This window comes from Mytilus trossulus, chromosome 6 (genome assembly GCF_036588685.1).
Source record: "Mytilus trossulus isolate FHL-02 chromosome 6, PNRI_Mtr1.1.1.hap1, whole genome shotgun sequence".
NCBI classification, from domain to species: Eukaryota; Metazoa; Mollusca; class Bivalvia; order Mytilida; family Mytilidae; genus Mytilus; species Mytilus trossulus.
The window spans coordinates 62,732,400-62,841,133 of record NC_086378.1 but is presented as its reverse complement, the minus strand read 5'-3'; the positions used below and the strand labels follow the sequence as shown (position 1 = coordinate 62,841,133).

The window sequence follows — 108,734 nt, the reverse complement described above, 5'->3', positions numbered from 1 at the left end:
CTTCGTGAACTTTGCAATTTCCCGAGAATTTAATTTTTATACGACAATTCTTTACTTATAAAGATATTTTTTCACTGGTATTTACTGATTGTCAAAGTCATGTGATTTGCTAAGGAGGAGTTGACCAGTGCGTTGAAAAAAACGGCACACGGTCATTTTGAAATTCAAATTAACAGTAATACACATTGCTTAGGCTGAGGATGTCATGACAATCAGGAAACCTGCAAAGCGAAACAGGATTGAGCAAGAACGTATTTACTTCTATTTCATCATTTCAACCAAACAAAAATTAATAGTTAATACTCTATAGACTATTAACCTCTCATGAAAAAAAATTTCCAAAATATTATTTACCTACGAAAACATGTTTAAACCCAGATGCCCCAGCTTATTTTATAAATAGCAAAGTTGAATAATGATCCCGAGTTACCCCGCCGCAGTTTTGCGCCTGTTCCAAGTCAGGAGCCTCTGGCTTTTGATAGTCTTGTGTTATTTTATTTATAGTTTCTTGTGTACAATTCGGAAATTAGTATGGCGTTCATTATCACTGAACTAGTATATATTTGTTTAGGGGCCAGCTGAAGGACGCCTCCGAGTGCGGTAAAATTCCCGCTACATTGAAGACCTTTTCGTGACCTTCTGCTGTTGTTTTTTCTATGGTTGGGTTGTTGTCTCTTTGACACATTCCCCATTTCAATTCTCAATTTTAGTATAAGGTCTAGAAAAAAGTCTCAGGTACGGACCATTTGATTTGAGGAGGCAGTCTGAGATATTTAAGAGAGAAAAAAATGACTCTGATCCTTGCCTTAAACAAAAATTCTGGCCGTATCAGGATTGAAAACAATAGTCTTGCTATTAAAAACGAAGCTATTAAAAACGAAAATTTCAAACAAAATTATTAAGCATGAAATGAACATGATTAATAAAACGGGCGTAGTTTTTTTGTGGTCGGGGTTCGCATGTCTGACTAGAATGACTGTTTCGCCGAACTTATATACATTGAATACTTTTTTCAAGACCAGACTGTAACAAGCCTGCTGGGTGTGACCTTTATGTCTCCATTTTTCGACCGTCATTCTAACTTCGTTGTCATTTCAGACACTTTCGTAATCTTTGGTGGATTTGGAACCCCTCACTTCGGTTCTCTAAGTTATGTCGGGTTAAACATATCAATCAAACATTTTGATGAAAACTGCTTGTTTGTCTTTTTTAACTCGTGTCGGTCGTATTATAAAATTTATCGAATTTCCACGGTTTTTTTTCTGACAAGTCCTACATCAAATATATCAGTACATAGCTCTTGGATCAATACTATCATTTTATGATAGACTATTTTTAGGGAGAATACAGCATAAAAATGTCCAACCCTTACACTTTACAGCAACTATATAATATACAATGCCCCAAGCCAGGAACCGTTTAAATAGTGCATATTACACTTATTTTATGTTTTCTAGCCCAAAAAAAGGTCCCAAAATTTTTTCGCCTCGCTCCGCAAGGCGAAATTTAAAATCTTCGCCCCCCCTTTCCAAAATCCTCGATCCGCCCCTGAATAGTATACATCATTTCAGGTGGGGAAACAGAGAGATATTTCTCAAAACCAAATTCAGTCTTACAATTCTATAATTAATACACTTAGGTGAGTTAAATATTTGTGCTTTCCAATTTTCAATGAATTTTTCATGAAGAAACTGTTAAACTTGTCTTGACAGAATAACATTTCTTTCCATAATTTGGTTATTCCTACAATGATTATAACCACATTCAAGTAAAATTTCGTTGATACATGGTAACCATTTAGAGTGATACACATCATCTTCGTCAAGTCTATATAACATATCATATCGTGCGTGATATTTTCTTTTTTTTACCATTTAAAATAAGTTGCAAAAAGACAACCATTCTGGCTTTAATACAAATAGGCATAGGTTCTCTACCAAGCTCTCCATAAACAATACAATTTGGAGTACATTTTTTAATCTTCAAAATATACTTGCAAAATTCTATTGCAAAGATTAAATAATTTCATTGTTTTCGTAACCCCACACTTGAGCACCATACAACAATATAGGTGCAACCATTGCATCAAATATTTGTAACAAAATATCAACTGGTAAACAAAGCCTTCTCGCTTTACACAATGCATAGAGCATGGCCTTCCTAGCCTGTTAGACTAGCCGAGCTTTATTTTTTGAAAGTGTACCTTTTCTTAAAAAAAGACTGTTCCCAGATATTGAAAATCTTCTATAACAACTATTTATTCATTATTATATAAAAACTGAGTATTCTCACACTGCCTATTTTTGAAAGTAGAATAACATTGGTCTTAGTTACATTGACTTTAAGTTTCCAGGTCTCACAATATAAAAACATCACATTTAGACTTTAGTGCAGATTGCAATTCAGCTGCCAGATTCTGCAGTATCATCAGCATATATACTAGTCAACAAAAGAAACGATACACGACTTTAGAATAAAATTTATCAAAGAGTATTAAAATTTTAACAAAATGAGTTACACTATTTCCAAAGGCTTTCATTTGCAATGTATGCAATTGTGATAATGAAAATCAAAACCTTTCGGAGAGTACCTTAATTCCATGTAAACGATCATAGGGTGCAAATTATTTTTGTGGAAAGTTTGACACAAAATCGTCACACAATTTTCTAAGTACCAAATAGAATTATCAAATTCGTTTAAAAAATATTCATAACGCTAATCAAGTTAATATGTTCATGTTGTAACTAATTATATATAATGGGTTGAATTGAAAAAAAATGGGTAAAAAATGTGTTTATGAAATCTCAAAAATGCAAAAAAATAAATTGTTTTCGTCTCAAATCAATGTTTTAGATATGAAAACAACACACTGTAACTTTAGGACCTTTCGGATTAGTTTTAAGATTGTTAATGTTCTTTTTAATTTCACTTTACACATACAGTCAATGGTAAATCAATTGATAATGTTTACATTTTAACGATTTCTTGTTGGGCAGAACTTTGCTTTACAAATAAACAAAGAAACTGTACGATTTTTAAAAAAAGAATTAATGTCAAACATTGTCTTTATTGTCATTGAAAGTTTGACATCATTAGTTAGAACTTCTGTTTTTAAAATTGTTGTTTTATGTAAATTTTGTCAAAAAAACTTGAATTTCGCAAAATGACGTCACGAAAGCCCCAAAAAATCTTTTTTTTTAAACGGATTTATATTTTCATGGTCATTTAATATCACTACCTTCAATATTGGTCCTATAAACGAAAAACTTCATCTTTAATTTGAAAAAAGTCTTGTATCGTTTCTTGTGTTGACTAGTATAGTAACAAATACAATTTAACCTTCAATATCATCATTATCAAACAGCAAGTGAGAAATAGTACATACATCATTAGACCATCATAGGCATCTGATAAGAACTATGTCAGATCATTAAGAAAAAATGAAAATATTAAATGAGAGAGGTTTTCTCCTGGTCTGACTCCTACATTTGGAGCAAAATATTCAGAGAAATTATTACCTTCTCTTATACATGATTTTGCATTTTCATACAGATTCTGTACAGCAATAAGCATTTTACCATCAATATCATTTCGTAACTTGCCATAGTTAACTATGGCAAAAATTGTTACGAAATGGTATTGATGATAAAATGCTTATATTGCTGTACAGAATCTACTAACCAAGTCCGTCCGTCCGTCAGTCCTGTTTCTTGTCATCGCAACTCCTCTCAAACCGCTCAACAGAATTTCACGAAACCTTTTCAGATAATAAGGACATACTATGTAGTTGTGCATATCGACGGGAAATTGCGATTCAATTTTTTTTCTAGGAGTTATGCCCCTTTGAACTTATTTACTTTAACGTACTACTGCAACAGTTTGTCATCGCAACTCCTCTCAAACCACACAACAGAATGTCACGAAACCTTTTCAGTTAATAAGGACATACTATGTAGTTGTGCATATCAACGGGAAATTGCGATTCAATTTTTTTCCAGGAGTTATACGCCCCTTTGAACTTATTTACTTTAATGTACTACTGCAACAGTTTGTCATCGCAACTCCTCTCAAACCACACAACAGAATTTCACGAAACCTTTTCAGTTAATAAGGACATACTATGTAGTTGTGCATATCGACGGGAAATTTCGATTCAATTTTTTTTCTAGGAGTTACGCCCCTTTGAACTTATTTACTTTAGTGTACTACTGCAACAGTTTGTCATCGCAACTCCTCTCAAACCACACAACAGAATTTCACGAAACCTTTTCAGTTAATAAGGACATACTATGTAGTTTTGAATATTGAAGGAAAATTGCGATTCAATTTTTTTTCTAGGAGTTACGCCCTTTGAACTTATTTACTTTAGTGTACTACTGCAACAGTTTGTCATCGCAACTCCTCTGAAACTACTCAACAGAATTTCATGAAACCTTTTCAGATAATAAGGACATAATATGTAGATGTGCATATCGACAAGACATTTTTATTCATTTTTTTTTCTAGGAGTTATGCCCCTTTGAACTTATTTGCTTCAATGTACTTCTGCAACAGTTTGTCATCTCAACTCCTCTGAAACCACACAACAGAATTTCATGAAATTTTGTAGATAATAAGGACATACTATGCATGTAGATGTGCATATTGACAGGAAATTATTATTCAATATTTTTTCTTATACAATTTTTTTCCTTACACTTATTTAATTTCTCCAATGACAATGTGGGGACGTGGGGTATGTGAGCGTGCTCACTAAGGTTCTTTTATTGATTTAGGGATATACGGCTGGCGGGCATGTGTGTTCAATTACATGAAAAGCCTTGGAAGAAATATTTTCAAATTTAGATAAGTTGTTTCCTGTGACTAAATGAAGGCCAATTGCAATTTTCATGATTTCAGATATCTTCTTGTTGAGTTAACATCCTTTTTAATATCCAAAAGTGGTACTTGTACTTCTAATGTGCTTCAGTTATTTCTCTATGAACAGAAATTGTTAATTATATACTGGTATAAAAAGTTTGATTACACTAAGTGTGTTTACACGACTGCAAAATATTTTTTGGGATCGTATAATGGTATGATGTCATCGTCTGCGTCGTCATAGGAAGACACATTTAGTTTCCGAACAATTATTTGAGTTTAAGTGAATGGATCTCTATGATTTTTTTAAGAAGGTTTATTACCACAAAAGGAAGGTTGGGATGATTTTGGGGATGATGGTCCCAACCGTTTTGGAATAAGGGGCCCAAAAAAAGCACTTTCTAGTTTCAGGATAATAACTTGTGTATAAGTATATGGTTGTCGCTTTGACGTATTCACCATTTCCTTTCTCAATTTTATGATTACTCTGAAATTGTACCAAATTTTTTGATACTACAAGAAGAAGGTTGAGATTCATTTTGGGGGGGTTATTGTGCCAACAGTTTAGGGAAAAAGGGACAAAAAACATGCATTTTTGTAGTTTCCAGCCAATAAGTTGTGTGTGAGTGTATGGATCTCTCTAAAATAGTGAAACAAGGTTCCATACTAGGCTGGTAATTGCTCCAAGAAGGGATTCAAGAAGTAAGGGGGATTTTTTTTCCAATTAAAAAAAGTTTCAAGAAGAAAAATTAAACCTTCAGTTGCACAATAGATTTGTAAGATCTTAAATCACATTTATTTTGTGTCAGAAATTTGATCACAATCCTAATTCAGACAGAATCAAGCTTGAATTTTGACCATATTTGCCCCAACATTTCAGGTTTCAAACGCTGCGGTCGTATCAGGCTGCCCTTGGTGAAGCATTTCAGTAAATGGCTTATCACACTATTGGAGTGACAGATTTATTTCTAAATTTTCTGTTTCTGAAATGCTGGTGATTATAATCTATATAGGACTGTATAAATATAGTAAGAAATTAAGAGGGAAGAAAGATACCATAGGGATAGTCAAATTCATAAATCAAAAATAAACTGACAACGCCACGGCTAAAAATGAAAAAGACAAACAATAGTACACATGACACAACATAGACAACTAACGAATAAGTAACACGAACCCCACCAAAAACTAGGGATGATCTCAGGTGCTCTGGAAGGGTAACTGTTATGTTTTAGACATTTTGAAGATAATTACAGATAAGTTTTATAGATTTATAAAAGACATTGTATTAATGATAAATTAAATTTTTGTGTTATTTTTTTCTTTTCTTTGGTTAATTGTTTGTAAATTTTTGTGGTAGGTTGGTTTGTTATTCTGTAAAAAAACCCACTATTTTTTGGAATGCTATATATATTTTGTTTTAAGTAAGCTCCTTAAAGAACTTATATTGTATATTAATAAACATACAATGTATATTCAGATTTCGAATTTTGGGAACAGTTGGGATCCAAAGGGTCCTAAATTAAACTTTTGTTTGATTTCATCCAAAAATTGATTTCTTGGGTTTCTTTGATATGCTGATGATAACAACGTACTTAGATTTTGGATATTGGACCATAATAGGTAAATGTCCAATTTCAGTTCTTTGACCACATTCATTTTGTGTCACAAACCTATGCTGTGTCAAATATTCAATCACAACCCAAATTCAGAGTTGTTTAAATTTTAAACGTATTGTCAAGACTAGCTCAACTGTTCAGGGTTGCACCTCTGCAGAAAAATCCGGTTTGCTGTCACTCTGACAGCCTTGTCGTTGAAATTACATTACAGTCTTTAACAATATGCAAATCCCATATAAGGTATAAAAAGCTAACATTTTAATCTCAACTGGCTAACCTTGACCAAAATTTTTAACCAAACACTTTAACCTGAAGCTGGACAGACTGTCAGACCGACAGATGGACAAACAGACTATATCAATTAGTCAAATTATAATAAAAGCAATGACACATTTAACAGAACATTGTTTAAATAGAACGTAGGAGTACAATGAAATTTTTGGATAATATCTCCGAAATTTAAGCATTCAGAGTATATCTGACATGGGTAAAAATGTTCATCAGGAATACATTCGTATATTTGTTCTTCAATTTCCAGATAAATCAGACAACAATTTAGAAAAAAAGTAATTTTAAGAATTTTTTGCAGTTTTTGGTTTTTATCTTTATATTAATATAGATGCAGATAAACTGAAAACAGCAAAAAAAATTGAGCAAAGTAAGATCCTTAAATAGGTCAACATGACTAAAACTGTCAATTGACCTGTTAAGGAGTTCTTTATAGTTATTTTTAACATTTTTTTTTTGTAATCTTTCACAAAATCTTCTCTGAAACCACTGGATCAATTCTTATGTTGGACTGTTATACTACTGTCCCAGGTTAGGGGGGTCCCTATAACCCCGCCACATTATTTATGTATGTGCCTGTCCCAAGTCAGGAGCCTGTAATTCAGTGGTTGTCGTTTGCTTATGTGTTACATATTTGTTTTCTCGTTTGAATTGTTTTAAATTGTTGTAAATTGTCATATCGTGGCCTATAATAGCTGACTATGCGGTGTGGGCTTTGCTCATTGTAGAAAGCAGTACGGTGGAGACTTAATGTTTGCACTCTGTCTGTCTGTCCATCTGTCAATTTTCCATACTTTTTTGTCAAGCCTGCGACTTTTGTCACAGAAAGCTCGACATAGGGATAGTGATCCGGCGGCAGCGTTAGCTCACTTCTTAAAAGCTTTATATTGTAGAAGGTGAAAGACCTGGATGCTTCATACTTTGTTTATATATGCTGTATGTTACGAAGTGTCCGTCAGTCACATGTCCAATGTCCTTGACCTCATTTTCATTGTTCAGTGACTACTTGAAAAAAAAGAAGATCTTTTGTAATGTTGAATTCTCTCTTATTATAGGTAATAGGATAACTATATTTGGTATGTGCGTACCTTGCAGGGTCGTCATGCCCGTCAGACAGTTTTCTCTTGACATCGACCTTATTTCATGGATCAGTTTAAATTTTGGTGGTCAAGTCCATATCTAAGATACTATAAGCGATAGGTCTAGTATATTTGGTGAATGGAAGGACTGTAAGGGGTACATGTCCAACTGTCAGATGTCATCTGACCTTGACCTCATTTGCATGGTTCATTGGTTATAGTTAAGTTTTTGTGTTTTGGTTTGTTTTTCTTATACTGTATGCAATAGGTCTACTATATTTGTTGTATGGAAGAATTGTTAGCTGTACACATCTGCCTGGCATGTTTCATCTGACCCTGACCTCATTTTCATGCTTCATTGGTCAATGTTTAGTTTTCTTGGTTAATGTTAACTTTGTGTGACAGTTGTAATAAACCTTTATATATTTAGGACTACCAACATAATATCAATGATTAGTAAAGAAGGCGAGACATGTCAGCGTGTGCACTTTTGTTTCTTCATGCTTAAAGATATTGATTTGAAATTCGGTATATAGTTTTATCATGACAAGTTAAAGATCAATTTCGAATTATGCTCCAGTCTAATGATTTTAAGCAGTTAAGCTGCCTCATGCGAGCACACTAGATTTGTGTTCTACCTAATACATGCTGAAATACGTGCCATTGTTATTATCTAGCTGGATATTATGTTATTTATAACTAATTGGACAGTATTTTCATACTTTTAATTCTGGATTACAAAAAATATGACCAAAAAAACCTTAAATGATCGTCGAATCACCCAAAAGTTTTGAAGTTGCACATAGGAAGTACAGCACATTAGGAATCCTTTTATTATTAGAGGCGTTAAGAACCTTTGGTTGCCCACAGTTTAAATTCTATAATAAGTAAGAAGTGAGCAATGGTCGTTACAGACAAACGTTCACCTAATCTGTCCCATTGATATTATGTTGGTAGTCCTAAATATATAAAGGTTTATTACAACTGTCACACAAAGTTAACATTGACCCAGAAACAAGATACTGACTGGGGATCATTATTCAGCTATATCATTTTAAAATAGGCTGGGGCGTTTGGGGTTAAACATGATTCCGTAGTTAGATACTATTGCTGTGAAACTTTTTTTCATGAGAGTGTAATAGTCTATAGAGCATTACTTTCTGTTTGGTGAATGGCGTACGCCCTGTACGCCCCCCTCTGGATCCGCTACTGAATTGAAAGTCCGAGTAGAAGAATCGGAAACCAGTTCACATTGACAGGCGCACCACCAAACGGTGTATTTAGAATTTTGCTGTATACTGTTAAAAAGTACTCCACGGCCCTTTTGTTTTGCAAATTAATAATATTACCAATAATTGATAGGTTCCAGGTCGACGGGTTCAACATGTTCAAACAGAAAGATTTTGAAAACAGAGAAAACTGTGCATCTTATAATCGGCATGACTTGATCAGATGACAATACCAATACTAAAATAAGGCATACGCATAGTTATATACTTTGATTCAGTCACGGACCCGCAATATCACGGGCGTGTTCTAGTAAGCTCTTTATAGATACAAAGTCGTAAGTACGAACCATTTGATTTGAGGAGACAGTCTTAGATATTTGAGAGAAAAAAAAATAACTTTGATTTTTGCCTTTAACAAAAATTCTAGACGCAAAACAAAAATCTTGTCCACTTTTTTTCTATTAGAAACGAAAATTCCCAACAGAATTATTTAGCATTACATGAACATGATGAATAAAAGCGGGCATATTTTTTTGTGGCAGGGGTTTTCATGTCTGACCGGAATGCCTGTTTCGCCGAACTGATATATATGGAATACTTTTTTCAAGACCAGACTGCAATAAAAGTAACGGTAACGCAACGTTAGATATTGCTACTACCATGAAGAATAGCGTTAAGTAAATATTTGAAGGGAAAATTTTTATAAAAATGCTGAAATAAATATTTCAAATTATACATGAAAATAAAGATTGATTCTTGAATTTTCACATTATGATAGAGAAAGAATAAAAATATAATATTCATAGTCTTAGGAAGGCACAGATTATCCGAAAAAAACGTTTACTCAGCGTTGTCTCATGTAACAAACTCGAAACATAAAACTCGAACAATTCGCGAAATGTCCACGCAACTCTTCAAAATTTTGCATGAAAATTCTATGACGTGATATATTTCAGTACTGGTTAACATGGCTGTCTCACTTTAAGATTTGCATACTTATTTTCCAAAAAATATGATGCACGGAAATGTCCCATCGGAAAGTTAATTTGAAAACTTGAAACATTTCAGTTCAAAAATAAAATTTTGACAGATAATTCATTAAATTGTAAGCACTATTGTTTTGTACTAAGTGTCAGCTCACAAAGTTTGAATTAAAAAATAAATTGAGCTACATATTCAATTCAAAACAATAGATTTGCAATGTCTTGCGGAAATGTCCGAGTTAAACTTTCATGCCTTCACAAAACTTTTACGGCCAAAAAATAGAGATTTGATTTCGTGAAGATTATTTTTCGGCTTTGATAACTATACCAATAAAAAGTACTTTTGAATTTGTCTTGCAAGTTTGTCCGTTATCATAATTTGACGTCGCCACAAGCGTAATATGCTAGGGACGGCATGAACTGCATTCGCGTGTTCCTTCCTCCACTAAATATAAATGTCCTGCTTTCAACAAAACGAAATGATACACACATTAAAAAAATGCACATCTATTATCAAAAAGTAAGAAAACGTCAGTATCATAACTATAACTATAAGCTATTGTATGTCACTGCTTGAAAAAAATCATACTTGGGATGAATATATGTGACCAGCCACGACATATCCAGGCTTATGGAGGTAAAACGTCATTGTGAGAAAATCCGACGCCGTTAACTATATGTGACTAGCCATTTCCAGGCTTAGTTGGGTACATTGTCTAAAATTTGATTTTTGTATATTTATCTAAAATATTCCGAAACAAAACTCTCTGTCATGTTATTATGACATATTTGTTGTAATAGCAATGAAACGAGTCATTTCGAATACCGGTATGAAAATGAGACTGTTCTATGACGACTTTTATTTATTGAAGCCACTAATTTATAAAACACAAAATTATTGTATTTATCGGCTTTTAGTGATGTTGAATAGCGTATTTGAATAAAATTTCAAAGACTTAAATTTACTGCAATGCAAACAATTCTTAGCTCTATTTTAGAACATGTAATTTAAACTTGTTGAAATGAAGTTAGTTTGAAATTTGTCAAAGTAAGCTTTAAGAATTCCTTTTTTTTTTTAATTTAGATTTATTATGCATGTCTCTATACATAGTGAGCGACGCGTAACAGTTTATAAGTAGGTGTTCTCATATATTAATTTGATACGGTGCATTTATTATGGATATATTTCAGACTTCATTTATGAAAGAAACACTTTAGAGCAGAGCAGTATTTGTTTGTTTGTAGCTCTATTTTAGAACATTTAATTTAAACTTGTTGAAATGAAGTTAGTTTAAAATTTATCAAAGTAAGCTTTAAGAATTCCTTTTTTTAATTTAGATTTATTATGCATGTCTCTATACATAGTAAGCGACGCGTAACAGTTTATAAGTAGGTGTTCTCTTATATGCATTTGATACGGTGCATTTATTATGGATATATTTCAGACTTCATTTATGAAAGGAAATCTATAAAGCAGAAATTAGATTTTTTTTGTATCAATTTAAAATGTAGATTCAAATATTTTTCACTTCACACGATAAAGTAAAACTTCTTCCAAAACTTATATATGATGTATAGTTCGGCGTCCGCAAAAAAGAAGCCAACGAAAGTGTTTATCTTTTCTTCACACATACGTATTTCATTGAATCTCTATATTTATCATCTATAATACTAAAATTACGAGGTCCAATTTGTCAGCCGTCATCACGTAAATACGACGAATCAAAGAATTCAACTGTTATATATAACTAATAAAGTACAAAGGTGTGGATTAAAAATTACACCACTCCAGGCAGGCCCTTTTGTTTTCCACGTAATTAATATTGCCAATAATTAAGAAGTTCCGGGTTCGAGCCCGAAACCGATACCAATATTATATTCACCTGTTACCGATTATCTTATCTGTACGTTCCGCATCTGACAGGCGCACCACCAAACGGTGTATTCAGGATTAATATGCTTTATAGATAATAAATGGGTCATAATCACAGGGTTAATGACAGGTGCACCACCAAACGGTGTATTTGGGATTAATATGCTTTATACACGGGTCATAATCGCAGGGTTGACACTACTAAATTGTCAAATTGTTACCCATTGTAGTATTTCAATCAGTAAGAATACTAAAATAAGGCTTGCGCATAGTATTAGTTATATACTTTAATTCAGTCACGGACCTGCGATATCACGGGTGTGTTCTAGTGTTTATATTTTTTCTAACAATGACGTTCTACCTCCATAAGCTTGCAAATGTCATGGCGGGTCACATATAATTCAGCAACATTCCTCCAAAAAACACGTAATTACTAGCAGTAAAATTGAATATCCTATGCTAATTATAAAATCATATTGGATTGGATTCTCACGGCATTTATACTTGTTTGTTATACTTTGCATTTACCCAAAAAGGAAAGCAGGAAGAATTAGATAGTGTGGTTTCCAATTTAACGTCATTTTTCTGTTACACTAAAGGGTAGCAATATCTGACGTTGCGTCGGTATCAATTTTCTTGCACCAGATGCGCATTTCGACAATACATGTCTCTTCAGGGATGCTCGAGGCCAAAATATTTGAAATCCAAAGCTTATATAAAAGATGAAGAGCTATAATTCAAAAGGTCCAAAAAGTATAGCCAAATCCGTGAAAGGAATCAGAGCAACCTGCCTGCTGGGTGTGGCCTTTATGTCTTCATTTGTCGGCCGGCATTCATAAATTCGTTGTCATTTCAGACTCATTCTTAGCCTTTGATTGATTTGGAACCCTTTTCTTCACTTAATGTTGTTGGGTGAAACATATCAATCAAACATTTGGATAAAAATTGCTTTTTTTGTCTTTTTTAACTCATGTCGGTCGTATTTCAAATTCAATCGAATAGCCCGGCGTATATCTTGTTAACAACAAGAACTCTGTGAGGTTATTCTTACTTAACTTACAACAAACGTGTGAGAATTTTATATGCCTATGTTTTACTGACAAATCACACATTAAATGTATCAGTACATACATGTAGCTCTTGGATCCAAACTATCATTTAATGATAGAAACTAATAAGGAGATACAGCATCTTAAATGTCCTACCCTTACACCTTACCAGCTACTACAAAATATGAATGCCCCACGCCAGGAACCGTTTAAAAAGTGCATATTTCACTTATTTTATGTTTTTAGTCCTAAAAAGGGGCCAACAAAAATTTAGGGTGATTTTTATAATGACTGGTAGACTGCTATTTAAATTTAAAAGTACGGTCAAATGCTTCAATGTTATTTATAAAATTGAAATTAAGATTATTATTAATATTTTGTATATACATGTAGGTATCCCTCAATAATGTATAGCATGGACAGATTGAGAAGAATTGGTATTCATCCTCAATTGCTTGTCTGTCACAGGATAAGCAAATGCGTTTACTTCTTTCAATCTTTTAATTGCTAGGATATGGGCACTTAGTCTAAATTTACTGAGAACTGATCGGTCAGTTTTGAATTTACATATATCAATATATGGGGGCCTTTTTCTAATTCTATTAGTATGACAAAAGAAATTTAAATTTTCACATTTATTGATAGAACAATTCATAATTTGATAAGCCTGGTCATAGATTCTTTGTTGGATACTATTTATGTGATATTTTAAATTAAAGGTATCAAAAGTGAGATGACCAAAACCTAATTTATTTAACCAGTCTTTTACAATGTTAACACATTTACTTGTTTTTCTATGTTATTATATATTTTAAATACTTTAAATTTGCGGAAACGTAGTATTGGGACTTAAAACAATTAGCGGAAATGCAATACGCCCTATTTAGCATAGCATGTTAAACTGAGATAAATGGTGTTAAATATTCAGAGTGGTGATAGATATACAGAGTGGTGATAGATATTCGAGAGGTGATAGATATACAGGGTGGTTGATAATAGACAAAGTTAGATAGATATTTAGATCAGAGGTAGATCAACAGAGTGTTGGTAGATATACAGAGTGGTGATAGATATACAGAGTGGTGATATACCTTCAGAGTGTTGATAGATATACAGAGTGGTGATAGATATACACAGTGGTGATAGATGTACAGAGTGGTATTATATATACAGAGATGTGATAGATTTACAGAATTGTTATAGATATACAGAGTGATGATATATATATATACAAAGTGGTGACAGATATAGAGAATGCTGATGGATATACAGAGTGGTGTCAGCTTTTCACTGTGGTGATAGATATTCAGAGGGTCGATATATATACAGATTGGTGATAGGTGTACATAGTGGTGATAGATATTCAGAGGGGGGATAGTTATTCATAGGGTTGATAGATATTCATAGGGATGATAGATATACACAGTGGTAATAGACATACAGAGTGGTGATAGATATACAGAGTGGTGATATATGTACAGATTGGTGATAGATATTCAGATTGGTGATAGATATACAGAGTGGTGATAGATATACAGATAAGTGTAAGTTATTCAGAGGGGTGATGGATATACAGAGAGGTGATATGTGTACAGAGTGGTGATAGATATACAGAGTAATGATAGATGTACAGAGGGATTTATAGATATACAGAATGGTGATAAACATACAGAGTGGTGATAGATATACAGAGATGTGATATATGTAGAGTGGTTGTAGATATACAGAGTGATGATATATATACAGAGTTGTGACAGATATAGAGAATACTGATGGATATACAGAGTGGTGATAAGTATACAGAGTGGTGTTAGATATTCACTTTGGTGATAGATACAGAGTGGTGATATATATATATATATACAGAGTGGTGATATATATATATATATACAGAGTTGAAATAGATATACAGATTGTAAGATATTCAGAGGGTGATAGATATTCAGAGGGTCGATAGATATACAGAGTGGTGATATGTGTACAGAATGGTGATAGATATACGGAGTGATGATAGATGTACAGAGTGGTGATAGATATACAGAGTGGTGTTAGATATACAGAGGGGTGATAGATAATCAGAGAGTCGATAGATATACCTAGTGGTGATTGATGAACAGAGTGGTAGTAGATATACAGAGTGGTGATATTTATATACAGAGTGATAATAGATATACAGTGTGGTGATAGGTGTACAGAGTGTTGATAGATATACAGAGTGGTTGATAATAGACAAACTTGTGATTATATTTAGATCAGCGGTAGATATACAGAGTGATGGTAGATATACAGAGTGGTGATAGGTGTACACATTGGTGATAGATATGCAGAGTGATTATAGATGTACAGATAGGTGATATATATACAGAGTGTGATAGATATTCAGAGGGGGGATAGATATACGCAGTGGTGATAGACATACAGAGTGGTGATAAATATACAGAGTGATGATAAATGCACAGAGTGTCGATATATATTCAGACTTTTTGCCCTGTGACTTTCTACATTCGTTTTAAATACATTCAAACAGAGTCTCAGAGGATTATCAACTTCCTTAGTTTACTATTGTCATGTCAATTGACTGTTTGGAAAAAATAAATAATTAAAACTTGTAGAATGAAATTTTAAAAAACATGTTATTTATTTACCTTAATAAAAAGAAACAAAGTGAAAGTGAGATTTTTTTCTTATAAGAATCTTGACTTTTAATTTTGTAACGAGTGCCTCAGTTTTAATAAATTATCTTGTCTTGTCGGTAAACGGACAGAAAATCACAGGACATAAAGTCACAAATTTGATAGGACAAAAAGTCACAAATATTTTTTGACAATTGTTCAAATATATTTTGAAATATTTTCTTTAAGTTTTTATTACATATAATCCTTTTTAAGTTAAGAAAAAAGGTCATAAACCTTGATAAATGAAGATGTATTAAATTTTAATCATGCAAAGAATATTTATATTGGCAAAATGAAGCCATTTAGGTTCCAAGTCACTTTGACATTTTATTTTCATAACAATTACTTGATCGTTATTGATATTTATTGAGAAGATTTTTATTACAAAGTTGCTTGAAACATAAAACTTCAAGAAAAATGTGAAAAAAATATTTTCAAAATAAATGTGTTCTTGTTCAAAAGTAATCTCAAAACTGAATTGTGACTTTTTGTCCTGTGACTTTCTGTCATACGTTCGCCTTGTCTTACAATTTTGATGAATTTATCTTGTCTTGCCAATTTTATGAAATCATTTATTTTTACTTATAAATCGACTAAATAATTGAATTGTCTCCTCCATTTTTCATGCTTAGGACCAGCATTTTACAACTTGGTAGAGTTATTTTAATAATGTACAAAATATGCTGAAACATCTGTGTTTGTTACAACACAGAGACAATACCAATATCATCAAGAGGTATGTGAAATTCAGATGGATTTTTGGTTGAACTGGATGAAGTTCCATTCTTTCTTTGTACACGGATTGACGAACACATTTTAGATTTCTTTTCTTTCTTTTCTATATGTTCTTCGTCAATTTTGAAGAGCTCTGAATTAATTATTATAGAAGGATATTTCCTGTGAGAAGGATCTAATTCAAGAAATAAAATTCATATCACTGGATTGTGATTTTGTGTCTTGTGTGTTAAAATATGCTAGTTTTTGAGTCAAGATTCTTTATTTCTTAAACACCATAAAGATACAATGGTACAAAGAAGTTCATCAAAAGTCATATATCATAACACAAACACACATGACAAGATGAGATGAAAATAACAAATAATATATAATAAACAGTATAGTAAAGAAGAGTGGTGATTAACCAGGAAGACTCACTTGAAAAGTTATAATCCTGATAAATTTGCACAGCTTTTTCAACTTATTTTTAATTTTTAACTGAAATAGTTTTTAAATTTTAGTATGTTACATCTGTGTAAGAAAAAGTATCCAAATATTGTGCTTGAAAATTTGCCAAAGAACTACACTGCAAAGTGTAATGAAATCCATCACCAATCTCGTTACAATGACATACGTTACAATATCTAAGGTTTCGCTCAATCTTATTCCATCTACCAGTTTCGATGGGTAACTTATGGTTACCCGTACGAAATCTACAATATGTAATTCTATCTTTATCATTTAAAATATTCAGATATTCCTCAAATTCAAAATTTTGTTAATACAATTTGTAGGCCAAACGTTTTGGCGAACAGTCAATATCAGCTCTCCATTTCTGTTGAAACTGATCAAATAACTTTTGTTTTTCAAAAACTAATACCCAACCACTTAGAATTGAAATTTCCTTGTGACAACCAAATATTGCTGTATCCACATTTATCTAATATATTTTTAATGTGTTTCATGCAACCAACCTGACCTACTGTTAACCATTTTTGACCAAAAATTAACCATACGCAGCTGTGTATATAAAGACATGGGATAAATACCAAGTTCACCATAAATCATAAAATTGGGTGTCGACTTCTTAAGGTTTAATAATAGTTTACAAAATTTTAGATGCACTTTTTCTATAATATCAGTATTACTGAAACCACAAATCTCACACCCATACAGGATAATTGGCTTCACAATTTTATCAAAAAGATCATATTGTGATTTCACTGACAAGTTGTGCAACCTCCCATTTTTCAATACTTCATACATTGCTTTATTTGCTTTTCAACTAAAATCTTCTTAGCACTCATAAAGCTACCTGTTCTTGAAAAATTCAACCCAAAATATGTCAATTCATTGACTATCTCCAATGCATTTCCGTCATATATAAAGTTAATATTTTTGGGTAATCTACCACCAGAAAAAAATATTATCTTAGTTTTACTTGTGTTAACTTTTAATTTCCAGGTACTGCAATATTTTTATTCAAAGAATATATCTAATTGCAACTGTAGATTGGATGCATTATCCGAAAATAACACTGTATCATCTGCGTATAATTACACATTTTTAATTTTCAGTTTTAAGTAGATATCAAACTCATTCTCTATTTCATCAGTAATACAATTTAAACCACATACATTTTTTTCTTCAATAAACTGTTGAAGGTCGTTCAAATACAATGAAAATAAAAAAAGAGACACATTTTCACCCTGTCTTGCACCGATATTGCATGAAAAGTATTCTGACATTTAACCATTATACATAATACGAGATTTAATACCAGTGTACATATTAAAAATTACATTAAACATTTTACCGTTAATATCATTCACAAGTAATTTATGCCAAAGACCCTTTCTCCAAACAGTATCAAAGGCTTTAGCAAAATCTACGAATTCACAGAACAGTTTCTTTTTCTTATTTTTCATGATACTAATAAGCATGTAGATAACAAATAAATTATCTGTAGTAGAATAACCGGCCCAAGTATAGAATACGTTTAAGTAGTTCCGGCAATATTCGAAATATCCATACGCCAATACTTTAAATATGTTTAGGCGTGCAACAATCTGAAGGCCTAGTTCCGGCAATAATCGAAATATTCATTCGCTGAAACATTAAATATGTTCTTGTGGGTCGGTGTTTTTGGGGGTTAACATAACAGCTGTTAATATGTCAATGTGGATAGGGACTAGCATGAGGTTGGATACTCAATTAAATAGTCAGCAAGTTTACAGGTCAGCAGGTCGACAGGTCAGCAGGTCGACAGGTCAGCAGGTCGATAGGTCAGCAGGTCGACAGGCCAGCAAGTCGACAGGTCAGCAGGTCGACAGGTCAGCAGGACAACTGGTCAGAAGATGTTTCATGTTATCCATAGACTATTAGTCATTAAGTCAGGATGTTGTGTAGAGGGAAGGTTTGGTACTCAGTTAAATAGTCAGCAAGTCGACAGGTCACCAGGTCGACAGGTCAGCAGGTCGACAGGTCAGCAAGTCGACAGGTCGACAGGTCAGCAGGTCGACAGGTCAGCAGGACGACAGGTTGTCAGGTCAGCAGATGTTTCATGTTATCCATAGATTATTTGTCATTAAGTTGAGTACTCAATAAAAATAGTCAGCAAGTCGACAAGTCAGCAATTGAACTGTTTCGTATTGTGTTACTGCTTGTTGGATGCTAGTTTCTTTTTTAAACAGTCACCATTGCTTTTCACTTTTCTATTACTAGTAAACTAAATTAAAACCACTGAATTATATGTGCTTTCGCATGATAAATTTTATTACTTTTATTCACAGAACTCTGTATTCGTTGTAAAGCCTCAAAATTATAATTGTACATGTATTTATCTAATGAAAATGTTTAATGTTATTTCATCCATAACCACTTATTTAAATCAGTCCATGAACGCTTTGATTGTTTGAAAAAACACAATTAAAGGAATAAAAGTTTTCAGTTGAGATGAGATATGAAACAAATATAATGAGAATTATGTTTTCTTGAAAAATGATACTAAATTGATTACAATTAGTTTCAAAATGCGTGTTTGGTCATCAAATAAATTCACCACAGTCCTTCGATTCCCTCTGCATGTGGATGATTAAAGAAAAAGTAATTGACGAGCTTTGTTTTGTTGAAACTTAATTTTTCCTCTCAAATAAAATATACAATCACTTCTTTTATATTTTAGATGAAAAACTATAAATAGCTTATACTGTTATTGGATGTGTTGATGCTTATGTTTTTTTATCTGTAGAACCGTTTGCCTAAACTTTTAACAATTATAAAAAAAGAAATAGCTACATTTTCGACTTGTCGGACTGTCAATCAAGCTAATTGTTGACATGTCGCTGTCGACCTATCGACCTGTCAGCCTGTCGACCTGTCGGCCTGTGGACCTGTCAATCTGCCGACCTGTCGACCTGTAGATCCCAACTTAATATGGCGGTTAAACATAACTACAATCTTCAAATAATAAACTTGGAAAATAATTTAACTTGTATAAAAAACGATTTACTTCATTTGACTTAAATATAAGTCCGATGGTACTACAATTATGTAATTTGTATAAGAACCGATTTACTTCATTTGACTTAAATATAAGTCCGATGGTACTACAATCACGTATTCTATACTTGATCCGAATAACCTTCTCTGAAACCAGCTTGATTCGGACATAGTAAACAAAAATCATCGGAAAATTTATTCAAACGTGAATTCAAAATAGAAGTAAATAATTTCCCAAAGCAGCTTATAACTGTTATAGGTCTAAAATTGCTAGGATCATGTTTGTTACCTTTATTCTTAAATAAAGTTATTATATTTCCAGAAAGCCAATTTTCAGGGATAGTTCCACTGTCAAATATAATATTAAAAAGTTTCACAAACACCTGTGACATAACACTAAAAAAGTGTTTTAAATATTCATTTACAATCATATTATCACCAGAGGATTTATTATTTTTTTTTAACTTTCTCAAAGATTTTTCAATTTCCTCTTCTGTAATAGGTGAATTTAATATAACATTTAAATCTTTTACATTGTTCTGATTTTCTAAAACAATCTCTTCATCTTCAGAATTTCCTATATTTAAATTCTTAAAATAATCAAACAAAATATAAATATGTACACATGGATTGTTTCCCCTTTTACCACCGTTCAAAATCTTCCAGTATTCTTTCGGGTTAATCGATTTTAAGTTTTCTATCTTGTGTCTAATTTGCTTTCTATGTTATTTTTTGTTTTGTTTTGAGCAGTCTTAAAAGAAACTTTTATTACTTTTTTCCTGTTATGTCAAAATTTATTGTATATTTATTTCCAATTTGTAACATAAATTTGATTTTTTCCTTTGATGTTTTTATGAAATAATTTGCTTAAAAAGTGTGGTGAGGGAAAACCATGGTATATTATATGCAAATTTATGTTGTACCATACTTTGCTAATTAAATATGCAACTCAACTAGATTTTAAAGGGAAAAAGGCGGAGCTTCCGCCATGGTATAACATATTCATGTTCATGTTATTCCATGGCTGAAGCTCCACCTTTTTCTTTAAAATGTATCCGCCTCTAAAATATTTAGGAAACTGTAAAACGTACTAAAAAGTCAAGATCTTCATTTTATAAGAAAAGGCAATAAATTAAGGCAATAAATTATGTGTACCACATTTTCAACTATATAGGATTGTTACGAATTCCCTTAATTTTGGAAACAATCACTAAATGTTTCTTCTTTCAGTTTTGAAAAATATGAAATGTAAAATTATCATTTCCTTTGCAAAAATTCAATTAAATTTTGAGTTATAAAGGGTGTAGGTACGTATATGTTCCGGACCATATGAGTATTTGGACCATACGCGTATGGTCATGACCATATGCGTATACTCATATGGTCCGACCATACGCGTATGGTCCGACCGTACGCGTATGGTCGGACCATATGAGTATTATACTCGTTTGGTTATTAACGGGCCGGACCATATGAGTATTTGGACCATATAGGTATTTTTTTCAAAAATACAATAGAAATAAAACAATAAACTCACAGGCGCTTGGGTCTATGATACAGATTTTTTTTTTTTTTTTTTTTATTCATTTTCTATATTTATAATACATATCTATCACTTATGTGCATGTCTCACTAAGTTTCGAGTGATTTAAACGACCCAGAGAAAATATGTGATAGTAAAATACCCATCTTAGTATGGATAGTAAAATTGGGTATTTTCTCGTAATAAACTTTATCTTAAAAACAAATGTGTTTACAAAAAAAAAGTATTAGTTTTACATTTCAAAAGCTACATAAACATTAAATATTGATGCCACAGTCAGTTGATCTTAGTTTTCATCGCTAATTGTATTCGTGTATACATTTGTATATTTCGAATGACCTTCACACGGTACCATACATGTAGCTTTTCTGCGATTGCTTGTTTTAGATCGAAAATGTCCAACTCTAGATCTCCAATATCGTAAAATGAATATTAAAGATCAAATCAAATAAAGGCAGTGGCTATTTCATAGCTCTTAAATGCTATTTTACCGGTCTTATAATTAAGATTAGAATAGAAATATAGAAATAAAGAATAGAAAAAAATAAAGAAACATACACTTTTAATATTTTACTTATCAAAAATGTCTTAAAAAATATCATGATCTTTAAATAAATATCATGATCCTTGCCGGTGATGTAACCTACTTTAAACAATAAAATTCCTTTAACAATATGTTCATTTGATTTTGACATCTTCTTATAATTGTACTTACAAATAGTAAGTATTATTAACTGTGTGAAACTGTTTTTTTTTTTAATAAGTTGTTTTAATATATAATAAAATTACATTTTAGTGACGTAACAACCAGAAGGGTCACACCAAATGAAGAGTTTAAAAGTATACGTGTTGATTACCCCGACCATACGCGTACGGTCCGACCATACGCGTATGGTCGAACCATATGAGTATATACCCATATGGTCATGACCATACGCGTATGGTCCAGATACTCATATGGTCCGGAACATATATAAAAGAGAATGAATATCGGCTACAAATATATATCTGTGAAAAAAAACATGATTTTTTTTGGCGATCAATCAGAGGGACGTACAATATCTACGCCCCTGGAACCGCCACTGTTTAAATACATTGTTTTATCATTAAAATTGTGTTTTAATAAATAATCTAATAATCGAATTAATAAAATAAGGGAAGAAAAGTATTTTTCAAATAGATGAAGACAGTTATTGAATATTATTCCTTGGGTGATGCCCAAATGGTTGGAGGAAATCTCAATTGCCATCTATATAAAATTCCAGTTTATAAATCGGCAAACCTCATGCATTTATCGTCAGATGGAGCATCGGCAACTAATTCAACAAAGCATTCTTCAATCATGTCAGTTGGCAAGTAAGCCAAACCAAAGATTTCTCAATGAAGTTTAACTCATCCTTAATCAGAACATTTTCTTTATTAAAAAGAAAAAAAAATATCATATGTGTACATTCACATATTTATAATTTACCAGGTAAATTTGCGGAAAAGTAATAAATAAAAATTGCGGAAACGAATACTTTAAATTTGCGGAAACGTAGTATTGGGATTTTGACAAATTAGCGGAAATGCAATACGCCCGTTTGAAAGGTTTACACAGTCATTTTTTGGGTCACTTTATAGCTTGCTGTTCGGTATGAACCAAGGCTCCGTTTTGAAGACCGGACTTTGAGATATAATGGTTTAATTTTATAAATTGTGACTTGAATGGAGAGTTGTCTCATTTACACTCATACCACATCTTCCTATATCTATTTGAACATTGATTGATTATGTTACTTTTAATATTTCTGCGTAGTATAATATATTCTAACTTCGTGTCATTAATATCAGTGTTTATATGTATGCTTCAGATCCCTAAGGGTGACTGGGGTATAGAAATATGGTCACTTGGTCTTCTCCCGACCGTCAGTAAAACGCTTGCCGAAGTGGGGCGTCCGCTTGGCTGTGCGGGATGTATCAAGTTCGCAGTCACGGCTCTTTGCACGTTAAGAACCCTTGCAACAACTCTTTGAGTGGTCCGTAGGTGGCCTGTTGCAAAGCAGATTTCTGTCCCTATCCAATATACCCTCATTTTCCAGTGGCAGTCCAAATTTCCCCGACCATTATCCTAGATGGCCTCTATTACAACAACCTACCTATTGTATTTATTGTTGACTTGTTCTCGTCCTGAATATGCATGAAATATTTGCTACTGGATGTTAAGCAACCAACAATCAATCAATATGTATGCTTCAGTGGTGCTTGAATGGCATGCAGAGATTCAAACAATTAATATGCTGGCCTGACCAATTTTGCCAGGCTCCAACCTAAGAATCCAATAGTTGTTCTCTAAAGGATGCCATGATTATTGTAAAGATCATCTAAAAGGTTTCATCACATCTTGATCATGTCATTTACCATTTCTTTATTCAGATATGTTTGTTGAGCTTTTATACTTTATTTTGCATTTGTCAAATAATATAAACATCAGAAGATTTCGTATGTTGCCAATTGTCTCAACTCTCAATCCAAAACCTAAAGTGGTAAATATATCAGCAGTTATAGGCCACAGTACTACCTTCAACGTAAAGCCTTTCCTCAGACCGCAAAGTAGGCTGTAGCTAGCCCCAAAATGCGTGCCAAATTTAAACAATAAAGACGAGACAAATCAACGGACAGCTAGATTTATATAAAGAACCAACAACAAAAAAATGGCATACAGAAACAAAAACGAGCGACAACCAATAAACGTCCAGACTCTGACAGTTACAGCGAGGTTGAACGTAGTTGCTGGATCCGAGCCATCTCTTTTTTGTTTGCTATGTTATAGTACCTAGATATTTACAACTGTAACAGTGCATCTGAAAATCTCAATGATTGTTGTCAAAAACAATGCTGTGTTATGCAGTTCACGGTTAAGCTTAAACAAACATGTATTTGTAAATTGGCAAATGTATTAACCTATATTCAGATGATTACCAGGCTACTCACAATGACATCTTTCTGAGCACTTGAGATCACCCCCAGTTTTTAAGATGTTGCTCTGTCTTTTTTTTATGTTGTGTTTTATGTTCTATTGTTTCTTTGTTAGTTTACTTTCGACTAATAATTTAAATGTTACTTTGGTATCATTCGCCTCTCTTTTCTGTTGTTTTTCTGAACAGAAAAAAATGTTATGATAAAAGTGTGTATGATATTACATCAGCATATGTTCATTGTCTTTTTATAATAAACGACCACACATGTCATAGAAATCATAGCTAGACACTCGACACGTACATGTAAAGTAACCAAAAAGGAGCAGTGATAAGGTCATGTAGAGGATCTCGACATTATGAAATAGATCACAGCTCGATCACTACAAATTGAGGACTTCGGTTTGATCCGCGTCATTTGCTGGATATCGATTCTGTTACGTGCATGTGAGCATCTTATTTATTCTACTGAAGGAACCGGATATCATTTGCATTTATCAGTCAGCAGAAAAACCTTTGTCGTATACATACAATATACTTTATTTACTGCATACTAAGTGTATTTTTTAATCAATCTCCTCGCGGAGTTCATACATTCAAGAGAAAATTTGAAGCTTAAAAAGTACATCGTGTCTTGTTCTTAGAGACGTATTATATGTTACAGGATTTTTCTAAATTTCAGAATAACTCAATTTTCAGCCAATTTATGCCAATTTTTAAAATGTCTAACATCGACCGGCATTTAAGAACATGACTAAAAATATACCTAATTTTTAAAATCGACTAAATCAACAAATTGGATGACGAGTGTTGAGTTTTAGGTAATTTATATGTTTACTTAATATATTGAGAGACATATGACAAAAGACGTCTTGAAATGAATTAACTAACGGTTACCTTTAATTTTTATAACTTTTTGAATACTGTAAATTCAGAAATTATTACGATTTTGTCATTTTACACTTGAATACGATTTTAATTTTTACGATTTTGAGAAAAGTCAGGCTTAATTCAGTTAAAATATTACAAAATGCGAGTTTTAATTATTGCGTTTACAACTCAGTCGCATTATTCGCAATAATAAAAACCTCGCAATAATTTCTGAATTACAGTACCAGTTTTTAAGGTTTGTTTGTCTATATAATTGCCTCTTTTTAATGAAACTGTGTTCAGTATAGAAAAGTCATCTAATCCAGACACTGACGTAATGAATGAAATGTGTTTTACCAGCACACTTGGTACAATTAAAAACCTTATAATAAATTGTTCAAATAAGGCCTTCGAAAATAGTGGAATAAATTACTTTTGGAGTGTCAAGAACTCGTTGGAAGTACTTGTTAAATTGCATGCTCATATTGGTGATTTTGAATCTGTTTAAAGTTTTGATTTTTCTACCCTGTATACCACATTGCCTCACATACTCATTAAGAAAAAATTCACACACCTAATTAAATGGGCATTCAAAAAATCAGAATGTGAATATATATGTTCAAACTCTTTTAGGTCATTTTTTAGTAGCAATAAACAAAAAAACTATGTTAATTGGACATGCTTTGATACTATATATGCCCTTGAATTTTTACTAGATAACATTTTTGTTCGCTTTGGGGATTCCGTATATCGCCGTCAGATTATCGGAATTCCAATGGGGACTAACTGTGCACCACTTATTGCGGACCTCTTTTTGTATTGTTATGAGTTACAATTTATGACAAAAATAAGCAAAGACCCATCAAAACAACATCTGATAAACAAATTTAATAATACTTTTAGATATTTGGATGATATTTTGGCTCTCAATAATGACGACTTCAGTATGTATATTAATGAAATTTATCCTGCTGAACTTACTTTAAATAACGCTAATACTAATAATGACCACTGCCCTTTCCTCGATCTTGATATCTATATCACTAACGGAAAGCTGAATACTAAAATTTATGATAAAAGGGATAATTTTTCATTTCCTATCGTTAATTATCCTTTTTTAGATGGTGACGTTCCCTTGTCACCATCTTACGGTGTTTATATTTCTCAACTTGTACGATTCGCTCGTGTTTGTAACAATGTTTTAGATTTTAACGAGAGAAATTTATGTATTACTGAAAAATTATTACACCAGGGTTTTCGATATCACAAACTAGTCAAAAATTTTACTAAATTTTATCATCGGTATAAAGACATCATTCGTAAATATAGCTCAACATGCAGACTTTTTATATTTTTATACGTTCAGGTATTTCACATTCAATTTTTTATGGAAATATTCTTTATAAAGCTCAAAGGTGTCAGTATTCACCTCAGAAACTTACAAAACCTTTAAATAGACTGATTAAGAAGGGATATAATTACGATACTGTTGTCAAGTCATTAAAGATTGCATATTTTGGCGTTAATATTGAGTCACTGATAAGGTCTTTGCGTCGGAACTAAAGACATTTATTCTAAAAACAGTTGTTGGCATGACACGGGTTATGTTCTTCTCATATATGTTATGATGGTATGATACTAAACCCCTTACGGGAAGGATTGTGCCTGATGTTCATATGATGAAATCATAATCTTTCAGTCAGTTTTATTGAAGTCTGGAGCTGGCATGTCAGTTAACTGCTAGTAGTCTGTTGTTATTTATGTATTATTGTCATTTTGTTTATTTTCTTTGGTTACATCTTTTGACATCAGACTCGGACTTCTCTTGAACTGAATTTTAATGTGCGTAGTGTTATGCGTTTATTTTTCTACATTGGTTAGAGGTATAGGGGGAGGGTTGAGATCTCACAAACATGTTTAACCCCGCCGCATTTTTGCGTCTGTCCCAAGTCAGGAGCCTCTGGCCTTTGTTAGTCTTGTATTATTTTTATATTAGTTTCTTGTGTACAATTTGGAAATTAGTATGGCGTTCATTATCACTGAACTAGTATATATTTGTTTAAGGGCCAGCTGAAGGACGCCTCCGGGTGCGGGAATTTCTCGCTACATTGAAGACCTGTTGGTGACCTTCTGCTTTATTTGGTCGGGTTGTTGTCTCTTTGACACATTCCCCATTTCCATTCTCAATTTTATTTGTATATTGGTTTAATATTGCTTATTTCAAAAGGAAAAATAAAAAGAGATATATAGTGCTGCGTTTTTCAATTCTGTCAGTATACTTATACTTAAAATTTCATACAGTATGTTTAATAAATTCTAAAGACTGATATTTAGTTACGTCAAATTTTAAAACATTGAAATATTCGTCCCTTGTTCGGTTGTATATTAGCTGGTCCATACATTGTAAGGCATGTGGTTGGTAATGAAGATAAAACTTGTTGGCAAACATTTCTGGTCTTGAAGCTAGCAATGGCAAATCTCCTATTCCAAATACACAAACCAATCTAACACGCGACCCATGGCACGGCCAGTTATAGATGTGATTCCCCCAGTTTTTAAATCTGGTTAGAAAGGGCTTTGTGTCACAATCTGTTTCCGGAACACCTTGAAGATATAAATACATATAAAAGCTTATCAATATTAGCGTTTTAATATACTTATAATGATGACCACGATATAATGTATTCCGTCTTTCAAACATTTTTTTCTCTTTGAAATGTACATCTTTCTGACTTATAATAGAACCAAATGAATTGTCTTTTTTTTTTCAACACACAATCGGCATTCCTAAAGGAATTATAGTAAATATGCTTCCCCTCTTATGGGAAAAGTATTTATTTTTGCCAAACTTGTTCATTTATTCGATTTAAGCTGTGAACTAGTGTACATTTTTGTTCTAGCTGAAGCACGCCTCCGGGTGCAGGAGTTTCTAACTGCATTGAAGACCCACTGGTTGCCTTCGGCTGTTATTTGTTCTTTGGTCGGTTTGTTGTCTCCTTGACACATTCCCCATTTTCATTCTCAATGTATATGTGGTCCTCAAAAATAATAAAAATAACTGAAGGTTGTCATATAACTTGCATCCTGCCTTATAGACATGTTCTGACTGAATAATGTTAAGTTTATGTTTATCGCATCAATCCTATTTGAATTGTATATATAAGTTTTCGTCCTTACCATGTATGAGCTATTTGCGATGTAACATTAAGCAATCAAATAAAAAATAATTATTTTTAATTGGTTTGGTTTTTATTTTTGTGTTATGCGGAGGTTTTTATTTTATTATCGCCGTTAGGTTGTTAAAATCATTACTATTTCTGAATAGCAGATACAGTTCTTATACGAGTCCGTAAATCGATTTTTATTTACCTTTGTATGAGCCTGGAATGTTTAACTGCGGATTATGGTTAAGTGTAGAGAAAAAGACTTCATCAGGAATCTCAACACTTCGAGTCCAATTGAAATAAGCCTTAGCTATTTTGTCAAAGAGGATGTATTCTACAAATCCTCTGCTAACAGCCACATGAACGGACCCTTTTACAGGAGTGATACCATGGGGTGGTGGAGGTGCATCTTTCCATCTAGCTTTGTTAGCCCTGAAACAAAAATAGTGTTTCAATTAAACAACTACATTTTGTTCGTTACTGTGGATTCATTATTATTCTTTGGGTATCAATTTTCGTGGAATTCGTTGATATAGGTGAACCATGAAATTAAGTGTTCAACGAATGACAAGTGTTCTAAAGGCATAATGCGGGGTGCACACATTGCCGATTATTGCTCCCGTTTGAGATCCGACAGCGATACGAAACGAAAAGTGAAAAAGTCGTGCGTCCCGTAACATTCGGGGAAACTCAGCCGATTTAGTTTAGTCGGCTTACAATCGTGTCTATGTCGTGACAGATTCTGCTGTATCGGATCACTATCCTAACAATGTTATGTGTATTCTGGACGGTGTCCTGTGATACGGGAATGATCTGGAGAAGTTTTTCATTGTTTTTTTTCTGCCGACTGAGTCCAGATTGCATCCAGATCTTGTCGATTGCGAACCGTTTTGCCGAAACCGTTCCGGAACAGTTCCGTTATTAATACGAAATTCGTCAATAATACCCAAGTCAGAGTCCCGACAATTACAGAATACAATACGACTGAGACCAGACAAAGCCGTTTGCAATGCAATAGAGAGGACCGTGATAGGATTACGTTCCGAAAGTACCTGCTGATCCCGATTATGCCGACAATTTTCGAACGGATGACTTCCGCCAGCGTCGGTTCACTGTCTGGTCACTGTCTGATCTCTGTCGGATTACATTCGGTAGAATCGGGACGCAGTCGTAACAGGCTCGGTCGAAATTTACCTGGTGAAAGATACAAATTGGATTAGAAGCGGATTGAGAACGGGATTATATAGGGATAAATTTGCTTTGAATATCGGCGCTTCCTGGACAATATCTTATTGTTGTCGTGATTAATTATTTGTTTTACAAATTTTAATTTAAGTTTGAATTCCCATCCACGATTCACAGGATGTTGATTAGACTTTTGACTTTTAATCTGAAATGGTCCTGTCAAGGACGGCAGTAAAAACCGTGAATGTGTGACCCCAGCTTAAAGACTTTGTCAAAACCACGAAATTATATGTTCACGAATATGCAAGTTTTTCATCAACAACAATTGGTGCCCACAAAAATAAATCAATCCACAGTAATTGGAAAACAAATAACCGCCTGACCATATTTTTCAATCTAGTATCACATGAGTGCAGATAATTTGTTGCAAATAATTCTATTATGTATGTGAAATTTTACAGTGTCTTTTGAACAGTGGTGTTTTTAGATGAAATGTAGTACACGACTTCAAATGTTTGAGGCGTAAAATGACTGGCATACTTTATACATGTATATTCCACGGGACTTTAATTGGCCAGTCAATATGGAATGTTTCTTAAAGCACTGGCTTTTCTTGATTGCCATCAACGATTTTTTCGATTAAACTATTTCCATTTGCCTGAATGTATTGTGGTGCTAGTTTGTTCAAAAGTTTCAAATCCGCGAGTATATATAACTATATAATGTCGCAAACTAAATGTGGAGCCACTAAATATGTTATTGTGTGTGTGTGTTTTAACGCCACTTAAAGCACTGTTTTGGGGCTATTTCATGGCGGCTAGTTTTTATTGATGGAGGAAGCCGAAGTGCCCGGAGAAAACCACCGACCTTCGATAGTTAAACTGACAATCATAGAATAAAAATGAATGGAGTCGAGTGGAGCTGGGTTCGAACTCACAACCTTAGTGTTCAACATTTTGAATTTGTACATTGGTGGGTATGATCTGTTAGTCTATTCTTCTTAATTCAACATTAAACCACAGTTGGTGTCTGTTTGGATTTTTTGTCCTTTTTCTTTCTTTCTGTTTGTTGGATTTTTGTTTTGTTTAAACGTTAATGTTTTTTTGCAACAGCAAATTTATTATTGGTATATTCATGCACAGCTTTACTAAACATTTGATGAGAATGCTAAAGGTTTCGAATCCTTTCAATTATTTCCTGTGATAAATTATGTAATCTATTATAAATGATATTATACTGGTGTACTCGGAACACAGCTGCCGATATAAGAGTGTTAACAGCAGAGTTTTTATCAACCGACCGGGTAAGGATTTCGGGATCTATTTATTCATGATGTCATACGTTTCTTTTTAACACTTTTTAGTATATAACAGAATGATGTAAATAAAAAGGACGATTAAAGACCATACTAACAAAAATTTAACCATGTATAAGTATCAAAGTTGGGCCAATCGTATTTTACATCTATGTTTTTCACTATTTATGAAATATGGTATAATTGTCTTTTCTTGTCTTGTGTGAAAATATGCATTTCAAAGGCACACATCTACGTAACTGTCAAACCTGTGAAAATCTCTCCCGATTGGTACATTAATTCACAGTTTTTCTAAACTTGGGCGATTTAGGGTTTGATACGTGTATGCTTATATATAGACACGAAATATCTCTAGATGTCTATTCTTCTATGTCGTTGGATTGCTGTCTCGTAGAACTTTACCACAGACTTTATTTTCTTCAGACGAATAATTAAAAAAGGGACATTATTATATGTATTGGTCAGGCGTGCTAACATTTTAGAAGATTCGTGAATTGAATTTATAGTTTTATTACTTTTTTATTTTTATAATTTTTAACAAAAAAAAAAGTTTCATAAATACTTGTATGCTTGCAACAGATATGGAAATAGAAAATATAAGACTTTCTGAAAACAACAGATGGTTATTCCCATGGCTATAAATATTTCCAAGGTTATTGCTCCAAAATTTAAAAGTTGACCATATAAATTTATTTCTTTAATAATGAAGGTGTGTATAACGAATAGACGACAAAACAAGAAAAAGAAAGAAAAAAGAAAAATAAAGGGCTTATTTCATTTTAAAGAATGTTGGCTATGAACAAAAAGTATAAAGAAAAGAAAAAAATTATCTAGAAAATTAAAGAATACAGACTGAATGAAGGACCCTTATCTAACCACAAATATCAATTTGCAGATGAATATTCGTGACATAAAAAAAACATGGAGGTGAAGTGAGTAGTTGGTCATTTATCGCTCCGGCCAAAATCGACTTTTGATGACTTATGCGAACACCTAGAACTTAATTTTTTGTGAGTTTAATCTGTTTATTGTGTCTGGATTTATTCTGTGCTTTGATAATTTTGAAAAATGATGGTTGCATGGGTAAAAGAAAAAGAAAGACAAAGTCTACCCAAACACCACCCAATATGGCGGCGCCCATGATCATAACAAATCAGGATATGAATAGTTCACCAAATCTTTCTCAAGTATTGGCTAGTGCAAATGACTCTATTTATGGTAACCGAAACCATTTACAAACTGTTAGCAACAATCAATTCCATCATAGTACACCAATGAACATACAACAAGGTCCGCCCATGTTTAACATGACCCATGTTCTACCAGGTCCTAGTGTTAGTGAAGCTTTACCTATAAATACTCAGCAATTCTCAACCTTAACTTCGCAACAGAGACCCCAACCTTTTTGTGACAATAATACACTTCAAATGATACTAGAAAATATGAATCATATGAACAGCAAATTAGCAAAACTCGACATGTTGGATGACTTGTGCTCTAGAATGGCATCCATTGAATCTCATTTCAATATTGTTAAAACTGAAATTAAAGACATCAGGTATGATTTGAAACAACAATCAGAAAGAATAACTACTGAAGAGTTCCATTACAATATCGTTGAATCTAGGGTATCGGGTATTGAAGCTGAGAATGAAAAACTACAATATGAAAATTTTGAACTGAAAGAAAAGGTACTAGAGATGCAGGCACATTCAATGAAATATAACCTTATATTTAGTGGTATAAAAGAAAGAAGTGAGAGACAGAATGAAAAAGTAGAAGATACTATCAAAGAATTTATCTCTAATGAACTAAAAATTGATAGTGAGGCAATTCAGTTTCAGAACGTGCACAGGTTAAAAAACAGGGGTGATGGTAAACCTAGAAATATTATTGCAAAATTCGTGAAATATTCTGACCATGAGATGATAAGGTCAGCAGCCTATGAACACCTAAAAAATAAAAAAGAGGTGGCAGTTTATCAACAATACCCAGCTGAAATCAGCAACCGAAGGAAAGAGCTTATCCCTAGAATGATAGCACTGAAGAGAGAAGGTCACCAAAATGTGCGCTTGGTGTTAGATAAACTCTATGTTGGAAATCAACTGTATAACAACCACGAAGCTCCGAATCCACCAAGGAGTCGACAGGATGCATATGCACAAGGACCTCAACCCGGATTTGTTCCCAGTCGGGAGAGACTTCCCCCGAGGGGTCCACCTCCAGGACATCATGCCGGCCCAGTATTTCAGTCAGGATCTACATAGGGACACGACAACAGGAGCGGTACGGACAGTCAGGCTGACAAAGAATTGAGTGACATTAAAGTGTTAAGTTTGAACGTTTGTGGTTTGAAATCTAAACTTCAATGCCCAGAATTTATTGAACTTATAGAATCTAATGACATATTAATCTTCCAGGAATCCAAATTAGATAAACATGACATTTTAGAATTACCTAAGGGTTATTTGTACTTTTCAAAGCATCGTGCTAAATTCAAAAAAAAATCTGGTGGTATTGTTATTATATACAGGGAAAATTTCGAGAAGTTCCTGAATTTTCCAAAAACTAAATCAGATTATGTACAATGGTTGGTAATAAATTCAAACATGTTAATGATAGACAAAAATGTATTGCTCGGCTGTATTTATATACCTCCCGAAAACACTAAGTATGCTTCGAATGATGCATTTAATGACATTGAAACTGAAATGTCAGAATTGATTGAAAAAACAAATAGCTATGTCTCTCTAGTTGGTGACTTTAACGCAAAAACCAAATTATTAAGTGATATTGTAATACCAGATAGTAAACTGTTTGAAATACTTGATGATATTGTTGATGATGATGTGTTATCTTATGTGTATGACTATGAAAATTTATTACAAAACGATGTACCAATGAAAAGATACTCTACTGATATATCTGTACCAAACAATTATGGTCATAAACTTATTGATTTTTGTAAAAGAAATAATTTGTATATAGGAAATGGTCGATTACCGGGTAAAGATTTTTTGATTGGAGAAAAAACATGTAAAAATGTGTCACTGATTGATTATGTATTGTTTTCTTCACATGTATTTTCGTTATTTAAATCTTTTTATGTGAGTGAATTTAATCCACTGTTTTCTGATGTACATAGCAGTTTGTGTTTCAAACTTCACGCTACAGTTAACAATTTTACTATAAATTCCTCTATAGATGATAGTAACACACCCACGCACACACCTAGGTGGATTCCCACAAAACAAAACCAGTTTATAGAGTCTATTAATAATGACGTCACAATGTTCACGACAATAGAATTTCTATTGAATGAACTAGATGAACAAGGTCAGGGTCAACACACAAAAAACACTATAAACTTAGTAGTAAACAAAGTTGGCGAACTCTTTAAAAATTCTGCAAAAAAAGTGTTTGGCTCTAATGGCAGAAAAAGAAAAGCAAATACAAATAAAAAGTTTCAAATTTGGTTTGACAACAAGTGTTTTGAAACAAGGAAAATATTCCACAAAGCACGTAATAGATACAGTTTTGTAAAAAACAGAGAAAATAGAGATGCTATGAGAAAAGCAAGCAAACAATACAAAAACCAGATGAATGCTAGCTACAATAAATTCCAACATAGCTGTGAACAAGATCTCAGAAACACATCAAAACGAGACAGCAAAAAATTTTGGAAAATTTTGAATCGCTTTAAAAAAAGGCCGGAAACAAATAAAAATATTGATATAAGAGGGTTTGGATGGGGTTAAATGATTAAAGAATAATGCCCTTAAAAGATGAAGATTAGAGAATAATGAGCCAAAAAATAGAAGATTAGAGAATAAAAGGGTTAATTTTTGGAAGATTAGAGAAAAAAGGGGTTAATTTTTTAAAGATTAGAGAAAAATGGGGTGAAAATTAAATGTTTACAGAATAACAGACCCCCCATCCATACCCTCATATAACTATAGAACAACTGTATGAATATTTCAAGTGTCTAAATAAAAATGATTGTGAAGATGATGATTCTGATGATCCTAATGAAAGTGTAAATAATTTAGATAATCAGGTTATTATTGAGTTATTAGATTGTGAGATAACTGGTGAAGAAATATGTAAAGCTATAAAAAGTCTAAAAAATGATAAAGCACCAGATGATGATGAAATTGTAAATGAATTTTTGAAAAGTACTGTTGACAAGTTATTGCCTATATATGTCAAAATATTTAATACTGTATTAGATACTGGTATTATTCCTGATGCATGGTTAATTGGTATTATAAAACCTGTATTTAAAAATAAAGGTAATAAAAATGATCTCGATAATTATCGAGCACTTTGCTTGACTTCAAATTTGGGCAAGGTGTTTACATCAATCTTAAACACAAGACTTAATAAATTATCTGATGAAATTGGGATTATTTCGGACTCACAGGGTGGATTCCGCAAGGGATACTCTGTCCATGATAACATGTTTGTTTTACATTCTATTATTACATTATATTTATCTGCCGGAAAGAAATTGTTCTGTGCATTTGTGGATTTTAAACGGGCGTTTGATACCGTTTGGAGGACTGGGCTTTTTCAAAAACTTATAAAAAATAACATCAGAGGGAAAATGTTTACATTGATTCAAAATATGTACACTGATATTAAGTCCTGTGTTAAACTTGACAATTTGAAAACTGCATTTTTTCCATGTGAAACGGGTGTTAGACAAGGAGAAAAATTATCTCCATTTCTTTTTGCACTATACTTGAATGATCTAGAAGACTTTTTAGAACAAAATTTGAGCCATGGTTTAGAATATCTGGATTCAGAATGTATACATAGCATAGGTATTTATTTGAAAATGTTTATATTACTATATGCAGATGATACAGTTATTTTTGCAGATACTGCTGAAGAGTTACACAATTCTTTAAATGTCTTTGAACAATATTGTAATACTTGGAAACTTACGGTCAATGTCTCAAAGACAAAAATTGTAACTGTAACAAGAAATTCAAATTTAATCTATGTAATGATGAAATTGAGATCCAAGATACATATACATATCTTGGCTTGTTATTTAATTATAATGGTAATTTTTGTAAAGCCAGAAACAAATTAGTTGATCAAGCTCAAAAAGCTTTATACAGTCTGTACCAAAGAATTAATAATATTAGTATCCCTTTAGATTTACAGATAAAACTATTTGATTCTTTGGTAGCCCCAATTTTGACTTATTCCTCCGAAATCTGGGGATATGAAAATAAGATGAATATTGAGAAGATACATTTAAAGTTCTGTAAAAAAATTCTTGGGGTGAGGTCATCGACCGCAAATTTCATGGTCTATGGTGAACTTGGCCGATTTCCTATCGAAATTAGTATCAAGATGAAAATGATTTGTTTCTGGTATAAGCTTGTAACAAATGTTGATAAACTGTCTGGAAAACTCTACAAGCTTATGTTTAATTTATGTGAAAATGGAAATAATTCTTTTAAGTGGATTAATTATGTAAAATCTGTATTTGATGAAACTGGCAACAGTGAAATATGGCAGGTACAAGGAAACGTTAATTTGAATTTTTTAAAATTTAACGTTAAACAAACACTCCATGACCAGTTCATACAAAAATGGTTTTCGGATATCGATAACTCATCAAGGGGGAAGTTTTATTCAAAATTTAAGACTGACTTTTGTATGGAACCGTATCTAATTAGACTCAGAAAAGTTCCTAGACTTTATATTTGCAAACTTCGTACTTGCAATATCAAATTTCCGATCGAAACAGGGAGATGGAATAGAATTCCAGAAATTGAAAGGAAATGTAAGCTTTGTAAAACTGGTCTTGGAGATGAGTATCATTACATATCACTTTGTAACAATGCTGATGTTATTAAAATAAGAAATGCATATATTCCTAAATACTACAGAATCAACCCAAATATCAATAAACTTTATGGAATGCTGAAATATTGCAATGTACATGTATTAACTAACCTTTCTATTTTCATACAAAAGGTTGAAAAACTACTGCTCTCTCTGTAAATCAGCACATGTGAATATATTTATATATGTTACACTTTCTGTTACTATCCATTATTATTTGATTGTGTTCATGTGATCACGTGGTTATTTAAGCTTACATATTGCACGGACTTTTTGTGATGTGGTCAATAGATTTAGTATACATTTAGCTTTGTAAAAAAAATGTTTCATTGTATGTATTCTACTCATTTCACTTCTATGTTATTTGTAAATGTATGTGTATTTGTCGCTCCTGTTACGCAGGAAATCTGCGTCTGAGTGTATTTTGAATAAACATAAACAAAAAGGTTAAGAGATATTTATCTTTCAAAATTATTAACTTATTTAAACTTATTGATACAACTAGATTTCGACACAGTAATTACACAAGGAAGACATTTAATTTTTATCAAATTTAGATATATTCTTATCAATGAACGGACATAATCGGTGCCCCCTATTATGATATAAATTCTTTCGTAACGTGACCATGAATATGACAGTTGTTATCCATTCGTTTAAAGTGTTTGAGCTTTTAGTTTTGCCATATTTGATAAGGGATTTTCCGTTTTGAATTTTCCTCGGAGGTCGGTATTTTTGTAATTTTACTTTTTCTAATAATAATAATTTAAATTAGGAAAAAATGGAAACGCAGGGCAAAAAAGTATGTTCTTTTTGTCATACAATGGTATGGAGGTTATCAAAAATTACTTTTTAACTAGACATCATTAAAACAAGAGTTACATGAATTAGAAAATGTTGGTTATTTCATTAAAACATGTATATAGTATTATAGAAGACATTAAGTGCAGACAAGTAGACTGTTATAGTTTTTCTCGTTTGAATTGTTTTTCATTTGTCATTTCGGGACATTTGATAGCTGACAATGCGGAATGGTATGTGCTCATTGCTGAAGGCCTCATGGTGACACAAAGATGTTAATTTCTGTGCCACGTTGGTCTCTTGTTGTTTTATATGTAATCATATCACAAAAAAAATGTTAACTCCTTTTCATATTACATAAAAAAAGTTCAAATAAGCTCAATGTAATTGACTGAAAGAATGAAAGTTTATATACATTTAGAGTCATACTCAGAAATACAATGTATAGTATCATGAATGTTAATAGTTAAAAAGTTCCAACTATTTTCACTAACCTTTTCACGGTACTTTCCATGTCATTAGCTCCCTTATAACTCTTTAATATTTTCACTAACTCTAAATTTGTTCTCAATGGAAATTCTTGGCCCGTCAAATTAATAAAATATTTCCATTTTTTGTGTTTCCAGAGATCTTTCATGCATGCAATTTCCGGTAATAAAACTCCAACAGTCCCCCATACAACATTGAATGATCTTGAAGATATGAACACATTTTCGAAACAACTAGTTATACTCTGAAGTGCCAGTTTGAAATTGGGATCAGCTTTTGTATCACAGTGTATACAATATACGTTTTGAGGACGATAAATTGATCTTAATAACATTTCGACTTGTTGTATGCCTTTGAAAACAAGAATGCTATAAGCTATTGGGAAATTTTCTTCTTCGTCAGACAAGGAAGACGTTATGTATCCTCTGTCTTGTTTGTATTTTTCGCAGTCTTTGCTTATGTTTATGAATGACGAAGGCGGTATCTCTACATATGGTTGTTTCAACAGATGATTTAAAGTTTTGTTTTGTTCTAAAGTGTTGTTATCAAATAGACTCATGCAGTTGACATTTTCGACTGTCCTTTCCTGTTGAAATAACCTCCAGTCCGGTAGATTTTTCTTTTCAATCTCATTTACTTCATTTATTTTCACTTTAGGGTAAGGGAAAAATCCTGGACAGCCTATTATTTTCTTTGAAACTGTAATTGGTTCGCTTCTTTCTTGGTACGAAACTGTAGACTTCTTATTCCACAGAGATAAAAACGATAAGTTTTTAATGTCAATAACAGATATTTTTCCGAACGGTCCACCCTCAAAGTAGCCTTCTAGATGTAAAGTTCCATTAGTTTCAGAGTATTTCGAAGATATGAAGGTGGAAAAATTGGCACGTTCATTTGTTTGTTTCATAGGAATGTATGGCATGTGAGTATTATAATTAAAGAAATATATGCATATAAGCAAAAACGATAAAAAATAAATAATGCTATGTTTGAACTTTGCACTTTTGGGTATTCTCATCACTGAAAAGGGCTGCCTCAGATTTTTTAATGCGGTGCAAACTATGCAACGTTACTATGGAAACAGGATGACTGTCTCTCTCAATTCTACAATAGACAAAAAATATTATAGTATCACTATTACAAAATTTGCATAAGTAGTTATTTTATTGAGTACATGTATGTGCATACACACAATACAGTTTCAGTAATGTGTTCAAAAAGATATAATAGCTTTCACAAATAAAAGAGACGAAAAGACAGCAACCAAACGATAAACATTACCAAATGACATATAGTCCATATAACATTTTTGTAATAGTTCAAAACTGTCCATGTTTGGGCCAATACTTGGAATTCGTCTGAACATATTTAGGAAGTTCGCCGTTCAGTTTCAAAATTAATGGCTGTCCATGCATAACACTAGTATATAGTAATAGGGGATTAATTGAAGAATCAAAAAAGCCAAACAAATATATAGGGGCCAATGTGCTTGTTTTCGAGATACTAGCCAGTGGAATTTTGGCGGGAACATGTTTTCTTTTGTGTGTTCATAGCTTTATCATTGACCAATCAAAGTTCTCAAAAACAATCAGAAAATAAATAAATTTTTTAAGACTTTTACAAATGGCTTATAATATACATGTAAAAGATTTATAAAAAAAATGGAGGTCCATGGGCAAAATTTAAATAGATAAAACCAGAGGATTTCGAGCATCTGACAAAATTAAAAAAAAAAAATGACAAGCAAACATCCTTTACAACGTTTATAAATATTCATATTAAACGAGAATATTAATCTCTCCATTTGGTGATTAGCAAAAAAGGTTGATGACGAAATCAGTTCAAAATAGAAAATAGAAAGTTGCATGAATAGAACAGTCGACAAACACAACCAAACTCATCCTTGAGTCAAAATGCCTAGAAATAATAACCGGTGTATGCCCCAAAACACAACCAATATGATGTTAACGCGATTTGACCTTAATACAAAACCGGTAGGAAAACTGGCAATCATAGTTAGTCGAAGAAAGCAAATAATACAAGGCTGAGCTCTTGTTGTTGTTGTTTGGTTCTATCAAGTGTCATTTTGGTCTCTTGTGGAGAATTTTCTCATTGTCAATCATACCACATCTTCTTTTTTATATGATCTTATGATCTGCTCTGCGTTGTAAATTGTAATTCAAAGACAAACTCAAAACATATGCATACATCAGGTACTAATTGAATGTCTCTCTGACAACACCACAGTATATAAGAAGAACTGGAAAAAACGAAGCAACACTCTCAATTTATTAATTTGATGGATTGATTGATTGGTATTCAACGTCATATTCAGCCACGCTGGCTATTTCATTGCGACTGTGACAAGTTTTTTTTCAGTGTGTGGAGGAAGTGTCCGTTAAAAACACAAACTTGACAATTCTAGTGATTTAAAATTTGGGGAAATTGAATTAGCTTACTTTTTGTCAAGTTAAGAATTGTTCTGTAATCTCCATCTCAACTTCTGCTTAACAAAACATATTTCTAATGTACCTGGAAATAGATAAATTATGTATCTGTGTATGGCGAACCTAGACTTGCTATGAACAAATCCTAACCAAGAATTCAGTTTTCGGGGTTGTTTTTTTATAAATACTGAATTTTAAAATCTGCGTCGTACTGCTGGTCATTTCGGACCACATGAAGATAAATTGATAGCATATTAATAAATCAACTAAAAAAATAAATAAAACAAGGGCCCTTCTGCTTGTTTTCAATATATAAGCTATTGAAAAATTTGCGTGAAATGATTCTCTCTAGAGTTTTCATACAGTTATTGGCACCTTTTTCAAAAATATAATTGTTTTTTTACAAGGATTCGATAAGAATTTCGAAAAAAAACTTTTAAAGTGATATGTAATAACATATGAAAAGAAAAGGAAGGGTTAGTCGGCAACATTTTTAATAGCACTACATTGATAGAACCAGATCTAGAAGATTCCAAAATATGGCTAAAAATCAGAAACAGGAGGAGCGATTATCCTCAAGTGGGCCTCGTACTGCTCAATTATCACTTTTCTAAATAATATGTTCTGATGGTCATGGTTATTTTTCTATTTTATACGGTTGTGCCTCATTTGATAAGAATTTTGGAAAATTATAATGCATTATTGTTCTATCACAAACAATTGCACTGTAATTGTAACGATTTTACAAAATTAATAGTATATTTAACACATATTGCCGTGCATTCAAAAAACAATACTGTTTAATTGTTGGTGTATTTCACAATTAATGATATACTGAATGAGAATTCACAAAATTAATTCATTGATGAAAAGGTTTTGGTGCACACTTATGCAAATATAATTCAGAATCAATGTATTATATTTTAATATGTTTATCTTCTTAGATATAGTAGTTAAACACAATATTTAATGAGTACTCAATACTTGTATATTTTACTTAATATATACTAAAAGTTTTAAAGTAGATATCATCACGATTTCACTATTATCCAAATTTCCATAGTCCTGTGACGTTGCAGTTTTTCGGGAGTACATTTCGATACCGAATGAAAAATGATGTGTAATGTTTGCACATTTATTGGATGTTGATTTTTGTTTAGTATAATATGTAAATATTTTCAATGGACGACACATGATAGTTCCACTGAATTGTTTATACTATTTTCAAGTTAAATTTCTACTTATACTATTAAAAAAATGTGCGTATACACATACCAAGTATGTGTACAATTATTGAGGTGTTGTTATGGTCATTTTTGTTAGAGACTTGTGTATCTAATTTGTAAAATTGTTATACATGTATGTTCATTAGTAAAAAGTGACAAATATCTGCTCAATAGCACCATGTGAAATATTAAAAAAACACATGGGGTTTGGAATGAATTATATATATATATATAAAGGATAAACATAAAATGTCCTTACCCTCTAGACAAGTTTTATTTTGTGTATGAATGGTCACTCGGCCTGAGACATATTTAACACCGTTTAAATACATGTACAAGAATCGAAACTATCGACAAATTCACAAAACCTTTAACAAATAAAATTCTAATTACACAGAAACTACAAACATTAAGACATTTAAATTATTTCATACACTTTCATATAGGGTTCTAAAGGTCAGTGAAACTAATTTTGATAATTATTTTTGTCAATATTTATTAAATATAGTTTTACACACATGTACATTACTAAAGGGAAATCGCTTTCTTTCAGATTTCTAAAGGACGATTTGTGAATGTATAACTTTTTTGATATTTATCTCTCTAATGACCACCAAATCGTTTGATTTTTTTGAAAACTTCCGTAGTTTTAATTGCAAGAATGACATGTTCCGATTTTTAAAAAATCGTCATGTATAAATTATTTTTAACGAAAAACGAATCCAAACACTGAGAGTATTATCTGTTGGAAAACAACCATTCCTGAAGAAGAATGTGGTTATAACCTTGTATTGTCTGAATAACTAGAAAGAATATAAATAGAAATTGGTGTTGAAACACGAAATTACTTCTCGACTAATCTATAAAGTGACATATGATTATAAAGAATGGGTCAGTGTCAAAATAGAAACGTTAAATATCAGAGAATCCATCTAAAACCCAAAAGGAAAATCTTTCAATTATCGCATTTGTGTTTTGTTGTGGAATATGTACTAAGCTCTTAGTTTTAACAAAGCACATTTCGTGAAGATTTTTATACCGAAGAGCATGACGACTGAATGAGATAATTATGTCCATATCATAAGATCTTAAAGCCCATTTATTTTATTCATTTAATTTATAGGTAAAGAAAATGAACCATAAATGTTGGACATTACACACATGCGATTTAATTTTCAATTGAATAGTTATATACGTACTACTATATCATGTATATATACAAAATATACTTTTGTATCTATACTGTCAATACATAATTTTCAATTGACATATAGAAAAAATAAACAAATAAAAAAAAAGTAAAAACATAATAAATTAAATGGTTAAGTTATTTACCTCAAAATCCTCTCTTCCAAATCCGTATACAGATTATTTCCAAAATTGTTTATAAATGATAATTTCATATCGTAAACATCGAGGCTAACTAAGTGTACACCCACCTTAAAAACAAACATGCCTCCATTACCGAGGAATATTATATCTTCATCTCGCTTTTGTGTCATCTTGTCTTCACCCTTATATAATTTTTATGATAAATTGACCCAAACACCAATTCTATTTAACGTCAATGCATGTCAAAACTATGGTGCAATATCGTTCATGTGTTCAATTTATTTTGATATGAGCTTTTAATAAAAGTTGGTTGTGGTTGTGATCATTCAATTAAAAAAAATCCCGAAAGTCACGGCACTTTAACAACTGTCTGTTTTTGCTGCAATCATGGCACGAACTTGTCTCAGAAAATAATACATGTCTGTACACCAACCTCTTTTTCAAGTATAGAGGTGTGATTTTTCTCTTAGACAAGTGCTTTTGACCATTCATAAGAACTTGCGGTCATCCGAACTTTAGTACTTTGTTTATTAGTTTATGTCACTGAATCGACAATGTCACGGCGAGTGACATATTGCTTTTCTTCTTCATCGTTTTTTCATTCCACGTTTTTGTCCAGGACTTTTCTCAGAGCCAATGGAACTAATCTGAATTATTGTTCACTATAACAATAAACAGCAATTTTTTGAACTAAACAATGGCTGCCGTTACCATGAAACCGAAAATGTGAAAGCATTGTTTTTTTAATAGTTTGGTTAATAATTTCAGTATGCTTTAACTTTTAATCATTAAATGTAAATTGTTAAAAGAAATAATATAAGAAGATGCGATGTAAGTGCCAACTAGACAACTCTTTAATCAAATCACTAATTGTAAAAGGGAAACTTTTATAGGTTAAAGTACGGCCTTCACTATGGAGCGTTGTATCACACCGAACATTTAACTATAAAGGGCCCCAAAAATTACCATGTAAGATATAACACCACAGCTAATAGGTGTGTAGTTTCTGATTATGGCCATGGTGATTTTTTTAAAACATGAAAGCTAGTGTGCAACAAAATTAATTTTTGAATAGCTAAACATTAAAATAGACTTCATAGCGTGTTTTATAGGACCATCAAGACTATTTTATGTATGTGATATGGGCTGTTTTCTGTATGACATTCCGTATACATGTACATATCCCTACCAAACATTGGTCAGGCAATTATTGTAATGTTTTTTTCCCACCTTTTTTTCGCACAAATTAAGATGTATTCGCTTGATAGAGATTCTAGTGGAGTGCCTGAAATCGCCCCAACTTTATGTCGTTTATATAGTGTTATTGTTTTTAAATTTTGTTTTTGAGTTACATGTATCTGATGAATGGATATCCAGTAAAGCGATTTGGAAGCTAAGTAAAGGATTCTTTGAATATAAATTCTTTAACATTAGACACGTGTCTTGTATATGTTTTTTTGTAAACGAATCTAATAGCAATCGACAAATCGGGAAAAGTGGTTGTATCTTACTCTATTATTGTAAGTCCCTTAAATATTTGCCAGTGAACGTAAATGCAAGCAACAATCAATTGAGAAATTGAAGTCGTGTTTGTCGTTCTCTCACGTGTCCCTTATAGTGTTTTGAAGGTTTTATAATATGTAAAAAAGAAGATGTGGTATGATTGCCAATGAGACAACTATCCACAAAAGACCAAAATGACACAAACATTAACAATTATAGGTCACCGTACGGCCTTCAACAATGAGCAAAGCCCATACCGCATATAGTCGGCTATAAAAGGCCCCGATAAGAGAATGTAAAACAATTCAAGCGAGAAAACTAACGGCCTTATTTATGTAAAAAAAAATGAAAGAAAAAATGTTTAGTTCGTTAAACAGTTACACGATACACAACACTTGGGCAACCACTGAGGGTCGGCATTTCTGTTTTCGAGAATCAGAGTTGGTTGACCGTTATGGAATAACCGTTTCACAAATGATATCGGATATGTTCCTTACGTTGTAACTACAATCCCTCCCCTTTCATAAATGTGTAACACGACGGGTGCCACATGTGGACCAGAATCTGCTTACCATTCCGGAGCACCTGAGATCACCCCTAGTTTTTTGGTGGGGTTCGTGTTGTTTATTCTTTAGTTTTCTATGTTGTGTCATGTGTACTATTGTTTGTTTGTCATTTTCATTTTTAGCCATGGCGTTGACAGTTTATTTTCGATTTATGAGTTTGACTGTCCCTCTGGTATCTTTCGTCCCTCTTTTATTAACAGCCATAATTAGACTATTTACCGGATTTTGTTATCTCATAAGCAACATGACGGGTGCCACATGTGGACCAGGATCTGCTTCCAAAAACAGAGGTAGTATATTTCATATGGCACGTATTCAGACAATACATTTCAAAGCGTATTACAAAATTTGAACATTTAAACTTTTGCAAATAAAAAATTGTATAATGCGATGAGTGAGACTCCCATAAATTCTACAATTTCAATAATTTTCCACTGTATTAGTTATAATAAGGTCATAGGATAAAATCGTGCATTCTTGATATCAATGCATCGAATGCTCATTGTTGACAAGTCATGATAATCTGTCAACATATAAAGATTTAGTTATAAGCAGGAAAAGGGGATAGATAATTTGATAATAATAGCATTTTTTGCAAAATTAATATAAAAAAAATATGTTATTTATATAAATAATCTTATGACTATCCTAAGACCATCATAATACACCTCTCGTGTAGTTTTAACTTTACGACCAATTTTAAGAGATGTTCTGTTTTAGGACCACTTCGTGAAATCCACTTCTTCTTCTTCCAGGTAAGGAACCAGATTCATTGCGGAATGTTAATAGTTCCGCGCGAAAACTTTACGCAGTGTCGGGTAACACAGAAAGATTTATCTTGGCTATTTACAAATTACATTTTAAACGTTCGCAAAAGACGGTGTTGTTCGCTGTAACTGTTGTTGGTAGGTTGTTCCAGTCCCTGATTGTCCTCGGGAAGAAAGATTGGCCGTAGGTGTCTGTACTTGTTCTTTCTTGGAAGAAGCGGTTTTTACCTCTGGTCCGGTTATCATTCGGGATCAAATATTGGTGACGGTCTATATCTATAAGTTCATGCTGGATCTTGAATAGCATGCATAATCTATTTGTTTTCCTCCGACCTCCGAGGCTTTCCCACTTTAGATTTTTTACCATATTTGTGACACAGTCAGGTGTTCGGTCTGTGTAGTTGTTATTCACAAATCGTGCAGCTCTTTTCTGTACCTGTTCAATTGTCTTGATTTTATTTTGAGCAGTTGGGTCCCATACTGTGCTTGCATATTCCACTGCAGGTCTTACCATGGACACATATGCAGCTGCCTTTACAGGTTTTGTACAGCCTTTGATGTTTCTACGTATAAATCCCAACGTTCTGTTTCCTTTGCCTACTGTATTATCGATATGTTTATCCCATGTTAGGTTGTTGCTGATGGTTACTCCAAGATATTTACTTGCTTCCTCTGTGTCTAGAGAATGACCGTGTAGATGGTACGATGTTTGTATCAGTACTGGTCTATTTTTCGGGGATATTCTAATGACAAGGCATTTTTTGGCATTAAAACTCATCTGCCATTTGTTTTCCCAGTCTTCCAATGCTGTTAAGTCCTTTTGAAGAAGTTCACTGTCAGCTTGGTTGGTGATGGTACGAAAGAGTAGACTGTCATCCGCGAACAATTTGGTCTCTGATGTAGATGCTGTTTCTGGCATGTCATTAATGTAGGCCAGGAACAGTAATGGACCAAGGACAGTGCCTTAGGGTACACCAGAGTGTACTGGTACTTGTGAAGAGACGGCACCCTTTAATATCACGCTCTGCTTTCTGTTATGTTGGAAGGAGCGAATCTATTTATTGGGTTTGGGGTTGACGCCGTAGTATTCCAGTTTGTGTAAGAGGCGGTGATGTGGTACCTTGTCAAATGCATTTGCAAAGTCAAGCAGGATGATGTCTACTTGGCCGCTACTTTTTAATTTCGATGCAATGTCATTGATGGTTACGATTAGTTGGTATTCGCATGCTCGTCTTTTGCGGAATCCGTGTTGTGCATCAGTTAGTATTTTATTTTTGTCAAAGTGGTCCATGATTTTGCCATGTGCAATATGTTCTAAGACCTTACATGTGATGGAAGTAAGAGATACTGGTCTTTAGTTAGATGCTAGGTGCCTTTCGTCTTTTATAAAAAAAAAAAAATGGAACTACATTGGCATCTCTCCAATCTTGCGGGACTTCACTAGTGTTCAATGATGTATGATATAGGTATGTGAGTATGGGAGCAAGTTGTTCTGTTGCTGCTTTCAGTATAGAAGCTGGTATTGAGTCGGGACCAGTAGCATTATGCGGTTTCAGGTTTCAGGTTTTTTAATAATTTTTTTGTCCTTCGTGGTGGAGTATGGACTTTTTCCTTTATCCGGAAAGTTATTTAGGTTTTCTTTGGTAAATACTGACTGGAATTGGTCGTTTAAAATGTCAGCTTAGGACTAAGATATGTCGTAAGACCATTCTAAGACATATCTTAGTCCTAAGACAGTTTCGTGAAACTGGGTCCAGAGCTGTATACATAAAACTACTTATCAAATAATAATTTCAGTTAGTTAAGATTTGTTCCGAACGAACGGATTTTTCTATATGTCCTATGATACATGTACCTTAGTACATTAGTACTACGATTGGATATCTTAACTTAAGGATGAACTTATTTAAGTGAGGTTTTGAAATTCTTGTTAAATGTTCGGACTCCTTGGTGCCCCACAAAACACCCATTTATTTTTCCATATAAGACTCAATGGCTCATAAAAGTTCATTTACCAAAATTTTAGAAGATTGTTGATTTTCTTTCTTTCGTTTTGAGACCCAAATAATACCAATGCAAAAATAATGTAAAAGTTCGAGTCAGCCTTTTCCCACCATATTTTAAATCTCCAATACATGTGTATCTCGAAAAGGAAGTCCATGACCTATAAATATTTTTAGCTTATCCTTATCCTTAATTGGTGCTCTAACAGCTTATAGTATGGACTTTAATTTCTTAACTTCTTAATTTTTACCTTACCTCACGTACTTAAGTACACCCTTAAGTGGCTTTATGCATATTAGTCAAGATCCTGGGTCAACGCTTTGTTTAAAATTCTTGACACCGGATCTGTATCTTAATCAAAATGATTTGAAAATAATTTTTGACATTTTACTACCGGTTTCACAATTTGCATTTCATTTTTATTTTTTTTAAACAGTTTATGATATATTTGTATATATATGATGTTTAAAAGCCTATCTCGATAATGTTTTCTTTGTGGCAAGATGGCTATACTTTTTTGCAGTTATGACAATACAAACTATATGCATTTTTTTTGGCCAAAAATTATCATGAATCATGAATCAAGTAACTAAATATTTAGATATCAAAAATATCTTTTCTATCATTTTCTTCCATTGTCGAGTGGAAACATCTTTTGACCAATTCAAAAAATTGGTACAGACATGGGATCCAAGTAACAGCTCATGCCAGTGCAGTGCATGCATTTAGTGTTTAAACCTGTTTTATTTTTATTTTCTGTGTAACTATCTAATTTGTGCAATCTTATTATTAACTTGTGCTATATTTTAAGTGTACTATATGCTTTTAAAAACTTATATATGTCATTATGGTATCTTACTATGCATTATATGTTTAGAATTGTGTTGTTTTCATGACTTTTTTTTTGTATGTGTGTATTGTATTGTGTGTGTGTATTGTATTTTGTTTTTAAGTCGATTTGAAAAGCTCACTAAAGCTTGTGTTATGTAGTTTATTGAATATCGACTCTAAATAAAACTTTGAATCTTGAATCTTGAATCTTGAATCTTATCAGAATTTCCAATTTCACGATAGAAATGCACTAACATGATTTATGCTTTAGTTACCTTCCATATGCTTGGATATTGTTCTGACCGTTTAAAAAAATGAAATTTAACGGTTTCAATGATAATGATTATCGCAAATAACTATGATAATGATACAAGTAATAGCAATATTATCGATCATCGGAAAAACTATGGTATGAAAGAATAGGAACTCCGATCTTTTGCGCTCAAAATGCAGTTTTTGCTTTAAAATGGGACAATTAAGTGTAAAATATTTGGTATTTTGAATCACGGTTTTCTAATTTTGTCAATTTTCAAGTCTATTGTAATGATTTCAACCAGAAATCGCTATACTTTCATCTAACTGACGAGTCTACGTTTTCATTTTCATAATACTAGTAATCTAGTATCATATATCATATATTTGCGATTGAACAATGAAAACCTTAAAATTTCCAAGTTGCTGGAAAGTTGCTACTGTTTTAGTTTTTTTTTCGAAAAAGGGGATAAATCAATATTTTCAAACTATCGTCCTATTGCCTTCTAAAGCTGTGTGGGTAAAGTTTTTTTGAAAAGTTAGTTTAATATTTTTAATTTAATTTTTAAACACATGCTATAATGTTAAAAATTCCAGTCAGGTTTCGTATCTGGTCATTCAAAATTTTAAAAAATATGATTGGTATTTATGATATAATCATGATAATTTGTTTAGCTATGGAAGATGAAGAAATTGTTTGTATGATTTGTTTTAATATCACGAAGGCTTTTGACCGACTCTGGAAGAAAGGTCTATAATTGGCAAACATAAAACTAATGGCATAAAAAGCAAAATATTTGAATTGAAAATTATTTGAGTAATAGAAATCATAAAGTGCTTCTAAAAATATATCCACATTTGGAACATTAAAAGCAGGTGGGAACAAGGCTCAGTATTTCGGCCCTTATTTTTTCTTAGGTTTATAAATAAGATAGCAGATGCAATCCAATGTTTAGTTAGATTTTTGCCGATGACAGTTCACTTATGTATTCTTCGATTAATACTATAATAGATAAAGAAAGGAGATAAATGTGGATTTAGAAACTTTAAATAATTGGTCAAAATAATGGCTTGTAAATATTCATTCTAAAAAACATAATATATGGTGTTTAATTTCCGTATGGATTCACAACATATTAATTTAAAATTCAATGGACACCACATATGGTTATACAAGAAGCAATTTAATAAAATGACAAATGCACCATGAAAACGATGTCAAGATCAGAAGATCTGTGTCAGACATACATGCACTGTATATCTTATATCAGACAAAGAATGCAAGACAGAAATGATCACATCACAATCATAAAATAAATCAATTTGACAAATATAGTTGACAGATTGATTAAGGTATACAAGAGACAAATTAATAATGACAAATGAACCATGCAAATGAGGTCAAGGTAAGAAAATCTGTGTCAGACAGACATGTACACTCTAAAAATTGTGTTTAGAGCCTAAACACTTTCCTAAACACATTTGTGAAACCGATTTTTAACATGTTTTAAATCTAAACATGTTTAATATTTAATGTGCTTACAGCCTAAACGTGTCAAGCGTTAACGTGCTTAGACTGTAAACATGTTTAGATGTAAAGTGCTTAGACTAGAAACATGTTTTGCTAAAAAGTGCTTAGACTGTAAACATGTTTAGTTGTCAAGTGTTGTATCTGAAAACATGTTTAGCTCTGAAGTGTTTTGTCAGGAAACACGTTTAGTTGTGAAGTGTTTTGAATGTAAACATCTTTAAACCATAAAGGGTCGTGAAGAAAAATGTTTATCGTTTTAGTGAGATGAGCCGTTACTTCATTAGACCCCAAATAAACTAATATCCGGATGACTAGACTGTAAAATGTATGATAGCTCTCAATTCATGTTTTCATACCATCACAAAAGGAGCAAAACGCATTAAACTAAGAAACTGGAATTCCAAATCAAATTGATTGTGACTAAAACCTTTTCAATTTGAATGAGTATTTTCTTTAATTCAATTGTCGACATTCGACTATTGCTTTTTTTCTTCATTTCAAATATTCATTAAACAGTCTAGAACTTTTGAAATTAAATTATTATTATACTTATTCTAGGATTAAAAACAAAATTACAACATATGAAACAAAGGAATATATGTAATTGTTTATTTCCAGTTAATCATTGAACACAATCAAATATAAAATCATAAATTCATATCAACGTACATATACATAATATTGACCAATCAAAACAATTAGAAAATGTCCTGTTTTCATTTTACAAGTCAATAAGAGCTTCCCCTTTCTTAGTACCCAACAGCTGGTCACTGGCCTGAAAGATAGAAATATATTGATAAGCAACTAAGTAGAATTAATCTAAAAATAGAAGTATACGAACTAATTAAAAACACCAAAAAGTAAATGCATGATTTAAGATCAAGATAACAACATTAGAACCGTGACCGTGACGGTACGCACAGTATTGGTGAACCATACTAGTTCCACGTTTTTTCTTCCTAATTTGAGCATGTCTTTTAGAATAAATGAAAACTGGTATGATATGTAATGTCTAAAAGACTATAGTTTTATAGTAATATCTTTGAAATAATAAAATTATAACATAAAATTAAATCAAATAACCCTAAAGGGAAAAAAACGTCAAAAAATATGAGCATAACTTGTAACATGGAAATCGAGTTTTTATAGTAATTTGAATCAGAAAATCTTATTTATGCACGCAAATTAGCGGGAAATGCTATGCGAAATTTTAGCACAATTCGCTTCGACGTCGCATCCGACGTTTTGGGCATTTTTTTCAAATATGCGAGTTAGAAGATGCATTGAAATGTTCATAAGAGGACGTAACAAGACATATGAAAGAGGGGGGGGAAATTACAATAGATTTTACGGTAAGAAATTTTATAGAATGCAATAATAAATAAACGAAAAAAAATAAATTATTCTTAATGTGCTTTTAATACCGTTTACAAATAGTACAAAAATATAATGGTTTGGAAGTGGAATTTTCTAATCGAATTTTAACTTTTTGCTTGTCTAGTCCATTTTGTTACCGTGTGCTAAATGCACAAATTATGTACGTTTTCGTAAAGATGTTGTACATTCGAACGCAAATATAAATCAATTGTGTATCTTATTCTTTAATTTATGTATTGTTTTGGTAATGTGTTTTTGAAAGTCTTTCTCATATAAAAGGAATTTTGAATAAATAATGAAAGACAAAAAAATAATAAGAAAATCGAAATGTCTAGTTTGATTTGTTACCGTGCAATCTTGTAACGTTTTTCCGTGATTTTCAACGTAACGTTTATTTTGTCATTTTAATTTTTTATGCATAAACTACGTTCTTGCCGGCCAAAACAAATTTAACCACTACTGAAAGAATAAGATTAAATAAAGAAAGAAAGGAAAAAAGAAGAAGAAAACAAAAAGCGGGATGCTAAGATTTAGATGCAAACGTTAACACAGGCTTTAAAAACGTTCTCTCACCGTTCCGTCGATGAACGTTTTCTGACGTTACAAACGTAGCACCAATACTGTGCGTAACGTCGGTATAAAAGCATAAATGTACTGATGACTCGATTAATATTTTTAATATAAAACTTCTTTTCATGTTAAATATCATTCATTTGATCAAATATTTATTGACATTTTTAAAATCAAATACACTTCGGATTCTTACCTAGCAATATAGTTGCTACTGTGCATTATTTCCTCTTTTAGCATGTCAAGACAAATGATCTACTCTGCACTTCTCTCATCTAAAATAAAACAATACATATCAATAAAAATATAAGAAAGCACAACCGCTTATAATTATTGAAGAAAAACAAGCATCTTTTAATTTATTTCAGCAAATGTTGATTGTGCATTTAGGAAGTGCTTACTAAAACAATGAACTCGATATGACACTGGTTTTGCGAATGATGCACTCGTCATATTCCGTTTAGTTCCCTTCATGTTCCATTATAATCTGCCGAGGAGTATACCAAATGAAAATTGTCCTCACAAACTCCTTTCCAAGAATATATACATTTGAAAAATAAGTGCTAGCTTGCATGATAGAACATTAAACAAATCTTATCCATCACAAGATAGTTTGAACAACAAAAGCTCTTACAAGCACTTGTTTCGTGGGATGGTTCCGCCTTTTTCTTCTCCTGCATTGACTATACGGTAATGTACTTGTAAATAATACTTATTACTGTCAATAATCATTTGAAATAGGCAGTACAAAATAAAAATCAGTATAATTATAACTCATTACCTTTCTGAAACAGTTAAGTTACGATCAGTTATGGTCAGAAGTAAACAACGTGGTCTTTGACTTCGGGTTCTTTGTTCCTTCTTCCCGCTCAATAATTAGCACGTGGTATGCATGCCGTTTTCGGCCTAAATGTGTTGTAATTCTAAACGTGTTTATGAAAGTGTCTAAATATTGGAAGTGCTTAGAATTGAAACACGTTTAGCTTCATATACTTGACGATATAGCTAAACATGTTTAGCACAACAACATGTTTATTGCGAAGTGCTGACAGCCTAAACATGTTTAGTGCGAAGTGCCGAGAGCCAAAACATGTTTAGTTTTTAATGTTTAGAAATTAAACACTTTCCTCAGCACATAAGTCTTGCAACACGTTTAAATTTTAAGCACTATTTTACAGTGTACATCCTCCATCATTCCATATTTCAAATGTAGTTATTATATAAAGACTTAACCAGGAAAACTTACATTAAAATGAGGTCAAGTTCAGATAAACCGTACCGAACACAATCATTACATACACAAACTAAAGTTGGTATGTTGCTAATAGTATCTCCAAAAGCGACCTACGACCTAAACTTAACATTGACCAATTAAGAAGTAAAATAAAGCAAAAGACAGGTTTTACATGTTCCTACACAACAGACACGTAAAATATTTTTATGAGAATATTAAAAACCCAAAATTGTACAGTTTACATTATTGAAGATTAAATGGGTATAATCCTGCATGAAGTTGTAGTTCTGTGACTGCATTTTCAGTTTCCAGGTTATTCATTATATTCTCTAGATCATATCAGTAGTCAAACCTTCATAGGGATCTTGCCATGTCTTGATTTGGACAATGATTGTTTTATTTCGTTGGACACTTAAATTCCCTGGATAAAGTCATCCACGAAAACCACGAAAATTGGTATCCCACTAATAAAAGTACTTTTACTCTAAACTGGGACAGTGGTATAACAGTATAACATAAGAACGAACAATAAAAATCAGTTGAAAAAGGCTTAACTCATCAGATGGACTAACATACAAGTGGATGTGGCCGGGTACTTATACATCCCGACACAAAAAGACACAATGAACAGATCTGAGAGTACTCGCAGTTATCTGACAGCTAGTTCAAAGCCACCAACAACTAATAAAAAATCATTAACCATGCATCTAAACAATCAATCCGTATACACATCAATCAAAGTTTAGTTTGCATCAATTATTTCTTTAACCTACAGCTTTTCGTTTTGTATGTTATGGATTTATTTTGCATTAAACAATAAAAGAATATAAACCACACAGTTCAGTTTCCAACTAGAATACAACAACACATTTATTAAAAAACTGCGTCCAAATGTTCGAAGTCTGATTTTCAGTTGAAATAGAAAAAAATTGTTATGATTTACTTTTTCCAATATAACCATTTGGAATATTTTTCTTTATTTATTTGTTTACAACATTTTTAAAAAGACCACATAGTGACTTCTAAAGACGATAAAAGCGATGTTCATCATCTTTTTTCTGTTGTAAGTTTGATTTAGTTACTTTGTGTCATGAATTGGTATTGAGGCAATCTCATAAAAGTGTCTTATATATCAATGAGACACAACAGCACGACTAAAAAAGGTGCAACATTCATTCTTCGACAAAAGAATACATCACAAGAATATATAAGTTTTGTAAGAAAAATACCAAATTCGTGAAAAGTTGTGTTAGACTTGAAGAGCCAAGGCAAACTGAAAAAATATTTAAACGAATGAATCGATTTATAAAAATAAAAAAAACACGATTCTTTAATTATATGTTACTCTTCACAAAAAACCCACATGTTTAGCATTGAATAGATAGTAGGCCACGTCTGGCGTATAAAATTATAATCCTGGTACTTTTGATAACTATTTACACCACTGGGTCGATGCCACTGCTGGTGGACGTTTCGTCCCCGAGGGTATCACCGGCCCAGTAGTCACAGTTCGGTGTTGACATGAATATCAATTATATGGTCATTTTTATAAATTTTCTGTTTACAAAACTTTGAATTTTTCGAAAAACTAAGGATTTTCTTACCCCAGGAGTAGATTACCTTAGCCGTATTTGGCACAACTTTTTGGAATTTTGGATCCTCAATGCTCTTCAACTTTGTATTTATTTGGCTTTTTAACTATTTTTATCTGAGCGTCACTGATGAGTATTATGTAGACGAAACGCGCGTCTGGCGTATAAAATTATAATCCTGGTACTTTTGATAACTATTAAAAGATCACAACGTAGAAGTATTTGTCCTTTTAATCAAATAAATTAAAGATATGTTTTGAATTAACCCCATCAACTCATTTTTTTTTTAAATGTTCAAATGAAGTAACTTATTATTTTTTTTAATTATTATTTAATGATATCAGCTGTGAACATTATTATTCTAAAAAATGACAGTTATGAATTTGACTTGTATGCAATCAAATGAATAATATATATATTTTGTTTTAAATAGGACCTTGACTTTAACAGTTTAACGGAATGCGCTTTCAACATTTATATCAAAAAGAACTTACCTGAAAAATGTTTTTTTTTTATCTTTGGTCTAGATCCATGAATTGATAATTCCTATATCAATCTTCAGAGGAATACATGTACATCACTTACTAAATGCCATTTATTAGATAAAACAAGATAAAAAATCATATAACAATTCATACTAGAAAAAAAATAATGAACTATCAACTACATCTTTTTTTTAACCTAATGTAGCAGATGGTAATGAAGGTGTTTTTGTTTACCAAGTGTGAGCAAGTGACGTTACACTTCCGTTTTTTTTGTCGTAACTGTAAACGAGTTTGTCGGTACATATTTTATACTGACCGGATTAACAAAACGTGTCAAGTTGTGACAAATACAAAGAACAATATTATTGTTGTACCTAGCGCCAACTTAAATACTTCTAGATGTGCAAAGCTACCACCGGTTAGTCTACAATTATAATATTAACATCTGTATCAGCCTTTTAACGTCTTGCCCGCTTAGTTACAAATGGAGTCGTCGACAGGATTGATACATGTGTAAGAAAAAAGGTGGTAGTTAGAAAGATCCACAATATCAAAATTGCTTTCAGACTTTTACCAATGTACGCAAAAATACAGACAGTAAAAGAGACACACAATGCCGTACACGATAGGGATAAAGTTATTCAAAGTCAGATTGCTGAAAATATGACAGAGCCATGGCTGAAACAAGACCTTGAGAAGATATAAATGGATCATCTTGACCTTGCTTTTTACGATATAAGAGAAGAAGCAACCCTTCTTTTTCAAGATGCAGATGCCTCCTATCTTACAGTAAAACCTAGGAATACTAAGGTGAAACATGATAGTCCAGATATTTCTATATTTAATAAGCAGGCTACATCGAATACGCTGACACACGCTGTTGCTGACTTAACATAGGAAGTCTCAAACCTGAAAGTTGAAATTAACAACTTTAAAAGTACTGGTGACACTAGACAAGGCACACAACCACCACCAAAATTATATAACTGCAATAAAATTTAACACATAAAGAGAAATTGTCGATCTGAGAGAAGGACAACAAATTATTTAAACAAGATCAGCCTACTTCCAGGAGCCAGGGGAAAGGTGTGTCGTCTGATGGCTCGAAGACACTATTTACAAATTAAAACTATCGGTAGATGTTCCCCTGTTGAAATTGAAATGGGAGGAGGAAATAAATTGAATTATTTACTTGACACTGGTTCGTATATATCAGATAAATGATTTCGAGAAAATCTTATGAATATGTATGAACTGTTCGAAAACACAAAATACCTTAAACTAAGAGCAGCCAATGGACTTGATATCCCATATATTGGTTATATAGAGACTGATATTTCTGTACCTTTGTTGAAGAAGACGATTGAGGATCGAGGTATTTAAATTGTTAAAGATGTCCACGATAGCAATGATAATATATCAGGCATCCTTGAGATGAACGTTGTCAACTAATGCATGGTATGACTTCAGTCGGGGATTGGATCGTTGTATATGACTTAACTTAAGAAAAATGAGACAATGGTTAATTGAGTGAAGGCATTTAGAGAATGCACCAACAAAACATTACTGGTTTTGCACGGAATTTCAGGAAATATGGATGCTTGCATTCCAGCCAACTCTGTTAGTGTTGAACTTTTTAAAAATCATTTACCGTCCTGAACGACGAAAAGGGCAGCCAATGCGCTATCACGTATACCAAATAGAGACATGTTGCCTCAAACATCACTGAACTTGAACTCCTTGCAAGTCACTGCTTTGTAAGCTTGTATTAGAGAGATTGAAGACAGCCTGGATAATGACATATCTCAGTCAGAAATTAGTGATGTTGGCTGTATCTACCTAAGTATACACTAGAGGATATACAGATTACTCAAATGCAAGATTCTACAATAAAACGAGTTTTTATGTATTATTCTCAAGGGCGTAAACCGTCTAAATTGGAGAGGAAATTTGAGTCTAATAAGCTTATTTCAATGTTGCGTCAGGCAGAAAGAACAAAATCAGTCGATATAATTTTGTTTCACAATGTATTAGACCAACAACAAGGACAATTGTCACAACTGGTTTTGCCAGAAGTACTTAAAGAGCAAGTCCTAATGATGCTTTATTCACAAGCATGAAATCAGGGGATAGCACGAACTATCAACTTAGTAAGATCAAGATTCTATTGGAATGGCATGTTTTCTGACATTGAAATATTTTGTAAAGATTGTAACCGTTGCAATGTTCCAAAGATGCCCAAACGATTGTCAAAGATGGGAGGGTTATGTTATACATGTATTAAGGTTTTTCTGCTAATGAAACAAGTCTAACAATTACTTTATATACATGTTAGATATATGACTATAGTTGTTATCCATTCGTTTGATATGTTTTTAATTTTTCATTTGTTTATGGACTTTCCGTCTTAATGTTTCCTCGGAGATAATTTGTTTTGTTATTTTGCTTTGTATGGTTTATGAAAGTTACATGTTTCCATTAACTCTACACTTTTTCCAAGTAATGTATTTCTTTCATTGATAAATATATATTTTTTTTAATTTCACAATGATTTTCTTAAGCAATGGTCACATTATATTGAGCTCTTATGTTCCACTTACTTGTCATATATAATGATTTATTTCCTTTGTATAACAAAGGAAAATTGAAAAAAACTACATGTCATATATAGATTGGCAACAAAATTTAAGATGTTACAAAATACAAAATACAACATGTACATCAATTAATTACACAAAAGTTTAATAGATGTTGAAAGGACATGAATCGATTAAAAAGATGACACATAGTAAATCTATCATGGATTGAAAAGGTATGTTCTCTCATTGCAATATGATTATAGTGAAATATGAAAAAAAACACGTTAATCTCATGCGTCCGACGCGCTTTTTTGAATCTATTTTCATCAAGAACGTTAAAAGCCGAACATTTGAAAGCCAAGCACGTGTAAGAAATAACTGAAAGAGTTGCACAGCTTTTTACCAAATGATATACAACAACAGTTAAATCCTGTTAAGGTCAATTTTGCCTGAGAAGTTAGAAACCTTAGTTTCCGTTTACTGTAATGCATATATTTACATTTAAAGTTATTAATATGCACAAAAATGTAAGATTATTTCCTAAATTTTCCGAATCCTTAAGCACATAATAAATATTCGTTTTCAAGTACTTCGATTTGGTTTTGGTTTAACAATAGGCCGCAATGCTATTTTTTCGTCCGGATTAGTCTTTGTCCTCCCTGGAATGTTTATATACTGAGGATTTAGTGGTTTTCTAAGATCTGAAATTAAAAAAAACAGCATTCGTAAAAACAAAATTATTCAAATGTCATTTAATAAAGCAAAAATAAAACTAGAAATTATTTCACTTTCAAAATTTGTCTGATGCAAATAACCGACTGTATACTTCGACAATTTAAAGTCATGTTAGCATTCTTCAGTTAACCTCGTACGAACGACATAATGACTTTACTTTAATGACATTAGAAAGACAGTCGTAGTGTCATCTGAGTTACCAGTTCGTGAAACCAAAATAGTATCATATCCAAATCTATCTTCTCCGTGTTGCTCGTCGATGTATTCTTGTTCACCATGCATCTTTTAAAAATGTTATGATCTGTCTTTTTTTCAACTGTTATGGATTTTATTTCGTACTATTATAAAATTGCTACACCATGTTGAGCAAACTAGTCATAGGCACACACATACCTTTTAATTAGGTATAAATAGGTTATCTGTCATCAAAATGGACTCTTGAAATAAGCATGTGAGACAAATATATTGATAAGATGTTCATTCTGTTTTAAATGTGTTTTTTTTTAGTTTGACCTAACATAAATGTAGAGATAATCATGATAATGATGAGAAAACTTTTTTGAAGCGTATTTGTCGAGCATTTAAAGATTTGAAAAAAATGTGTATTGAAAACTTTTTTAAGTACCTGCAGCTTTAACATTTGGAACAGGTATCGCGGTAAATGGTTTCCCACTATTAATAGGTTCATAGGTGTTCTCGCTGAAATTATAAATATTGGCAAAATGAGTGTATCACTTCCTGTAATTAAAGTAAAATAATTAAACTAAACTAAGGGATGAGCCGCCATATTGATCTGTTGAAATTCATGTGAAATTCATGCAATAGAATAAAAATAAAACAACATCTACCTCAAAATTCCAAGTATTATAGATATTTCGAGGAACTTATCATGCTGTTGCTAACAAAGCCAAAGAGGCACATCGTGTTAGACTACAACATTACTCGTGACAAAGCGGTCCTAGAAATTTTTTTCTGCACAAAAATGTTATTCAACCTGTTGCAAGTGAATGAGTCATCATAGATTTTTCTTAGCCTATTTTGACAAAATTGAACCATACTGGCTGATAATAGGGAACTATTATTTCACCATTTCACTTTCAATATTTAAACAAAAACAAAAATCATAATATAAATTTCGCTTCTGGTAGCTAGTGCCCGTTTTACAGGCGAGTAAACACATTTCATTAAAAAGCCTATGTAAAATCTTATTTTTCTATTCGTTAACTGCACCTTTAATCATTTTACCAACTGTTGTGGTTTTATGGTCATATATTAAAGTCATAAGAAACCTCAAATTAAAAAAGATATGCATATGTTTTTTTTATAACTAAATGGATAGTTTTCATTAAACAACTTATGTACATATACTTTTTCTGATGAAAATTCTTTAATTTGTCCACATTTAGAATAATTTTACTTTTTTTTAATTGCTTGCTTCCAATGTATGTGAAGTTAGCAGCCGGTTCGTTATTCGTTATTCGATATTCAATATCCAATCGGCTGCTAGCAGCCAGTTTGATATTCAAAATTTAGTGAAAAAATTACAAGATAATTAAATACTTGATAACATAAAAAGCATGATTTTCATATTTAAAAAGACTGATAAGATAAGTGGGAAATCGTTAAATGACCTTTTCAAGCTGTCGTAATTTCTCGTCGTAATTTCTCGTTGTCCTCGAATATAAACCCTTTTCCATGTTGCATATTTGTCTTTATGTAATATAGAGTTTTGTCAATAAACGACTTCAAAGATGTACTTTTGTGTATAATATTTCTTAAAACAAAAAGAAAAACCCATAACTCTAGAAATATTTATAACTATAAATAGAAATATATATGGAAAGCCAAAAAAAACCAAAACAAATCATTCGAAAAATGTCAAAATCTTAGGACAAAGGGCACAGGGTAATGGTGAGAGCCCCCTGATCTCTTAATCTTTCTAATATTTGACAGACATTTAGTCAATAGGTAGATACAAACGTGACTAAAAGGAATTTGGGTACACTTCCTGTCTTCTATGTTTACGGAGCGCCCAAAGTGCCAGTTGGATATTCAAAATATATAGCGAAAACCTACCCAAAACCACTTATATATATAGAGTCAATGATTTGGTTGAATTTTATTGACATTGAAAGACCAGGGGGGTCTCACACTCATTTAAGCGGTCTCAGGTAGGTTTTCACTGTATATTTTGAATATCCAACTGGCACTTTCGGCGCTCCGTAAACATGAAAGACAGGAAATGTACCCAAATTCCTTTAAGTCACGTTTGTATTTACCTATTGACTAAATGTCTGCTTAATATTAGACAGATTGAAAGATCAGGGAGCTATCACCATTGCACTGTGCTCTTTGTCCTAAAATTTTGATAATTTTTAAGTGAAAAGTGACAATATAAGCCCTCCATAGATATCGAATATGACAATATTCTGGGAAATCCTTCTAATACAACCTTTACATATACAGAGTCTATGATTTAATTAAATTTTACGGACAATGAAAGACCAGGGGGGTCTCACACTCATTTAAGCGGTCTCAGGTAGGTTTTCACTATATATTTCTTTTTTGGGCATTCCATAAATATTTCTATTTATATTTCAGAATGTTTTCTAGAGTTACATATATGTAGTGGTTTTTCTTTTTGTTTACAGAAATATCATGTATAAAAGAGGCCCCTCATGGGGGGGGGGGGGGGGGTCCTAGTAATCACATAATCACCATTTTTTTGCCAATATAATCTCATAATCATTAAATATTTGCTTATCTTTAGTAATCAAATTATCATAAACTAAAAATACAGTCCTAGGTAATCAAATAATCATGAAATATTTGGCTTAATAATCAAATAATCATTAAAACAACAGCCAAGTAATCACATAATCAAAAACCCCATGAGGGCCCTCATAAAAGTAAATCTTTGAAGTTGTTTTATTGACAAAAATCTATTTATATTAAGACAAATATGCAACATAGAAAAGGGTTTATATTCGAGGACAATGAGAACTTACAACAGCTTGAAGAGGTCATTTTACGATTTCCTACGTTTCTTATCAGTCAACTTAACTATGAAAATCATGTTTTTTATGTTATCAAGTATTATTTTTTTTTAAGATTTTCAACAAAATTTTGAATATCCAACCGACTGCTAGTAGCCGGTTGGATATTGAATATCGAATATCGAATAACGAACCGGCTGCTAACTTCACATACATTTGCTTCCAGGAAGCAATTCGCCGACATATTTTCCGTATGCATAGTGAACCGAGCGTAACCCTCCTCGTAAAAATTCGGTGACCACAATACGCATGGATCTGTCATTGAAATAAACAAATATCTGATTATACATGTTAAACACGTGCTCAATACCCATGCTTTTTGTGATTTGTTTACTAAAAGGTGACAATCGATAAAACTCGGCTTCAAAACACGGCATTTAATGACCAGCCATATTTATTAAATCATAACAAACAGAGAGAAAAAAAAATTGACGATTATATGATATACTTGCGAAAATAATGATAAAATCGTGCACAGAGGACTAAGTTTATGATGTATACATGCATTAGTTCAAGAATTGGACAAACATTATTTTTCACTGCTCACTCGTTTCATATGACTTTAATGTATAATTTAAAATGAACGCATTATCTAGGTCACTTATGGTCAAATATACTAGAGATGAAATCTTGACAATCCTTACCATTTGATTTTAGCTGCTACCCCTGAGTCTTTTTTGCCTAAAAATGTAAGTAGTAATTTAGAAAAAAATAAAAAAACAATTCTTAAAATTATCTCCTTATAGGATGTTCAATGCATAGTGCATTTAGATTTTAAAAGATCTTAGCCCATGAATACAATTTTGGCTTTTACGATATGTCTTGCCTTTCTGATTATTTAAGTGGCAGGGGTTGGTATTGAAGGGGTAATCAGGAGGATTTCGAATGAAGGAACATGGGTTAAAACATGATAAAAGCTAGGAACATGCGCTTTAAAACTGTAAGTCGGTGTCTTTTGGCAATCCTTCGGAGTTTTCGCAAATTTGTATGATGCGAGTCCATAAAGTGCATGTTGAAGGCCGTACTTTAACCTATAATGGTTTAATTTTTAAATTGTTATTTGGATGGAGAGTTGTCTCATTGGCACTCACACCACATCTTCCTATATCTATGTATCATAATAAAATGAAGATAAGAAATGTTTTTGTAGGATATTTGTCGAGAATATGCAGATTTCGAAACAAATGGTTATTTAAAATATGAATTGGAAACATTTTAAGTACCTGCAGTTTTAGCAGCTGGTACTTGTATCGTGGTGTATTGTTGTCTGTCAGATTTTCCTCTTTGAATAGGTTCATAGGTGTTCTCGCTGAAATTATAAATATTGGCAAAATTAGTATATCGAGCCCTGTGATCAAATTGAAATAAGTCATGCAAGCTATTGATTTTTTTTTTGAATTTTCGCAATATCTAGGCAGTTACATTTGATTATATTTCGAGAGTTTTTGAGAAATTCAACTAACGAACATAACGGCCAAGGAATGTGAAAATAAATTATTTCGCTTCCAATAGAACAAGTACGATACTGTTGTATGTTCCTGTTAGATAAAAGCTACACAGTTCAAATAAATATAAAGCGTGCATGTATTATTTCTTAAATAAAGACTAGAAACAAAATGTGTTAAATCTTTATAATTGTCAATCCAAACATTTCCGTTTGCTTTTATTACTGTCAAATAAACACACATGTCGGAACTAAGGGATGAGCCGCCAGGTCAACCTATAGCAATTCATGTGCACTTGATGCAATAGAATATAAAATGAAACATGATCGACCTCAAAATTCCAAGTATAGAATATAGATGTATCGAGAATCTTATCAAACCGAAGAAGAACATCGTATTAGACTACAACATTACACATAACAAATCGGCCATAGAATAATTATACTCTCCTTAAGGAATAACTATAATATTTTTTCTGTCTATTAAGAAATAACATAAAACATTTGGTGCACACTGAATAACGAGCGTAGCGGGTTATTCAACAGTGTGCACCACATTTTTTATGTTATTTCGAATAGACAGAAAAAATATAACAGTCATTTCTTATAATTTAATTCTAAATTCCATTTTAAACCGTAGAAAACCATGAAAAAACGTTGATGACGTCACGGTCACATGACTAAATTATATATATGGACTCACAACAAAATAACGACAGCCAATCAGAAGACGCGTTACATCCAAAATTAAATTATAGCGCTATGAACCAAAGTTTTACCACAACGTTTTTCTACATGATGCCTTTACAATTTTTCATTTAATCATGTGCTTGAAATATCTTTTAAGGTTATTACTTTGTTTGTAACAAATTTGTTTTGAACCCATGGCAAAGGTGTCATTTTAGGTAAAATATGTTAGTTATAACGTGTACATTTAAACCAAACAAAACATGAATTTCCTTCGCAACAAAAATGTTAAATTTTATTAACCTTTTCAATTATAGTAACATATATGTACATAATTAGGATAACAAATAAAGATTTTTTTGCAATAGGGGCATTGTTTCATTACATCTTTCTATATTTTTTTTAATATAATTTTAACATTTTTCCTACAAATGAAGGTATGATTTTCGAAAGCAATCAAAAGAAAATTCCAAACTGAATTAAATATATTCTATTTCCCTCAAATACAAAACGAAGATTTTGGAGGGGTATTAGCTGTCAAATTCATGTGCACCGAATTCCCTCAATTTTTCATATAAGGTTTAAAACAATGTAAAACTTTTATCCAAATTATTCAAATTCTAAAATAAACAATTTACAAGGCATAAGCTCGATAATATATAGCATCGTTTCGTGTCTAGACTACATCTAATTAACTGTCGAGATGACCCCGAATACACAAAGCAAACATAAAATGAATATAAATAGGTATATTGACCTCTTGCAAATGGCTTTATCTACGTCTGTTTGATTTAAATTTTAAGGTTTTTTAACAGTTAGTTAATTTTCAACAATGTTACCTGTATGATTAACCTTTGTTACACTTTCAATATTGACATTCTTTTGTTTTGATAGGCTAACACGCATCAATCATGCATAAGCCAATTCTAGCTAAGAGGTTAAACTACAGTTAACGTGAATAAGGATTCAATAAGGACGAATTATTCACGTTCAAGTAAATAATTCAACATCGATGTTTCTTAGTCTATTTTGACGAAATTGAATCATACTGGCTGCTTATAGCGAATTATAACTTCACTTTGTCACTGTCATTAATAAATTAAACGAAATAAAAAAACATAAGTTGAATTTTAATGGGACTCGTAGCTAGTGCCTTTTTACAGGCGAGTAAACAAATTGTGCTCCCATAATCATTCCATCAAATTGTGTGCATACTACATACTACATGCTTCAAAAGCCTATGCATATTCATATTTTTCTATTTGTTAACTTCACCTTTAATAATTTTTAAAACTGTTGTGGTTTTATGTTTAATATCTATGTATAATATAAAGTGAACTCAGTATCTATGGCACTTATAATACAATATACTAGCGATGAAAGCTTGACGAATCTTACTTTTTGTTTTTATCTGCTAGCCTTAAGTCTTTTTTACCTGAAATTGTAAATGCTCATTTAGAAATAAAAAAAAGAATGAGTGAAATTTCTTTTAATTATCTCCTTAAAGGATGTTGTTCAGTGCATAGTGCATTTAGATATTAAAAGATCTTATCCCATGCGTACAATTTCGGATTTAAGGGAAGGTTACATTGTATTGCCTTTCTGATATTTAAGGGTAGTAGTTGGTATTGGAGCGACAACCAGAAGCAGTTTAAAGCAAGGAACACGGGTTTTAAACTGTAAGTCTGTGTATGTGCAATCTTTCTGTACAATTCAAATTTGTATGATGGGAGTCCACAAAGTACATATATCATGTTACTTGTTTTGACATATATGTCAATTAGACATTCATGACATTATTTATTTCAATTCTACTGCAAGTCCTATTCTTAACAAATAAAGAGCATTATACAGTAGAAGGGAACCTATCAATTGAAGATATCTTCATTTCTGCATAATTATAGTGTTTTCAATTATAAACAAAGTAATATGATAAAACTGATTTATATTTTACCTTTCATTTTTAAATTTTACATCAAAAAGATGAACGTACTATTTATAACTTAAGTGTGGATCAAGATCTAGTAACGCTTTCGGAGCACCCGATATCAACTGCAGGTTTTGGTGGGGTTCGTGTTGCTCAGTCCTTAGTTTTCTATTTTGTGTTTTGTTAACTGATTATTTGTTGGTCTTTTATCAGTTTATTTCAAATTTTTGATTTAGAATGTCCCTTTGGTATCATCTGCCTCTAAGTTAAGAACTTTCAGTACTATTAATTTAATATGAAAAGTAATTCACAACACAGGAATTTCTAAGTTTATTAAATAATTTAACAAGTACATAGATAGAACTAAAGATGTTTCACATTAAACGCAATTTATACCCTAAAAACTAATTTGACCCTGTCATATGTGCATTTGCCTAAACCAAAATCATTTTGTTAGTGTTTGTCCTTAGTACATTCTCAATTATGTTGATATCAATGTTTATTTTAAATTGAATTGATATCGTATTTCTCTGTTAAATACATTTTACTGCTGTTTAAGACTTGACCTATTTGAAGTTGTCTATCTTAGAAAACAGTATATTCTCCTCCCTATGTATATAAATAACCTTCATTCGTTCATTCACATAAATTGAAATATGCTTAAAACAATTTAATAACATTGTTTTATCTTATTGTAAATACCGTCAGAATCAGGATTACCACACTCAGACGTTGGTTGTGTGTTTTCATAGATGCATTCATTTTCCTTTGATGATCTATAAAGTAAGGAACTCAATTTACATATTAAAATAATGTGAGTGTAAAATATAGATAAGCAGTGTAATTTACCAACCAGGTTATAACAATCTGAGTATTTTTTTTTGTTTATGTATGTTGAACTCTAAAGTGCGATGGTACTTCAAAGTGCGATGATTGATTTTTTGCTTAAGTACGATGATATAGCACGCTAAAGTGCGATGAAACAATAGGGTAGTGTTTAAAGGCTAAAACACTAGAGTAAAAAGATGTTATAAACAAGTCTTTTTGCGAAAGGTAGTATGCTAAGGTATAGCATATGATGTGATAGGCTTTATGATTTATCGATAGGCCTACTTGTATCTAAATTTAGAGGATTGACCACGTAATAAAGATAAAAAAATAATGTAATATTTTTAACTTTATTTTAAGTGCGAGTAATGGCGGTGTCCGCCAAGATCTGTTCTTTTTCGTAGAGAGAACAAATACATGTTCCTACAATAAACAAACTGATGTTATAGTTCACAATGTATATAACGCTTGACAAAATGTACCTTTATTTAACCTACGTTACTTTCTAATAAAAGCGACGATATTTTAACAGGGACCGCAATATACTGCAACACAAACAATGATTTTAATGTTTGCGTTCGCTTCCAATAAAAGCAAGAGACCGGATATTTATGGCCATATTTATGCGAATATTATTTGTATCTAAATAGTAAAATGATCGACTACAGGATAAAAGTCCGTTGTTCCAGCATAAAGAAAATACATTTGCTTCAGACGACAAATCACGGTTAGGTTTCAAATAATTAAGTCATTAAATACTGGTTTATTTAAAAGTTGTTAAAAATATTTGTAGTTCATCTTCCGGAGCGGTTACTTTCAGTTTGTATGAACGACTGTTATAACGTTATAATCAAACTACGTTTTTACGTCTATAAGTTCCCGGACCATCGCACTTTAGCGAAGACCGTCGCACTTTAGCGTGACCATGGTACTTTAGCGTCCCCATCGCACTTAAGAGTCCTACATATTAAAAAAAAATGACGTAATTTTTATTTTGATTACATCGATTTCATTTCAAACCAGATTTATATCTATAATGGATGTTTCAGTATATTGCTAACATTACTTAAATAAAATTTTCGTTTTATTTCTAGTTTGCTCCCATGTCTGGGAAATTAAACCGTCTCTACAACCAAATTGTTATGTATGACACTCTGGCTCTTGATTCGCAATTTTTATGCCTGCAGTAACTAAGGATTTTAGGAATTTGTATTTTGCATGGACGTCTTTTGAAGAGGAGTCGAATGTGGAGTCTAGTGTTTGGGATTTATGTGTTCCAAGGTATCGTGCAGTACTTAAGGATCACGAGCTATTGCATTCGATATTGCCAATTACAGATTTTACCTAGTGCCAACCTAAGATAAACTTTCGGGTAAAGAGAATAAATAAATACAGAAAATAAAAAGAAAACATATTTTGTTTGCACTATTTATTAATTATTATTTTCAATAATAAACAATGGCTTTGGTTTTCAAGATTCAAGATTCAAAGTGTTATTTAGAGTCGATATTCAATAAACTACATAACACAAGCTCTAGTGAGCTTTTCAAATCGACTTAAAAACAAAATACAATACACACACACAATACAATACACACATACAAAAAAAGTCATGAAAACAACACAATTCTAAACATATAATGCATAGTAAGTTACCATAATGACATATATAAGTTAAAAGCATATTGTACACTTAAAATATAGCACAAGTTAATAATAAGATTGCACAAATTAGATAGTTACACAGAAAATAAAAATAAAACAGGTTTAAACACTAAATGCATGCACTGCATTGGCATGAGCTGTTACTTAGATCCCATGTCTGTACCAATTTTTTGAATTGGTCAAAAGATGTTTCCACTCGACAATGGTTTGGTAGCTCATTCCAGATTTGTGCAGCATTATAGCGAAACGATCTTATGCCATACTTAGTAGTTCGAACTCTTGGGAGTACTGCTGTTTCCTGTGATCTTAAATCATACTTATTTATTTTTATATCATGAAGGTAGCTCGGACTTTTTTGGTGAATTATTTTAAATGTTTCTATTGCAATTGTTTTTATTCTTCTTATTTTTAAATATGGTAATTGAGATTTTTCTAGTTATTTTTCGTAAGGAATATCATAATCTTCATAAATGAATCTTAGAGCTCTTTCTTGAACTTTTTCCATTTTAAAAGAATTTTTTTCACTACAGTAGTGCCAAATTACTGGACAATAGTTAAAGTTCGAAAGTATGAATGAGTAGTATGCTGTTAACCTACCTAGCCTGTTTAAATATTTACCCATACGTTTTAGAATATTTAATTGTCTTGGTGCCTTTTTACATATTTCAGAAATATGATTGTTAAAATTTAAGTCCGAATCTATAGTTATTCGAAGAAGTTTAACATTTTCCTCACAAGAAATTTTGTTTCCATTTAAATCAAATATTAAATTATGTTTATTTTTTTTCCCCCAATGGCTATAGCCTGGAATTTGTCAGGATTAGCCTTCATTAATTTGAAGAAAACCAGTTTATTAGACTTAAACTATCAGTTTCTAAACTTTCAACAACTTTATCTAAATTATGATCACTGTATGATACAGTGTTGTCATCAGCATAATTATAAATGGTACTTTTTTGTACAAAATGAAATATGTCATTTATGAAGACATTGAAAAGAACTGGACCAAGAATTGATCCTTGTGGTACGCCTTTAAACATACGATCCCATTCGCTGTAAGAGCTTCCAATTTTAATTCGTTGTTTTCTGTTTTCTAAATAACTTTTTAATAATTTTAGAGAATTTTTAGACAGACCGTATGCTTCCAATTTAAGTAAAAGTAAATCGTGAGGTAAACAATCAAATGCTTTAGATAGATCCATCAAAATTGCAGCAATGAATTTGTTCTCGTCCAGAGATTTTTTCCAGTCTTCTATTATTTCAATAAGTGCAGTTTGGCAACCAAAACCTGACCTAAATGCCGAAAGGAAAGGATGAAAATGTTTATTTAAGAATTCCATTAGTTGGTCATGTATAGCTCTTTCTAAATTTTAGAAATACATGGCAACACACTTACAGGTCTATAATTTTCTTTATCAAGAGAGTTATTCTTTTTAAAAAGTGGGGAAACCTGAGCAGCTTTGAGATCATCAGGAAAAATTGAGCTTTCAATTGATTTATTAACTAAAATTTTAATAGGATTTGATATTACTGGCTGTGCCAATTTTATAATTTTTGGTGAAATATTGTCATCCAGTGGCTTTTCTTATATTTAACCTATTTATTTGTTTTCTCACAAACTCTTCTGTTACAGGTTTAAAATTCAACTCATTATAATCATTTTTATTTTCTTCAATTTTTATTATACTTGGATGATTTCTGTCTATTTTAATGTTTTTATCTCCTATATCTTTAGCCACATTTATGAAAAATTCATTGAAAATTTCTGATACCTGTTTTAGATCACTGAGAGTTTTATCATTTTCATATAAAATTATGTTATTGTTTGATTTAATATTTTTATTTGATAGAAATGGTTTAATAGTGGAATAAAATGTTGTTGACTTTGGACCACCAGCAGTTCTTTCATAAAAATAAGTTTTAATTGAGCTCTTTTTTATTTTTGTCACAGTATTTCTCTGTTTTCTGTACAACTCCCAGGTGGCATCACTTTTATTTTTAAGAAATCTGTTATGGTACATTCTTTTTTTGTAGATTGCGCTTCTTAGATCTTTATTCATAAAGGGTGCAGGTGCTACTATTGTTCTTTTCTTTTTTTCATTGGTATATGCTTGTCAATGATGTTAACAAATTCAGATTGAAAATTTGAATACGCTTCATTGACATCATCAACTGACAGCAAATTATCAAAATTTACACAATTTAGTTCATGTACAAATTTTTCCTGGTCAAAACTTTTAAAACTCCTGTAATTTATAAATTCCTTTTTAATTTTAGGCACAAAACCTTTTAATTGAAACGAAATTATGTTGTGATAATCACTGAGCCCACAATTAAAATTAGATATATTTTGACAAAAATTTGGTTTGTTTGTCAGGATAACATCAAGTAAAGTTGGTAATGCATTTTTTTGTAGCTTTTTTAACTATGTTTGTAAAATCAAAAACATCACACATATTTATTAGAGGTATACATTTTTCTGCATCTAAACAATTGTAATTTAATTTACCAATAATAATAACATTGTCATATTTTTCAGATATTTTATCAAATGTTTTATTAAAGTCTTCAATAAATAAATTATCATTGAGGGATGGGGGTCTGTAAAGACCACATGTCAGCCACTTTCTGTCTTTAAAGTTTATTTCAGTAAAAATTGATTCGATTGTTTTACATTCAAGTTTGGTCTTTCTGTCACATGCCAAATCTGAGCGGATGTAAACCAGGAGGCCTCCGCCTTTCGCTGTCCGGTCTGCTCTCCATAGGTGGTAATTGTCAATAAAGAACTCGCCGTTTTTAAAGGTTTCATCTAGTTTGGTTTCTGCTACAATTATCATGTCAACTAGGTTGTCATTTAACAAATCTTTTATAGAAGAGAATTTATTTCTAAAACTGTTGATGTTAAGATATGCACAGTGAAAGTTATTAGGGTGTTTGATTCGTACACCTTTCAGCTCGTCAAATATGTTTTGCTCAACGTCCTCAATATTGACATTGGGAATATTGTTTACATTAATTGACCCACATTCTGAACTTATTGAAGTGTTACATGATTTTGAAACTTTGAAGTACGAGTCTGTAAAATTTGGTAGTCGGTTTGTACAACATTCACAGTAAAAATTGTCGTCGCTTTTTTATAGTATGTTGTACTCCTGTACAGATAAATTTGTACATTTTAAATGAGTCCACAAGTCACAGAAATCACATTGTATCGCTTTCTGATTACATTTCACCGGCTTATTACAATCGGTACATGGATGTTTAATTGGACCTGGATTATGATGAATATCACCGCTAAGTAAAATTGATAAAATAAGAAAATACTGAGATGGATTTTGTACTTTACGTTTTATCGTTGTTGTTGTTGTTGTTGGTCGGCCATATTGAGTAGTCGAGTTCACTCGGACTGTTGGGAACAGTTTTTCGATGGCAAAATTGTATTTACCTAAATTTGTTATGTTTGAACACGAATAATAGCCAAGATTTTCTGGCAGTTCATGTTTAAAACCAATTTTGTAGTCACTAGTTGGTGTTAGACGTATAAATATTCCAAATAAAACAAGAGCTAATGTCAGTCCATCTTGACCGGCCGCCATTTATTTCATTCAGTGAAATCACATTGTATGATTTTATTTTAGTTCATTTATATGCTTTGGAGTTTACTTTTGCCTACATTATCAATGAACTTGTACACATTTTGTTATGAGGCCAGCTGAAACACGCCTTTGTGGGCGGGATTTTCTCGCTGTGTTGAAGTCCCATGGGTAGCTATCGGCTGTTTGTACTCTTTCATCTAGTTTTTTTTTACCATTTCCAATCTCAATTGTATGTTCAACTGTTAATAATTGGAACTATCTCTCGCTATGCACTTGCTTTTGTCGGTGCTTGGAAATCAACATGATATAGTTTGCTTAGATTTTTTGTTGTTGAAAAATTGAAACATGAATAAAAAAAACTAAGGTTTCAGCTTACTCAGGCAAAGTTGAACGTAGAAAAATTGGTCGTTTAAATTTTGTTGTACTTTACAAAGACATAATTTATATGTGTAGGTTCTGGTTATAACATAAATATGTCTTGGTAAAAACTTTAATCTACTTACCTAAATATTTTTGTAAAACATTCGTGAATACAACTTTGACTCTGTGTGCCTTCAGTGTTACGTCTAAATCCTAAAGGTTAATGAATACGAGAAAAACAATATTTTAATTGTGTAAAGCATACAACTATACTTAAATGCGTGAAACAAAAACATAATTTTACCCTTCTGGAGTGTAAAATTAATCGTGGTTACACGTTTTGTTTTCATGATTCATTACACAGACTTATTGCCCGTGAAACCTGCCCTCTAATGTCTTTCTCGCATATTGTTTTTGAAATACAGATTTTGTAAAGTTTAACATTTCTAAATGAATGTGTCTTATTTCAAAAGTATGCCACTTACTGTACATCAGTATCAAAGTTATCATTACAGCAAACATCAACACAGCAAGACTTATCAAAATTACTCCTCCAATTAAAGCGCCATTCATTTCGGAATCTTCCGCTTCAGATGCTACAAAAACAGATATTGTATACAATATAACGATGACTTGAGAGATCAACTCTAGATTAAACTGACACAAACGCGGTAACAGTCTTTTTTCTCTACACTTATGACTTTTTTATCTTCTAAATATTTATCTTTTCAAATACATGTCCCTAAACATCTACATTATTGTTTTTCTTTATCTTTCCGACACCGTTTGGAATTCTATAAATCACTTATCTTGTATTGTACATACCAAGAGTTGTACAGCTAACCTCTTCCGAATCAGCATGTCCTAAATAGTTATTTGCTACTATTTTAAACATGTACTTTGTCAATGGATTGAGATTTTGTACATGTATGAGATAAATGTTTTGTTGATTTGTAGAATTAGAAATACTAAGAGTTTTCGATGGTTTACTACTCATTCTGTAATGCAATTCATAGTTCTGCTTAGGAAAAACGGTCATATCACCAATCCAGGCAATCGAAACTGCTGTAGATCCAGTGCAAATTGCAGTCATCTTTGCTGCCTTCGTAGGTAATGCTGCAAAGTACATTTAAGTATTGATAATATAAAATTGAGAATGAAACTGGGAGATGCGTTGATTACTACATAATGCATTCATTCAACAAATGTATTTGCACTGTTGATGAAAGAAAAGTACACCAAAGTGCCTTACCAAACGACGACGATGACCAAAATATGAAAATTAGAAATAATTCAATGACTGACAAACATTTGAAATGAGTCTGACTCAGATTTTTTTTATATAAGATAAATGCACGATATACTCACTGTGTACAATTATTGATACAGACGTTTCAGCATAACGGTAAGAATTTATGATGTTCCGAGCTCTACATTTATAAGTACCAGTCGCAGTTCTCCTTATTGATGTAAGCGTTAACTGTTTGTTTGCTGACGTCCAGGTATTTTGTCCAGTCCATTGGTAACTGCAAATGGGTCTACAGTCAGCTTCACATGTCACATGAACAGTAGTAAATTCTCGAACTATAAAGGGTGTGTTGGTTGGTGACAATCGTATTGCTTCTGGTGGATCTAAACAGAACTATAGTGATTATACCTCTTGACTTAAATGTGAAAAGACATAAAGTTTTAATTTATTGTACAGCTGATTGTTAACGAATTTAGGTTATGATTTGATCTTAGTATAATCAGTGGTGTTAAACTGTTCGTGGTTACTGAAGTTACCACGATCTTAATATGGCGGAGCTAGAAGTTGGTAAAATTGTTTTCTCCAAATTTTTCCGGGTATGCATGTACGTGTTGTTTTTGAGAATTACCCAGCCTTGAGTTTGATCTATAATGTTTCATTTTTTGAGTGCGTGTATGTGTGTGTGTGTGTTTAATATCAGATATGGCCTCGTTACAAACATATGAACCATTGGAAATTCACGGAAGATAAACATCACACATAGAAATTCGTTTGGTATATCAATCGTAATTGTATACGTACCATCAGGTCGTCGTGATTTGGACATAATAAATGTAATTTGTCAGTGATATTCGTTACTTAACCTGTTTATGGTAACGGCGACTTTATCGAAATCTTGCTTAAAAGTTTTAGTGTGACCTGAATGAATGAATAATTGGTAACCTTAAACTAATTTAGTTTTTTTTTTTATATATATTCTTTATCTGTCACAATTTAAAAATTTACGATAAATATAGATGTCTCGGTTATTGTATAGAAAGGTATATACTATGAAAATTAGAGCGCGGGGCTTTGCCCCAAGCTCTTATTTTCATAGTATATACCTTTCTATACAATATCCAATTTAGTACATATTTACAACTTGAGTAATTCTGTAATTAGTCTATTGACATGTTTTGGCTGACTGGATGTAGCTCATTTACGTAGTTTTGTAAATCTACTCACTATAATATCATGGTAAAAATGGGATTTCAAAATGCCCTTGACTTTAGAATGTAAAGAAGTTAGCTGCTGGTGTAAGTATGTTTATTGATATAAAGGGCTGTTTTACTATACATGTACTTATTTACATGGTAAGATCACCAAAAGTAGACAATTCTTAAATTGCAGTGAAAGCTTTACATTCTTGAAAACATTTTTTTTATTTCACATAAAACCTAAAACTATCTTGAAAATGCTTTTGAATGAGTATAAACAGTTGGACCCCCCTCCCAGAGCTTCGGTTGACATATCTTTTAAAAATGGCTGGATCTGCCCCAGGTATGAACCCATAGGTAGTCTAGTGGATAGTTTATATGCATGAAATATTTGTCACTGGACATTAGGCAACTAATTATCGACCGATTTATGACTAGATATATCAAACTGCTTTTAATTATTAATTATTTCCCTTCAAAACATTCATGGTTGACTCTTTTTGTGTACAAAGTAATTGCATGGAAGATAAAGGATTACAAATTTAAGATTGAGTTGTATTTTAATTAAGGTATAAAGCACCATAATTATTACTCTTTATTTTATTGAAAGAAACTTTTGTAATTGTCAAAACAAAATTTAGATCAAAAGATTGATTAGTAGGATGTTAAAAATCTGTTTGAAAACTAATTACAAACTATTTAGTTAAATTTTGAACACAGATTTTATTTCGAAATAACCAGTAGCAATTTTTGTTCTAATATCTTGATTACAATACAATGAAATCGTACCCTTGTGGTCATTCATGCGTAGTTACTTAGTACACGGGAAAAGTATGTACTATGAAAATTAGAAGGCAAATTCAAGCAATTTGATTGGACGAGAAGTTGTAAGTATGTACTAAGGTATATTTTAAACTTAATTGAGAAGAAATATCGTCCTTAATTCAAATGATTTTTAAAAGTTTAATAACAGAAATTTTCAATCCACAATTTTGTTTTTTTTATTCAACACCAATATTAATGCGCATGATGTTAACATATTTCTTCATTGGTACAATTCAATTCAATTTGTCATTGCCATATAAACTGTACAGTTTGTGACAAATAACAAAAAAGAAGGATAATAACTAAGTAACTCAATCAACAAAGTTTTAATTCCTTTATTTAAATGTTAAAATTTAGACGGTACCAATTGTGTTCATTTAAATGCAACCTGTCATTTATATAGTGGAAAAATCAACATTTCAAACACATCAAACGAATGGAAAACAGCTGTCCTACTATTGGCATGGTACATACAGTTATGTCCTTACGAGAAAATTGACACTTACACCTGGATTTATAGGTAGCTGGACCTTGTACTCAATCACGATACTAGCCTGGGATTATTTAAGTTTACACAACTTACAATTTACTGCAACCGTAATGGTTTTCTCCGAATAACCGATGAGGTTATATCCTTTACATCTATATGTACCAGCATGTGTCCTATTTAGTCGGCCAATCCCTAACGTGCTACCCGAGTACTTTGTTCCATCTGGATATGTCCATTCGAAAGTACATGACGGTTTGCAATTAGCCGAGCATGTAATGTCCTCTAACGAATCGCCTTCCAGTTTTACATAACTTGTACTTGACGGCGAGAAGAAAATGCTGTTCCCTGGATCATCTGAAATAACTGACTTTATTTTAAAACTGTTTTCAACTTTATACTTGTTTGGCATTCTTACGTACTTAATCTGAGCGTCCCTTATGAGTCTTATTTAGACAAAACGCGCGTCTGGCGTAACATATTATAAATTTTAACGTTGAGTCGTTTCTGTTTTCTCTTATTTTTGAGATATGACGTGGCACGGTACTTGTCTATCCCATATTTATGTATTTGGTTTTGATGTTATATTTGTTATTCTCGTGGTGTATTGTCTGTTGCTTGGTCCGTTTCTGTGTGCTGTTGCGTTTCGGTGTTGTGTCGTTCTTCTCCTCTTATATTTAATGCGTTTCCCTCGGTTTTGGTTTGTTGCCCCGATTTTGTTTTTTGTCCATGGATTTATGAGTTTTGAACAGCGGTATACTACTGTTGCCTTTATTTATAAGCCTGATATTTTTGATAACTTCTTTAAGAGTTTAAAAATATTTTAATGACAAGTCAAACTAAAAGAGAAAGATAACAGTTAACATTCCATATTGATTTTTGTGTGTGTATATTTAAAGAACAAATTTTAAGGACTTAACCATAAATAATTTAAACTGTTTTTGTTGTCACTGTTTTAAAATGATGGTTGATGACGAGTCAAATTGGTTAATATTATAATGGGCTACTTCCAGAACATCCTGTCTCTGTGTATGAATACAAGCTTTTACAAATATATACGTTTTCTCTTCTTAAAAATGTTGAAAATTTACTTACAATTTATCGTAACTGTTATACTTTCTTCTTCAAATCCGACATCATTGAATGCTTTACACTTGTAGATTCCTTCGTGCTTCTTTTGTAACGGATTTATATATAAAGATGGACTACGGTGTTTTGTGCCATCAGGATATGTCCATGTAAAACTACATGCGGGATTACAATCAGCTGAACACACGATATTACCAAGTGTATCTCCTACTTTCTTTGTGTAATTGGAATATGAAGGTGATAGTAAGAGTGCTTTTGGGACATCTGAAATATCAACAATACAAAATTGTGGCCACACATACTTGACGATAAATGGTGTTGTCACTTTTATTGAAATATGCTTCCTGTGGTCAACTTTGGTGATAGTTCAAGGGAACACAAATACATGTAACAAGTACTTTAAATCAGATCCCTAATTCCGACTAGTTTCATCAGACGACGTCATTTTCAACATAACATTATACGATGAAACTTAAAATTTGTAATACGACAATTTGATTGTCACACTATAAGCGTGCAGTATTCCTGGTTATAAAATAATTACATTACGTGCATGTTTCTTGATTATATGTTATTTTGATTCGCTAACAGGAAGCTTGCATCATTCTGAAATCAACGTTTATTTTCAAATGAAATGTAACGTTTATCAGTCGGAAACCAGGTTGAAATAGAACAGAAGAATCGAAGGTCTTTGTTAGAGAAGGCGATAAATGTTTACTGTATTGTTTACTTTAGTGACACAATTTTTAAAAGTTAATAGAAACAAACAAAATTGCAATTTTCTTCTCAATTACGAGGTGTTTTATTTCAAAAACACCATTTGCATACGTTTTCAATTTATCTAGTACATAGTTAAACAGAACAATTAGATATCATGTCGACATCTTTCAAGTTGGATGAAAAAACTGCATAACCTCCGTTTTTTGGAAAAAAATTACCACGGACGGAAAACATATCGATCTATTAGTTCAGTTAATTGTTGTGTCTGCCCTTCCATTATGTGACTGAATAAAAAAAATCCAAAAAATGGGTAACAATTGCATCGAAAAGGGAAATTCGAGTGCACCTTTTTATGTTAGGGCGTGTTTGAGTTGAGTATTTTGTCTTGATATCGTACAAAGTAAGAATATTTCATTCATCGTCTCGCTTCAGATTCTATCATTTTTATATAATAAAGCTACAGATTGACTTTATAACACAAAAAAATCACAGTACTTAAAGATGAAATATATGGGTCAAGTGAAATACCTATCTAATGAGTCACAAAAACAGAGAAGTCGTGTTTATAGCTATTTTTTTTACTAAAAGTACTTGACGACAGTCTTTCAAGTTGGATGATAAAAATGCATATCAACGAAAAATTCTATTTTTTGTGTGTGATAATTAGAGTTAATAGTTAATAGTTAATAAAATGCACTAAACAAATCTAGTCTGCCCTTCCACGAAATATTTAATTAGATTTTTATGAATTTTCGAAAATTCCACCTGACAACCGATCAGACAAAAGTTTAAAGTTGAATAAATGCAGACAAGATTATTAACTAATGCTCATTAGTCTTTAAAATACAACTGACATATAAGGATCGTAATGGTGCAATGTGGATAAAATTTATCGGTTTCCAAGAGCAAAATTGGTAGCGCGTCATCCCTACAATGGCTTCCGTTTCTACGATTGTGAAAATGAACTTGCGTAATGGGGAGATAATTTTGACGAAGTAGAATCATGACTGTTATGACGACACGAACTTCTACAATAAAGTGCACAAGAAAATTTCATTATGAATCAGTTATGTTGCAAATAAAATTTTGAGATCTTTAACTTTGGTTTATCTTAACATTCCAAACATATTTGTGTCTGTATCTGATAATTATAACTTACAGTTTATTGCTACCATAATAACTGACTCTGTATATCCGAGCATATTATATGCTCTGCATGTGTAATATCCATCATCTGTCTGTTGTAATGATTGAATTTGTAAAATTTTAATGTTGTGCTTTGTTCCATTTGGGTAGGTCCACTCAACATCACATGCAGGTTTACATACAGCGGAACATTCTACGTTGATTGAACTACCCTCTATCTTTGTGTAATTTGTAATGGATGGGAAAAGTAATATCTTATCAGGTCTATCTGTAAAACAATTCATTTATTTAAAATAATAATACATTTGATGTAATGTCAATAAATGAGTAATAAAGAAAAACTGATCATTGGACCCAAAAGAGATGCAATTTAAAAAAAACCAGTGTTGATGATGTTTAAATTTTGATATCTTCTAGAGGTAAACGGGAATATTGGAACAATTTAATTTAACGTCTATTGTATTAATAAAACACCGTAATACGTTGATCATATTTTTTTTATATATAGATATCACAATCTAGTAAAAAAAATATACAAAATGTTATCATCGTACAAGGACATCATTCGTAAATATAAATCAACATGCAGACATTTTAAACGTTCATGTATTTCGAATCCAATCTTTAATGTTAGTCTTCTTTGCAAAGCAAACAGATGTCGGCAGTCACCTCAAAAGCTAATAAAACCTTTAAACAGACTTACTAAAAAAGGATTGAGTACGCTACTGTTGTCGTTTTATTAAAAATTGCATATTTTGTCATGTATCAACAAATAATTATGGTCAAAGCGGTTTTGAGTTATTGTCCGACATGTTGACGACAGACAGACGTACGAACGAGAACGGTATAACATAATACTCTTATTGACCAGCGATTAATAGTTTAAATTAATGTTACAGTGAAGTGCATAATATAATATATATTATTAACTCTACGCTGGTAACTTACATGTAAGGGTTAGTGAATTACATACTTAAATGATTCAAACGTTACTGAGGGATCAATATAACAGTAAAAATCTTTTTTTATATGCGCGTACTACATAACTATGTATTATGATAATACCTCTAAAATTATAATCAGTTGCACTTAGGGTAAACACTGAAATTTCGCAAACCATGTTTTGTGAAGAGATGCATATTAGATGACATTTTTTATTTGATTTTGTTGATCCTATTACGCTAAACTTTTACAGCCGGTGGACAATTCATCCCCGAAGTTATCACCAGCCCAGTAGTCAGCACTTTGATGTTGCGGTATGGGCTTTGCTCATTGTTGAAGGCCGTACAGTGACATATAGTTGTTAATGTTTGTGTCATTTTGGTCTTTTGTGGATAGTTATCTCATTGGCAATTATACCACATCTTCTTTTTTATATGATTATCAAGTATATGATCATTTTTCAAATTAACTGTTTGCAAAAGATTGTATTCTTCATAGTTAGGATTTGCTTATTCTAGGCATAGATTACGTTAGCATTATCTGGCATAATTTTCTTGTATTCAATGTCACCAATGCTCTTTCAAACTAATTTGATATCAACGTCACTTAAAAGTCTTATGTAGACGAAACGGGCGTCTGGCATACTGAATATAATCCTGGTACCTTTAATAACTATTAAATGATTGTGTTGATGATGAGCCAAATTGGTACATATTATAATGTTCCACTTCCCAAACTCTATGTCTCTGTATATAAAAGCAATATTTTTATAAGCTATACGTTTATTATTTTAAGAATGTTAAATCTTTACTTACAATTAACAGTAACCGCAATCGTGTTTTCGTTAAAGCCGACATCATTGAATCCTTTACAATTGTAAATTCCGTCATGATTTTTTTGTAACGGAGATATATATAAATATGGATTATATTCTTTTGTGCCATCAGGATATGACCATGAAAAATTACATGCTGGATTACAATCAGCCGAACACACGATACTACCAAGTGTATCTCCTACTTTCTTTGTGTAATTAGAATCCGAAGGTGATAGATCAATTGCTTTTGGACCAACTGTAATACATGTAATTTCAAGAATACAAAATTATGGTTATACACACACTTAACTGTGGTAATTTTGATGAAAAATATTGTGATTAAACTGGTAAACAACTAAAGGGAACAAAAACACTTTTTTAGATGCCTTTTCAATCAGGTCCCTGATTCCGACATTTTTCATCACACAATGCCATTATAAACATAAAATTGTATGATGAAACTGAGAATCTGTTATTAATATTGTTTAGCGTGCAGTATTCCCTGTTTTAATATTGTATCAAATATTTCTTTGCTTTGTAATATAACGATGCAATATTTTATGATTTGCTTCTTGTGCTTCATTTATATATTAAAATAGTTCGTAACATATTTGATGTGTTGAACAAATGGTATTTAGATCGGGTTGCATCCCTACTGATTTCGTAAAATAAGGACCTGCGGAAGACGATGTTTCCATACAAGAAGACGAAAGGTTAGTTATATGGTTGACATGCGTAAATCCTTCCTGCAAATATCGAAGCTGAACGAGAAAGACGAATATCATAATCATTCTTGTTTAAATATATATAAGCTTATATTGTAGAATATCATTCCGTAAACATTTAAGCAAAATTGCACAAGCAACGCATATGCACGTGTACTCTGATTCAATGATCGGGACAATATTTCTCACTACAATGCTTTCCTATATTATCGTTCGCATTACAATGAACATGGAGGAGACGTTGTTGCAACTTAAACTATAAGAATTCAACCGATGTAGGGGTAGCTGGAAATATTTACCCATTAGGAATTCTTATTTGACTACACAGTTGCTCTGCATGAGAAAGTTTCATGATGTAGCATTTTTGATGCGACTCAAATTTGTGAACCCTTTATGCGTTTTGTTATTTGATTTTGCCATGTGATTATGGACTTTCCAAATTGATTTTCCTCTGAGTTCAGTATTTTTGTGATTTTACTTTTTACTTTAGTTTATTTAACATTCCAAACATTTTTGTTGAAGTGTCTGAGAACTTTTACTTACAGTTTATCGTTACCACAAAAGCTGATTCTTTATATCCGAGCATATTGTATGCTCTGCATGTATAAGTTCCATTATCAGTCCGTTTTAATGATCCGATTTGTAACGTGCTAACTTGGTATTTTGTTTCATTTGGGTAGGTCCACTCAAAATCACACGCCGGTTCACATACAGCTGAACACTCGACGCTAATGGAATCATCCTCTGTCTTTGTGTAATTTGTAATTGATGGTGAAAGTGATATCTTATCCGGACTATCTGTTATAAAATGCATTTATTTTAAAAATAATACATTTAATGTCATAACACTTAGGATGGATATGGTGAATATATCACAGGGACAACAACCCAACCAAAGCGCAGATAACAGACTAAGGCAACCCATAGGTCTTAGCGCAGCCAGATAAGCACGAACCTTGCGGTGGGCATCAACTAGCCACTGAGGGACCGTGCAATATTTATCAGGCAGATTGGACCATAGCACACTATAGTAGGAAAACACATCTTTCATTCACTTCAAGCATAGGGTCACTTCTTGTTTCCTCTTTTGTGACCATAGGACATTACTATTGTTAACATTAAAAGAAATGATCTTTACTAAATATTTTATATCCAATTTGTATACAATTTAAAAAAACCTATCAATTTAGAATAAAAGGAATAATGTAAACTATGGGACTTTAACTCTTAGACTAGTGAACATATTATCATATGCTGAACAGAGCATGTTAATATATCTTAAATACATATTGTCACATTAGCTATTCCAGTTTTGAAGAAAGAAATTATGGATCTATCAAAGTAAAGACAGACATGTTTTTGATCTTGATGAAACCTTTTTTACTTTCTTATCAAATCATAGAATTTGACAGAAATAAACATAACTACCAAATTACTTTGCATTCCGTAAGAATAATATAAAATTGAGATGGCTGGAGAGTTTCATGAAAATCTAAGTTAATTAGGAAAAGTTGTATCAATTTTTAAAAGATGACTATCTGGATTTAGCCTCAACTAATTTAATTTTTTTTTTAATTAAATCGACAAATTTGACAATAATCCACCAAATAACAAAACAACCTGGGATTCTGTCAGGTAAATATTACATAAATGAAATAGCTGTACAGTTTTTTTTTATGAAAATCTAAGTTGATTTGGAAATGTTATACCAATTTTTAAAGATGACCATCTGAATTAAACTTAACTAAAAATTTTGGCTTTTTATACCTATCAATTACATCCATAAATTTGAAGAAAGCTATACACCAAACTGGCAAACAACCTGAAAATCAAATCTGTAAAATCAATATATAGATGAGTTAGCTATGTAGCTATATGAAAATCCAAGTTGATTTGAAAAAGTTATAAAAATGTTTAAAGGTGACTACCTGAATTTAGCATAAACTGAAACAATTTTTTGCATTTTTTTTACCTACACATGTATTAATCATTCCATTTTTTTTAACATCAATATTACACAACACTACCGAACAACATGCCGTTCTATAAAGTTTAGCATACAATTGAGACCTCTTCAGAGTAAAATAAAAATCCAAATTGATTTGAAAATTTATAGAAATTTAAAAAAAAGGGAAAATCTGAAATTAGTTTGAGTAAATCTTGAAAAATATATATATGTATATCTAAATGAAAGGAAGTAAAACTGCCAGGACCTTCATCGTTCATGTTTTTTTTTATTACTAAAAACATTTGTTGTCTTTTTAATGAAAAAAAAACCCCGAATAAGTAGCTTTAGAATTGTAAACTTACGTTGAACATTAATGTCAATGAAACTACTGTAACTTGTTCCTACAACATTTGTTGCTCGGCATCGGTATAATCCTGAACTACTCTTTTGGATGTTGCTCAGTCTTAATTTATCCCCATAGCTTATAAACCCGTTTAGCCCAGTCCATATAAAAGTACAGTCTGGCCAACACATAGCTGTACATCTGATATCTTCAACAGTTGTATTCTCTGTCGCATTGATAACGGATGCAGCAGGTGATATCCTTACATCTGACAACTCTGAATAAGACAAAAACACTTCTGTAATTACGATTTCATGAGAACTAAAATTGCGTAAGTATGATTTATCACATGTTAATAGTTTAAGAATTACATTTTTAAATAATTTCATTATTATCCTTTTCTTGTAAAAAAAAAATCCTTTCATCCCAATATTGTTTATACACCCGAATTTCACTAGCAATCAGATATGTTTACATTGCAGATTCCTTGACAACGGTATCCTTTTTAGGAGTCTATTGCTATGTTGAAGTTTATGGTAGAGTTACATCCTTGTACATGTGATGCTTTTGTTTGCAATACTTATGTGACGTCTTTATTCATTAAATTTTAATTTCTTTACAAACAAAACAATAGTCCAATTTAGTGAATACATAATTAGGTATATTAAAGTCATTTTCTTCTTTTTACGTAATATTCATTTTTTCATGCTACCAAAAGGTACTATAATTGTCTTATTGTGTTATTTTACGCATGATAAGAAAAGTATAAGTTATGTTGGCATATCACTGTTTTTGATAATTGTTTTACGTGTCGTTGATATGCTGTCTCATTGATTGTTAAACAACTTTTACAATGTAGAAATAAACAGCATAATTTCATGTGCACATCACATATGATGAACTAAGTAACACAACATTTGATTTTGATAGATATTGATATGGTGATTTAACTTTATGTTGAAATATTCATATCATTTACGTTTAACTAGACTCATTTTGTTATATTTGCTATATTAGAAAACACGTATGTTAAATTCCATAAACTGTCTATTTTATACTATAAAAACTTAAACATAAAAAACATAAATATATAAATGCCTGCGATATAAACATATTAATAAGAGGTGGAAGATATTAAAGAAAAGGCATACGTTTTGATTCACAAAATATTAATATAAAGGCAGTTCTTTCTTACCCTGATAGTTATTGTATCTGGTTTTAATTTATAAATTCATTTTGTGAATGAACGGACATCTGTGTAGGATTGTTTTTAAATTTATGTTGAATTTGATAGTGACAGTTTTTAATATTGACATTTATTATAAAATATGATGCATCAGTTTTGCCAAAAAATAATTCCATGTATTTTCTCAAATTTTGAAACCGATCGCAAAACTAAGGCTAGAAAATTGAGAATTGTAATGTGGAATGAGTTAACGAGACAATAACCAATTAATTAAGCATAAAACAGCAAAAGACCATGCAATTGTATTTAATCACATCAAGAAAATCATTCTGTATAAAATTAAATTTAAGGTAACCTATTTTTTTTTTTATGAATTTCGAGTGTTAATGATTGCTTTTACAATTTGTAGTTGTTTATACTTGACGATTATTAATAATATCAAATGACGGACATATTTAAATCTACAACCCCTTCCCGCTGTGTACAGCACGTTGATAAAAATGATAAAACTAATCAACCCCATCAAAATCACAGTTGTTGATTGTTGATCAGGAAGTTGAAACTTAAATATTTCCTCAGGTGACCTAAGATACATACCTTATTTAAACTCCATTGTGAACTATAAAAATCAACGGTCATGTGAAAAGTTAAAGTTGGAAAGCCTTTTATATTTAACATAATTGTTAAGGAATACAAATTAAACTGCTTTTTTTCAAACAAAATTAAATTTCAATTCATTTTCCGCTTTGAGGGTGTATATGTGTATGTGTATCTGTAACTGTCTTTTTCCATATTACCAACACGCATGTTTACAACTAAGGTTTTGCAAAATTCACAAACATATACTGAACAAAACCTTGACCCCAAATATACACAAAAGGGAAAAAATGTACCATCAGCTAAACAGAAACATATATTAAAGGTTGAACAAAACCGAATCACAAACAAGTTGTTAAGTCTTGCACTTAATATCATACCATAAACAATGCTATAAATGTAAAGATCATCGAATAGTATCCTACCAATGCTTGAAAGCTGTACGAAAGATATTGGTAGGTCAAACGAACATTGGTTGACAGATTTACGTATGAAATCTGAAAACTATACTGAGAATTGATTTACAGTTGTCATTTCGTGTCTTTTTTTTCTGAATATATATGCGGTTTGGCGTTTGCTAATTGTTGTATGCCGTACGGTGACTTATAAACTTATAAATGTTAACTTCTATGAAAGTTGATCAATAGTGGGTATTGTATCATTGTCAATAATACATCTTCTAATTCTTATATTTTGATATGACCAAGGATTCAAATACATTTATATCTTTTATATTTTCCTTTGATTTTGCAATCAAGCACAAATGTCCATGCAGCTTAAAAATAAATTCGTTAAAAAATCGGTTAAAAGAAGAAGAAACCAAGGACAAATTTGACCAATACGTGCGAGGAACGACTGACCCACACTGGATATGATTTATACGTAAAAGTTGGTCGTGTGTCATGTGTTACCTGGTGCAAATTATAATTATCTCTCAATATTTGAACAATTCAGTCGATATTAAATGACTTCCTTGTTATTATTTTGAAGCCAATACATTAAAAATAGTCATATGATTAAGTCTAGTTAGGTTGAGAATATTGTTTAACTGTAACAATCAGTTTACGGACTAGACATTTGTATGGATTGGTTTCGTAACAACCGTACTCACCCTTGGAGAAGGGCCGTATAGCACAGATATTTTTGAGTGTTTTAATTTTTTGTTTGATCATAAGACAATAACAATCTAAACCAAGGAGTAAACACAGACTCACAAAACCAAAGGACATTTACTTAATCACTTTTAAATAATAATTAAGAATCAACACAAACTCCACTAAAAACCGGGAGTGAAATTATGTGCTCTTAAAATCTTCTATGTTCTTGTTAGTAAGTTTCAAGAAAAAAATTCAAACACTTACCAGCCTTTTTAACTGTAATTCTGTTACTCTCAGAAGTACTCATCGTACAATTAAAAGTAGCATCGTTTACGTTTTCATTCGATGGTGTGTAGTTCCAAGTATATGTATTTGAGATTAAATCACACTGACATTTATTTGTTGATGAACATGATGTAAAACCATTTTCTCTACAGTTTTGAATGTAGCCAATCAATGTTGCGTCTTTATAAAATGTCACCAATGGCTTAGTAATGTTCCATTCCAAACTGCAGTTCACAGCCAGTGTGTTGCCACCCAATATATAATCTGGTGAGACTGATAATGTTATACTTATTACATGTCCTGAAAATTAAAAAAAAACTTTATAAGATCGTTAGTCATGTTAGTGCCAGTAAACTTTGTTTGAACTGTGATAAATTTAAAATGAGAGAAATAATTGCTATTTTTACCGAGTCTCCGAGTTTTGTCGCAGAAAGCTCGACAAAGGGATAGTTTCCGGCATCGGCGTTAGCTAGTTTCTTAAAAAGCTTTATATTTTAAAAGGCGGAAGACTTAGATGCTTTATACTTTGTATATAGATGCCTCACTAAAGTTTTCGTGTTTTGGTTTTTTATTTTTAACTATAGGCAATAGGTCAACTACTTTTGATGTATTGGAAAATTGTTACCTGTAAATCTCTGCATTGCATGATTCATCTGACTTGACCTTACCTTCATGGTTCATTGGCCAATGTTTAATTTCTTGGGTAATGTTAAGTTTGTGTGACAATTGTAATAAAGCTTTATATTTAGGACTATCAACATACTATCAATGATTAATAAAGAAGGCGAGACATTTCAGCGTGTCAGTCTTGTTTATAATTAGTCTAAACACTACATTAATTTGGCCATGTTTTGTACATCTTGTCATTGTGGTATGGTTAATTTTTGTATACCTGTTTTCCATTTTAGCTAAAGTGCTTTGTGTATATGCCATTTTGAGTTTCTTTGTTGTGTATGAGGTAGGTCTGTCTGTATACTAGTACATTCCGTCAAAGACCAATTTTCAAGTTTTAGAAATCAAACATATCCTGAATTGAGCAGTACAATAATGCATTTCTAATACAATTGCGTTAAACTACAATGTATGATTGGGGCTTAAACATTGTCATTAAAATCCGAAGTTTGCATAAAACTTCATGCTAACAGATCCTTAATTGGACATCTTAAGATCCTTACACGAGCAACAAGCAAATCTGCTAGAACAAATTGAAGGGTTTCATTACGTAACTTACATATTTATCTACGCATAAATAATTTCGAATGAAAACAGTAACACTAAAGTGAAGGGAAAAAGATATGGTGTGTAACATGATGACGTTTTTGAACTATTTGTGGGAAAATAAATGTAAAAAATTCAGTCATTATTAGCCGACAAATAATAAACACAATATGAAATATAACATAACCATAAGACACTTTCAGATATTAGTCATAGAATTTAGCGGAAAATAAGTATTCAAAGGACAACAACACATACTGAAAGAAATATCTGACGACCTCAACACTAAACGAGAGGAAAGAACAATTTTAATATAATGGACAAGGAAGAATAAGGTTAATAATAAAGCCATCATGTACAAACACCTAGGACAGCAGAACATCGACACTTCCTCATTTGAAAACAATTCTCAAAATAGATCAATGAAAATCACCGACGAAGGCCATTTGTGTGGTTTATTAGGCATTATAGTTACCTTCTTCTTTAGAACTAGTTGATACGCAAATCATTAAGGAGTAACGTTGTTGATGTGTTTTACCTGACTGAGTATTATACTACGTTTTATAAATTGAAAAGCATGCATAAACACTGTTTACTGATTAAAAGTATTTTATCATATATAAGAAAAGGATACACGATCTTAAAATATCATTTAATATTGGCATGGCACTAATATATGCATCATTTGTGATTGATTGATAGGAACGTTAAAACTTCACTAAACAATTGAAATTAAAAACAAAATATTCAGTGTTTTTTGTATACGACACCTGGGGAAAATAACGGTGTTTCGACAATTTTATTTTCTCTCATAGAAATCGGACATAGTGAATTGATAAAACAAGACTGCAGTTAATTGTTTATGTGTTTGGGGCTTCGTTTTAAAAACAAAATGATATAGTATGATAAATGTATGGTTTCTTATACAAAAAAAAAGAAGATCTAATCATACGTTTTTTGATTGAGTTAAGTCTGCCAATTGATATTTTATCGTATGTTTTTATATGTTGTGATGTTATGCTATTGTTTCAGAAAAAGGGAGAAGGTTTGGGCCCATTAAAACGTTTAATCCCGCTGCAAATGTTTGCACCTGTCCTAAGTCAGGAATCTGATGTACAGTAGTTGTCGTTTGTTTATGTAATATATACGTGTTTCTCGTTTCTCGTTTTGTTTATATAGATTAGACCGTTGGTTTTCCCGTTTGAATGGTTTTACACTAGTTATTTTGGGGCCCTTTATAGCTTGTTGTTCGGTGTGAGCCAAGGCTCCGTGTTGAAGGCCGTACTTTAACCTATAATGGTTTAATTTTTGAATTGTTGTTTGGATGGAGAGTTGTCTCATTGGCACTCACACCACATCTTCCTATATCTATTAAAAGTTAAAAAATGAAAAATCGTTGATATTTGCGATATTCAAATAAAGGCAAATATTACAATAATGTGTTAACCGCTCAAATTATCCATACTTCATCAATATTATTAAAGATTAACTCGATTGTTATGTCATTAATTTTAAAATTTGCCGAATCATATATTACAAGTGAACAGCAAGTGTTCGAGCGTCCCCTTCTGTATTAGCATCCAGGGATTTAACCTTAGGCTATATTTTTTGGTACCTATCAACGCCAAGACATATGACTTTAATATTATACACTTTTCCAATTGGTGACTGTACTTACCTGTAAGTATACAAACGACTAGTGTTGACAATAAACATGTACCACAAGTCATTCTTAATATTGAAGAAGCTAAGCTTTGAAATACTGAAATTATAATATAGTAGTAATAATAAAGCAATGCTTAATTTTATAGAAATACTATGAATATAAATCATGATAAAACATATCTATTCTAAATACTAACATTTGATAGTAAATCCTCATTTATACGAAGTTGTGGTTCACCTAGCCCAGAAACTCAGATGCGATCCGGATAAACTCATCGATCCTTAAATCAACTTATTATAAAAGGACACGAATCCAACACTGCAATCAGATTTTTGTTTATTTTCATTAATTTTAATAATAATTTTCTTATCAGTTAATTAAAATAAAAACTGTTATTGTTTGTTATAACCATATGCGCATTTATTACTCAACAATCTGTCGCTTACAGTATATTGACATTGCACAAGGTCATGTTTATCACCGACAGTTTGTGACTTATCTACACTAAAATCAACATATGTTGATTGGAACTGATTGATAAAGTTTAAGATGATTGATATTATTGAGTAGTTGTTATTGGCTTAGAATGACCTGTAAATAGCCCCGATTACGTTATAAGCTATACTTGTGGTATTTTTCCTTTTTTTGTGTCCAAGCACCCGTCAACGTCCATTTTATGTTTGTGTTAGATGTATTTCTATTTGTATCCATCTGATAAGTTAAGCCTTTTCAAAATATGTTTATAATTTGTTCTTATGTTGTACTGTAACACAACTGTATCTCATTACGGGAGGGTTTGGTGCCATTATTTTTAAAAATTATTTCCCTAGCCACATCATTCGTGTTCCTGTACCATATGCATGCACGGAGCCTGTAATTCAGTGGTTGTCCTTCAATTTGTTGCCATGTCACATTTTTGTTTGTTCGTTCACTATTTTATATATAAATAGGCTTTAGTTTCGAATTTTTTATTTGTGGGCTTTTTATAGCTGTATATGCGGTATATGCTTTACTTGTTGTAGATCGTAAGGTGACCGTTAGTTGTAATTCCAATGTCATTTAATATTTTGTGGAGAGTTGTATTTTTGACAATCATACCACATCTTTCCTTACTAGTTATACATTTAGTAAAGCACGAAAAGCTAGGACCTACAGCGATTTCATTCAAGGCAGAATCCCATTCTTAAAGATTCATGCTCTGTCATTGTTGCCAAACAAAGAAGAAATTCCAAAAACAAATTGGATCTGTCTTATTTACGCATAGCTTGTAACATGCGTTAAGGGTACAGAAAAGACACACACATACATGTCAATTGTTCTGTTCGTACAAAATTATTTACCAATTTAACCACTTGTACAAAAATACATGTGAACTCTAGAAATCCCTCGATTCACATTGTTTATATATTCCTGATATACATAATTATGATAAGAACGTCTTTCCAGACAATAACACTAAGGTGGCCAATTGTAAGAATAAATGGACGTAAAGCATTTAAAATCAGAAATTTCAAATAAAATAAATGACATATATATTAAATAATTATAGAAAAGAAAATATAACAAAAATAAAGAAAACTCTTTCTGTATGAAAAAAATAACCCCTTCACTTGAAACAACATGATATCCCTTGCTTAATGATTTTTATATCTGGAGGTTTTGTTTTTAAACTTCACAGAAGTAAAAATGGTCTAGAAATAAAAAACTGATCGTTACATTGGAAATATGTTTAGAAAAAAGTTGCAAAATCTGCAGAGTCAATTAAGTTTAATCTCTTGTAATTCTAAAATACAATCCAGAATATCAGCCACTATCTATTTCTTGATATTAAATCAGATGACAATATTTTATTTATTTCCTTGATTAAAAAAATATTATCTTATATAGTAAACCCTCTTTACTTAAGACTGTTAGAACTATTCGCATCTTTTTAAAATGTCGTTTATACAGATGAGAGCATACGTTTCATTATAACGGTTCTATTGAATATCGTAAATTTCAACTAATGTTTCTAGTGTTTCTTGTGTTTGAGTTTGTGGTATAAATTTATTTCGCCACAACCATACTGTAAATGTTAAATGCCAATAAAATCGATTGTAACTGATTTAAACAACTAATTAAATTGTCTTTGTAAAAGAATTTTTAATATCGTTTTGAATGGGTATGATATTTGTAAAATAAAACTCGATAAGCATATTTAAAAATTGGTTTACTTAAAAAAAAACTAGTAAAATCAGGAAAAGTACAAAACTCTGAGGAAAATTCAAAACGACAAGTGTCTAATCAAATGGCAAAACCAAAAGCCTGTACACCTCAAACTAATGAACAACAAATTCTTTAGTCATGAATTGATATACATTTTCTAATGTATAAAATGGCGGATTAAATCTGGTTTTATAGCTGAATAAACCTAGTATGACAGTCGCATCACATTCAAAATAAATCAGTTGTATTACTGCGTAATAGATATTAAAAAGAAACCAGCAATTTCAATGGACACGATTCTTAAATTAAATTCCAGCTGTAATAATATATTTCACACTTCCGTTCCAACATCATGTACATTCCGCTGGCACAAATAAACAAACCCGCAAAATATATCAATTACAAATACTTACAAATCAATTCTAAACTGCAATTAACAAATAACAAAGTTGGAGTGCATTAAAAACCAAATGTATTGCATTCTATATAGCTTTATTAGTCAAACAAGTCATATTATTAAAAAGAAAATGACAGTTTCAATGTTACTTATGCTAAAGGATGATTGCTTAATTTTGTTCCGGTAAGCAATTTAATAGTGCAAAATCGAATGACCATTGAAATACACTGTTAATTTTCACTGAAATGTGTTTTTCGTCTTTCAAATTGTGACAAATATATATTCTGGAAACATTTCTATAAAGTTCAAAAAGAGAAATATAATATATACTCACTGGTATGCCTAAAATTGTGTCAACTGTCAACGTTTCTTTTGTTTGATATACTTGTCTTGAAGAGATTAAAAAAAGATAAAATACGTTAGTTTATCTTTTACGCCTGATAATCTAGAAACGACAGTAAATGTTCAGTTTGTATAACCTGACACAATAATGTTTAAAGGAAATCCTCTAAAACCATCAAAACGTGAACACTTCCTCGTTAATTTTAAACATGAACGTTATGCTTGAGTTATTAGGTATAAAAGTTAATTATTTTAAATCGGTTATCAAATACTATTAACTACAGTTCATGTAATATACTATAAATATTCAATCTACAAATTTCTTCCAACACTTGTGAGGATATTGATGGGGAAATCGAAGGTGGATGTTGTAGGGGGAAACTTATCAGATTCACATCTTCATCATTGTGTTTATTCTTAAACCACAACAATGCACAAAATGCTTCAAATTGAACAAACAGGTAGTTAGAAGAGTCTAGGTTTCGTTTTAATCCTATCTACGAGTATGGAAATATCATCTGTTTATATAAAACCATAAGAAATCACAGCGTATATGTCCTATTTCAGAATAAAGTTTTATTCGCGCACCTAAGACTTCACTTAATAAAACTGATAAAACAAATAATCGGATTATATTGTGTGAACAAATTCATAACATGCTTTTATTTCATACAGTCTTCTGTATATATAGTTTCTCCTAAAGAGATTTTATAATATGGGAAACACTTGTTTTGAGAGTTTTCAAATGTCCAGTGATTTCGCGCATACCTGCTGAAATAGCATTTTTTAATAAAGAAAGAATTTATGCTCTGAATTATTATTGAACTTGTTCCAAATAGACTGCCAAGTCCGCAGAGCAAAATTATTTCAATTTGGTGAAGTATGACATTAATGAAACAAATTTTATTACATAATGCGTTTGTTTTAATTGAAATAAGCTTCATATGGTTAATAATTGGATTGCAGATTTTATATGACGTTCTTTCACTAAACAATTCAAAATTTGGTGATTATGTGGATCGGATCTATCCCATCGAATTGGGGATAAAGGATACTACAGATACAGTTAAGTCGGCTTCATATCTTGACTTACATCTAGAAATTGACAATGAGGGTCGGCTGAAGACAAAACGTTACGACAAAAGAGATGATTTCAGCTTTCCAATTGTGAACTTTCCATTTCTAAGTAGCATCATTCCAGCAGCACCAGCATACGGGGTATATATCTCCCAATTGGAACGATATTACCGTGCTTGCATTTCCTATCATGATTTTCTTGATAGAGGGTTACTGCTCACAAGGAAGCTATTAAACCAAGAGTTCCAAATGGTGAAGTTGAAATCATCCCTTCGTAAATTTTACGGACGCCATCACGAGTTGGTTGACCGTTATGGAATAACCGTTTCACAAATGATATCGGATATGTTCCTTACGTCGTAACTACAATCCTCTTCACTTTCATGAATTTGACCTACCGAATTAGACTATTTACCGGATTTGTAATCACATAAGCACACGACGGGTGCCGCATGTGGAGCAGGATCTGCTTACCCTTCCGGAGCACCTGAGATCACCCCTAGTTTTTGGTGGGGTTCGTGTTGTTTATTCTTTAGTTTTTTAAGTTGTGTCATGTGTACTATTGTTTTTCTGTTTGTCTTTTTCATTGTTGCCATGGCGTTGTCAGTTTGTTTTAGATTTACGAGTTTGACTGTCCCTTTGGTATCTTTAATTTCGTCCCTCTTTTAATTCACTCTTGAACTTATCATTTTTTTTCCTTTTATTCAAAATATGCTATTTAAGCAGGTATAAAGCGTGAGGTTTGGCATACCACAAAACCAGGTTTAACCCATCATTTTTCACAAAATGCCCTGAACCAAGTCAGAACAATAGCCGTTGTTACATTATAGTTCGTTTCTGTGTGTTTTTATCACATTTCGGTATTGTGTCTCTGTTGTGTCATAGTTCTCTTGTATTTGATACGTTTCCTTCAGTTTTAGTTTGTAACCCGGATTTGTATTTCCTCTATCGAATTATGAAATCTGTACAGCGGTATACTACTGTTGCCTTCATTTGAGTTGGTACAGAGAGTGTGAGTTAAGCAATCGAGTTAAGATGCTCAATGATATTCTTTTTATCGCTATCTTATTTATCACGGCGTTGTTAATTTCATTGACAAATATCACGTGCGCCCTTAGTTAATTGCGATACTAGTAATTAAGAGAAAGGAAAGAATCGGACAGTAATATCAAAGTAATTTTTTTGAAAATAGCGATAATACATTGTATGTTTAGTTTCCTTGGTAAAGTAACGCTAAAGCCATAAAAAAGAATTTGTTACAGGTGTTTTTCTGGCACGTTAAAGTAAGTAGTATTTATATAAAAACATGTCTGAATGTCAGAGTAAGGATTCGGTCCTACTACTTAACTACTTGCAATTTTTATGGGTGGATTTTACAGAGATCGTATGATAAATAAATAACAGTAGTATACCGCTGTTCAAAACTCGTAAATCTATAGACGAAAACACAAAATTGGGGTAACTAGAACCGAGGGAAACGCATTAAATACAAGAGGAGAGCAACGACACATCATTAAAATGTAACACACACAGAAACAAACTAAGCATTAGACAAAATCCGATGAGAATAACAACTATAACATAACTAGAGGCTCTAAGGAGCCTGTGTGGCTCTCCTTGGTCTGTCTTTGTGAATAATGAACAAAGGACACAGATCAAGTTGTTATATTTGATGTATGCCTTTTTGTGCTGCTTTGTTACATTTGTTTGTTTTTATGGTGATTGAGATGATGACACCATGTCGACTGCTGTATATTTATTTTTAAAATTTGTGCCCGGTGTGGATGTTTGTATTTTTTAACGCATCGCTGTCAATATAAAGGAATATGGCGCAACTGGCATACAAGTGAGAGATTTAGTAAGCTGTTTAAACAGGTTCAATCTATCATTTTCTACATAGGAAAATGTCTGTACCAAGTCAGTTGTTATCCATTCGTTTGATGTGTTTGAGCTTTCGATTTTGCCATTTGCTTAGGGACCATCATTTTAAATTTTCAGTTCAGTATTATTGTGCTATTTGTTCTTTTAATTTTTTGTCATGTTTGCAGTAAATGTTAATAAGAAACTTGTTATATATATCAACTTACATTACCTTTAAGATGCACTAAATGTCAACATATATAGGTATGTATTAAATAACTTTACCACAGTTGAATATACTAAATAGTTATTTTATCAACCGTGAATTGAAGAAATTGAATAGCAGTTCAGTATAAAAATTTTAATTTTAGATTACCTGTAAATATGAACTCTGACATGTGTGAGGATTTGGGATTTGTGGTTAGTAAATAAAAGACGACAAAGGCCATTTGAATTGCCAACATAAATGTCATTACGATATCATCATGATCATGTCACCGTTTTTTTTTTATATTGCTTGGTTTTAGATTGACTATCGTCCAGTGACTAATATTTCATGCATGTTTGAGACGAAAGCAAACTAAAAATACATATAACTGGTAACTCGTGTAATAAAGGCTATGCGGCTTGAATGTCGGGAAAACATGATTTATTGTTGTTGGTTGTTTGTCGTCCAGTGGTAAAAATTGTATGCATGTTTAGGTCGAGAACACGTAAACAATGAATAAGTAGGTCCGATAACAAAGGCCAGCTGGATTGCCGGTAGGGTTATATACCTCCAAACAGCTTGAGATTCTGTACGTAAGGCATCGAATGTAACCTTTTCATTCTGACTGGACGTCGCAGTGTCCTTGATATATCCCGCACAGCTAAACGGACAAAGATATAAAGTATAATACTGCCGGTCGGAAGATGAGCTGTGGTGACCCTGTTTCTATTTTTTAGTTACCCTTGGGGAGGAAAAATGATAATATTTAGAACAAGCAAACATCTGTTGCTCTGCGACATACCACCTACGAAACCCACTTAAGAGCTGTAACAAGGGTTATAAATTTAAACATAGCGTGGAACACTGTTTACACAAGGCATCTGATATAAAGACCATAATCTGAGTGGACGTGTCTGCGAACTTGTTAATTCCACACAGTGCAATGAACTACTCACTTTGAGAAGGATTTTACTGTTGACCGGAAGTAGACTCAAGTGACAATGTTTTTTTGGTTTATTCATTCGTATATAGGTGTCATTTACCGCTGTTGATGCTTATCTAAAACGGGTAAAATTGTTTTGTAAGTTTGAATTAAAGCTTCCTGCTGTAAGTAATATTGGTCAGTTTAAATTATGCTACAACACAACCGCCACATCGTGGATCCATGACGGAATTGAAGTATCTAATTATGTTATTGAGCTTTAATTTTAGCCTGAATTTTAATTTGTTTTTAATGTTATCTGATAAAGTCATGCTTCTTATAAGATGCACAATTTTCTCTGCTTTCCTAATCTTTCTGTTTGAATCCGTAGACCTGGAACTTATTACAAATTAGTAAATTAGTGTGTTTTTTCTTTAAAAAGACCTGTAATGTTGAATGTTTGATGAACGCCATATTCTTATTATTTAATCAAAAATAAAGGAGAGGTCTTAATTCTTTAATTAAAACAAATTGGAAACAGTATCTACGCCTTATTTTAAGTATTTGTATAGTCGTCTTATTATAAAGTCATGCTGATAACAATTCTTTAACCGGAAACAATGTCAATCGACCTGGAATATATTTATTACCAGGGCCTGGAATGGTTTACTTCTTTTATTTACAATATTGACTGTCCTACATGTATTTAACCTATACATAAGTTAAATTCTTTGATTCGTCGTTTTGACGTCATGCAATATATGCCGGATAACTGGAAACTATTAATACACTGTATTTTAAGTTTGGTTTTTTGTATTCTAATTTTTATCTTATAAAGCTATGATGATTTAAATACTACAACCGGTTACACTTAGACCAATAACTGATTGAAATAGTGCGTTAGCCCTGTATAATGAAAACGTTCATGTGTGATTATGACCCGTATATAAAGCAAACTCCATTCCAAATACACTGTTTGGTGGTGCACAAGATAGATGCGGAACGTACAGATTAGGTAAAGTAACAGAAAACATATACTATCGGTATTTTTGTGATTTTACTTTATAATATCGGTATCGGACTCTACCTGGAACTTGTTTATTATAGGGATAATTTATTATGATGTGGAAATCAAAAGAGTCCCGAAATGATGTAGTTTTTAATAACACCACAGCAAACTATGGTATAATTTAGTTATACCATGGTTTATTTTTATAGTTATACCATGGGTTATTTTTTGCAACTGTGACATTTAGAGTTTACCTTTACCACTATTACAGCATTGTTTTATGATGTCACACCATGTTAGATTCTTTTTTAAATATCTGTTTGGCCCTGAAAAGGGACTTTTCCTCAAAAGGTGTTTTCTAATTCAACAGCAGCTTTTATCTAATTCTTCTAATTCTGTGTTGTCAAGATTCAATTTCTTTTCCCGACACTAGTCAGACGTAGAGGTTGAACAGTTATTGCATCTCAAAATGTTTAAACGTAATTATACTTCTTTGGATTTTAGATGTTTGCCGTTGAGTTTTCCTAATGAAGGTAAATCCAGAAAAGCGGTTCAGGTGAATATGATTATTAACGTGTTGTTTTCAATATTTGAAACACAGTAACTGTATAGGCCTTTGTTCGTTAAATCCCTTGCCTTGTCCATTGAGTGAAAAAAATGCTTTTTGTTTTTGTTGTTGATATATTTGTTTGTTTGTTAAGTGGATTATATTGTAACACAATCACTGGTGATAAACTGATCACCGTCATTGCAGTTACGCGGATCCCAACATGACGGAGCCAAAAACACGTAAAATCGTCTTTTGTTATTATACGTGTACACGCGCTTGTTTAAAGAATTACTCAGTCGCTAGACTGATATGTAGGATATTGTAGCATATGTGTGTTCTTAATATTATATATATGTGACCTTGTTACCGAAATAATAGCCATTGAAACTTTACAGAAGATCATCGTTACTCTGAAAGAAGATAGTCGTAACTTGAGGACAAATAACTTGAAAGATAATGGCAACAGTATAAAGTATGTTAATGATCATAGTTACTGATTTTATCTCTCTTCATAGTGAATGTTTAAGTAACAAAATTTGTAAAAAGATCAGGGATGTCAACTCTGACGGTGAATATTGACTAATCGTTTACACCTCATCTTATCCAGTCAGGATTCGACTTCATTCAAATTATCTCTCCATTACGGCAGTTCATTTTTACAATCGTTGAACAACACCATTACGATCCTTATATGCCAGTTGTATTTTATAAGACAAATGCATTTACTAGATTATGAACATTAGTTAATGTACTTGTCAGCATTCAGTTACTCTGAACTATTGTCTGATCGGTTACCAGGTTGAACTTTTCGAAAATTCATGAACATCTAAAAAAAAAATATATATATAATTATATATTTCGCGGAAGAAAAGCAGACTAAAACATTTCAGTAGTTGAAATAAAGGCAACAGTAGTATACGGCTGTTTGAAATTCATAAATCGATCACGAAAAAAACAAATCCGGGTTACAACCTAAAACTGAGGAAAATACATCAAATATAAGAGGAGAGCTACGACACAACAGAAACACAACATTAAAATGTATCACACACAGAAACGAACTGTTTTATGACAATAGTCATTTTCCTGACTTGGTACAGGAATTTTAAGACACAAATGGTGGGTTGGACCTGGTTTTGTGGCTAGTCAAATCTCCCGCTTTTATAGCATTATACACCCTAATTATCACACACAATTTGTTTTTGAAATTTTTTTCAGATCCAACCTATTAAAAGTCTTTCGTCAAGTACTTTTCGTAAAAACAAATGCTATTCGACCACACCTTCTCTGTTTTTATGATTCATTAGAAAGGTATTTCGCTTGACCCATGTGTTTTATTTTTTAGTATTGTGACTGTTTGATGTTAAAAAGTCTAACCTCTAGCCTTAATATAGGAAAACGATCAAATCTGACGCGAGATGATGTATCACACACTTTGCTTTATATGTTTTCTAGACACAATATTCATTTAAAACACGCCCTGATGGTGCACTCGTTTTTCTCTTTTTGATGCTATTGCTACCCATTTTTTGGAATTTTTTCTAAAGTTTCATCATGGAGGGGAATCGTCTTATGGGTATGATGTACTGAAGTCATGTTACGATATTTGAAATCATGAGCTTATAAAAACTACCGTAGACACAACATAATGCCCCAAGACCTCAGTATCACTACATGCAGCTGCTAAAAAGGTTAGCTTTTCACTCGCTAACAAAATGTGTAACTTCCAGCGATCATACACAATCATGACGTGCAAATGCTGGAAAGCTATGGAACCGTTTGAAAGTCAATGTTCTCCTAAGAATACATGTACTTGCCAAAATACAATTAGCCATGAAAACTGACTGGTGCATCATTGTTTATGTTGCCTTCGAATTATAAAATGATTACATTTTCATGTAACCATCATTGTTTTTTGTTATTATAGTTTTTTTGTTTTATTGAAACGTTTCTAATGCATATTAGACAAAATACATATATCATGTTTATGGTCTGGCCCGTTAATTACCAAACGAGTATATAATCATGTGGTCCGACCATTCGTGTATGAAAGGACAGTATGAGTATACTTATATGGTCGTGTCAATAAGTATATGGTTCAGATACTTGTCGACACTGCCGGATGGTTTCTTATACAGGCACGCCGTACAACGAAATGAACAACTGACTTTCATCGATGCTCATTCCTATTTTTGTTTACATTAAACATGTTGAATATTAAATGAAAAAAAGATTTAACATGAAACCCCACTATTGCCCTTATTTTGACAATATTTGTTCAAACTTTGACAAGTGAAACTGCATGAAATGATTTATTTACCAAAATTCACCAAAAAATCGTAAAGTTAATGTTAAAAATTTACCTCACATTTAAAACAAAATTTAACTACCAATTAAGAAAAAAAAATAAGCTCCTTCAGAGTCAAGAGGATTCATTATTACAAAAATGGTGTTTCAACTCAGTAGTGACATGTTACTGAGGTATCGGATCTCACAAGACTATCAATTCCAAAACTATTGCGATGATTTTAACGAAGTAACGCAATAAATAGAACATCTAATGCTTATAACTTAATGTAGTTTTTCATAAAAAAGCAATAACTAATCTGGCACTGTTGCATATAAAATTTACCTTACACTTTAAGTCGAATGATATTAAATTCTTAAACATATATCATATTGTCGATATTGAGTTTGTACTGAGTGTGAATTCTCGTGGTAGGTGATACATACTTAGCAACAAACCATTCCCTAGTTGGCACACTTTTATTAAATACATGTAATACTCACAGAATTTGTTTGTTACTTTGATTTGTGTCTTTTAAATCGAGATAACAGATTTGATCATCGGTTAAGTACTGTTTCCATTATTTTATCATGACTCTTGCAAATAAATTGTAAATAAAATAAGTCATAATTATTCAAAGACTTTTATTTTCCATAACCGTCACATATGTATTCCGTTTTCGTTCCAGTAATATTACAGGTGCACCCGTCCGAATTCCGTTGTCCGTGATCAATACATTTACCATTGATATCCTCACACTCTACAAAAAACAAGATTACAATAGCATTTTAACAATAAACAATGGCTACATAGATTTTTGTTTTCAATCAGCTCATTGTATTTAACATTTTTCTACACTGTAAGCATTTAATTATGTTTTAATGCTTCAATCATTGTACATCTGCTTATATATTCTTCGTGTTGTCGTTAAAATCTGAGGAAGTCGAAAAATGATCCTGTCATTCCAAATATTAAGCTTGGCTTCTTGTCTGCTTTTTCGTAATAAATTGACAGGGTGTTTTACAGATAAGAACTATTTGTGTCTCTAACCGTTCATTTGCCGTTGATACTACTTTTATGCATTAATTGATTGTATTCTCTTTTTAACGAAACGAAAAGAAGTAAGCTTTCAACCGATGCAAAACAAGACTTTAATTTGTAAAACATCAGTAAAGTAATAACAAATATAAAAAAGAAGATGTGGTATGATTACCAATGCGACAACTATCCACAAAAGACCAAAATGACACAAACATTAACAATTAAAGGTCACCGTACGGCCTTCAACAATGAGCAAAGCCCATACCGCATATAGTCAGCTATAAAAGGCCCCGATAAGATAATGTAAAACAATTCAAGCGAGAAAACTAACGGCCTTATTTATGTAAAAAAATGAACGAAAAACAAATATGTAACACTTAACAAACGATAACAACTGAATTACAGGCTCCTGACTTGGGACAGGCACATTCATAAATAATGTGGCGGGGTTAAACATGTTAGCGGGATCCCAATCCTCCCCCTAACCTGGGACAAAGAATGTTTTACGTCAGTGAAGTTGATATTTTGAAATTAAATGTAAGAATAATCACAATCTGTTAACCCTGCCATGTTATCGATTTGTTAACACGTCTACGTACGTGTTTTTACTATTGATGTTGCCCAGCTTGTTTGGTAACCAGTGGAATCAACAATACATGTTTTCGTCCAACATTTTTCTAACCATTGTTCATCAGCAGAATAGCAAACTCCTTTTACGCTGCAAGCTTCACAACCATTTGCTGATAAAATCAGAAATATAAGAAATTAAAGACACGATCTGTGTTTATATACTCTACATAATAACTTTTAACTATCTAAATATAGAGTTAATGGCATCCTTACAAAAAACACGAATGGTTTATGTTTGTGGAAGGTAGGGCAGATTTCAATTATCTTTAGTTATCATCTAAGTCATTCTTAATATTCAAAAATTTGATTAATCCAGTGGCTATAAATTATTTGGCTCATTCGTATTCAAATGTTACTAGTATAGTCAGAACGCAATCCATTTGAAGGTGATAACGGTAGCTTTGCCTCAATTTCCCTGCCAACATTTTGACATGGATTCGTATGATGAATAGTTTTGATCTAATCCATTTTCTAATATGTGGTATAAATCGTGTGGTACGAAACTGCTTTCAATAATAGCAAACCTTGAAAAGCTTTCTTTGGTGTGGCTCTTTTCGGTAAAACTAATTCTTTTTTTTCACAGAATATGTTCCTTGAAAATGTCAATTATTTGCAAAGACTAAATAACTCCATAGTTTTTTTTTCTATTTTGCTCTCCAAATCAGCAAAAATTGTTGGGTTTCGAAACTTGAATCGAATAAGTGATAGAGACCAACCTAGCTTGCATATTAACCTATGCATATTTTCTTTACAAACTCCAAAAAGTATTGGTCGTTCATTTTTGTGCTTTAACAAGTTAGTCTTATAAATACCAATTTGAATTCGCTGACAACACTAAAATAGATAAAAAACACAACCACGTCTAATAACAATAGTTTTTGAATTTCAACCCGGTTTTACAATTTCACTAGAAACAATTTTGATTAGTGTCTTTTTTTTTTAATTAAGGAAAAATGTCCAAAAAAGTTCTTTGAATATCCCATGTCGATTAAACATCTAAAATAAAAATGAATTGACGATTGTTATTCATATTCATTATAAACAAAATCCGTTTTTCTCATTTTTCTGTAAATTCTGAATTATATCAGATGCTATACAAATTGTACCTTTCTTTTAAAGGGGTATATATGCTGGTTTTATTGACTTTCAAAAAACACATTTTTACTAAAGCTGTCGGTTAGATTTCCCGAAAAGTTATTAACTGTTATTACGGGAGCATGTTTTCAAAACAAAACCAAACACAGAATTGGAGTTAACATAATATGACCCAAACTCCGAAACAGTGGTGACGCTAAAAAGTCAACGTAGCGTAGTAAAGAGGACGTAACCGCTGTTTCGGAGTTTGAATATGACCTTGCGGGATAAAATAGTGCGTGGAACAACTGGTTTGGTTATATTTCACATCATTTTACATATTATGACACTATATATATTAATTACTTGTTCCAAACAGAGCAGCAACTACGCCCATAACCAAAATCAAACCACGTATTGACGCATTCATCTACAATATAACAGGCAACTAGTCAACTAGATCTTTAATGAATTGACATATATGTATCACTGGTAAATTAAGAAGCAAATAATTTCGTAACATACATGTATACATGATATACCAAAAATAACTTTAAACTTCGAACTACAGATAAAGGATACAACAGATACAGTTAAGTCGACTTCATATAAAAATTGGCAATGAGGGTCGGTTGAAAACTAAACTTTACAACTAAAGAGATGATTTCAGCTTTCCAATTGTGGACTTTCCATTTCTAAGAAGCAACATTCCAGCAGCACCTGTATACGGAGTATATATCTCCCAATTTATACGATATTCCCGTGATTGCATTTCCTATCATGATTTTCTTGATAAAGGGTTGCTACTCAAAAGGAAGATATTAAACCAAGAGATCCAAATGGTGAAGTTGAAATCATCCCTTCGAAAATTTTACGGACGCCATCACGAGTTGGATGACTGTTGTAGAATAACCGTTTCACAAATAATATCGGATATGTTCCTTACGTAGTAACTACAATCCCGTTCACTTTCATGAATGTGACGTAATGAATTAGATTAATTACCGGATCTGTTATAACATAAGCAACACGACTGATGCCAAATGTGGAGCATGATATGCTCACCTCTCCGGAGCACCTCAGATCACCCTTAGTTTTTCGGTGGGGTTCGTGGTGCTTATTCTTTAGTTTTCTCTGTTGTGTCATGTGTTCTATTGTTTGTCTGTTTGTCGTTTTCATTTTTAGCCAGGCGTTGTCAGTTTATTTTCGATATATAAGTTTGACTGTCCCTCTGATAGCTTTTATCCCTCTTTTAAAACCGTTACTAAACTACTTTGTAGTTATAATGCTTTGATACGTTAGTTTAAATGTCTTCGCAGTCATCTTTAGAAAGAGATATCGCATTCGGATTTATACTGGGAAGGTTATAAATAGTAATCTTAAGGTAGATTAATGGTATACCGCCATCTTGGATTGTACAATCACAGTACAAAATTGGTCTAGTTATTTGCTTAAATCTGCAAATTTGGAAATCGATTTGCAATTTAATGGTTAGACTGTTAATTTATATAAAGAAAACATGGTGATTTTTTATATTATACAAAATATTTTAACAAATATCTCTATTGTTTGTTTTTAGAATCGGAATCATTTTTTCAAATTAGGCCTTTAAGGGCAGATATTTCTTTTAGTGAAATTTTTATACTGGTCTACTAGGGAATTTTTTAGTTTTACTTGTAGCAAGAAAATGAGTTCGGTGACACCATTTTTTTCTTTTTCTTTTTATAAAACATATAATAAAACTATCTTCTCACAATTTATTTCAAAATTCTATCTCATAGAAATTTGTTTATGCACACAAATGTGTTTTTTCATGAACAATCTAACCAAATTTATGCAATTTTCAACGACTCATAGCATGAAAAAAGTACGATGACCCATACTTTTTATTATATTTTTGAAAAAAGTATACTAAAATCTTGGCAAATTATAAGAAAATTCTGTCTCAAAAAGTATATACTTATGATCTACCTTAATATGTGTTGCTATAAGTTAATACAGATTGAGATTGTACTTCATGTTTATACTTATATTTTGAAGTTGTTAAGATAATGTTATTGAATCTTTATACTATTTTCTTTGAACGTGTCTTGATTGATATACACCCATGGATACGTTATTAGTTTTTGGCTTGGAACTAGATATTATCAGCAACGAGTATTCTCCTTAATTTATAAACAAAGAGGTCTTGTGTGTTGAGTATTTACGCTAGTTAAATTACCTTATTCGTTAGAATAAAATTATGTTTTACGCGTTTGTCAAATTTCAAAACATACCAGCCAATAAAATTTTTTTTAACCACATATTGGTTCAAAACAATAATATATTTGTCATAACTTCCAATTCCCTCTTAAGTGTGTGCCTTATTTTACCCCACAGCCTCACGCCATGTGAAAAATGTTATGCAGTACAAGAAACAACTATGCTCCCTGTACTGGCAAATGAATTCGGTATACATTAAATATTTGTTCAACGTCCATTCTAAATTATGTGGACAAATTTATCTAGAATATATGTTCACAACTTACCTTGTACAATATGAAGCGATTGAAGTAAATGGATCCATCAAGAAGTATATATACTGTACCAAATAACACATGTGTTTCAATATCTCATTGAAATTCATTACAAATAAATAAACGATTAACTCTAATTCATCATACAAATCAAATAATTATGCAGAACCGTAGGATGTTTGAGTCATTGCATATTCCACTGAACAATTATATCTAAGAAAAAACCCAACAGAAATACAGTTAACTTTGAATTATTTTACGTTAACGTAGATCTTTTTATTTGTCATCTACAAGTAACCAGTGCAGCTCAGGGTTAACTGTCAACTACCTCATGGTACCCTCCACAAAGAAGCTTGAGCAGTAATCTCATAGAACGAGGTTTTTACAATAGAAGAATCGGTATCTTACATCTATCTTCTATTTACTTTTAAGTTTATTATATTTCTTCGATAAAGATTATTTATCGATACATTTTTAGATTGTTCCTTGTACAAATAACTGTCAAATTTTGTGCAAAAAACATATTGTCTATTATATTGACTTATCAGTGACAAATGAAACTTAATTTTTTACTTTTCCTTTACAAAAAATCATTATGCAGTTCACAGTTCATTTGATAAAGGGACGTACATCATTAGCTCACATTATCTTATACAACTTCGTAAAATTAAATTTCAAAACATTGAGAAATTCAGAATTGAGGCGGGGAATATGTGAAAGAGACAAATAATACACGACCAAATAACAGAAAACAGCCCCCTTAAAGTCCTCTGATGGATCTTCAAAATAGCGAAAAAGAAATCCCGAACTGGAAGCGGGTGTCAACTGTTTTCTTAACACAATTGTGATCTGGTTCAGAGATTTTTTCTCTGTTAGCATGGTGAATATAATGTTGAAAAACCTTGACATAACGTTTTGAATTAAGAAACACAAAGAAATATCATTAGTCTCACTACTGTACATACATGTACTTAATGAACGATTATTTATGGACGAATTTAACATTTGTGATGCATCATGACAATGTATAATCAACTACAAATAGAATGACAACAAAGACAGAAAAATTGAAATACATGTAAAACATTTTTTGGAATATTTTGTAGAAATTGCACGATGAGTCAAAAGTGCATTTATATACCTTCTACAGGAGTGATCAAATTAGATTTTGTTGTTATCAAATTGTATGTGTTCTTGATACTTTTATATGATGTTTATCTTCGGATGATTTGAAATAGATGCCATAAAACAAGGAAGAATGACATTTGTTTTGTATTAACTTTAATCAGTATTGTCGTACTGACGACTGAGCTGATTTTACCCTCTTACCTCTCATGTAAAGGATTAATAAATAGTTGGTTTTGTATCTGGTTATTTTGTAAAGGATACTTACGTGTAGCTTTTTTTTTAATTATTTTTTTCACAACATTTTCCAAAGAGTGACACCATCTTGCCACCTTACAGCATTATTTTGTAACTCGACTGTAATCCACATATCTAATATATTTAAAAAAATTGTCTGGATATTCTGATTATAACAATGATGTATTTGCTAAAACAAAGGTTTGATTATAAAAGTTTAAACACATTTGTTATTATAATACTTATGAAAAAAGTATAACCAGGTCTCGCCAAACCACGTGATACAAAATCTGACATCGGACGCTCAAAACCGTTTTGAGATAATATGTGTTGACCGGTTTAGCAATTTCTTTTTCACAAAGGTCAAACCAGAATTTATCTCAGATTGATTTTTTAAAGACTTTTCAATGGTTTTTTGGTAAAATAACAATTTACATATTAGATAAAAGAAAGGAGTAAAAGTCATTTAACAATGATAAAATTGTGAACCAAAATTTAAAAAAAAAACCATAACAACTTGACTGAAATTTATTTTCATAATGATTATTTCTGTTTGAAGAAGTATTAGTCAATTCAATCTAGCATAAATTTGACCCTAACCTGAAAGTAATTGCAACAGAAGATTTTTTTAAGTTTCAATCTTGAGCATTATACCCCAAATATACACAGAAAAAAGTCCCATAAAATCTTACGTGAGGAAGACTAAAAAAATCACTATTCAAAATTCCTATGGATATTTGCATTGACCAGGGAGATAACTCTTGCAAAAAAGGCAGAAATCTATACTATTAAACGAGAAGACCTCATTTTGGGTGTCGCTTCTCGTCCTTCCACAATAAATCAATCATCATGCCTCTGTGTCCTATAGGTAACATGCTTAATCGCATTTGTTATTCATTCTTATGATTATTCAGATTGCGTTATTTTGGGAGGAAAACGACAAAAAAGGAGTCCGGATATGATTCCGTCATCAGACTGCTTTTTAGTCATAGATAAGCTTCCTGTTTGAAACATGCACAAATAAAGTGTTTTTACTTTATACAACCAATCGTATGATAGATA

The 108,734-nt window shown here is 31.9% G+C and overlaps 3 protein-coding genes and 1 long non-coding RNA gene across 6 annotated transcripts; all 4 read right to left on the bottom strand.

Annotated features, from left to right (window-relative positions):
- Positions 1-27,490: 27,490 nt before the first annotated feature.
- LOC134721656 (beta-1,3-galactosyl-O-glycosyl-glycoprotein beta-1,6-N-acetylglucosaminyltransferase-like) lies at positions 27,491-43,203 on the bottom strand. 3 transcript variants are annotated; one of them, XM_063584795.1, is made up of 5 exons: positions 43,071-43,203; positions 40,522-40,594; positions 38,068-39,166; positions 28,613-28,839; positions 27,491-27,847 (listed from the first exon to the last, which is right to left on the bottom strand). In XM_063584795.1, the coding sequence occupies exons 3-5, from the start codon at positions 39,078-39,080 to the stop codon at positions 27,537-27,539; spliced, it is 1,551 nt and encodes a 516-aa protein (XP_063440865.1). In that variant the 5' UTR covers positions 39,081-39,166; positions 40,522-40,594; positions 43,071-43,203; the 3' UTR covers positions 27,491-27,536. The 3 variants fall into 3 exon arrangements, with proteins under 3 accessions (XP_063440865.1, XP_063440866.1, XP_063440867.1); XM_063584796.1 differs by lacking the exon at positions 43,071-43,203 and adding an exon at positions 41,995-42,098; XM_063584797.1 differs by lacking the exons at positions 40,522-40,594; positions 43,071-43,203 and adding an exon at positions 41,995-42,077.
- Positions 43,204-51,143: 7,940 nt separating this feature from the next.
- LOC134723639 (uncharacterized) lies at positions 51,144-53,384 on the bottom strand. Its single transcript, XR_010108140.1, has 3 exons — positions 53,250-53,384; positions 52,665-52,743; positions 51,144-51,296 (listed from the first exon to the last, which is right to left on the bottom strand). It is a non-coding gene; the product is annotated as an uncharacterized LOC134723639 (long non-coding RNA).
- A 9,405-nt stretch (positions 53,385-62,789) lies between these two features.
- On the bottom strand, positions 62,790-87,330 carry LOC134722890 (carcinoembryonic antigen-related cell adhesion molecule 5-like). Its single transcript, XM_063586524.1, has 15 exons — positions 87,288-87,330; positions 84,163-84,420; positions 82,396-82,650; positions 81,126-81,383; positions 79,382-79,636; positions 77,509-77,766; positions 76,510-76,770; positions 74,025-74,288; positions 73,482-73,772; positions 73,142-73,252; positions 72,800-72,869; positions 66,910-66,983; positions 65,679-65,715; positions 63,373-63,458; positions 62,790-62,830 (listed from the first exon to the last, which is right to left on the bottom strand). The coding sequence occupies exons 1-15, from the start codon at positions 87,328-87,330 to the stop codon at positions 62,790-62,792; spliced, it is 2,562 nt and encodes an 853-aa protein (XP_063442594.1).
- Positions 87,331-101,684: 14,354 nt separating this feature from the next.
- Positions 101,685-106,378, bottom strand: LOC134723638 (uncharacterized). Its single transcript, XM_063587197.1, has 4 exons — positions 106,323-106,378; positions 104,161-104,224; positions 102,690-102,830; positions 101,685-101,809 (listed from the first exon to the last, which is right to left on the bottom strand). Exons 2-4 carry the CDS (start codon positions 104,222-104,224, stop codon positions 101,694-101,696), a joined length of 321 nt encoding a protein of 106 aa, XP_063443267.1. The 5' UTR covers positions 106,323-106,378; the 3' UTR covers positions 101,685-101,693.
- Between the last annotated feature and the right edge of the window lie 2,356 nt (positions 106,379-108,734).

Bases quoted from the DNA above. Each gene is read 5' to 3' on its own strand.
- LOC134721656 (XM_063584795.1), bottom strand. From the start codon at position 39,080: ATGAGAATACCCAAAAGTGCAAAGTTCAAACATAGCATTATTTATTTT. The intron at 28,840-38,067 runs GTTAGTGAAAAT...TTTTTGTTTCAG, and splicing joins ATGGAAAGTACCGTGAAAAG to GGCTAACAAAGCTAGATGGA. The intron at 27,848-28,612 runs GTAAATAAAAAT...TATATCTTCAAG, and splicing joins CATTCCAGGCTCATACAAAG to GTGTTCCGGAAACAGATTGT.
- LOC134722890 (XM_063586524.1), bottom strand. From the start codon at position 87,330: ATGAGTACTTCTGAGAGTAACAGAATTACAGTTAAAAAGGCTG. The intron at 84,421-87,287 runs GTAAGTGTTTGA...TGTCTTATTCAG, and splicing joins AATTACAGTTAAAAAGGCTG to AGTTGTCAGATGTAAGGATA. The intron at 79,637-81,125 runs GTAAGTAAAGAT...ATTGTTTTACAG, and splicing joins GATTGCGGTTACTGTTAATT to ATAGACCTGATAAGATATTA.
- LOC134723638 (XM_063587197.1), bottom strand. From the start codon at position 104,224: ATGAATGCGTCAATACGTGGTTTGATTTTGGTTATGGGCGTAGTTGCT. The intron at 102,831-104,160 runs GTAATTAATATA...TGATTTTATCAG, and splicing joins TGCTGCTCTGTTTGGAACAA to CAAATGGTTGTGAAGCTTGC. The intron at 101,810-102,689 runs GTACGTAGACGT...TGTTTTTTGTAG, and splicing joins AACATCAATAGTAAAAACAC to AGTGTGAGGATATCAATGGT.